General features: G+C 44.0%; 1 protein-coding gene across 1 annotated transcript; it reads left to right on the plus strand.

Annotated features, from left to right (window-relative positions):
- The first annotated feature begins 14,435 nt into the window (after positions 1–14,435).
- Positions 14,436–88,409, plus strand: RAB32 (RAB32, member RAS oncogene family). Its single transcript, XM_044291700.1, has 3 exons — positions 14,436–14,862; positions 82,185–82,465; positions 86,779–88,409. Exons 1-3 carry the CDS (start codon positions 14,625–14,627, stop codon positions 86,926–86,928), a joined length of 669 nt encoding a protein of 222 aa, XP_044147635.1. The 5' UTR covers positions 14,436–14,624; the 3' UTR covers positions 86,929–88,409.
- Positions 88,410–144,179: the final 55,770 nt, after the last annotated feature.

Consider the following 144,179-nt stretch of genomic DNA (forward strand, 5'->3'; position numbering starts at 1 on the left):
CTTGAGGAGCTAGACCTGGGATCTTTTAATCCCGTTACCTATTCACCTGCACCTGAGGGGTTAATTGACGCTGTTCGGCTGATCGCCGCAGCCTGTCAAAGTGGCCTGGTGCTGGGTATGTGATACCACCAGCACCCACAGCCTACATTTGTATTTAAGGGTAATCATATGCATTGGTAGTGCAGTGGCCTCCCCCCTCAGTATTATAATCATGTTAATTATATGCATTGGTGGCACGGCAGCTTCACAGCCCCTCCCCTCCTCCTCCTCACTGCTCTTCTAATTGGTGGCCAGCGGCAGCAGCATTACAGTGGGGAGGGAGGTACTCCCTCCTCTCCACTGTGGCGGCTGAGGAGAACATGCTATGCGCCTAGGGTGACGCGTGCCATGTTCTCTAAGTGATACTAGGCTGATAAGTGATAAGCCTAGTATCGTTAAATAGTAATTCCCACTATCGTATCGATCCAGGTGCAAAAGTATTGATTGGGCATTTTTGTTTAATAAATGACCCCCAATGTTCATTTTATTTTTGTCACAAATTATCCATCTTGGGTTCAAAAATAAAAGAATTTCATTTTATTTTTAATTTTGGCATGAATTCTGTACACATGTTGAAAATGAAATGGCAAATACATATATGAATTTTAATTTGACAATTAAAATTTTGGCGGCTTTTATGTCCCATACATACGGTATATAGTTGTAAACTGCTATAAGTGCACACAGAGCTCAGAAGAGAAGGAACACCATATGGTTTTGGAGGACAGATTTTTCTGGAATTGTTTTTGGGTGCCATGTCACATTTGAAGAGACCTTGAGGTACCCTACAGTGGAAACCCCCAAAAAGTAACCCCATATTGAAAACTTCACCCCTCAGGAAATTTATCATAGGGGTGTACTGAGCGCTTTGACCCCACAGGCATCACTAAAATAGAGTGTGCTTTTCTTATGCATTAAATTGTTAGGATTACATATACTGATGTAATTAAAATCTCTTGAGCAGAGAAGGATGATGATCATTTCTAGCATGAATACTGTAATGGCAACAGCCTATGTCTGTCTCACGCCTCTCAGTGGGAAATATTCCGCTGAACTATTCATCACTCCTGCTCTGGAATGTAAACATGCCCACCATGATCTCCCTCCTCTCATTGGCATGGTCACTGGAGTGCTTAGGGCTCAGCATTGTGGGCCTCTTCTGGCCTCACTTTCTCTTGCCACTATTCTCTGCTTCCTTAGGGCATGTAAGCGTGCACTTCCTGGCTCTTGAAGGGGCAGTGCATGGTGCCTATCCCCAGCCAATGGCTGGATGCCCTGTTTTTGTTAAAGTACCTTCCCCTACGGAAAGTTCCACAGCAATAAAGTCCATGGCCTGTCTAGTCTTTCAAAAGTGTTGCCTGATCTTCCATGCCTGACCTCTTCCTATTGAATGTAACCTGTGCCGTCTGCCGTAACCAATTGCCTATTTACCGGATTGAACTAACTGTGCCTGTCCAGATCTCAGCTTGTCTACTAACTACAATTTTGCCTGTCCTCTTGGTGCCTTGCAACAATGTATCTCAAACCACCTTGGTCAGTTGTAACTGAATGGAGACTACTCCAAGAGGCAGCGGCCTGGTGGTTCCCCTGCAGCAAAAACCAGATCCATGCATAGGGATTATAGAATGAAAACCATGGGTGGGGGCACTTACATAACGATCTTAGGAGTAGCCCTAAGTCAAACCTGTTAGGTGACAAAGTGCATATTACGAAAGCCTTCTGTTATCCAGCTCCCAACCACCCATACACTAAAAATGTTTGTGCAGTCAGACATGTCTCTGCAATGCCGTTTTAAAACATCACTGTGGAGGTCACAGCAGCATGCTAATCGTGCAGATGCTGGAGCAAACAACCCATTATCAGACTCCCCATAAAGAAGGAAAGGATGTTTTCTCTTTTGTTGTAATGCATCAATGTCGCTTCTTGGATCCATTCCCATTGGTCATGTGATCACCGGAGAATGGGAGTCTTGTATGAAATTATGGGGGACACAAAGTGATAAAAAAAAAGTGTATTATAAAAATTAAAAAAGTTTCAAATGTAAAAAGTTTTGTTGCCCTCATCAAGCTATATATATATATAGGGACCAGATCCCCATGATGATTTCTTTCAGCTATCTCTTGTCTCTGCAGAGCTTAACAAACATACATCTTAGTCTCCTACTTTTCCATCATCCTCCCATTTTATAAAGACCCCATCCTGCCACCCCCAATACTGTGCCCGTTGGGCTCCCCAAAACTATACTTCAGAAACATTCCCCCTGAAAATACTAGTACCACACAGATAGTGCCCACAGTGTCCTAAAAATGCCAGAGTGCAGAAAATGTTAACAGTGCTGCCAATAATAATATTAATGTCCTCCATTGTGCCCCATAAGTAATAATGCCCCCATTGTGCCCATACTAGTAATGATGCATGCCAGTGCAACAAAATATATGTGATATCAAAATGCTCACTTCACCCTATAATACCTTGAAGGTCATCGTTACCAAAATGGGGTCACTCTGTGGAGGTTCCATTTATCGTTTCACCCCAGAGCCTCTACAGTTGTCAGCACAAGATGTGTAAATCACCGCACTGGCCCTCAAAATGCGCATGGCGCTCCTTTACTCCTGAGCCCATTCATACATTCAAAAAGATTAGGGCGACATGAAGGGTGCTTCTAAAACCAGGAACCACAGCATAATAATAAGAGGGCTGACTTTTCACACTGGCACACGCTGGAAACAACATATTGGGCAATGAAATGCTATATCTGTGGAAAAATTGCAATTTTCACTTTGCAACATCTGCTATGTATTCATTTTTGCAAAACACCTATTGGGTCAAAATGCTAACTATACCCCTTGGAAACATTTTGTGACGGGTGTGGTTCATAAAAAGGGGTCACTTCTTTGGGGTTTCTTTTTTTTTTTTTATTGATGCAGAGCCTCTACAATTGTCAGCCAGTGCTGTATAAATCACCAAAGTAGGCCTCAAATGCACATGGTGCTCTTTCTCTTCTGAATCCTGCAGTGTGCCAAAACAGCAATGCATAACCACATAGGGGGCATTGTCTTAAATTCTTTGAGGAGTGTAGTTTCCAAAATGGGGACATAGGGTTTCCTCTGTAGGGGTACTTCACAGTCTCTTCAAATGCAAGATTGCTGGCAAAAACCATGTGGTGCTCCTTCCCGTCTGAGCCCTGCAGTGTGCCGATATAGCAGTTTATGATGACATGTCAGATGTTTCTGCAGAATCAGAGTAATAAATATTGAGATTTGTTTTGCTGTTACAGAATAACTTTTAATAGCTTCATGCATTCCACATGTAATGTAATGCCAGCAGTCTGCAGTAAAGATACAGGTGATAACCACTTGAGGGTATGTACCTGCACAGATTCATTCTGATCAAACCAGTGCTGCCATTGTCAGACTATGCAGGTACACCCCCCCAACTTGTTACCACCTATCTGTACCCTTACTGCAGACTGCTAATGATTCATACATAACCTCTAGTAGAAATAATAGAGGAATGGCACAACATAGAGCCATAAGAATAGATGCTCCTGAAGCTATTAAAACAGGCATGTCAGGAGTGGTGAAAGGTCCTCTTTAACCCTTGTTGTATTACAAGAATTACTTTAATTCCTGTGTAAAGGGTCAACAAAGTTTGGAAAAATTTGAGGGGTGTAGTCGATAATCACCAGATTTAAAAGGTCCTTAACCATTTCCAGACAAATCTGACATGTGACACGTTAATTGGTAATAACTTTGGAATATTCTTACCGTATGTATCCAAGAGATTCTGAGACAGTTTTTTCATGACAAGTCGTACTTCATGTTAGTGGTAAATTTGGGTTGGTGCGTTTACCCGTTACCGAAAATTTGGCAAAATTAGCAATTTTCTAAATTTGAGTTTCTCTGCTTTTAAGATACCTCACAAAATAGTTATTTATTAACATTCACCATATGTCTGCTTTATGTTGGCATTATTTTGTAAAATATATGTCTTGAGATATGTTGACACTCACCAGACTTTTGACTAGCCATGCCCATCAATTCTCTTTTGTTTCTCCTGTCTGACCCAGGAAGAAGTACAACAGCGACTTAAAAAGATTAAAATAGACAAATCGCCAGGACCGGATGGCATACACCCCCGTATCCTAAGGGAATTAAGTAATGTCATAGCCAGACCCTTATTTCTGATATTTGCAGACTCTATACTGACAGGGAATGTCCCACAGGATTGGCGCATAGCAAATGTGGTGCCAATATTCAAAAAGGGTCCAAAAACAGAGCCTGGAAACTATAGGCCGGTAAGTTTAACATCTGTTGTGGGTAAACTGTTTGAAGGTTTTCTGAGAGATGCTATCTTAGAGCATCTCAACGGAAATAAGCAAATAACGCCATATCAGCATGGCTTCATGAGGGATCGGTCATGCCAAACTAATTTAATCAGTTTCTGTGAGGAGGTAAGTTCTAGACTTGACATCGGCGAATCAATGGATGTCGTATATCTGGACTTCTCCAAAGCCTTTGACACTGTACCACATAAAAGGTTAGTATATAAAATGAGAATGCTCGGACTGGGAGAAAACGTCTGTATGTGGGTAAGTAACTGGCTGAGGGATAGAAAACAGAGGGTGGTTATTAGTGGTACACACTCAGATTGGGTCACTGTCACTAGTGGAGTACCTCAGGGGTCAGTATTGGGCCCTATTATCTTCAATATATTTATTAATGATCTTGGTGAAGGCTTGCATAGTAAAATATCAATTTTTGCAGATGACACTAAACTGTGTAAAGTAATTAACACTGAAGAGGACAGTATACTACTACAGAGCGATCTGGATAGACTGGAGGCTTGGGCAGATAAGTGGCAGATGAGGTTTAACACTGACAAATGTAAAGTTATGCACATGGGAAGGAATAATGCAAGTCACCCGTACATACTAAATGGTATAACACTCGGTAACACTGACATGGAAAGGGATCTAGGAATTTTAATAAACAGCAAACTAAGCTGCAAAAACCAGTGTCAGGCAGCTGCTGCCAAGGCCAATAAGATAATGGGTTGCATCAAAAGGGGCATAGATGCCGGTGATGAGAACATAGTCCTACCACTTTACAAATCATTAGTCAGACCACACATGGAGTACTGTGTACAGTTCTGGGCTCCTGTAAACAAGGCAGACATAGCAGAGCTGGAGAGGGTCCAGAGGAGGGCAACTAAAGTAATAACTGGAATAGGGCAACTACAGTACCCTGAAAGATTATCAAAATTAGGGTTATTCGCTTTAGAAAAAAAGACGACTGAGGGGAGATCGAATTACTATGTATAAATATATCAGGGGTCAGTACAGAGATCTCTCCCATCATCTATTTATCCCCCGGACTGTAACTGTGACGAGGGGACATCCTCTGCGTCTGGAGGAAAGAATGTTTGTACACAAACATAAAAGAGGATTCTTTACGGTAAGAGCAGTGAGACTATGGAACTCTCTGCCTGAAGAGGTGATGATGGTGAGTACAATAAAGGAATTCAAGAGGGGCCTGGATGTATTTCTGGAGTGTAATAATATTACAGGCTATACATACTAGAGAGGGGTCGTTGATCCAGGGAGTTATTCCGATTGCCTGATTGAAGTCGGGAAGGAATTTTTTATTCCCCTAAAGTGGGGAAAATTGGCTTCTACCTCACAGGGTGTTTTTTTGTTTGCCTTCCTCTGGATCAACTTACAGGATGACAGGCCGAACTGGATGGACAAATGTCTTTTTTCGGCCTTATGTACTATGTTACTATGTTTTCTTCGGGTTTTCTTCAAGAAAACTTTCACCAGAAAGTGACTTGGCAGTTTCCGGGTGAAGTTTGTATGCTTCTCTCACAGAAAGTTCATCCACAGGTTTACAATGCAAAGGTCTTCTCTCACTATAAACTACGGAGATTTATTGAGAATTGCGTTTTACAATCCAGTCTCAAACTGAAGTTTGTTGGAGTGAAATACACCAATTTTGTTAAAAAAAAGTGTAAGTCTCTTAATACATTATAGCGTCTCAAAGACAGAAAATAAAAATCTAAGCCTTTTACAACTAGGCATAGACTTGCATCTATTTTCTTCTCCTTAGGGATGATAAATCTGTTGGATAGTTATTGGTAGTGTTGAGTGAAGCGAAGCATTCAAAGCTGAATTCGGTCCGAAGTTTAGGAAAACTTTTATTAACGATGAATCTTAATTTCCTCATGCTTCGTGGTAACGAATCAGTTTTTACTAAAATGGGTGCTGCAGGTGTTACAAAGTGAAAGTAAGAAGCCAGGGAACGCAAGATCACCCATAATGCCTTGCAGCCTGCCAATCCCCTGTGACGTCACAGTCCTCTAAAATCCTCATCCTGTGCAGTCTCTGACATTTATCTGTTAGCTGAGCATAGGGAGAGACGTGGCAAGGGCTTATATACTGGGACGGTGTTGCTGAAAATGACATCTTTTGCTGGCTTTACTTCTTCCAAATCATCCTTCAACGTCTCCATGTCCTAGAAAAGTCATGAAGATGCAGAGGGAGGAGGATCTGGATGTTCCTGATGACATATTCTCATTGATAAAATATGATGAGGAAAAGAAGGAAAAGCAGATGGCAGAAGAAGTGCTTCCACCAGTAGAGCGCTGGGGTTGGAGAAGTGGGTATGCCAGAGCTGATTAATATTCCATATTTACTGTTCAATAACCTGCAGGAGATTGCAGGCCAGAACAGCAATAATTTGCATATTGTGCCCCCACCAGTCAAACCCCATACCAGCAACAGACCCTATTTAAAGGTGCATTAACGGTGCATTAAGGTGCAATGAAGAGCGACTATACTGTGTGGTCTTCAATATTAAATGAAAGGCAGCTGGCGCTCCGTGTGACCGTACCCTAAGGCAGAGTGGGCTGGGTATAAGTGATTTAAAGCGATTCGTGTTAATTTGTAACTAATTGAATTTCTTGGCTAACTTCAGAGAATTTTTTAAAACTTTACTCATCTCCAGTTATGTGTATACGCCTCCGGCAGCGCAGGGAATGTCAAGACAGGCGCAGAAAGCGCCAGTTTCAATAAATCCACTGACAAAGATAGCTGAGCTATACAAAAAATTGCAAAGTTCCCTATACACAAAAGATCTAAGAAATACTAGGAGCAGAAAAAATAAAGAAAGTGCGATTGTCAGGTCAAATGTACTAATACTAATATTGTTCTTGACCAGCATTATTGGCTTTCACATTTCAAAGTGTCCTAATATGAACACTGTACAAAACGAATGGTGACATCATTCATACACTGTTGAGATGGAGGTGGTGCCAGTATAAAAACAGCTGATGGCTGTGGTGTCTTGTATTTGTTGACGCCACTGCACCTGGCAAATAACTGTTGCACTCGGTTGGAGTGGTGAACAGTGATTTGTATTTTTAGGTGCTAAAACCAGTATTTTACTGTTTTACAATGTAATTACTTTGAAAGAAAAAGGAATGTTATATCCACTGGGAAATGAAATGCCTCATAAATAACTGCATGCCAACATTATACATTGCAAGGTCACCCGAGTTCTCAAGACAGCAGTTGTAAATTTCTAAACCAACAGATGCACAGTCTATTTTTGATCTTACTAATTTATGTACTGTAGCTTAAGCAGTTTCCGGTCTGCATTTTTATGTAACTTACTATGAAGACACTGCTGGCTACATGAACCACTAAGGTATGTTGTAATTGAAATGGAAAATGCTGGCAAAACAGACCATCTAGTAAGGCTGGCCTGAGGAACCCTTTAAGTCATGAGTTATCATTTGTACTAGTGTGATTTGATAACAGTAGTTTACAAAATCCTATTTACATAGTTCAGCTTTTATGGTCACTAATAGGGATGAGCGAATCGACTTTGGATGAAACATCCGAAGTCGATTTGCATAATACTTTGTTTGACTACTGTACGGAGGGAGCGGATCTTGTACCTTTTGAAGTCAATGGGACCGCATTATGATTTGGGGTGCACATGGCCAGTGTCCATATTTTGTGAATGCGCAGATTACGGTCTGCAAAACAAGCATGGCCGTCACATTATTGTGTGAGTACGCCCTAAGGCTATATGCACATCGGAGTGTAGTTTATGAAGATTTTCTGTGTAGAATTTTGTGCAGATTTTGCCGTGTTCCCGCACCAAAATCTGCATGTTTTAGGCCCTGTGTGTTTCTGCATCTGTTCTGCAAAAAGACAGACTATGCTCCCAAAATGCAGGCTACGGACCCATTGAAAACAATGGATCTGCAAATAAAATGCAGACGGCATACTGACCACATCTGTATTTTGTGGATGTGATTTGCGTACTGAAAAACGGATACGGTTGTGTGTGCATGAGGCCTTACTTGCAGATTTTGTCTTGGAAACTGATGCAGATTTGGCCTGGATTTCTTTGCCGTGAAAATGATCAAATCAGCATCGAAATTGACAAACGATTGACGGGCTTCTTATTTCAAAATCCACACTGCAGGTCAGTATCTTTTCTATTTGGAAAACATAAAGGTACATTTTTACGCTCCGCAAAATCTGTGTCATGTCTGTGTTAGATCTTTTTCATTTTTTTGAGGACCCATTGACTTCAATGGGTCTTGGCCTGCTTTTGTGGCCAAGAATAGGACATGCTCTATAATTTGCGGAATGCACATGAATTGCAGACCAAAAAATATATATGAGCGTGTGAATGCCCCCTTAGGGTACGGCCGCATGGTCAGGTTTACTGATGTAGTTTTGGAAGTCAAAATCAGGAGTGGATCATAAATGAAGAGAAAGTATACAGGACAGATACGACTTCCCCTCTTTTGAATGTGCTCCTGAACGTGTGGCCGTACCCTTTGGGCTCATGCACCCAACCGTATGGTCTCCGTGCTCGTGTTGTAGATCGCAAATAGCACCCCGCAATGCAGGGTCACCAGCCATATGAATCCTGTATTGCGGTGCAGACCCATTGACTTGAATGGATCCACAATCCTGTCCTATCTTTTGTGGTGCGGAAGCACGTAACCCACTGAAGCTACTCCAAGTGTTTCCGTCGGCTTCCGATGCCTATGTTCGCTTCGCAAAAGATAGGACATGTCCTATATTTTGCAGATCGCGAACCCATTCAAGTCAATGGTCCGCATCAGCAGCCTGGAGTTTTCTTGGGCCCTTAGGCTGCTGATTTTCTCCCTGAAAAAATGTGTACAGGGCGGAGGTGCGATGGGACGCACGGAATGCACTTCATCATGTGCATATACCCTGCTGAAGATTTTACAGTAATTACACTTTTTATTTTATTTTGTGATATCTTATAGGAACATATCAGAAGTGTTGATCGGAGGGGGTAAGAAACAGCTCTAAGACCCCCACCGATCGCTAGAATGAGGGGTCAGAAGCGCTCACCCGAGTGCAGCTTCTCCTCACTGAGCGCGAGACTGTAGACGGTTTTAATAGAAAGTCTATGAGTTTGTCTACAGTCTCGTGCTCAGCAGCGAGGAGAATCTGCACTTGGTTGAGCGCTTCTGACCCCTCTTTCTACAGATCGTTGGGGGTCTCAGAGCTGTGAGCCCCGCCACTCAACACTTCTGATCAGGCTCAGACTGGCTCACAAGGATACAGGGTAATCCCCAGATGGGCCCCTAGTCTCCCACCCCCTGCACAAGTGGCACATAACACATTAGACTTACTGCACTACATACATACAGTCAGGTCCATAAATATTGGGACATCGAATTGTAACATTTTTGGCTCTATACACCACCACAATGGATTTGAAATGAAACAAACAAGATGTGCTTTAACTGCAGACTGTCAGCTTTAATTTGAGGGCATTTACATCCAAATCAGGTGAACGGTGTAGGAGTTACAACAGTTTGCATATGTTAAGGAGCCAAAAGTAATGGGACAATTGGCTTCTCAGGTGTTCCATGGCCAGGTGTGTGTTATTCCCTCATTATCCCAATTACAACGAGCAGATAAAAGGTCCAGATTTAATTTCAAGTGTGCTATTTGCATTTGGAATCTGTTGCTGTCAACTCTCAAGATGAGATCCAAAGAGCTGTCACTATCAGTGAAGCAAGCCATCATTAGGCTGAAAAAAAACACAACAAACCCATCAGAGAGCTAGCAAAAACATTAGGTGTGGCCAAAACAACTGTTTGGAACATTCTTAAAAAGAAGGAACGCACCGGTGAGCTCAGCAACACCAAAAGACCTGGAAGACCACGGAAAACAACTGTGGTGGATGACCGAAGAATACTTTCCCTGGTGAAGAAAACACCCTTCCCAACAGTTGGCCAGATCAAGAACACTCTCCAGGAGGTAGGTGTATGTGTGTCAAAGTCAACAATCAAGAGAAGACTTCACCAGAGTGAAAACAGAGGGTTCACCACAAGATGTAAACCATTGGTGAGCCTCAAAAACAGGAAGGCCAGATTAGAGTTTGCCAAACGACATCTAAAAAAGCCTTCACGGTTCTGGAACAACATCCTATGGACAGATAAGACCAAGATCAACTTGTACCAGAGTGATGGGAAGAGAAGAGTATGGAGAAGGAAAGGAACTGCTCATGATCCTAAGCATACCACCTCATCAGTGAAGCATGGCGGTGGTAGTGTCGTGGCGTGGACATGTATGGCTGCCAATGGAACTGGTTCTCTTGTATTTATTGATGATGTGACTGCTAACAAAAGCAGCAGGATGAATTCTGAAGTGTTTGGGGCAATATTATCTGCTCATATTCAGCCAAATACTTCAGAACTCATTGCACAGCACTTCACAGTGCAGATGGACAATGACCCAAAGCATACTGCAAAAGCAACCAAAGAGTTTTTTAAGGGAAAGAAGTGGAATGTTATGCAATGGCCAAGTCAATCACCTGGCCTGAATCCGATTGAGCATGCATTTCACTTGCTGAAGACAAAACTGAAGGAAAAATGCCACAAGGACAAGCAGTAACTGACACAGTTGCAGTAGAGGCCTGGCAGAGCATCACCAGGGATGAAACCCAGCGTCTGGTGATGTCTATGCGTTCCAGACTTCATGCTGTAATTGACTGCAAAGGATTTGCAACCAAGTATTAAAAAGTGAATGTTTCATTTATGATTATTCTGTCCCATTACTTTTGGTTCCTTAACAAGTGGGAGGCACATATGCAAACTGTTGTAATTCCTACACCGTTCAGCTGATTTGGATGTAAATACCCTCAAATTAAAGTTGACAGTCTGCAGTTAAAGCAGATCTTGTTTGTTTCTTTTCAAATCTATTGTAGTGGTGTAAAGGCCAAAAATCGTAGAACTGTGTTGATGTCCCAATATTTATGGACCTGACTGTATATTCAATGTACAGCACCTCAACCGGCCTATGTTCATATAAAAAACATTTTTTAGCATATAAAAAACGTTGGATTATTTATTATCTTTGAATGTATCCGTATGGTGGGCCCCCATAATACATTTTACTGATGGGACTCAGGCACCCCAGTCCAACACTGCTTCTGATATGTCCCTATGACATATCAAAAAAAAAAAAAAAAAAAAAATGTAGTTACTCTTTAACCACTTAAGGACCACAGGTTTATACCCCCCTAGAGACCAGGCCCTTTTTTTTACAAATCGGCACTTCACAACTTTAACAGTTTATTGCTCGGTCATGCAACTTGGCACCTAAATGAATTTTACCTCCTTATCTTCTTACAAATACAGCTTTCTTTTGGTGGTATTTGATTGCTGCTGAGAGTTTTCGTTTTTCTGATATTAATCAAAATAGACCGCAATTTTCTCAAAAAATGTGTATTTTTAACTTTTTCTGGTAAAATTGTTCAAATATAATTACATTTCTATACAAGTTTGTGTCAGAACTTATTGTGCTACATGTCTTTGATAAAAAAAAATCCAATAAGTGTATATTTATTGGTTTGCGTAAAAGTTATAGCGTTTACAACTATGGTACAAAAATGTGAATTTCCACATTTTGAAGCAGCTCTGACTTTCTGAGCACCTGTCATGTTTCTTGAGGTGCTAGAATGGCAGGATAGTATAAATACCCTCCAAATGACCCCATTTTAGAAAGAAGACACCCCAAAGTATTTGCGTAGGGGCATGGTGAGTTCATGTATGATTTAATTTTTTTTCCCAAGTTAGCGGAAAATGACACTTTCTGAGGAAAATAAATAAATAATAAAGTTTCCATTTCTGCTAACTTCTGGCAAAAAACAAAAATCTCCCACGGACTCAATATACCCCTCAGTTAATACCTTGGGGTGTCTACTTTCCGAAATGGGGTCATTTGTGGGGTGTGTTTACTGTTCTGGCATTTAGGACGGGGCTAAATTGTGAGCAACCCCGTAAAGCCTAACCCTAAGTTCACACCTGAGCGTTTTACAGCGCGTTCAAACGTGCTGTAAAACGCTCAACACGTGAAAACCAATGCGCGCGTGCGTTCACGCGAAATCTCGGGTCTCACGAGATGACGCCAATAGGCGTCACTGAGCCTGAGACTGCCGCCGCCCGGATGCCTATCGGCGTTACTTGTGCGGCAAGTGGTTAAAGGGGTTCTGCAGTTCGTTTAAACTGATGATCTATCCTCTGGATAGATCATCAGCTTCTGATCGGTGGGGGTCTGGCACCCGGGACCCCTGCCGATCAGCTGTTTGAGAAGGCAGCGGTGCTCCAGCAGCGCCGCGGCCTTCTCACTGTTTACCGCTGGCCCAGTGACGTCACGACTAGTATCACTGGCCTGGGCGGGGCTAAGCTCCATTCAAGTAAACAGAGTTTAGCCCCGCCCATGCCAGTTGATACTAGTCGTGACGTCACTCGGCCAGCGGTAAACAACGAGAAGGCCGTGACGCTGCTGCCTTCTCAAACAGCTGATTGGCAGGGGGCCCGGGTGTCGGGATAGATCATCAGTTAGGTCTGTATGAGCAGATCCATATCTAAAAGATCTGCAGCCTGTAGACAGGCGTGGAAGGCATACCTCCTAACTTTTTGGCTGGTCAAGAGGGACGCTTATCGCTCGTTTTGTTAAAGATCGATTTTTCCTGTATATCAATATAGTTCAATGGTTTTCTCTTACGAAATGGCCCAAAAATAATCTGAATATAGAAGTTTCTAAAATTCAAAGCGCATCAAGCAATGAAATAATATACAAGACGGGCACTAATATACAGAGAGGAACCTGACACTTTCTGGGTCAATATCGTGGATGTAATAATCAAAATCTATACCTCTAATCAAAAGGAGGGACATTTATGGAGCAAAGAGGGACTTGGGTCCAAAAGAGGGACACTTGGGAGGCCTGAGGTGTCAGAGAGTGCACTGTACTTTGCTGCTGAGGTGCAATGTATGGGCAGTTACGGTCAGTATGTGGGGTGGGTTGTCCTGTAGCAGGTAGTTATGGGCAGTATGTGGGGTGGGTTGTCCTGTAGCAGGTAGTTACGGTCAGTATGTGGGGTGGGTTGTCCTGTAGCAGGTAGTTATGGGCAGTATGTGGGGTGAGTTGTCCTGTAGCAGGCAGTTACGGTCAGTATGTGGGGTGGGTTGTCCTGTAGCAGGTAGTTACGGTCAGTATGTGGGGTGGGTTGTCCTGTAGCAGGTAGTTACGGTCAGTATGTGGGGTGGGTTGTCCTGTAGCAGGTAGTTATGGGCAGTATGTGGGGTGGGTTGTCCTGTAGCAGGTAGTTATGGGCAGTATGTGGGGTGGGTTGTCCTGTAGCAGGCAGTTATGGGCAGTATGTGGGGTGGGTTGTCCTGTAGCAGGTAGTTACGGTCAGTATGTGGGGTGGGTTGTCCTGTAGCAGGCAGTTATGGGCAGTATGTGGGGTGGGTTGTCCTGTAGCAGGCAGTTATGGGCAGTATGTGGGGTGGGTTGTCCTGTAGCAGGTAGTTATGGGCAGTATGTGGGGTGGGTTGTCCTGTAGCAGGCAGTTATGGTCAGTATGTGGGGTGGGTTGTCCTGTAGCAGGTAGTTACGGTCAGTATGTGGGGTGGGTTGTCCTGTAGCAGGCAGTTATGGGCAGTATGTGGGGTGGGTTGTCCTGTAGCAGGCAGTTATGGGCAGTATGTGGGGTGGGTTGTCCTGTAGCAGGTAGTTATGGGCAGTATGTGGGGTGGGTTGTCCTGTAGCAGGTAGTTACGGGCAGTATGTGGGGTGGGTTGTCCTGTAGCAGGCAGTTATGGTCAGTATGTGGGGTGGGTTGTCCTGTAGCAGGCAGTTATGGGCAGTATGTGGGGTGAGTTGTCCTGTAGCAGGTAGTTACGGGCAGTATGTGGGGTGGGGTGGGTTGTCCTGAAGCAGGTAGTCGGTGTGTCCTCTCAGCTCTCACGCTCGTTCACCACGCTTAGTACATCGCACCTCCCAGCTCTCCTCCCTGCCCGGGGCTGAGGCTTCCTGTCCTGTGACTTGCAGGTGGTTGGTTCGCTGACAGACTGGGAGGAGAGAAAAAGCAGGAAAAAAAAAGAAAAAGTTTGTGTGAAAGAAAAGTGAAGTTTCCCTCGGTCGCATGAAGCGGTGCGCGTGAAGTGAGGGGGATGCGGACATAGGTCTGTTCACAACCAGACGCGGTATCGCCTCCTCAGTCTGCGACTACATGGCCGGGGAGACGGCGGGCGCGGAGCAGGGAGCGGGCGCCCCCGAGCGCAGGGAGTACCTCTTCAAAGTGCTGGTCATCGGGGAACTGGGGGTGGGCAAGACCAGCATCATCAAGCGCTATGTGCACCAGCTCTTCTCCCAGCACTACAGGGCCACCATCGGCGTGGACTTCGCCCTCAAAGTCATTAACTGGGACAGCAAGACCCTGGTCAGACTGCAGCTGTGGGACATAGCAGGTAAGTGGCTGCACTCAAGCGGAATTCCACCCAAAAAGTTTCAAAACACTGTTTTCGACTTGGGCTTCTTTTATATCCCTCAGGGGATCTCAAAATCGGACCAAAACGGTTCTGTTGTGTTTGATGCATCCGTTCCGTACACTTGCGGATCCGTCACTAAGGCTACTTTCACGCTAGCGTTTTTCTTTTCCGGCATAGAGTTCCGTCACAGGGGCTCAATACTGATCAGTTTTATCCTAATGCATTCTGAATGGAGAGTAATCCGTTCAGGATGCTTCAGTAAGGCTACTTTCACACTGACGTTTCTGGGTCCGCTTGTGGGATCCGTTTCAGGGCTCTCACAAACGGATCAGTTTTGCCCCAATGCATTCTGAATGGATAAGGATCCGTTCAGAATGCATCAGTTTGCCATTCTGCTCTTGCAGCGTTTTGGTGTCCGCCTGGCGATGCGGAGCCAAACGGATCCGTCCTGACTTACAATGTATGGGAGCAGATCCATTTTCACTGACACAATATGGTGCAATTGAAAACGGATCCGTCTTCCATTGACTTTCAATGTAAGTCAGGACGGATCTGTTTTGTCTTTGTTCTTCATAATGCAAACGGATCCGTTCTGAACAGATACAATCGTTTGCATTATAGGTGCGGATCCGTCTGTGCAGATACCAGATGGATCCGCACCTAACGCAGGTGTGAAAGTAGTCTTTAGGTCCCTCTTACGTTTGAAGTGTATTAGTCCCGTATCCGGCATTAAATGTTTCAGCAAAACCGATCCGGCTTTTCGGTCTGCGCAGACCTTTAAAAATGCAAAAAAATAATTAATATTAATACCGGATCTGTTTTTTCCAGATGACACCGGAGAGATGGATCCTGTATTGCAATGCAATTTGTCAGATGAATCCGCATCTGGATCAGTCTGACAAATGCCATCAGTTTGCATCTGGATTGCCTGTTGGAATCCTCTGCCGCAAGTGTTAAAGTACCCTAAAAACATTGGCTACTTTCACACTAGCGTTTTTCCTGGATTTGGCAGGTTTCAGCAAAAACGCTTCCGTTAATGATAACACAACCATCTGCGTCCGTTATGAACGGATCCGGTTGTATTATCTTTAACATTGCCAAGACGGATCCGTCATGAACTCCACTGAAAGTCAATGGGGATGGATATTAACCTAGAGTTTTGGACCCTTTAAAATATAGCTTTTATAGGTTCAATTAAAAAGTAGAATACATCACCCTGGGTGACCAAAAAGTATCAGGACAGGATGTCGCCCAGCTACCACCGTGAATTGGTGAAACTAATGGCATGTAGATAGTGCAAATTCCACAAGGGCACTTGTGATGGGGATAGGTTAGGGCACTTTGATGGGTGCTGGGGATGATTCTCTCCCTGTACCCGCCCTGGGTTAACCTTTGCCCAGGGATGATCCTCGATGGTGGGATCTCCCCGCCCCCGTACATGCCCTGTCTGGCCTTGGACGTTGGGAATATCACAGAGATAATGATGTCAGTAATATTTTTAACCCCAACACATTTCCCCACCAAGGTTCATCAGGGGGTCGGTTGGAGGAAGATAATTATTGTAAATAATATCATAGATCAAAGCAGGATAAATAGATACAAAATGTACTATGTCCTGGATGAAACAGTGAGGCAGACCATGCTTGGGGCTGGATAACTCACACAGGCTCTCCTCTTCGTGAAGAGGGATGTCACTGGTGATGTGCCCGGACTGCCACCTGCCATATTTGGTAAGGCAGTCCAATGGGGGATGGACCTGTCTTCTATTGTGGCAGAGAAAACGGATCCGTCCCCATTGACTTGCATTGGGGGTCATGCCGGATTCCATATCCCAGGACGGAATCCGTAAACTACAACATGCTGCGGTTTGCTCTCCGGTATGAGAACGGAACAGAATGCATTTTGGAGAATTCCATTCTGTTCAGTTCAGTTTTGTCCCCGTTTACAATGAATCGGGACAAAACTGAAGTGTTTTTTTCCTGTATTGAGCCACTATGGCAGAACTCAATACCGTAAAACAAAAACGCTAATGTGAAAGTAGCCTAAGTCAGTGGGTGATGGATCAGTTCTTTTCCGGATCAGAAAAAAACGGATCCAGCACCTTTTGACTTCCATTGTTGTTTTTTAGTGACTGATCCAATTTGTTCCGCTTCGATGACCGGACACAAAACCGCTGCTTGCTGCCATTTTATGTCTGGTTACAAAATGGAATGCGCACTGATGCATCGTGGGCAGAGTGTGCCCCATTCACAATACATTGGCTTTTTGATATCCTCCGCAGGATAAACGAATGGCTATAAATGAGACGCAGTGTAGCGCCCCCTGGAGTTGGGGAGTTTCAGGAACTGAAAGAAGTGCGGGTGCTCCTATTGGAGGATATGTGATCTGCCAAATCCAGAGTCCTCTCGTTAGAAATCAAAAATAGTTTTTGTCCAGATTGAGTAATTGTTCTAATGTCTATAATAGGCATTTATGGCTATAATCACACACAACAGATAAGGTCAGCCGAAAAGTATATTGTATAATACAGAGCCATAAATCAGCGGTGCCTGAGCAACACCAGTGAAACTGAATGTTAGGAGTTGTTGATCAGGACTACTGCCATTCAAGTGCCTCACGAGGTCAGGGCCCGCGCTCGGGGCACAGCCATGTACTGCGTAGTCACATAATGTGTATCACTGCAGGATTGGGTACAGATCAGCTGATCGCCAGGGTGGCCAGCCTCAGTCCTGCTGTACAGTAACATCCCACATTAGATAAGGCACGTTGGGCGCATGACAATCCGCTGAGGATGTCTACACCAGTGTTTTCCAACCAGTGTGCCTCCAGGTGTTGCAAAACTACAATTCCCAGCATGCCTGCACAGCCAAAGGATGTCTGGGCATGCTGGGAGTTATAGTTTTGCAACAGCTGGAGGCACGCTGGTTGGGAAACACTGGTCTACACGACTGTGAATGGGGTTTTATGAAACGTCTTTCTTGTGCATTACTTGTACCGTTTCCACATTTTGTACTTCTAGATAAAATGATTCTGTATGCTAATCATTTAAAGCAGACATGCTCAACCTGCGGCCCTCCAGCTTTTGCAAAACTACGGCTCCCATCATTCCCGGACAGCCTACAGCTATTAACCTACAGAAGGGCACGGTGGGAGTTGTAGTTTTACAACAGCTGGAGGGCCGCAGGTTGAGCATCCCTGGTTTAAAGGGTAACGCCGGTATAAATCGGTGTTCTGCTGTAATTATTCATTTTGGAGTCCTGATGTTTGATACAGAGCCTTTAAGGTCCTTTTACACAGACCATTATTGGGAACCAACCAAATGATCCTTAGAATTGCCTGCTCATCAGCGGAGATGAGGGCTGTGTTTACATGTTTGGGGACGAGGGATCGATATGATTTTCTATAGAAATTGTTCCTGGGCAGCAAATCCCGTTTACGCTGCAGTCTGCAGCACAAGAACCATTATTTTAAGGGCTCATGCAGACGACTGTTGTTTTGCGAGCCGCAAAACATGGTTACTGGCCCTGTGCATTTTGTAGAACGGCCGGCCCCTAATGGAACAGTCCTATCCTTGTCTGTAATGCAGACAATAATAGGAAGGATATGTTCTGTTTTTATGCGGAATGGACATGGAACGCACACTGATTCATTTTTTTTTCTTTTCTTTTTTTTACGGTCCCATTCTAGTAAATGGTTCCGCATACGGGCCCAAAAAAACGGAGCTGACACAGACATAAAATATGTTTGTGTGCATGAGCCCTTACCCTGGTTTCACACCTAGGCGTTTCTCAAACGCGCGTTTCTATGCGCGTTTTTGTCGCGCGTTTTTATGCGTGTTTTTTTTAATAGTGAACGCGCGTTTGACGCGCGTTTGGGTGATTGACAGCAGTGTTGTCCAAAGAGTCTATGGCCCAAACGCGCGTCAAACGCGCCAAAAAAAGCTCCTGTACTTTTTTGAGCGTCGGGCGTTTTACAGCGCGATCGTACGCGCTGTAAAACGCCCAGGTGAGAACCATTCTCATAGGGAATCATTGGTTTCTCTGTGTTGAGCGTTTTACAGCGCGTAGGAACGCGCTGTAAAACGCTCAGGTCTGAACTTAGGGTAAGTGTCAGCAGGAAGTCATGATCACCTGATAACAGAGCAGTGGGTGATCGCCGACACCTTTTACACAGATCAGTTATCGGGAAGGAACGTTTCTACAAATGCCCTTATAATTGCCCGTATTATCAGTCTATGTGAAAGAACAATTATTCTACAGGCTCTGGGCCTGTGGCTGTTCTAGCACACGCTGTACAGGCTCTGGGCCTGTGGCTGTTCAAGCGCACGCTGTAAAGCAGGCATGTCCAAACTGCGGCCCTCCAGCTGTTCCAAAACTCCAACTCCCAGCATGCCTGGATAGCTTACAGCTATTAGAGCATGCTGGGAGTTGTAGTTTTGCAACAGCTGGAGGGCCACAGTTTGGACATGCCTGCTGTACAGGATCTGTGGCTGTTCTAGCGCACGCTGTACAGGCATTGTGGCTGTTCTAGCGCACGCTGTACAGGCTCTGGGCCTGTGGCTGTTCTAGCACACAGGCGGATGCTAGTTCACACTACAGTGCTCCTGTTCTGTGTTTAGAGCCGCACCTGGTTTTAGCTCAAAATCTCTGATTGAAATCACCGACCAAATCACTGACATGTGAACTAGGCCTAAATGTACTATTACACTAGCAGATGTCCTACAGATCACAATAAACAATGTAGCGACTCATTAGGGACTAAACTTTCACTTTATTCGCATCGATGATCATTCATACCTGCGATCATCCGTTGTTCGCTTTTAAATTGTTCGTTATTACATGTAAAGATGGTGGACAGATGCTTGGTCTTCAGGTTGAATAAAACGTGTGGTGATGGGTGTACACCACCTGATAACCAACTACTGTACCACCCACTGTATGTCCCATTTACCATCCGGTAACGTATTTCCGTTTCCAGGTAGCCAATGGGGAAAAAACATGTAAATTTCAAGAGACGCACCTATTTCCGCTCCTCCAAATCATGCAGTGGATCGTTAGCAACTAGATGACTACATATTATACGAACTGATCTATTAGCGACAAACGATAATTTTATAGCATGCTGAAGGATCACGATGGACGCTCATCTTTCAATCGTTCATACTTATTACACAATTTTCATCAATTTTTGCTCGCATGCACGAGAATCTGTACGATGTTCGCTCTGTGTAACAGTACCTTTTAGGGCTCATTCACAAGGCCATTTTTCATCCGTACCTGTACAATATGCGGGCACCGGCCGAGTGCACCCTGCATCACAGATGTGAACCCATTCACTTGAATGGGTCCACAATCCGGAAGGTCGGTGCAGAACCCCACGGACACACTACGGAGTGCTTCAGTGGGGTTTCTGTCTGTGCCTCCGCACCCAACAAAAATAGAATATGTTCAATTTTTTGGCGGTGTGGACTGATTCAAGTTGAATGGGTCTGGATCCGTTGCGGCCGTCGCACGGAAGGTGCCCGTGCATTAGGGACCGCAAACCGCGGCCCCCCCGATGCACGGAACAGCCGAACAACGGCTGTGTAAATGAGACCTAAGGCTGCTTTCACACTTATTCTTTGGTCAGTAATTATCATCAGTTACTTTAAGCCAAAACCAGGAAATGCACTTTAATCCCAAATCATGTAATTTTCGGAAGCAAATATTAGGCACATTATTCCAAACGCAGTGCACTTGTACTCTGTTAATTGAAGAACATATGGCCCTTAGCGGTGTTTTGGATTCTGATCAAGTATAAGAAAGATTCTGCAATGAATCTAAACATATAGAAGGTACAGGTTAATGTAAATGTTGGCAAACAAGATAATTTGTGTGAATCCCTCCCTGAGCAAACAGCAGGGCAGTTGATTTAAAGTGGCACTGTACTTTAATTAAACTTCTGATGTTATAGGGACATATCAAAAGTTTAGATGAAGAACAGACCGGCACTCACTGATTGATGCTGTAGTGTGTTCTTTATTATCGCATAGCGTGACATATGTCTGAAGAAGGGTTCTGAAGCCAAAACGTGTCACGATTTAATATGTAACAATAAAGAACACACTAGAGCATCAATCAGTCAGTGCCAGTCTATTCTTCATACATCTGCGGAGCGCCTCTTGTAGATGCGGGCACCACATCTTGGGGTGGGTTCACATCACCGTTATGGATTCAGTTTTTGTTTTCCATTATAACAGAAAATAACGGAATCCATAAGACGGAAGTCAAAACGTAAGCCTTTAAGAGGCATTCCTTTTTGATCCGTCATAATAGAAGTCTATGGGAATCTTAACGAATTCATCTGGTTCCCGTTATGCAAGACTGAAAATAAAGTTCTGCATAACTGGAACCAGACGGATCAGTTATGCTGCCCATAGACTTCTATTATGATGGAAAGCAAAACGAAATGCCTTTTTTAAAAGGCTTCCGTTTTGCATTCTGTCATAATACAAGTCTATGGGCAGCAGAACGGATCAGTCCTGGTTTTAGTTATGCAGATCTGGACTCGTGCATAATGGAAGCCAGGGCGGATCCGTTATGCTGCCCATAGACTTGTATTATGGAGGATCAAAATTGAATGCCTTTTAAAGGCTTCCGTTTTGTCTTCAGTCTTATGGATTCCCTTATTATCCATTATAACGGACAACAAAAAACGGAATCCATAGTGGTGATGTGAACCCGCCCTTATGAATACCGGAGTGCCGACCTATAAACACTATATCAAAAGTTTAGATCATTGTGGGTCTGAGCACTTGGACCTCCACCGTACTGTAGAATGAGGTCAGAGAAGCGCGCTTATGCTCCTCATTGCACGAGACGGTCCCACAGACTTCCTGCTGGGTCCGTCTACCTTCCTGTCCTGCAGTGTGGAGAGAGAGAAAGCGCTTTGGTCCCCTCATTCTAGAGATCAATGGGGGTCTCGGAACTCAGACCCCCTCCAATCCAAACTTTTGATATGTCCTTATAACATATCAAAAGTTTTAATGAAAGCACAAGCAAAACAGATTTTTGTCACTTACACTTTTAGCAAGAGTCATACTGAAAGTGGCGGTTAGATGCATACTGTCAGGCGGCACTTTCCAGGTAGAGACATCACCATGCTGGATTATGACTACAGCACAGGAAACCATAAAGAGATGACCTGTAGGTCTTGATGTGGTAGATATAATCAGGTGACCTATATGTACAGTAGGGATGTCCCGTTACCAGTATCGGGACAGATACCAGACATTGCACGAGTACTTGTGCAAATGTCGCCAATACCACTGCTGATACCTGATGGCCGTGCAGCGGCGGGTCCAGTGTCCCAGATGATCAGCGGTGGGGACTTGTCGGCAGCGCTCCCAGCCAATCGGCGTGGGGACGGCAGCGTGTCCCAGCTGATCGGCATGGGGGCGGGACTTCTGTGTGGCGGCTCCCAAGTCCCATGCGGTTGCCTTCCACTGGGAGGAAGTTAAAGCCACTTGTTCCCAGTACTCTGCATCCACAGGGGAAGGATTATAGCGAGCCAGGTGAGTATGGTGCATGAAATGGAGGAGAAATTAAGTTAATAAAATAGGTGGGGGGGGAATGGGCATATAATAGTGATTCCCAACCAGTGTGGCTCCAGCTGTTGCAAAACTACACCTCCCAGCATGCCCGAACAGCCAAAGGCTGGAGGCACATTGGTTGGGAAACACTGTTTATATGCCCATTCTCTCCCTTCATATGCCCATTCCCCTCCTTATATGCCAGTGTTTCCTAACCAGTGTGGCTCCAGCTGTTGCAAAACTACAACTCCCAGCATGCCCGAACAGCCGAAGGCTGTTTTATGCCCATTTATTAACCCCTGTACAAAGGAAAAGTAAAGCAGTTGTCCATAGCAACTAAATTGCAGCTTAAATTTTTTTCATTGCTATGTTTTTGTACAAGGTTTAATAAATCTCCCCTATGACCCCTAGGTTAGTCAATGGTCACAAAATAAATTTATTTCATTGTTATAATTGATATCGGTAATTTGTATCGCTGAGTACTTAAATAAAAGTATCGGTACTCGGTCTTAAAAAAATGGTATTGGGACATCCCTAATTTACAGGAATTCATGGTGTAAACCAGAGACCAGAGCTGGTATGTTTTCTAGTTGTAGTCGTCTTCTCCTTTTTTTTTTTTAAGTGAATTTGTCATCAGAAAATGGCCTGTTATGTAGTTTAAATGGGTATTCTCGTTATAGCAAGTTATCCCCTAACCACAGAACTAACTGTCAGACCGGTGGGGCCCCTCACAATCACTACAACAGGGCCCTGTAACCCATGGAGCCCCCCTTCAAATGGATGGAGTGGGCTGGTTGGAAAAGCACATCACCGCTCTATTCATGTCTCAGAGCGGTGGAGAGGGCACTTTTCAGACCAGCCACTCCGTGCATTTCAGGGGGGATCCAGGGCCCCCATTCTTGTGATCAGTGGGGGTCTCAGCTGTAGGACATCAGCAGGTCAAATAGTTATACATTGTCCTGTGGATAAAGTGTAACTTGTTATAACTGGAATACCTCTTTTTAAATCACATTTTATGTTAAACATATTTTTTTTAGAATATTGTGGTTTTTGTTTCGTTTTTTTCATGTTATTATATTTTAAAAAGAATCCTGCAATTTTCACACTGGCCACTAGGCCTAAAATATTTTGGACTTCCTAAAAGTTTTGGGAGAGCACTAATTTTGAATTCCATTGAGATTTGTTTGGGGAATGTACATCATGTAGGTAGATGGCTAGCAATGTCATGAAAAACCTCTTAAAGGAGTTATCCCATGATTGATGTAGAAAATGAAAATCAAACATCATATAGTACATGACAATCTCTTTCTAACAAAGCTAGAACCAGCCCTGTACCTCACATGGTCCAGAGATCTCCCCATTCATTTCTCCGATTTATATCAAGCCGCCAGCTCAAGGGGGAGTGTCTTTTCTGCTGGAGCTCAGAGGGTGTGTCTCAGCTCTCCCTATCACAGCTCAGGAGGCAGTTGAAGGATGAAACTGAGCATGTGCGACCTTCTCAGTGAGCAGGTCAAAGAAATAATAAGAAAAAAAAACTGCAGGTGGTGTTATACAGATACATTTTATTGAATATCTCAGCGGCTATACAACATTTAATTACAAAAGTATTCAGTTCCAGGTGCTAGTTTGAAAACTGCAGAATGTTTTTTTTTTTGTGAGACAGCCCCTTTAACAGAAAAAAAACTTGCTGCCACCTAGGCTGTTGCAGTGAAGTTTATTTTTCTGTCATGTAAACCCTGTTGCAGTGCCATGTTCTAATGAAATGAACATTTGTTATGACAATTCATCTTTACTGCACAGCTTTACTTGAACTGCCATGAAATGTGACTGATATGGTGAAGGGCATGGCATTTGTACATCCACTCTGTTTTTGGCATGTATGGTTATATCACACCGGACGTAGACCGTTACCATGATCTCCTGAAATGTCCATATTTGCCTACTGACAGTTCTGCTAACAATTTCACTGTAAAATAAGGTCTCGCTGCGGTATGAAGGAAGTTGTTGAGAAACACTTGGTAAAACAGGAATTAACTTATGTAATTTTGTTTCATTTTATTTTATTTTTTTTCAGTTTCACTATTCTGACTTTGTTCACATCTGTGTGCATTGAAGCCTTTGTTGGAGAATGTATAAAAATAAAAATGACATGCAAAATAGCATAGTATATTCCACAACTTAATGTGGTAAAAATCATAAGACACCATGACAGAAAGACAAAGAGTTCCATTTAGTCAGTGGGATCTGCCAGGCGGTATTGGTGTCATGTGACTGATCCGCCTCCAGCTCACATTTTGATTTTCTGTTTCTATGATGGAATAGAAACGTTGAATGCCGGATGACGATACGAACATAGTTATTGAGAGAAAATGTGTGTAGTCATAAGATCAGATTCATTAGATCAGATAATCAGGTAGGCACTATGATTGTAGGAACTTGACAACCACACACAACTTATCCTGTCATTGCTGAATTTGTGGGAGTTTACTGTAAGTTCGGATATTTTCTTCCTTTGGAGATTGTGAATTAAAGGGGTTGTCCGGGATTGGGGACATGGGTCTACATGTACAATGGTCCCCTAAATATTACATTCATGCCTGTCCTTCCCTTACCAGACATTTCTGATGGCCCTTTTTCACTTGACAAATTTTCAGCCGGAAGTGCAGTTTCTATCACAGTCAGTGACGTACCGGGTCCCTTTCTGCATAGTGAAGCCTCTCCTTCCGCTTCACAAGGAGCCCGGTGACGTCACTGTCAGCCTCTAATTATTCCAAGCGCATGGAGGGGCAGTAACTATGCGGCAACAGAAGCGCTAAGCCACGCCCCTCGCCGAGCAGGGCGCATTCTTAGTAAGGAAGGAGGTGTTTAGCTTCGCTGGGACCCAGAAAGCATTGAGGCAGGAAGTTGCCGCACATAAACAGAAAGGTAAACAATCAGTGGGGGACTGAAGTGTAAAAATACCTAAAAACATCTGGGGGGACCTTCAAACCGCTATTAATAGTGATTTAACTGGTTTTTAAAAAAAAATCTTGATCCCGGACAACCCCTTTAAAGAGTCACTAACTTTTCAACAAACTTTACATTAATCGATAGTACATGAAAAATAAGACTATTTCTGGCCACTATATCACTTGTATCTGGCATGTTTTAGAGGTTTTCTTGCATTTGGAGTCCGCTTAGATGTTGTGGGTGGAGACTAGCTGCCACCGGCTGCACACAGAAAGTAGAGGAGAATCTGCTTCCTAACCTTCTCTTAGGTTACTGTCACATCTGCGGTTTTGTATTCCGATTTTGAGATTCGGTAGAGGATCTCAAAACCAGAGCAAAACACTTTAGTTTTGTCACCATGCATTCTGAATGGAGAAAAATCCATTCAGTATGCATCGGTCCCGGTTTAAGTTTTGTGCACCGCACACAAAACCGCAGAAAGAGTTAATAAAGGTTAAACAGTAAGCTATGTGAACCCCAAAATGGCAACATTAAAACTTGTCCCGCAAAAAACAAGCCCTCATACTGCCACATAGATGGAAAAATGTGAAGTTATAGCTCTTGGCAACGATAAAAAAAAAAAAAACTTGGGGTCATTAAGGCCCAAAACAGGCTAGCCATTGACTGGGCTTGTGTATGGGCAACTTAAATGGCAAACCACATGGCAGTACTTTCAGTTTGCGTTTCATCTACATCTTCAGGAGATGTTCTTCTACTCTCACGGGATGCTGTATTTAACCATAGAACGTAGTGACTTGTCACCTGGTTGCCACCATGTATGCACAAACGCATACCCTTCGTTCATCTTTTCCTGTTTGTCAGCCTTGTGTATGTTGCTGCATTAGTCGCACCTTTACTGAATTTACACCCACATGAAGGCCTTGGGCATTAGGGTGGTGACATCTGAGGGAAGCCGAAGCATTTTTGATATTCACAGCAGAATGAGACAAGTAAACAAGACTCTAAAGCCTTATTCCAGTTTTCATCTGAAAGAGACTGTTTCGGGAAACCTCCACATTTAGTGACTTGGGGACCAATTTGGGATACTGTAGCTGTTCTAGACAAGTGGTGTTACATGCCATGCCTCGCTCTTGCAAATGGAGCCATGCTTCCACAGCAGAGGAGAACCATACAGGCACCATGGTTGCTCAGTGGTTAGCATTGGTGCCTTGCAGCACTGGGGTCCTAGGCTCAAATTTAACCAAGGACATTATCTGCATGGAGTTTGTATGTTGTGTGTGGGTTACCTCCCATACGCCAAAGACATACTGATTGCGAGTTCCACTGGAGACAACAAGTTATGATAAGGTCTGTAAAGCGCCGTGGAATATCTCGGCGCTATAGAAGTGAGTAAAATAGTGTCACCCTAGCAATGGGAAACCATGGCTCTGGGCTGGCCAACATGCTGCCTACTTGGCTTGTACAGCTTTTGTAGGTCTACAGTGCCCAATGTCACCATGTCTAGTTATAATATGGAAATGTTTAGTCTGCATTTAGTTTAAGTGTAAGGGTCCATTCACACGTCCGTAGAATGGGTCCACATCCATTCCGCGAATTGCGGAACGGGTGCTGATCTATTCATTCTCTATGGGGCAGGAATGGATGCGGACAGCACACAGTGTGCTATCCGCATTTCCGGAGCGTGCCGCCGATTTTCCGGTCCGCAGCTCCGGAAAAAAATAGAACATGTCCTATTCTTGTCCGCTATTGCGGACAAGAATAGGCAGTTCTATGGGGGTGCCGCCCGGGTGTATTGCGGATCTGCAATACACTACGGACGTGTGAATGGACCCTAAGTTTAGTAACTTAGATGGCAAAATGATAGATTGTAGAGTTGATGGGGTGGGCCACTTTATGTGCGCGTTTTTTTAAAATGTGTTAGAGACGGGAATATAGACCGCTTGCTGATAAATTTTCATTAGAGGTTCTGCAGTGTTTTCTTTGTCTGGCAAGCCATGCCCTCGGTTACAGAAAGGCCTTTCTCCTCATCAGCCTGCAGCTTCGTCCACAAGATGGAGGGTCATGTGATGGGGAAGGTCCATGTGTCATCTGCAAATGCTCCACCTTCCTGCTCTTCTGTGTTCCGATGTATGGGGAGGATCGGATGTAGCAGTCCTGGATCTCGGCAGTGTGCTTTTGTTATATTATTGACCTGGACACTTCTTATCTTCACAGCCAGCCTCACTCTTTCAGAGCTACCATATCTTCTACTAGTCAGAAGCAGGGCAGAGAAATGGGAGAACTAGCAAACACCTGACAGTAGCAGCTCGCTATCAGAAAGAGTGAGGCCGGCTGTGAAGATGATAAGAATTGAGCAGGTCAGTTTCATAACGAGAGTAACCTGCTGAGATCCGGGACTGCTTCTTCAGCAGTTAGGCCTCCTGCACATGAACATATCTGTCTTGCGGTCCACAAATTGTGGACCTGCAAAATACAGATGCGGTCTGTGTGCATCCCACAATTTTCTCGGGACCCACTGTAAAAAAAGACATCCATGTGGCCGGGGCGCAAATTTGAGAACTTGCCCTATTCTTGTCCATTTTGCGGACAAGAATAGTTTTTTTTTTTTTAACAATAGAAATTAATGGGTTTGTGTGCGATCTTCGAAAAATGCAGATCAGAAAAGGAGCAATAATACGGTCATGTGCATGAGGCCTTAGGGATGTGGGCTGCAGATCTGTCACATACAGTCAGTGATGTGAAGTGCTGACAACACAAGTTTTGTGGAGCTGTCAGGTGCTTCTGACATAAATGACCCTGGGGCATGCTGGGAGTCTTCACGTCATGGTTTCTGCAGTCCTGTCCACAGAAGTCTGTTTACACTGGACTTCCATGGCCATTTGAATGTGAGCAGATAAAAATGCAGTATGAAATATGTAATGATGTTGTATTAGCTTCATTTTTTTTGGGGGGGGGGATGGGATGGACAACTTTCCTTATTTTAAAATGATTGCGGCCAATCCCTTTTAAACAAATTTAACTTTCAGTAGAACTTATAGGATAGCTGCCTTACATCTGATGGTGTTAGAGGCAGAGCTTGTTAAGGGCTCATTTACATCCTTCTTCCCAAAAGTAGTGTCTAAAATTAGTGCTTTTCTGCTGACAGTAAACGGGCACAAGGAAAATGCTAATTAGCTGCAAATTATTCTGTCTTGGTTTATTGCTTTCTATTCTTAGATGAGCAGTAATTGCTAGTTTGCTTTCATATTGTGGTCAATTTAATAATTGACCCCAACACATGGCATTCACGTTGCAGATAAAATATATTTTACAGAGCAATTAAATACAACATCTTGTTTTTATTAGACCAATAACTGAATAAGCTGAAAACTGCATTAGGCCCCTTTCACGCGAGCAAGTATTCCGCACGGGTGCAATGCATGATGCAAACGCATTGTGCCCGCGCGGAATCCGGACCCATTCATTTCAATGGGGCTGTGTACATGTGCGTTGGTTTTCACCCATCACTTGTGCATTGCGTGAAAATCGCAGCATGTTCTATTATTTATTTATTTTTATTTTTCACGCAACGCTGGCCCCATAGACGTGAATAGAGCCGCGTGAAAATCTTGCGGATGCGATGCGTTTTTAACGGATAGTTGCCAAAACGCATTGCACCCGCGCGATAAAAACTGAACGCGATCACAGACAAAACTTGTATGACTTTGTTTGTGAAATCGCATATTTGCAACGCATCCGGACCTAATCCGCATGCAAGGGGCCTGACACAGGGCACTGGCTGACTTATCTTCAGGTGAATTTTTCTCTTAGGGTAGATTCACAGAGTTAATACGGTTTAAAAAAAATAAAAAGGCATAGGTCCATCAAGTTCAACCAGGGGATAGGAAGGACGTGAATTTCATAGGGGCAAGTATTCCGCGTGGGTGCAATGCGTGACGTGAACGTATTGCACCTGCACTGAATCCTGACCCTTTATTTCAATGGGGCTGTGTACATGAGCGGTGTTTTTCACGCATCACTTGTGCAGGTTCTATATTCTGCGTTTTTCATGCAGGCCCGATAGAAATTAATGGGGCTGCGTGAAAATCGCATTGCATCTGCAAGCAAGTGCGGATGCAGTGTGACTTTCGTGCATGGTTGCTAGGTGATGATGTAAGTAAATGGGGACCTGCAAAAGGACCTGCGCTGACGCAATCGTGCTCACCACGTGGTGATCACGGTGACTTCGGCGCAGGTCCTGCTGAATGAAGATAGAAGGTCCCTAAAATCAACTGAATACCTAACCCAAACCTGAACTTCAGTGAAGAAGTTCAGGTCTGGGTACCACATTCAGTGTTGTGTTTTTTTTTTTTTTTTTTTAGTTTTTTTTTTTATGATGTGCGTGCAAAGCGCATTGTACTTGTCTGGGGGAAAAAAATGAACAACGGAACGCAATCGCAGACAAAACTGACTGAAATTGCGTGCCTACTCGCGCTGGTTTAACACAGTGTATCCGGACAAAATCTGTGAAGCATGTGTGAAAGAGGCCTTACAGTTCTCACAGTGAAGACGCCTCTCAAGACTGAACTTTTTCTTATCGCCCCCTTGTCTGTTGAGGGGATCTTACATGAAACAGCTTTTCGGCATATCTTTTTTGTACGGCCCATTTATATAGTTGTATAGGTTAAGAAATATGTGCCGTACAAACAATATGCTGAAAAGCTGTTCCATGTAAGATCACTGTTTTGTTTTCCGTTCTTGTGATCCGTCAAAATTCCTCCATGAAGGACTTTTTCTTCCACCTAAAACAGATCTCCAACAGAAATGGCTAAAATGGATGAAAATGAGCATAACTAATGCTCAAAATAAAGGATCCATTTTTAATTTTTTTTTGTTCTGATGCATCAGAGGATTGGAAAACAAGTGGTGATGTGATTCTACCCTTACATTTATATGTTTAAAGGGGTTGTGCCAAACTTTAAGTTATACACCGATCACGAGAAAGGGGGTCCAGTTCTCCTGTTCTGATGGAGCGGTTGGTCGTTCATGTGCACTGCGACTCCATTCTCTATAGAGCACCGGAGCTAGCCGAGTACTGTCAGTCACTCGTAGAACCACCTACATGGCTCCTAAGCATAGAAAGAGCAGAGATTGGAATGAATAAAACCATATATCGGTGTGCTCAGCTCCTCCTGCTCTATAACACGCTACCTGCAGACTGCACGGGTTCTCTTTAAATTGCAAAAACAGAGGTAATTAAATTGATTAATAGCAACGTGCATAATTAGAACTGCTGCTGAAGTGCCAAGTGTCCGAAAAGGGAGCCGATGCCAAAACTCCCAAATAAGACATTTTGGAAAAGCTATGATTTTCTTGCTCATGGGTGCGTAAAATCAATTTACTAAATGACTTTTTTTTAGAATATGTTCCCCATTTATTTCTGGCTCATAATCTTTGCTTTTAATTTCAGTGAATTATTAGTATTACATTAAGATACTGACATTCAAAACAACAGTTACTTATGATGTCTTTACTTTTTCAAATCTGAAGCTTATTCCTGCATATTTTCTGTGATGCGACACTGGTCACTCCTTTGTTGAAGGGCATGACATTTTGCTGCTCCAGTACCAGCACTTCCCATGTCGCCCATCTGTTTCTTCTACCTGCTCCAGCAATGATGTGTTGACGCAGCAGGTGACCACTGGAGCCAATCGTCGCTAGCTATAGCGGTGAGGTGTTGACCACACTGATATCACTGCTGCAGCCGTTCCGGGTATATCGACATGGCAGGAGACTAGGGAAGTCTCTGCGCCAAACACCAGGGGGGTGGTAAGGAGGAGTATAGGGCCCCCCCCCCCCCCCCCCCCCAATATCATGGTCAATAGCCTCCAGGCAGTTGAACAGAGGGAGAGGTCTCCCTGTTGCCCTTGTACAGTATGTCTCCTTGTTGCCCCCCGTACAGTATAATGTCTCCTTGGTGGGCCCTCGTACAGTATAATGTCTCCTTGGTGGGCCCTCGTACAGTATAATGTCTCCTTGGTGGGCCCTCGTACAGTATAATGTCTCCTTGGTGGGCCCTCGTACAGTATAATGTCTCCTTGGTGGGCCCCCGTACAGTATAATGTCTCCCTGCCTCCCTCTTGCTGTGCAGCTGCTTACCCCTTCCACCCCCACCCTCTCCAAAGACTTCTATGGTCTTTCAAGATAGAGTTTAGCCATGCAATGAAGGTGAATCTGGCAAATTGATTAAGGGACTTGTGACACTTCTAGATGTAAAACGTGTCAAAAGTCCTCTTTTCTCTCCTGCCATAAGACAATATTTTCTCACACGGCAAGTTATGCGCCACGTACGCCAGTTGGCCGTGCAAATGTTAGCTATAGGATTGGGGCTGGTGTAGTTTTAACTTCAGGCACACGGACTGCCACAGATGCACCTAAATCATAATGTCATAAATTAGACTGATCTTACGACAGCGCAGAGGGGGGAAATAAGACAGATGTAAATGTGCCCCAATAAGTTCGAGTCGTGGGAAGAAGTGACCCGTAAGTGGAGAAAGAAAGGCATTTTTTGTAATAAGATATATTACAATGTTTCTTATTTTCGCTTGTACTATTGATTTATGTAGCTGTGAAAATACTGTGCCTACTCAAGTACATAAAACACAATTGCCAAGGTTTGATTACTTCAGCTTTTGGTCTACTAATCTGGATGTCATGCAAAATTACTAGTGTGGATAAAAGGATCAAATTCTGTGTTTGAAAATGAAGAAAATCATGTCTCACCTCTTTCTAGGACATACAGTATTGTCCGGGCAGCCCAGTACATGTTTTTTGTTTTTTTTAGATAAACTTTGTCTAATTGATCAAAGTCTTGTTAGAGCTCTGCTACACCACTTCCCACTGTCATGTGAAAGAAACTATGCCGCTGGTATGTCACATGCTGCAGCTGATAAGCTTTAAGCGCACTATTTAAAGGCGAACTGCCTCTCTGCAGAAAATAGGAAAGATGGGTATATAATTTTTTAGTTTTTTTCCCCCAATAGGTTTTTATCAGAGAGAGCTGGTACTGTTTATTTGTGACGTCCACCAAATGTTTAAAAATGTTGTGCAGTGTGAATTTGGTTTACATGCAGCAGGTGACAAAACCTCGTGATTTGTACATCTGGTCTGAGGGTTTTCCACGATGAAAAGTTTTGCACACATTAATACTCATTTTATACTCCCCAGCTATACTAACAAAACCATCTGACCACTTTCATAAATGATGCCCCCTCTATACAAGTGATGGCTTATCCTGAGGTAGGCCATTATCTGATTGGCCCGGGTTCGACATCCCGCACCCCTGCCGATCAGCTGCTCTGTAGTAGGTCCCTAGACACATTAATTTGCACTGGTATTTTTTTACAGTGCTCAAAATCGATAGAAATCGATTACATTTTTCCATACTACATGCATTTTATTTATTTTTTTCTCGTGGTTTTTAGTAGCAGTTTCAATTAAATAACTGTGTGAAGTAGTCTCAGCCTGAATAGAGCGTTAAAAATCAAAACAAAGTCTTTATTTAACCACTTCATTAGGCTACATGCACATGGCCGTTGTTTTGGTCTGCATCCGAGCCGCAGTTTTTGCGGCTTGGATGCGGACCCATTCACTTCAATGGGGCTGCAAAAGATGCAGACAGCACATGTTGCTCCATTCCGTGGTCCGCCCCCCAAAAATATAACCTGTCCTATTCTCTTCCGCAATTTGCTGACAAGAATAGGCAGTTATATTAATGGCTGTCTGTGCCGTTCCGCAAATTACGGAAAGCACGCGGACGCATCTGTGTTTTGCGGATCCGCAATTTGCGGACTGCAAAATGCACAACGGTCGTGTGCATATAGCCTTACCAGAGTGTTTTTCCTTTCCTTACCAGGCCAGTTTTTTCAGTTGTAGCCATCCATCTAACTGCTGAGAATTTCTGAGCCAGCCTACATGCATTTGATTAGATTTTTTTTTTTTTCTCGGGAAACCTTAGACCTTTCTTTTTTTCGATTAGATGATGGATATATTATAAAAAAATATATTTTAATGGAAAAACTGTGAAAAAAATTAATAAATTCCTTTCCTCATTAACTTTTTTTTTTCTACCTATTACAAAAAGTTTCAAGACAAAACCTTTCTAAAATCATTCCCGTACGCTTGTACCCTGAAAATGGACGCTATTTATGTAATTTATCTACTGGCTGGGCCCTCCGCAAGGCTTCAAAAGACTGGAGCGCATTTTGGATTTTGGCGGGCTATTTTTCTATTGCCGATTCTATAGCACCGTACTGGCAGAAAAATCTTGTATAGCGCCAAAACGTTACAAGCCCCTTCAAAGTGACTGTGGAAATTGGGACTTATTAAGCTTTTTTTTTTTTTTGTTACATTTTTGCGTGCTTTTCGCTTCCATAGCTATCCGTACCATTGAAATGAATGGGACGGCTTGGGTGTAATTACACCTGCTCACCACTGCAGATGCAACGACGAGAAGGTAAATAGTGAAGAGGAGGCGGCGCTGGTACGGCGCGGGCCTTCTCTTCAAACAGCTGATCGGTGGGGGTGTCGAGTGTCAGACCCCAGGAGATCTGATATTGATGATCTATCCTGAGGATAGGTCATCAATAAATATAACTTGGACAACCCCTTTAAAGAAATGGAACATGCTCAACGAGTTTCTACATGGGAGAGAGGTTCCCACGTGTCATCAGGAGCATACTTTGGAAGAGCAGTAGGTGCAACAAGAACGCCATCCTCCTATGATGGCGTGCAGACCGCATGTACCCGGCGCTGGGATGGACGGTGTGAATCAGGGTTTTTCTTTCTGGTGTGTGTGTTGTTTTTTTTTCTTTTTTTTTTTTTTTTAAACCCTAAGGCTGGTTTCTCACCCGCGTTGCGGAAAAATGTGCGGGTGCGTTGCGGAAACACCTGCGATTTTTCCGCGCGAGTGCAATACATTGTAATGCGTTTTGCACTCGCGTGAGAAAAATAGCGCATGTTTGGTACCCAAACCCGAACTTCTTCACAGAAGGTCGGGCTTGGGATTGATGTTCTGAAGATTCTATTATTTTCCCTTATAACATGGTTATAAGGGAAAATAATAGCATTCTGAATACAGAATGCTTAGTATAATAGTGCTGGAAGGGTTAAAAAAAATAAAAAAAAGTTAACTCACCTTATCCCCATGATCGTGTAGTTCCCGGTCGGTCTCTTCTTTAGCTGTGGGCTGAATGACCTGTGGTGATGTCAGATCACATGCTCCAATCACATGGTCCATCACCATGGTGATGGAGCATGTGATCTGACATCACCACAGGTCCTTCAGCCACAGCTAAAGAACAGACCGACCGGGAACTACGCGATCATGGGGATAAGGTGAGTTAACTTTTTTTATTTTTTTTAACCCTTCTAGCACTATTATACTAAGCATTCTGTATTCAGAATGCTATTATTTTCCCTTATAACCATGTTATAAGGGAAAATAATACAGTGAATAGACTGTCACCTAGAACCCATGCGTGAAAATCGCACCGCATCCGCACTTGCTTGCGGATGCTTGCGATTTTCACGCAACCCCATTAATTTCTATGGGGCCTGCGTTACGCGAAAAACGCAGAATATAGAACATGCTGCGATTTTCACACAACGCATAAGTGATGCGTGAAAATCACCGCTCATGTGAACAGCCCCATAGAAATGAATGGGTCAGGATTCAGTGCGGGTGCAATGCGTTCAACTCACGCATCGCACCCGCGCGGAATACTCGCCCGTGTGAAAGGGGCCTAAGACCTACAAAACGCAACCTCATTCACAAAAACAGAAAAATGCTTGTCTGCTCTATTTTATATTTCCAATAAACTTTTAGCTGATATCTGGAGCTGGTGTTTTTTACAGATAAAAGTACAAAAAAAGCCACTAGAAACCCACCCTAATGGGAGCAATGCTTTATGATACTGACAAGAAAATGCAGTATTGAATTTTAGTTTGCTTTACAAGAAACATTAGGTGTGATTTATGAGTACGGTTACTGCAGTTTTCTGATGTGATTTGTATTAAAGAGAAATGTAGCATGTATCATGTGAGAGCGGTTTTCTGGATTTTCTATATTGATGACCTATCCTCGGGTCCAATTCCCCACATTCCTGCCGATCAGCTATATGAGGGGACCGTGCCACCCCTGTGAGTGTTGCAGCTTACCAATCCCAGTACCATCCATAGCAGCTGTGCTTAGTATTGCAGCTCAGCCCCACTGACTTGAATGGTACTGAGCTGCATCTAGGCTATGAGTCTGAAGAAGAAGTGGCTGCGGTGCTCACTGGGTCTGCCCCGGTCTCACATGTCATTGGCAGAGGTGTTGAGAGTTGAACCCCTGCCAATCTGATATTGATGACCTATCCTGAGGATATGCCATCAACATCTCTGACAACCCTGTTTAAGGATTGCAGAGGAAGGTACACTAGTTCTTCGCATTTGTACTACCGGTCGTAAGTAAGCACTTCATAAATAAGCCTCATTACAACAGAGGATTCTCTCTGTTAGCATCTGACTTCATATTTTCTGGCAGAGCTTGTCATACACTACCCTTGCCAGGCAGAGAGAGCTGCAGCTAACAGATGATTACAGCGATCGCTACAAACTGATATTTATGCTGAAACCGCATCAATGGCATCTGGAAAAAAGGGGTATTTTCCTTTGACTGCTTGTGAAATGGAGGGGGGAAAACCTGCTGTAAGTACTGGGGTTGGAAAGGGGAGCAGGCAGAGATGTCTGTAAAGGTTCTACTCATCCAGGTCGTGATATATCAGTAGTAATAAGTCAGAGCAATTGGACTTGTATTTTCTCTTGAAGATATTTCCCTTTTCAGCTTTCTCAATTAGAATGATGTGTACAAGGAATCTTTGGCATTAAATACTGATGACTCATGCTTCAGTCAACATAATCTGTTTTATCACGATCAACATGTGGGCAAGGGCTTCATGGAGATAAGGTGTTTAAATGTGCACGACTATTCGAGTGATTGATTAAACTGCCTTGGGAGGGGTGTTAGATCGGTAGATTGTAAGGGGCAGACTGTAGATGTCATACTTGTCCCCCTCTAGTCAAGCTTGGTTTCTCTAATTTAACATAAATAGCTTCATTCACACCTTTAGAATTAGTCCTCATCTGTGTTTAAGGCAGATACTTCTTTGAATTCTAGGGATGGAAGGGGGTATTACTGCTGATGTTACTGTGGTTGATATGAGTATTTACAGCAGTACTGTTGTACTTGGATGGAGGGGAGAGTTACTGTTTTGTCTGTGGATGCATATGAGGGGTACTACTTTGACTACTGTAACTCATCATGCAGAGAATATGCAGGATACTGGTGTAACCACGCCAGGAGGGGACAGACCGAATTTGCCAGGACTGTTTCTGAAAACCGGGGACAGTCCCACCAAATTTGGGACAGTTGGCTACTATGCGTCTGATCAGTGGCCATGCAAACCATTGTTTTCTCACAGGGGACTCGGTGACCTCCGTTTTCCCGATCACACTGGTTCCCAGCAGTTGGACCCCAGTGATCAGACACTCGTCCCCTCTCCTAAGATGCACCATTTTGCTCCGATAGAGAGGTGAGCTTTTATAATCTGATCACGTGATGGGCGGCTATTATTGCTGTGCCCGTTGGTTGGTGGGGCCCAGTCCCAAGGGGATTTAGCCTGATAACCAGGGGGCTTATATAGTGAAATTATGACTGCTACGAAGGATCTGTTTTACAAACTGATATTATGGACTTATATTGAGTCTACCAGGTTTCAATCAGAATAGTCCCTTTTTTTTTTTTTTTATGTTCTGTTTCCTAGAATATTATTGGTATATGTTTATGCAAGCATATTTTCTAGACGTGAAACAAGGGAAGGTTAGCTGGTTGGTTTTGGTTTTCGTTCCTGTTTTCTTTCAGCAGAATTGCCAAAGCAAGTTAAAGGGTTTTTCTGCTTTTGCAATATTGATGACGTATTCTCAGCATAGGTTATCAATATCAGATTGCTGGCGACCCGGCCCGGATCAGCTGTTTGAAAAGAGTGCATCGCTCATACGAGCTCCACCTTCTCTTTGTTGTTTACCTGCTCGCCATTGACACGGCAGCGGCAAGCAGTGTAATTACAGCTCTGCAGCCCCATTAACTTCAATGGGGCAGCTCCTTCCTGTTCAAGTGTATAGGAGGGAGCCGCCCATTGAAGTAAATAGGACGGCAGAGCTATAAGTACACCTCCTACTGCTGCACTGTCGACAGCAAGCGGGTAAACAGAGCCAGACCCCCACCCAGGGGCGTACATAAAAATCAAGGGGCTCCATAGCAAAAAAAAAAGTGGACCCTCCCCCAAGTATAAAATATTGGGTGTCAGCAGTCAGTTTCTGCTCCCGTTGTGCACGTGGCCACCAGAACAACAGCTTGGTTAAGCATCCAGGAAAATAAGACCACAGTATCGCAGGGTAAGTCAAAAATATTATAAGCTTAATTAAAAAAGGTCCATCCATCACATGATGCAACGCTTCAGCATAAAAAACGCCTTTGTAAAGCAGTCAAAGGTATTTTCTTGCTGTCGAAACGTTGCTTCATGTGATGGATGGACCTTTTTGAATTAAGCTTATAATATTTTTGACTTACCCCTGCGATACTGTGGATATATATATATATATGTGTGTGTGTGTAAAAGCTCTCATTGTCATATTATATAGTACAATCCACAAAGACTATTAGCTTAATAGTGCACTAAGGGGCAGAGACTGAACTTAAAGCATATGTCTATGGGGAAATGTGGTAATTTAATGGGGTTTTATTCTCTGCCTCTCCTTGTCCCATTACTAATAGTCTTTGTGGCTTGTACTGACAGTACTAGGCCAATGATGGGTACTATAGATATATATACCACCCAGAGACCACGGTGTACAGCTCCCTACACATTGCAGCACAGTGTGTGACTGACTAATTATTACACTAACAGTCACTCGCACACAAAGTGATGAAGACTGCTGCACCAGGCCTGTAGCCTCTCCTACTTACTGAGGTCAACGAGACTGGCACCAACCGTTTCCGGTCAGGAGCGGGCAGGCAGTCCTTCAGTCTGGAATCGATGCAGTGTGCAGCCTCCTTCACTCCAGTCGCTCAGGTCAGACAGAGAATGAATGTGACTGTGTAAGTATGACCGGCGCCCGCCCCTGCTGCCCGCAAACACTGGCCAATCAGCAGCTGCCTCATTGTGCTGCTGACTTGCGCTGATTGGCCAGTGTGAAAACTAGAACACACCTGCAGGCTGGCCGGGCGGGAGAATCAAGTTCAAGCAGTGAGGCAGCATGAGCAGGATAATACAAGACACGGGGGCGGGGGGGGATGGGCGGCCACCGATCAAAGTCAAATGCCGCTGGCCTGCGCCGCCCACAGTGTGTGTTTTGTACTAGTACTGTACTAGTCTACTGCTGGCTAAAATAAACAGAGGGGGCGGGGCCTTCCATGCGCTCCGGGCCCCCTTGAGCTGCGGGCCCCATAGCAACGGTGTGGTCTGCCTATATTGGCGGTACGCCACTGCCCCCACTGATCTGATATTGATGATCTACCCTGAGGATAGGTCATCAGTTCATCAGTATAGTAAAAGGGATAAACCCTTTAACCTGCTGAGGCTACTTTCACCATATATAGGAGTATATCTGTAGATACCAGTACATGATGCCAAGCACTGTCAGAATGCTGAAGGGCCCACTTTTCATTGTCAAAGTACAGACCTTGGGACCCCATAGAGCAGTACAGGGACCCCTTAAAGAGGACCTGTCCTCTCTTCTGACATGCCTGATTTAATAGCTTCATGCATTCCCCATGTAATAGCAATTCTGGAGCATCTTTTCCTATGACTATATGTTGTGCCATTAATTTTATTTGTACTAGAAGTTATGAATGAATTGCTAGCAGTCTGCAGTAAGGGTACAGAGGGGAGGTAACAAGTTGGGGGGGGGGGTGTACCTGTACAATCTGAAAATGGTGGCACTGATTGGATAGAGTGAGTCTATGCAGATACACACCTCCAACTTGTTATCACCCCTCTGTACCCTTACTGCTGACTGTCTAGAAGTCATTCAGAACTTCTAGTAGAAATAGAACTATAAGAATAGATGCTCCAGAATTATTACACAGGGAATGCATAAAAACTATTAAAACAGGCCTGTCAGGAGTGGTGAAAGGTCCTCTTTAGGGCTCATGCACACAAACATATTTTCTTTCAGTATCCGTTCCGTTATTTATTTTATTTTTTTGGGGGGTTTTTTCGGACCATATATGGAACCATTCATTTCAATAGGTCCGCAAGAAAAACAGAAGTTACTCCATGTACATTCCGTTTCCGTTACGAAAAAAAATAGATCATGTCCTATTATTGTCCACATTACAGACAAGGATAGGACTGTTCTATTAGCGGCCAGCTGTTCTGTTCCGCAAAATACGGAATGGACACGGACGCCATCAATGTTTTTTGCAGATCCGTTTTTTGCGGACCGCAAAATACATAGTCGTGTGCATGAGCCCTTAAAGCCCTTTAATATGTTCATAAACACAAGAAAAGTATGGTCCAGGGTATAATTCAACAAATGGCCAGAGGCCACAATGACCCTCTTTTTGACCAACCATAACTTAACTTTTAATTATTCTCTTAATTAAAATATCACAAATCCCCCTAGAATGTTTATCGTAAAAAAAAAAAAAAAAAAACAGCAACTGAACATGATTTTATTTGTATTGTATATCTGTGTATGATACACCTATGTGTTTAACGATAAACATTCTAGGGGATTTGTGATATTTTAATTAAGAGAATGATTGATTAAATGTTAAGTCTTATGGTTGGTCAAAAACAGTCATTGGCCATTTAGGTCCTCTTTAAATCACAGTAGGGAGCAGGTAACCAAAAATAACCGCCAATTTTGTTTCATTGCCCAGCAGTAATTTGACTGTATCCGCGTGCCACTGCCAGAGGCCGCCCTGACGGGGCCCACTCAACTGCATGGTTTATGCTACCAAAACCGCCAGTGACCTTTGTATGGCAGGAATGATGAGAAATGTTGCCTATCCCACCTTAATAAATCAGACCAGTGAATGGTACACTTTCCCATGAATGTTGTGTCGTTTTAGAGGATACCAGTATATTAATTAAGATTCAGGTATAGACCACGGCACAAGTATTAAAGTAATCAGAAAAAGTTAATTTTATTGTCCATCCCAAGGTTAAATATTATAACACTGGCCAGCGTTTCGGTCCACCGGGACCTTGTTCAAGGCCTTAGTGATGTAGATTTGGAGGCATCGGGTGGTCCACCCGATGCCTCCAAATCTACATCACTAAGGCCTTGAACAAGGTCCCGGTGGACCGAAACGCTGGCCAGTGTTATAATATTTAACCTTGGGATGGACAATAAAATTAACTTTTTCTGATTACTTTAATACTTGTGCCTTGGTCTTTACCTGAATCTATATCTATTATTACCACTGAGCACCGGAACCTATACGACATTGGAGTGCCATCAACTATATGTTATTGCAGTATATTAATTAAGGCATGTCAGGATACTTTCCTTACATTTCTGATAATTATATTTAGTTGCTTGTAAAACTCAATCTCATCCTTAATGTTCGTGTCGGTGCATATGCTTTCTTCATCTCTTGCGGCATGGTGCCAGAGGAAACAGACGTCTGATGTATTCTCCGCTTTAACCCCTTCCTTCTCACTGCAGTTAATGTACATCGGCTCTGTGTAACAGCCTCTCCTTTTACACATGGCTTGTTCATATATACGGCTATATACATGCAGATTACTGCTTGTTACCTGTAGTTTGATTATATATGACAGTCTTGCACGTCTTTGAAACTTAGATAAAATATTAATGAATTTCACACTCCTTTTATTTTAAAGTATCGGTAATGACTGGGCTTAACTCATTCAGGACCTTGCAATTTTCAAATTTTTTATTTTTATTTTTTTTACTCTTTGCCTTCTCAGAGCCATAACTTGGTTGTCTGAGGGCATGTTTTTTGCAGGACAAGTTGTGCATTCTAATGGCACCATTTAATATTGCATACAATATAATAGGAAACTGTAAAATAATTCCAAATATGGTGGAATTGAAACATACAAACAAAAAAAAGCTATTCTGCCACAGTTTTATGGGTTTAGTTTTTATTACGGCATTCCGTATACAGTAACACTGACCTGTGCCCTTCATTCTCTGAGTCAGTATGATTTCAGCAATACATTTATATCGTTTTTCTTGAGTTTTAAAACCTAAAAAAATTAGGGGAAAAAAATGTTTTTCTTTGCCTTTCTCGCCATACTCTGACCCCCATAACTTTATTATAGTTAGGTTTAAGCAGCTGTGGGACAATCTGTAGTTTTTGTTGATACCATTTAGGAGTGAGTATGAAATTTCAATCACTTTTTTTGCTTTAGGCTACTTTCACACTGGCGTTTCTGGGTCTGCTTGTGAGATCCGTTTCAGGGCTCTCACAAGCGGCCCAAAACGGATCAGTTCAGCCCCAATGCATTCTGAATGCATAAGGACCTGTTAAGAATGCATCAGTTTGGCTCCGTTCTGCCTCCATTCAGCTCTGGAGGCGGACACCAAAACGCTACTTTCAGTGTAAGTCAAAATGGATCCGTTCTGAACGGATACAAGCGTTTGCATTATAGCTGCGGATCCGTCTGTGCAGATACCAGACGGATCCGCACCTAATGCAGGTGTGAAAGTAGTCAGTCCAGCAGGGGTACCCTGTTTATTTGTAAGATAACTAAATTTAATAAGAAGTTAAGAATTTACATATACACATACATATGACCCATTCCTCCACACTACTGACCACACTATGTATCTTCTGGGTGGGTAGCCCTGCATCCTGGGTGAATAAACTGGGGCACCTGTATCTCTTGTGGTGTATTTCAGCCAGTCAGATACATGCTCTTATCTATGAGCCTTCTTAGTAACGGTCTGTACGCAATCTTCCATTACTAACCTCAGTGTGTATATATATATATATATATATATATATAGGCAGTCGAGGTTACCAACCATGCCGCCAAAAAACCGTATGTAAACTGCCAATTGGCAACCATCTAATTACTCTGGGTCTGTTGTGTCAAAAAGGATTGTTGTTTTTTCTTGTATTTATTCACGCACGCACCATTGAACTGGGACGGCCACAACCACTGGCAAGGGTCCCAGGACCTAAACACACCTACCACATATAACCCCCTGATGAGCCCACTGTATGGGTGAAACGCGTCGGGGCTTGTAGGTTATCTATCTCAATATATTTATGCTGAATTGTGCGTTTAATTTTTTCTAACAATTTTATCCTCTCGGTGTGCCCTGTACCTCCTGGTTACGCCACGAGGGCAGTATACAGTGGACACCTCTTTAACTAATCCCTTCTATCTGTGCTAGTGATCCATGCAGACACCACGCATTACCGTCTCACTCCACTACTCACCTTACCAGGGATAGCTTGGAGTTGGAGATTAGGCACGTGGACAGGGCGCCCCCACCACCAGGAGACGTCCCTGGGCAGAGGACCAGTTCAGGGAATCAGTGCTAGGGATATCTTTCCCCGGCCTCCCGCTCTATATACCTTCACCTTAGGTATTCAGATTCTGGCCTCTCCTTGGATCAACTGCATAGAACCGTATATGTATGTGTATATGTAAATTCTTAACTTCTTATTAAATTTAGTTATCTTACAAATAAACAGGGTACCCCTGCTGGACTGATTGTTTTACATACTGTTACCCCGTCTTAGTATAATCTTCCTATTTGTATTGCTGGACTTCTACAGGTGTGAAAGTAGCCTTAGTTTTTTTTAGGTAAAATGATGAAAAAAAGACTGAATCGTCATGTATTTTATTTTTTTATTTTTTTCCCCCCATTATAGCGTTCACCATATAGGATAAATATATTTGCTGTATATTTTAATATGGGCATTTTAGGATGTGGTGATACCTATGATCTTTTTTATTTATATATATTTAATATGGGGAAGGGGGTGATTTGAATATTTTATTTTTTTATTTTTTTTATTTTTTTTATTTACATGGTAAAAAATGTCTCCCCTAGTAGATTTGAACATGCTGCCTGGTCTGCTCCCATAGACTGCAATGAATTAACATTGCAGCCTATGGGAGTTTCATTGTGTTCCTTTTTCTAGGAACATCGCTGTGGTAAGCCTCAGAGCCTCTGGCTAGCTCAAGCCTACCACAACGGGGGAGCCACCTTAGATGCTATGGTCACAATTAATTACGGCATCTAAGGGGGTTAAATGTTTGCGATCGGCATTATCACGAATCATGGACATTAACCCTGCAGATATGGAGTCTACTCAGCTTCTCAGCAAGTGCAGTTTTAAAATACTGGGTTTTCATAAACATCCTTTATAATAATTTATGATTGTAGCTGTATTTATGTAATGTTTTTATTTTACATTTAATTATCCTATCTTCTGTTCTGGGCTGTGTCCATGCAGCTCTTATTTCTGTGATGTTATGTCCATGGGCGTGTCAGTGCAGCAACACGGGCAGTGTCTATGTAACTAGCTGGGTGGGAGGAGCTATAGACTAGCTGAATGTTAGGGACAGTGATGGGAGAGTGTCTATGTAACTAGCTGGGTGGGAGGGGCTATAAGCTAGCTGGGTGTTGAGGGGTGGTGCTGGAGCTGTGGCAGAGAATGGTGAAATGCATCATGGGTTTGGTTGGATACAATAACAGGAAGTACTATATACAGGATGTAACTAGAATGATTTCTTTACATGGTGAACACAGGTCAAAAGGGTACACATTGGGGGGAAAAAAAACATGGGGCAGATGGACATGAGGTAAGCAAGTACAGTACATGAGCATATCAGTTAGAAACCACAGTCATGAAAGAAAACTCCTTTTAACCCTTTCCCTTCCAAGCATTTCTGCACTAAAGAGATAAGTTGAGCAAATGCATATGTAAGCATCCCCCTGCGTCGAATCCAGCCGCTTTTTGACTACAGATGCCGGCATCTGGAGTCAAGTAAGGCTGGGTTCACTTCACGTCTTTGTCTTGCGTTAAACATATATATCAAAAGGATGCCTCAGAGGGATGTCCTACCATAGAATTCCATTGTAAAAATGTATACATTCACATAATTTTTTTATTTTATTGGAAAAAGCATAGTGTACTGCACTTTTGTATCCCCTCCTCCAACATGTACGTTAAATGTAGGGCAAAAACGTGATGTGAACCCAGCCTAATTTGCAACAGACACCAGCTTTGAACTTTGGGGTCTGTTTTCTCCAACTTTTACCAAAGAGGTTTAGACTGTATGGTTAAAATGTGTATTACTGAATTTTGTGAATATTTCTCAATATGATATGATCACTTTTCATAGAAAGTAATGAAATGTAAAGGACTGAATTATGGGCACCCACTATGTCTTGAACAAAGTTTTCTTCACCAACACAGATGGGGATTCTCTACTGTAAGAGCAGTGAGACTATGGAATTTTCTGCTTGAAATCGACATGCTGAATTCACTTAAAGCATTCACAGGGGCTTGGTTGGATCGCTTGACTGTAGTAATAAAGGTTATGGTTATGAGACTACTGGAAATAGCTTGTTGATCAAGCAATTTATTCTGTTTGTCTTCTTGGAGTCAGAAAGGATTACATTTTTTTCAGCCTAATGGGATATGTTGTTATAACTGATTCTTTCCCTAACTGGTTGTTTTCAACTAGTTTCTCAAAAAAATCTGTACTGGCACAATTCGGAACACCATAACATACTATCTTTACTAGAAAAATCCTAATAACAAGACAACCAAAACATGCTGACAACATGCAGCATATATAGTCAGTTGCATTCTATAATTTTAGGTTTTATTTGTGTATGTTTGTGTGAAAGTGGGTGAGAACTCTCCCCCCCCCATATGACTGTGGACATGAGATGTCCTGGTTGCCTTGTCATTAGGGTTCCTGGTAAATATAGTATGTGTTCTGTTCTTAATTGTGCCAGGACTTAAGGGGTAGGGCAATGCGTTAAAACCTAGACAATGGGTACAGATGGTAACTATATTTGCACACCAAGTTTGCGCTTTGTTTTTCCTGCAGATTAATGGGAAAATGTGTCCAAATAGACTATGAATAAAGCCATTTTGTGTCTGCTTTCCAGAAGCTGGGCTGTGATACTGTAAATAGCACCTTTTGTACGTTAAGCTTCAGAAGATCAGCACTTAATTAAAACTGCCTCTATTAACTATGCTTAGCGTGGCAGCGGATAAGGGAGGGACTCGCAGAAATGATGAGCCATTTTGATGTAGTAATTTCAGCTGCTATCTAATCAGTAGGAGAAACGTTCTGCATAATTATATGGTGCTCGATGTCTGAATGGGGCCAGAAGCGTGCCTTGTGTGCCGCTCTGAACCTTGTGCTTGAGAGACAGAGGATTTTGCAGACATTACAGTGGCACGATGAAGGGATAAATCTTATCGCTTGTATTAAAAGAGCAGTAATAAGTACTTGTATCGGATTAATAGTAGCTGCTGTTATACAGGAAAGTTGTATTAATAGCCCCACATTATCTATACAGGGTACAGAACATTTTATATTTAGGAGGAATTTTATGTGCATAGACAATAATTGAAAATTGGAGCGTTTTCATCAGAATGTTTCAGGAAAGGCAAATAACGTGAAGCAAACTAGACCCAAATGCACACATGATTAAGGGGAACCTGTCACCGGGATTTTGTGTATAGAGCTGAGGACATGGGTTGCTAGATGGCCGCTAGCACATCCGCAATATCCAGTCCCCTTAGCTCTGTGTGCTTTTATTGTGTATAAAAACTGATTTGATACATATGCTAATTAACCTGAGAGGAGTCAGAGCTTGAAAATATGACTCTGGTCACACAAGTAAGATGACTTTTTTTTTATGTTGATTTGCATATTTATCAAATAGCTTTTTTTACACTATAAAAGCACACAGCTATGGGGACTGGGTATTGTGGATGTGCTAGTGGCCATCTAGCAACCCATGTCCTCAGCTCTATACCCAAAATCCTGGTGGCAGGTTCCCTTTAACCACTTCAACCCCGCTAGCTGAAACCCCCTTAATGACCAGGCCACTTTTTACACTTCTGCACTACACTACTTTCACCGTTTATTGCTCGGTCATGCAACTTACCACCCAAATGAATTTTACCTCCTTTTCTTCTCACTAATAGAGCTTTCATTTAGGGCTGCAGCTAACGATTATTTGAATAATCGATTAGTTGCCGATTTTTTTCTACGATTAATCGATTAATCGGGAAAAACGACAAAATTACAAAACAGAGGTTTATATGATCTTACTTGAAAAATTATGTTCAAAGGCCATATTAAAACAAATTGTGGACGACACTTATGGGGGATCTGTGGACGACACTTATGGGGGATCTGTGGACGACACTTATGGGGGATCTGTGGACGACACTTATGGGGGATCTGTGGACGACACTTATGGGGGATCTGTGGACGACACTTATGGGGGATCTGTGGACGACACTTATGGGGGATCTGTGGACGACACTTATGGGGGATCTGTGGACGACACTTATGGGGGATCTGTGGACGACACTTATGGGGGATCTGTGGACGACACTTATGGGGGATCTGTGGACGACACTTATGGGGGATCTGTGGACGACACTTATGGGGGGATCTGTGGACGACACTTATGGGGGGGATCTGTGGACGGCGTTTATGGGGGATCTGTGGACGACACTATTATGGGGGATCTGTGGACGGCGTTTATGGGGGATCTGTGGACGACACTATTATGGGGGATCTGTGGACGACACTATTATGGGGGATCTGTGGATGGCGTAGTTATGGAGAGGGGGATATGTGCACTGTTATGGGCATAACAGTGCACAGATCCCTTTCCTCATAACAGTGCACAGACCCCCCTTCCCATAGCAGTGCCATACACAGACCCCCCCTCCTCCCCATAGCAGTGCTATAGACAGATCCTCCCCCCTCCCCATAGCAGTGCTATACACAGACCCCCCCCTTCCCCCTAACAGCCCCGGCGCTTGCATCTTTATTTTACCTTTTTACAATGACGCTCCCGCTCCTGTAACAGCCAGGCAGAGCGGACGGCGGCGTAACGTCACTCAATCACGTGACGCGCCTGCTCCGCCCACTTCATGAATGAAGGAGGCGGAGCAGGCGCGTCACGTGATTGAGTGACGTTACGCCGCCGTCCGCTCTGCCTGGCTGTTACAGGAGCGGGAGCGTCATTGTAAAAAGGTAAAATAAAGATGCAGCGCCCGCCCGCCCGCCCGAATAGCAACGAATCGGCGATTATTCGATAACTGGATTCGTCGACAACGAATCCAGTTATCGAATATAATCGATTACATCGATTAATCGTTGCAGCCCTACTTTCATTTGGTGGTATTTCATTGCTGCTGACATTTTTACTTTTTTTGTTATTAATCAAAATTGTATGATTTTTTTTTTTGCAAAAAAATGACTTTTCACTTTCAGCTGTAAAATTTTGCAAAAAAACTACATCCATATATACATTTTTCGCTAAATTTATTGTTCTACATGTCTTTGATAAAAAAAAAAATGTTTGGGCATAAAAAAAAATGGTTTTGGTAAAAGTTATAGCATTTACAAACTATGGTACAAAAATGTGAATTTCCGCTTTTTGAAGCAGCTCTGACTTTCTGAGCACCTGTCATGTTTCCTGAGGTTCTACAATGCCCAGACAGTAGAAACACCCCACAAATGACCCCATTTCGGAAAGTAGACACCCTAAGGTATTCGCTGATGGGCATAGTGAGTTCATAGAACTTTTTATTTTTTGTCACAAGTTAGCAGAAAATTATTATGTTTATTTTTATTTTTTCTTACCAAGTCTCATTCCACTAACTTGTGACAAAAAATAAAAACTTCCATGAACTCACTATGCCCATCACAAAATACCTTGGGGTGTCTTCTTTCAAAAATGGGGTCACTTGTGGCGTAGTTATACTGCCCTGGCAATTTAGGGGCCCATATGTGTGAGAAGTAGTTTGCAATCCAAATCTGTAAAAAAATTACCTGTGAAATCCGAAAGGTGCACTTTGGAATGTGGGTCCCTTTGCCCACCTAGGCTGCAAAAAAGTGTCACACATCTGGTATCGCCGTACTCAGGAGAAGTTGGGGAATGTGTTTTGGGGTGTCATTTTACATATACCCATGCTGGGTGAGAGAAATATCTTGGCAAAAACAACTTTCCCATTTTTTTTTTTATACAAAGTTGGCACTTGACCAAGATATTTCTCACCCAGCATGGGTATATGTAAAATGACACCCCAAAACACATTCCCCAACTTCTCCTGAGTACGGCGATACCACATGTGTGACACTTTTTTGCAGCCAAGGTGGGCAAAGGGGCACATATTTCAAAGTGCACCTTTCGGATTTCGCAGGCCATTTTTTACACATTTTGATTGCAAACTATTTCTCACACATATGGGCCCCCTAAATTGCCAGGGCAGTATAAATAAGCCACAAGTGACCCCATTTTGGAAAGAAGACACCCCAAGGTATTCCGTGAGGGGCATGGCGAGTTCCTAGAATTTTTAATTTTTTTGTCACAAGTTAGCGGAAAATGATTTTTTTTATTTATTTTTTCCTTACAAAGTCTCATATTCCACTAACTTGCGACAAAAAATATGTATATGTAAAATGACACCCCAAAACACATTCCCCAACTTCTCCTGAGTACGGCGATACCACATGTGTGACTTTTTTACAGCCTAGGTGCGCAAAGGTGCCCAAATTCCTTTTAGGAGGGCATTTTTAGACATTTGGATCCCAGACTTCTTCTCACGCTTTAGGGCCCCTAAAAAGCCAGGGCAGTATAAATACCCCACATGTGACCCCACTTTGGAAAGAAGACACCCAAGGTATTCAATGAGGGGCCTGGCGAGTTCATAGAATTTTTATTTTTTTTGCATAAGTTAGCGGAAATTGATATTATTTTTTATTTTTTTTTCTCACAAAGTCTCACTTTCCGCTAACTTGGGACAAAAATTTAAATCTTTCATGGACTCAATATGCCCCTCAGCGAATACCTTGGGGTGTCTTCTTTCCAAAATGGGGTCAGTTGTGGGGTGTTTGTACTGCCCTGGCATTTGAGGGTCTCCGCAATCATTACATGTATGGCCAGCATTAGGAGTTTCTGCTAGTCTCCTTATATTGAGCATACAGGTAATGAGATTTTTTTTTTTTCCGTTCAGCCTCTGGGCTGAAAGAAAAAAATGAACGGCACAGATTTCTTCATTCGCATCGATCAATGTGGATGAAAAAATCTCTGCCCAAAAAAAAGAGGGGAAAGGCGTCTGCCAGGACATAGGAGCTCCGCCCAACATCCATACCCACTTAGCTCGTATGCCCTGGCAAACCAGATTTCTCCATTCACATCAATCGATGTGGATGAATAAATCATTGCCGGGATTTTTTTTTTTTTTTTTTGTATATACAAAGTGTTTGCCAAAGCATAGGAACACCGCCTCCTCCTCAGCTCATATGCCTTGGCAAACATATCTTTTACTGCAGAGGAGAAATCTCGTCTTGCAGCGCCGCATACACCGACTTGCGTGTAATCTGACAGCAGCGCAATGCTTCTGTCAGAATGCACATCAGTGCTGCAGCTAGTCGATCGGTTGGTCCATCTGGAAGGTAAAAAAAAACAAACAAAAAAAACAGGCCGCAACGCAATAATTTTAACTTTGGAACAGAACATATAAACTTTAACTTTTTGAACTGAACATTAACCTTTTTGCTTACTGGTGTTTTTTTTTTTTTTTTTTTTTTACCTTTTATAGAACAAACCTCTCCAAAGCGCAAATCGCCCAAAGATGTGGCTAAGTGCGTTATGCACTTTGTCCCAGGTGATAGGAGACATTTGCAGCAGCTCTGTGTAAATGGGCCCTAATAGCCCTGTGTGCCTGTCCTGGTGAGATGTGATCCCTATGCTAGGTGTAGCTGTGTGTGGTACTTCTGGAAACATTCCCCTAAGCATAGGGAAGGGTGGTCAGGACAGTCAGGACAGAAATAGCGGGTGTCACGCCTTATTCCACTCCTGCTACAGACACGACATCTTTTTCGGGGTGACGGTTGGGTTGAGGTACCGGCAACGACATTGGGGAAATGTCGCTCGTGTAGACGGCTAACTACACTGGTGGATGGGGCCACGGAACCTCCTGGGTACAGGAGGTTCTTGATGATCTCTTCCTGAAATTTGAGGAAGGATCCTGTTCTCCCAGCCTTACTGTAGAGAACAAAACTATTTATACAGAGCCAATTGAATCAAATATACAGACGCCTTCTCATACCAGTGTCTGGTTCTGCGGGAAACTAAATACGGAGACATCTGGTCATTGAAGTCCACCCCTCCCATGTGAAGGCTATAGTCGTGGACTGAGAGGGGCTTTTCAATGACACGGGTTGCTCGCTCAATTTGTATTGTCGTGTCTGCGTGAATGGAAGAGAGCATGTAAACATCACGCTTGTCTCTCCATTTCACCGCGAGCAGTTCTTCGTTACACAATGCAGCCCTCTCCCCCCTTGCAAGACGGGTGGTAACGAGCCGTTGGGGGAAGCCCGCCCGACTGGTTCGCGCGGTGCCACAGGCGCCAATCTGTTCTAGAAACAAATGCCTAAAAAGAGCCACTCTTGTATAGATATTGTCCACATAAACATGGTACCCCTTGCCGAATAAGGGCGACACCAAGTCCCAGACTGTCTTCCCACTGCTCCCCAGATAGTCAGGGCAACCGACCGGCTCCAGGGTCTGATCTTTTCCCTCATAGACACGAAATTTGTGGGTATAGCCTGTGGCCCTTTCACAGAGCTTATACAATTTGACCCCATACCGGGCGCGCTTGCTTGGGATGTATTGTTTGAAGCCAAGGCGCCCGGTAAAATGTATTAGGGACTCGTCTACGCAGATGTTTTGCTCTGGGGTAAACAAATCTGCAAATTTCTGGTTGAAATGGTCTGAGGGGCCGAATTTTGTGGAGCCGGTCAAAAGCTGGGTGGCCTCTGGGACGGGAGGTGCTATTGTCACTAAAGTGCGGGAAACGCAGGATGGCCTCAAAACGTGCCCTGGACATAGCAGCAGAGAACATGGGCATGTGATGAATTGGGTTCGTGGACCAATATGACCGCAATTCATGCTTTTTGTTTAGACCCATGTTGAGGAGAAGGCCCAGAAAAGTTTTAATTTCGGAAACTTGGACTGGTTTCCACCGGAAAGGCTGGGCATAAAAACTTCCCGGGTTGGCGGTTATAAATTGCGTGGCATACCGGTTTGTTTCGGCCACGACTAAGTCCAAGAGCTCTGCAGTCAAGAACAGCTCAAAAAATCCCAGGGCCGAACCGGTCTGAGCTGTCTCAACCCGAACTCCAGATTGGGCGGTGAAAGGGGGAACTACAGGTGCGGCTGAAGTTGGGGACTGCCAATCAGGGTTTGCCAGCACCTCAGGGATTCTAGGGGGTCTACGGGCCCGTCTTTGCGGTGGCTGCGACGGGGTAACTACTGCTCGTGCCACCGTACCAGCTTCAACTGCCCTTCTGGTGCTCGCCACTTCACCATGTTCTACGGCAGTGCTGGTACTAGGTCCAGGGAGGGCTGCGCTGCTGGTGTATGCCTCACCACGTAATCCGACAGCGCCAGCCCCACTCTGCTGCCCTTGAAGCGGATCCTGCGCAACCTGTGGTCTAGCGACACAGGGCCGGGTACGCCTGGTGCTATCAGGGACCTCAGCCTCCTCATCCGAACTTTGGGTCAGAGTGCCACTGCTTTCTACAGGTTCATATTCTGACCCGCTAGATTCGTCAGATGAGGGTTCCCATTCCTCATCCGACTGGGTCAGAAGCCTGTAGGCCTCTTCAGAAGAATACCCCCTGTTTGACATTTGGGCAACTAAATTTAGGGGTATTCCCTGAGACTACCCAAGAAAAAAAAAGCAAGCCTGTCTTACAAATGGGAGGCTAGCAAAGTACCGGAGGCCGCTGCGGTTGATAAAAAAAAATCAGTTTTGATATTTTTTTATCGCCGCAGCGCGTGTAAAGTGAATGTGCAGTGATAAAAAAAATATATATATTTTTTGTCACTGCGGTGGGGCAGGCGTGGGTGAACGCACGTGTGGGCGACCGATCAGGCCTGATCGGGCAAACACTGCGTTTTGGGTGGAGGGCGAACTAAAGTGACACTAATACTATTATAGATCTGACTGATCAGTTTTGATCACTTCCAGATACTATAAAAGTACAAATGCTGATTAGCGATACGCTAATCGGCGAATAAGGGACTGCGGTGTGGTGGGCTGGGCGCTAACTGATCCCTAAACTACCTAACCAAGGGGCCTAAACTATCCTAACGGTCAATACCAGGGGGAAAAAAAGTGACCGTTTACACTGATCACTTTTTTCCTTTCACTAGTGATTGACAGGGGCGATCAAAGGGGTGATCAAAGGGTTAATTGGGGTGCAGGGGGTGATCTGGGGCTAGTGTGTGGTGTTTGGTGTACTCACTGTGAAGCCTGCTCCTCTGCTGGATCCAACCGACCAAAAGGACCAGCAGAGGAGCAGGGCAGCCATATAACAGATCATATTTACTAATATGATCTGCTATACGGCTTCTGATTTGGATTTTTAAAAAATCATCAGCTTGCCAGCTGCAATCATTGGCTGGCAAGCTGATGACGCGACCCCCCCCCCCCCCTTGACGGAATGCCGGCCCGCATTGCGCATGCGCGGGCAGGCTAAGTGCGTCATCTCACGAGATGACGCGCCAATGCGTGATTGTGCGCAGCGCTGCCGCCTCCGGACCGCGGATCTGCGTTAGGCGGTCCGGAGGCGGTTAAGTGCCTTTTCTTGCACAGATGTTGGTGCAGGAAAAAGAGTGATACAGTACACTTTGAGTACATTTTATGTGCGGAAAGTGTACCGCCACATAGATTTTGGAATCTGCAGCAGGTCTCTGCAGATTTTTATTGCAAATTTCACCTTTCGCAATGCAAAGGGTAAGATCAGGGCAAAACGGCAGCAACATTTTGGATTTTGGTACAGAAACACAAAAAAATCCACATGGAATTTCTGTTTGCAAGCCCACACTGAGGTAACCATAGAGTTCTATTATAAAAAAAAAAACTGGATACAAGAACATGGTGTGCTGCATTTTTGTATCTTTTATTTTTTATAACATATACGTCAAACAGAGGCATAAAACGTGATGTGGACCCACTGTAAAGGTGTATTATTAGGCGTTAGATTTTTCCCTGCCGTTCATGAGCGCAGTGTAGGCAGAACAGCACAGCGATACTTCCGGTGCCTGAAATAGCCAATAACAAAGCTCCGTACAGAAAGGGGCTTTATTATTTGTAAGGAAACTGCCTACTTGTCAGTTTAGGCAGGCTGTCGGATTATTCAGTGTACTACTCTGAAGCTGTCAAGGGAGACTTGTGCAACAGCACAGCGATCTTCACCAATGCTGCTGCGGAGTGGCGGCCTGACGGGATGAGCAGTGGGCATTAATGAGTGTTGGATGGGTGCCGGCCGGGGGTTGCGTCTGGAATACATGCGGAGTAGGCAGTTATAGCCAAGTGATAAAGTACAGAGAAGTCGGATACAGTATATTGGACCGTACTTTACCATACTGCTCTGCATTCACTCCAGACCCATCCCAGGGGCTTATTAACACTATTCTGGAAGGAGGGAGTGATGTTATTCACGTGGGATTGTATGTTGGAGGACCTGAAGGGAGGGCAGTGATGTTTACATGGGACTGTACAGTCGTGGCCAAAAGTTGAGAATTTACATAAATATTGGAAATTGGGAAAAGTTGCTGCTTAAGGTTTTATAATAGCAATTTGCATTTACTCCAGAATGTTATGAAGAGTGATCAGATGAATTGCATATTCCTTTTTTGCCATAAAAATTAACAATCCCCCAAAAAACTTTCCACTGCATTTCATTGCCGTCATTAAAGGACCTGCTGAGATCATTTCAGTAATAGTCTTGGTAACTCAGGTGAGAATGTTGACGAGCATAAGGCTGGAGATCATTATGTCAGGCTGATTGGGTTAAAATGGCAAGACTTGACCTGTTAAAAGGAGGGTGATGCTTGAAATCATTGTTCTTCCATTGTTAACCATGGTGACCTGCAAAGAAACTCGTGCAGCCATCATTGCGTTGCATAAAAATGGCTTCACAGGATATTATGGCTACTAAGATTGCACCTCAATCAACAATTTATAGGATCATTAAGAACTTCAAGGAAAAAGGGTTTAATTCTTGTCAAGAAGGCTTCAGGGAGTCCAAGAAAGTCCAGCAAGCGCCAGGATCGTCTCCTAAAGAGGATTCAGCTGCGGGATCAGAGTGCCACCAGTGCAGAGCTTGCTCAGGAATGGCAGCAGGCAGGTGTGAGCGCATCTGCATGAACAGTGAGGCAAAGACTTTTGGAAGATGGCCTAGTGTCAAGAAGGGCAGCAAAGAAGCCACTTCTCTCCAAAAAAAACATCAGGGACAGATTGATCTTCTGCAGAAAATATGGTGAATGGACTGCTGAGGACTGGGGCAAAGTCATATTCTCCGATGAAGCCTCTTTCCGTTTGTTTGGGGTATCAGGAAAAAGACTTGTCCGGAGAAGGAAAGGTGAGCGCTACCATCAGTCCTGTGTCATGCCAGTAACAGTAAAGCATCCTGAGACCATTCATGTGTGGGGTTGCCTCTCATCCAAGGGAGTGGGCTCACTCACAATTTTGCCCCAAAACACAGCCATGAATAAAGAATGGTACCAAAACACCCTCCAACAGCAACTTCTTCCAACAATCCAACAACAGTTTGGTGAAGAACAATGCATTTTCCAGCACGATGGAGCACCGTGCCATAAGGCAAAAGTGATAACTAAGTGGCTCAGGGACCAAAACGTTGACATTTTGGGTCCATGGCCTGGAAACTCCCCAGATCTTAAACCCCTTGAGAACTTGTGGTCAATCCTCAAGAGGCGGGTGGACAAACAAAAACCCACTAATTCTGATAAACTCCAAGTGGTGATTATGAAAGAATGGGTTGCTATCAGTCAGGAATTGGCCCAGAAGTTGATTGAGAGCATGCCCAGTCGAATTGCAGAGGTCCTGAAAAAGAAGGGCCAACACTGCAAATACTGACTCTTTGCATAAATGTCATGTAATTGTCGATAAAAGCCTTTGAAACGTATGAAGTGCGTGTAATTATATTTCACTACATCACATTAACAACTGAAACTAAGATTTAAAACCAGTTTAGCAGCAAACTTTGTGAAAACTAATATTTGTGTCATTCTCAAAACTTTTGGCCACGACTGTATGTGGGGCTGGAGCTAGGGAGTGACGTTGCAATACATGGGACTGTATGTGGGGCTGGAGGTAGGGAGTGACGTTACATACCGTACATGGGACGGTATGTTGGAGGGGAGTGATTTTAGTTAGGCTAGAAATGGTTCCCCTGCATAAATATCAACTTCTTAGGCAACGTTCCCACCACAGCTGTTCTATTCTGTTCTGTTCTTCCGCTCCGTTAAATGACCAGAACGACGAATATTCTGGAAGTCTTGGATCGGGCACGTAACTGACCCAAACCTAGCTGAGGAGACTATAATGTCTAATCATGGCATGTACTCCACCAGACTCGCAAACACAGATTTGCTTTCAATCTGACAAGCTGATTTCACCCAGGGGATGTACCGCTGAGCATTTATTGTTTGATGGTGTACATGCGATGGTTAAGAAAAACATAATTTCAACTCGTTTCTGTTACCTGTGACTTTTTAATGATCTAAATAAAGGAGCTTTTAACTTTCATTCTGGTGGAGCTAGATCGCTTTCTGCTGTGTCTGACAGAGGCTGTCCCCTTTCTCCCCATTGACAGTCTGCTGATCAGTGTGTGATGCGCATAGGGGGGTCATGAAAGATATCTACAGCTATTGAAGGTGTATTGGCACCTTTTAGTTTATGCTACCTGTGTATATTTCATTCAGTATGATCTTTCACAGCTGGATCCTTGTATTTTGAATCTACATTGTAGGCATGTTTTGGCGTACAGTATCAATTCTGCATTTGGCTGCCATTACTTCCTTGTATTTAAAGGGTTCAAATCAAAAATATGCAGCATTTTTCAGATCGCCACCTATGTCTGAATACTTTTGTAATTTCATGTAATTAAAATTTTATAGCCCCTGAGCTATTCAGTAAAAGTTGCCTTTCTCTTTCTTCTCTGTCCACCTCACTGAGGTGGTCGTACATGCTTGGGCTACTTTTACACCCTCAACAGATTCCGCTATTGAGATCCGTCAATAGCGGAGGAAAACGCTTCAGTTTTGTCTCCATTCATTGTCAATGGGGACAAAACCGAACGAAACTGAGTGCACCAGAATGCATTCCATTCCGTTTGGTTGCGCTCCCATGACGCACACAAATGCACTGCAAGCAGCGTTCTTGAGTGCGTCCTGGGATGCGGAGCAAGACCGTTCGTCCGTTTTCTCGGACACAATAGAAAACTGATCCGTCCCCTATTGACTTTCAATGGCGTTCATGACTGATTAATCATGGCTATTTTAAAGATAATACAACCAGATCCGTTCATAATGAATACAGACGGTTGTATTATAATGACGGAAGCGTTTTTGCTGGTATGAAAGTGGCCTTTGTTCTATCCTTCAACTGCCACCAGCGTTATCTTCTGTTGGAAGCAGCGACCGTTATAGGGAGAGTCACAGCAGCAAGGACAAGCATCCCGAGCTGCAGCTGAAATGCGCGCGCCCCGAGCTGCAGCTGAAATGCGCGCGCCCCGAGTTGCAGCTGAGATAAAACTAGCAGTTTGCGTAATGAATGGGGAGATCTCTGGATCTATTTGAGATACAGGGCTAGTTCTAGCTTTGTTAGAATTTGCCATGTACTATGGGGGTATTTTTTTATTTTTTACAGAAATATGGCTATATTAGGGTTTTTTTCTGATGCAGACTTTTTCACACTCACGCCAAGTCTAAAAAAGTGGGCATGGCGGGAAAGGGAATGGGCCGGCAGGCCCATCTCCTTTACCACGTTCTACACCTGTTTTAGACCTCTTGCACATGATCGTATGCTTTTTCAGTATTTTGCGGTCCGCAAAAAAAATACGGATGTGTGCATTCTGTTTTTTGCAGAACAGCTGGCCCCTGGTAGAACAGTACTATCCTTGTCCGCTATGCGGACAATAATAGGACGTGTTCTATCTTTGAACGGAAATATGGAAACAAAAGGCATACAGAGTACCTTCCGTTTTTTTATTTTTTCAGATCCATTGAAATGAATAGTTCCATGCATGGAACGCAAAAAACGGAACGGAAACGGGAAAAAAAAACTTTGTGTGCAAGAGACCTTAGGGCTCATGCATACGACCGTATGCCCTCCGAGACATATGGTCCGTGAGCAGGCCATATGTCCAGGAGCGGCATAGATTGTGCGCACGGGAGTGCACCGCATTATAGGTTACTATGATGCTGTGCGCATCAGGCCACCCGCGGGGCTATTGTCCTGCACTCCTAATATCATATGTAGTGCAGGACAATAGTCCGGTGTGCGGCCCCGATCCGCACAGCATCATAGTATCCTATAATGCTGTGTACTCCCGTGCGCACAATCTATGCCGCTCCGGGACATATGGCCTGCTCACAGATCGTATGTCTCAGAGAACATACGGTTGTGTGCATGAGCCCGTATGTGTAGAAAATGGTCTAAATGTAAGACCGCTAGGAAGCTGGCTTACATTTAGAATCTGCGTTGTGCCCCTATATGATGTCTGATTTTCATGTTAATATTAATGCAAAAAAAAAAAAAAAACGCATCTACTTTCCTTGGGTAAATGAGACCTCTGATCTACAGTAATTGGTCACTAGAAGCACCTTCAGTTCTGCTCTAGATGCTTTATTTCTCCATACATACTGTATGTTGCAGCTAGCTATCCTGTCATAGCCCTGCAACAGTCAATGTATGTTTTCCATAGCTCTGAATAGACTGAATCATTTTACAGCATTTTCTGTAGCTTGGTTGACTCTGTAATCTGTGACCGAAGACTTCAGTGAAATTGAGCAATGAGAGTAAAAAATAAAATAATAAAAAACTAGTAACATTGCATAAGCACTGAATCCCCCTTGTGAAACATGAACGTCATGTCTGCTCATGTTACAAGCATTCAGTGCCTCGCCTTATTCTGTCCACGTAGTAACATATTTTGTAAGGCTGATTAAAGACTTGTGTCCATCCAGTTTTCCTGCAAAATTGACCCAGAGGAAAGTAAAGAACCCCATAAAGTAGAAGTAAATTTTTCTCATCTTTGGGGTAAAAACTTCCCCACTCCAAATGAAAGGAACACCCTGGATTAATTACTTTTCTCCAAAAATCTAATTACCTAACTATAACCTGTAATATTATTACCCTCCAGAAATACATCCAGGCCCCTCTTGAACTCTTTTAGTGAACTTGCCATCACCACCTCCTCAGGCAGAGAGTTCCATAGTCTCACTGCTCTTACCGTAAAGAATCCTCTTCTGTGTGTGTTGATGAAGAAATCTTCTTTGGAAGTAGAGGGTGGCCTTTTGTCAGTTGTTAGAGCCTTTTCTTTTTTTTTTTCTAAACTACAGTAAACAACTCTAGTTAGCTTTTTCTGGGTACTGTAGTCCACCCCTTCCATGTATTTAGTTACCTGCCTGTGAACCCTCTCTAGCCCTGATGTCTTTCCCATGCACAGGCGCCCAGAATTGCACATAATACACTATGATAATTGAAAAAAGGCCTCCAAAACCAAAAAATTGCCTTCTATAAAAAAATTAAAAAATAAACTTCTGTAATGTAATGACTGTAAAAATACAATGTTTGTCACTTTTTGCTTCCAGTAAGGTATGCAAATTAGCTCATACCAGAGACGCCCATCTGTAGAGGCTGTTTTTGGGGTTTTGCCCTCAGCGCAGAGCAGGGTCCTGGTTGGCGGGATGAGGTGCCTTAGATGCAGCTGGGGAGTTCTGTTTCTTGGAGACACAGAGGTGTATGGAGACTTGGGCACTAGCGGTTTTAATTCCACTATTGAGATCCATCATGGGATCTCAATAGCGAATTAAAACGCTTCAGTTTTGTCCCCATTCATTGTCATTGGGGACAAAACTGAACTGAATGAAACGGAATGCACCAAAATGCGTCCCCCATCGCGGACAGGATAACTCTGCAAGCAGCGTTTTTCTGTCCGCGATGTGGTGTGGAGCAAGATGGATCTATCCTGACACACTATGTAAGTCATTGGGGACGGATCCGTTTTCTCTGAAACATCAGAAAATAGATCCGTCCCCCATTGACTTTCAGTGGTGTTCATTGAAAGTCAATACAACCAGATCCGTTCATGACTGATGCATGCGGTTGTAACTGAAGCATTTTTGCAGATCCGTGACGGAGCCGTAAAAAAGTTGCCTAATATGTAGGATAGTATTCAGATGTCCTGCATCCTACATATAGTCCAGGACATACATCCCCTGTCTCTAGGCGTACTTGAATTGTGCTAATGCTGTGTTTTAATTGGGACAACTCTATATGATTATAGTATTAATTTAAAGGGGTTTTCCGGGATTTTAATATTGATGACCTACCCTCTGGATAGACTTATTCAAGCTCTACTGAAGACAGCATTAAGGGGGTTAGTACTATTTTTCAGACCCCTCCAGCATGGCCAGACCCACAGTGGTGAGCATACTCAACTGAACCCCACCACTGCAGACCGGCTCCATTGCTCCCCCTCGTGCAGTGCTGGTATCATCTGTACCCGCAGCAATATCCTTTTTGATGCGGGTCACGTGACTGCCACAGATAAAGACTGGGTCCCATCTGAGTGACCGATGGGGGAATCATGTCACTGCTGTAGCCCCCTTTTCTTTTCTTTTTTTTTTTTTTTTTTTTATTAAGGCTATGATTTGTATGTGGTTTCGTTTTTTACATTTGTAATGTGCATTTTTCCACTTCACCACCATGACGGCCCAGAGAGAGATTGACCCCTGACCTCTGTAGGGGCAGGAACAGAGAGAGGTTTAAAAGGACCCCTCCCACCACCATTCACCAGTGTGTTCCTGCCCCTATAGCGGCCAGGACAGAGAAAAGTCCTCTCTGGCTTCAGGGAGGTGAAGTGGCCCTCATTTTTTTATTTTCAAAGGTACCTGGGTGACCGCATCGGCGGTCCTTGTGGCCTCCCTTACGGGTCCATCATCTAGGTAAGCGTCCCCTGCTCTCCGGCGGACTAGTTCCAAAGCTGGCAGGGTGACGCCGGGGTCACGCTCTCTACGGGAGGGAAGCCTGCCCTGTGCTGCCGCAGGTCGCCTACCTCCTTGTGGGGGAGCCGACCGGAAGGACGCTCTGCATAGTCGCGCGCGTCTGACGTCACTTCCGGGTTGCTGGCGAAACCCGGAAGTAGACGGGGCCTCTACAATAAAACGCTCCCAGCACTCTTTCCCGCTGCGTTCTCTGCATCGATCGCTCACCGGACATGTCGGACCAGGAGAGGGAGAAAGAGCCGCAGCTGAAGGAGCAGACCGCTTCAGAGCGCCCCTGCGTTAGTAGCCCACCTGGGCAGCCGGCAGCTTCACAGACGCAGGGGGGGGGGTCTGTATGTGTGCACACCCTAGTGTATTCACTGTTCCTTCTCCCTGGGGGTCTGCGGGTATACTGCACCTAGGTTATGCTCCTATACCTGACTGGCATAAATTAATGGGCTGCCTCTCTCACTTTAGGCCAAACTACCTTTAAAAAAAGTCAAAGAAGACCGCCAGATGCCTCCAGTGCTCCGTCCGGCTTCCTGATGACTATACAAAAAAACTTTGCTTGGATTGCATCGCTAAAATAGTGAGAGAGGAACAGCCCTCAATTATGCAGGAGTTTAGATCCATGATTCAGGAAGAGGTTAAGTCTTCCCTGACCTCCCTCCGTGAGGATCTCCGGGGGTCTCGCCCACCTAAACGACCCAGAATGGTGGATATTTCTGAGGATTTAGAGGACAATGCCTCATCCCCTAGAAAAGAGGACGAGGACCCCCTATCTGAGGGCGAGATCGTCGAGGACACTAAGAAATATTTCTTTACCTCCAGTGAGATGAGTGACCTTTTTAAAGGCTGTCAGGGATACCATGGGGGTGGAGGATATCCAGCAACCCCATACGATTCAGGAGGAGATGTTTGGTGGATTGAAGGTCAAACGCTCCAGGGTCTTCCCCATAAATGAAAACATTAAGGAAATGGTGATGGATGAATGGGCCCATCCTGAAAAGAAACTGGGAATTTCCAAAGAGTTCAGGAACCGCCTTGTGTTTGACCCGTCAGATTCTAAGATTTTTGATGAGGTTTCTAGAATTGACGTCCAGGTGGCCAAGGTTAATAAAAAAACTTCACTTCCATTTGAGGATTCCTGTCAGTTAAGGGACACTATGGAAAGGAAGGCTGACAATTTATTAAAAAAGTCTTGGGAGGCAGCAATGTTTAGCGTCAAGACAAACATAGCTGCTACTTCAGTCGCCAGGTCTATGTACCTATGGCTGAATGAACTAGAAAATCATCTAGTTAACAAGACATCTAGGGACCAGATACTCGATACTATTCCCCTACTAAAATCCGCCACAGGTTTTCTGGCGGATGCCTCCGCAGAGACGATTAGGTTCTCAGCCAAGGACGCCGCTTTGTCCAATGCTGCCCGACGGGCACTTTGGATGAAATCTTGGTCGGGGGACATCTCTTCCAAGATGAAGTTATGTTCTATAGCCTTCTCAGGGGAATACGTGTTTGGTCCTGTACTGGACAGGATCCTTGAGAAGGCTACAGATAAAAAGAAGGGGTTCCCTGAAGAGAAGACTGCTAAAAGAAAAACTTCCTTTCGTAGTCAATTTTCCCAAAATAGCTCCTTTCGTGGCAGGGGTAAAACCGGACGTTGGAGTTACCCAAAAGGGGGGAGGGGTAGAGGTTTACTCCTTAATCCCCAAAACAAGGGGGGTGAGAAGCGGTGACGCCAGGATAGGGGGAAGACTATCCCAGTTTTTTGCTCAGTGGCAACAGACTTCTTCCAGCCTCTGGGCTCAAAATCTTGTCAGACTCGGTTACAGGATAGAGTTATCTTCCCCCCCCTCCAAATGTGTTTCTGGTTTCTCACCACCCATTTCCTTGTCAGCTCAGCCAGATCTGGAAGGAGGTTCAGAATCTCCGGGACTTAGGAGTGGTGATTCCTGTTCCCGAGCTTCAGCGGGGGCAGGGTTTCTACTCCAGCCTTTTCTTAGTAAAGAAACCGGGGGGTTCCTTCCGTATGATCATAAACCTCAAAAGGCTAAACAAATTCGTTACCTACAAAAAATTCAAGATGGAATCCCTAAATTCCACCATTCCTTTAATTTAAAAAAAAATGCGTCCCTCTGTACAATCGACTTAAAGGACGCATACTATCATGTTCCTATTCACCTCCAGTCTCAAAGATTCCTGCGATTCGCAATAAGGGATCACAGAGGGTCTGTTCACCACTTCCAGTTCGTGGCTCTCCCCTTCGGGCTGGCCTTAGCCCCAAGGATTTTCACGAAACTGGTGGTAGAGATGGTCGCCTCCCTGAGACCTCAGGGGGTGACGGTCGTCCCGTATCTAGACTATTTTCTACTAATTTCCAACTCTGTGGATCAGTCCATAGCAGACCGAGACATCTTTTGCTCCCTTCTGACATCTCTGGGGTGGGTGATAAACCTAAAAAAGTCATCCCTAGTTCCAAATACCAGGGTAAAGTTCTTGGGGGTCCTGTTAGATTCAGAAAAACTAAAAACCTTTCGTCCAGCAGAAAGAATCCAGAACCTGCAGTCGGCTATCGGAGCCTTCCTAGGACGTCGATCCTTCTCGTGCAGAGAAGCGATGAGTCTCTTAGGTCAGATGACAGCCTGCATAGTAGCAGTCCCTTGGTGCCAGGCCCATTACAGAGCCCTTCAGTCCTGGCTTTTAAGGAAGTGGGACAGGAACCTATCCTCTTTGGACAAGAAAATCCTGATCCCGGGCCACATAAAATCCTCAGTACGGTGGTGGCTTCAAACAAAAAACTTAACGAAGGGCATGGCCTGGTTCAGAACCCCAGCAGTGCTTATTCATACCGACGCCAGCGTAAAGGGGTGGGGCGCAAAAATTTCTTCCGATCTCTACCAGGGAGACTGGCCTCAAAGTATTGCAGCTCAGTCTTCAAACTACAGGGAGCTCAGGGCAGTTTGGGAGACAATACAGGTAGCCGCTCCAAAATTAAGAAACCAACATATAAAGGTCTATTCAGACAATGTAACGACCGTGTCCTACCTCAAACATCAGGGGGGCACACGGTCTCAGAAACTAGAAGGTCTGTCCAAAAAGATCTTCCTCTGGGGGGAAAAGAACGTAAAGTCGATATCTGCAATTCATTTAAAAGGAAGCCTAAACTGTGCAGCAGACTTCCTCAGCAGGACTACCATAGACCAGGGGGAATGGTCTTTAAACAGGGACGTCTTCAATCTGATTGTCCAGAGGTGGGGCCTCCCTCTGGTAGACCTATTTGCTACAAGAATAAACGCAAAGGTATCAACCTTTTGCTCCCTAAACCCAAGGGACAGGCCCCTAGCGATCGACGCCTTCTCCCTACACTGGAACTGGGACATTGCATATGCCTTCCCTCCGTTCCCATTAATCCCAAAAGTCCTCCAGAAAATCATCAGGGACAGAGCCAGAGTAATCTTGGTCACTCCGTACTGGCCCAAGAGGAGCTGGTTCTCGATTCTAACCAAACTCTCCTCTCAGGAAGCTTTTATTCTCCCAAGGAGGAAAGATATCCTGATCCAGGGGCCGGTTCTCCATCCCCATCCGGAAATCTTCAGTCTCTCGGCTTGGATCCTTAGTCCAACCTTCTAAGACGTAGAGGTCTCTCTGAGGGGGTTATTTCTACCTTGAAAGCCAGCAGAAATAAGGTGACAAACGACATTTATTTAAAAATCTGGAAAAGGTTCTGCACCTGGTCGGGCGACAAAGCCCCAGATCAAACCAGACCGAATATACTGAAGATTTTGGATTTCCTGCAGAAGGGCCTAGAGTCGGGGTTAAGTCCTTCTACCCTTAGAGTCCAGGTCTCAGCACTTAGTGCATATTTTGATTCCGAATTAGCCAACCATAGATGGATCCAAAGATTCCTGAGATCTGCAGCCAGACTAAGACCTTCTCTCAAATCAAAGGTGCCTACCTGGGACTTAAATACTGTCCTTAACGGACTCACAGGTCCGCCTTACGAACCCTTGGACTCAAGTTCTCTGAAGCATCTTTCTCAGAAGGCGGCTTTTCTTATTGCTATAACATCAGCAAAAAGATTGAGCGAGATCCAAGCATTGTCAATAAGACAACCATACCTCACAATACAGGACGACCGTGTCACCTTGAGGCTAGACCCGACGTTTTTACCAAAAGTAGTAACCGACTTCCATAGGAACCAGGAGATCATTCTTCCCTCCTTCTGTGAAAACCCTAAGAATTCTGGAGAAGAACGCTTCCATACCCTGGACGTTAAACGAACAGTGCTAAAGTACCTAGAGGTCACTAGAGACCTGAGGAAAGTGGACAACTTACTAGTGCTATTTTGTGGTAAAAATAAGGGGAATGCAGCTTCCAGATCTACCATTGCCCGATGGGTAAAACAGACTATTACAGACTGCTACAGGATTGAGGGCATCAGTTGTCCAGAGGTCATTCGGGCTCGCTCTACGAGAGCCATGTCAGCCTCTTTTGCTGAAAGAGCAGGAGCTTCCCTAGACCAAATATGCCAGGCTGCAACCTGGTCTAGTGTAAATACCTTCACTAAACATTACAGACTTGACTTATCCAGGTCCTCAGACCTGGCTTTTGGTCGCAAGGTCCTTCAGGCCGTTGCCCCACCCTAAGACGTATATAATTTGTTATGTCTCTCTGGGCCGTCATGGTGGTGAAGTGGAAAGCCGGAATTAGACTTACCGGTAATTCATTTTCCACGAATCCACCATGACGGCATGATATCCCACCCCGAAAATACATTTTACTCCAAAGTTTGGTATGAACTTAATACAAAAAAAAAACAAAACACTGATTTTTCACTCGTTAACTGGTGATTGTGGCACTATAATCTGGAACTCACTGGTGAATGGTGGTGGGAGGGGTCCTTTTAAACCTATCTCTGTTCCTGCCCCTACAGAGGTCAGGGGTCAATCTCTCTCTGGGCCGTCATGGTGGATTAGTGGAAAATGAATTACCAGTAAGTCTAATTCCGGCTTTTTTCATGTTCTATTGGGAAAGAAACAAACATATTGAAAAATAACATACCTAGCGCGTACTACATTTTGAAAAAAAAGGAGAAAATGCCACATTTGGGGTCATTTTATCAAACTGGAGTAAAGTAGAACTGGCTTAGTTGCCCATAGCAACCAGATTCCACCTTTCATTTTTGACAGCTCCTTTGGAAAATGAAAGGTGGAATCTGATCATAGCCACTCTACAATGCATGGCACTGTGCTTGGTGAGCGCCGCTGCCTTCTCAGACAGCTGATTGGCGGGGATCCTGGGGGTCAGACCGCCATTGACCAGATACTGTTGACTCCTACAGAGGATAGGTCATCAGTATTTAAGTCTCAGAAAACCCTTTTAACAACGGGCAGCACCATTTTTGCTTGTGTGAAACCATCCTAAAAGTGTTGTAGTAATTTGTTTGAAGCTGGGACATACATTCCACTGCAGCCAGATTAACATTGTGTTGCACATCTTGTGACTTGTGAATAAATGGCTGAACATCCTTCCTCTGCCGGGTCACTGCATACAATGAATGTTTCCAAAGACCTGTTTGCCTTAGGCTAGTTTCACACTAGCGTTAAAGTTTTCTGGTATTGAGTTCTGTCATAGGGGCTCAGTATCAGAAAAAAAGATTTCAGTTTTGTCCCCATTCATTGTCAATGGCGACAAAACTGAAGGGAACGGAATGCTCCAAAATGCATTCCGTTCACAGAACGGAGAGAAAACCGCAGCATGCATTTATTCTTTCCGTACTGGGATGCAGAGCAAAAAACGAATCTGTCACGACAGAAAATGGATCCGTCCTCCATTGACTTTCAGTGGAGTTCAAAACGGATCCATTTTGGCAATGTTAAATAAATGTTAAAGATAATACAACCGGATCCGTTAAAACGGATGCAGGCGTTTGTATTATCTGTAAATGAAGTGTTTTTGCTGGACCCTGCTGAATTCAGGAAAAACGCTAGTGTGAAAGTACCCTTAAATAATATTGAGATTTTCTTTTATGTAATGTGAATAATGAAGGACCAGCAGGGTCATATGAGCATGTATAAATAGAAACAAAGACGTGGAGACTTATTTGAAGGATCTTTCTACTGAATTCGTGTGGGTAGAGCTCATTGCTGAGCTGGAGGTAGATAAATCTTCCTTTTAATAAATAGTGGTTACTCCTGAGAAGTCAGCCTGGGTGACGCACATTAAAATGTCCATTAAAAGGTGTATCCCTACTTCATAATGGTATCGCATATCTCTTTAGGATCTTCTGCACCATTCTAATCGATAGACATACTGGAACTCTGAGCTCTACAGATTCCAAAAATGAAGGACCCACTTCTACGGTACTTACACACTGTGCAGAGAGCTGTATGCAGCTAAAATGTATCAAAAAGGAAGAAAGTGTGAAGGACTGATGCACTCCCTCATATTTGCCAGAATGCGACCTGGTCTCCGCTGGTCCACATTATAGTGAATAGGGCCAGACGAAGCCTTACAAACCTCCGGCAATGCTGGAGTGCAGAGCCTGCCGGATCTCTGATGCTAGTGTGCAGCTAGCCTAAGAGGATCGCTGTAGACAAGCCTGAGAGTGGAACTTGCAGTTGAATCTCGAGGATAAGGAAGTGATGGCTTATGTAAGCAGTGTAGCAATATTTCCTGTGGGAAAACATACTGGGAAAACCTAATTTATTGGGGTCTACTGGCTATAACTTTTTAGCATTGCATAATGGCACATGAGCCCATCCACACAGGTCGCCAGAGGTCGTGCTACATTTTTTCCAGAAGAGTGAAAATACTCCTCTGACCATTTTTGAGGAGTATTTTTACCCGAGGAGGAGTATGAAAGTTGTGCTAATAAAATAAAAAATACATAATACATAGGCCTGCACTCACTCACATCTGCGTTTGGAGCCTCTGTTGCAGATTCTGTTGAAAGACCAGACAAAAAAGCCTTATATGCAGCACTTTTGTCTGGTAAAAAGACAGGATCCCGAACGAAAAATTAATAGATCCCATCATAGTCGGCAGAGTCTGTTCAGCTTCTCCCCTGTGGTCTGCAGGGTCACTAGTGGGGAGGAGCAGTGTTACTAGTGGGGTGACAGGGGGAGGGGGGAGCAGGGTTACTAGTGGGGTGACAGGGGGAGGGGGGAGCAGGGTTACTAGTGGGGTGACAGGAGGAGGGGGGGAGCAGAGTCACTAGTGGAGTGACAGGAGGTGGGGGGGGGGACAGGGTTACTAGTGGAGTGACAGGAGGAGGAGAGAGCAGAAAACTGGGAGACTGAACGTAACCATGATTTGGGGAGGGGTAAAAGCACTCACTTGAAGACTGACAGGCAGAGCTTTTCACTGTCGCAACTCTCCCACCCCCCAGCCCGCTTCACCTGGGGGGGACACAGGACCGGCGGCAGCTCTTCTCCCAGACTGGGGACCAGTCACATGAGTCCATGGCTCCTTAGTTCTCCAGTGGCACTGTCATGTTTGCCAGGGTCCTTGAGCAGCGCACCCCGCTCTCCTTACTATAGCCACCCCCGGAAGCCGGCCCCTCCTCCTTCCGACTCCCGCCGGTTTCCCTTGTCTGACCTGACCTGTATCGCTCTGGCACGCCAATAACCAACCAATAACAAAGCTCCTCGCTGCGCTGCCTGTGCCATTCACAGCGCTCACTACGCTGATGAATGTGGGGGAAAAGTTTAAGGCGGGGGTAAAATGGCCTGAACAAGCGTCATAGATGCTTGTACAGGCGTTGTTGCGACCTCTGCAGGTCGCTGCGCCAGATGGTTCAGCTCAGTCCCAGTTCTGGATAGACAATCAGTATTTTACTTTGGGGAAAACCCTTTAATGACGAAACATCCACAGATTTAAACAGGAATTTCCGATGGCACATATTGACTCATGTCAACAGTCGTTTAGTTCTCTGCATTGCAGATGGTTGTTGGTTCCCAGTACTAGATATATATGTATAAATATACAATTGATCCCTCAAGATACAATGGCCTCAGAATACAATATTTTCAACATGCAATGGTCTTTTCTGGGCCATTGTAAGTTGAAACAAGACTCAACATACAATACATCAAACTCAGATCCAGGGCAGGACCAGGTGAGCTGCGTATTCCTTTTACTTTTCTGGTACTTGTATGTGCTATGCAAGACAATAGTGGCTAGAGGCCGGTTTCAGGCTGGACAGTCCGGCTTTCTGACCCCCTGTCCTCCGTCTGGCGCATGGCCTGCACGGATGCAGGGATGTCCTTTTTAACAGCTGCACTGTGTTGTATGACACCCTTCCTCGCATCCCCTGCAGCTGACCTGAAGTTCTGCATTTCATTTTTTTTCAATCTCCATCAGCTGCGGGGGCATGGTCTAATAGAGTTGGGACATGGCATAGCAGAGCAGGGGGCAGGTTTGTAGTGTCCAGCTTTTAAGGTTGATCTGAGTGGCCACCATATGCAAGACCCAGAAGTTCCTGCCCTTACCACATAAAATTACTTCCAGCTTCTTTTCCACAACATTTAAATTGCAACACCAAAAGGAAAAGTTGTGAAATTATGGAAATCACAGAATCGATAGACATGTTAATGATATGCAAATGACCAAAAAAAAGGAAACAAAATATTTAAAACATGTGACATTCCCTTGTGAGGCCTCCTCATCGTTTTACCCATGTGGTTTCTAGACTAATCTCCAGCTATCGTTGCGTCCAAGACAGAAGCGGGACTCCTCATTGAAAAGGACAGACCTTCATTTCATCCTCAATTGCCATCTTGCTTTGCACCATGGTAGACTTTGAAAGCAGTCCTGTGAGGTCAATTAAACACCTGTAGCTGGATATCTGGCTCATAGCCCAGTGTCGTGCAAACCTTTTCTAATGGTTTGTGTAGATACTGTTTGCTGCCTTAGGCTTGGGATGTGATCTACTGGAGTGATGAACCAAGGTCTCTCGGATCACGGATTCTGTCAATCTTATTTTGCAACAAGCGGTTATACTGGCATGTCGACGAACAGGAGGCATCACACAATTATCCCATGTTACTTAATCCTTTTTTTGTTTTTTTTTGTTTCAGGTGTCCAAAAAATGTTGCTTTGTCTGGTTTTATGCCTCTCCCACATACCACAGATTCTAGCTAGTTGCATGGAAATTTGCAGATCTTAACTAGGGATCGACTAATCTAGATTTTTTTTTTAGAGCAGATACCGATAATCTGTGAACTTTCAGGCCAATAGCCGATAATTTATACTGATATTCTGTGAGTTTTCATTTTTGAAAGGAAAAAAATCCTACACAAATCTGCTGAAAATGAATGTTTATTGTTAACGTATATATTATTATTTTTTTTTTTTTTTGTAAATCTTTCTTTTTCATTTATACTTGATATTTTGGTGGTGTGTGTTGTTGTGTGTTTTTTTTTTTTTTTTTTTTTTCTAACTTTTAGCCCCCTTAGGGACAAGAACCCTTGTCCTATTCACCCTGATAGATCTCTATTAGGGTGAATAGGAGCTCACACTGTCCCTGCTGCTCTGTGCTTTGTGCACACAACAGCAAGGGAGCTAACTATGGCAGCCAGGGCTTCAGTAGAGTCCTGGCTGCCATGGTAACCGATCGGAGCCCCAGGATTACACTGGGGCTCCGATCGGAACTGGCACTGAGGAGGAGGGGACCCTGTGGCCACTGCCACCAATGATTAATACTGGGGGGCTTGGGTGGGGGGGCACACTGCGCCACCAATGAAGAGAACTCTCATTAATTCATATACAGGAGGCGGGAGCTGGCTGCAGAATCACATAGCCGGCTCCCGACCTCTGAGCGGTAGCTGCAATCCGTGGCAGTTAACCCCTCAGGTGCGGCACCTGAGGGGTTAACTACCCCAGATCGCAGCTACTTGTCATAGAGGTCGGGAGCCGGCTATGTGATTCTGCAGCCAGCTCCCGCCTTCTGTATATGAATTAATGAGTTATCTTCATTGGTGGCGCAGTGGCCACAGCCCCTCCCCTCCTCTTGTTCTCCCTCCTCTCATTGGTGGCAGCAGCAGCACAGGGGGAGGGAGATGCTACTTACTTCTCCCCTGTGTTGCTGAGGGAACACAGATAGCCCTGACAGCAGCGCAATCCTTGTTCCCCATACATTATCGGTATATCTGCAAAATAGATGCAGATACAGATAACGTTCAAAATCCTGAATATCGGCCGATAATCGGTTGATCCCTTATCTTAACTACTCTTGCTACTTCCTCGATTTGCATAACCTTATGGCTTGTCCTTCTTGATGTTGCAGTGTGTATGTATGAGTCTATGTATGCGTGTATATAACAGTAGAAATGGTGCCCCAGTGACATTTAAGAGTCTTTTATCAGGCTTTTGTTCAAGCAACTAGGGCACCCCGATCCATTTCCCCTGTTGGGTTAGTGAACATCATAGGGATTTGGTGCATTCCCATGGACCGCAATTACTGAGATTTTTGTTTTTGTTTAGTGTGAGATATGTATATCTGTAGCGCTAGCCTTAGAAGGCATTGTCCAAATGGGATAGGGAAGCAGGGAGGGACTATAGAGAAATATTAGGTTTGAGTCAGAGACCTCTGTCAAAGTAATAAATATAAGGTCAATGTTGTATGACACTTAGGACATATTCCCATAAGATCGAGATGCTGTGGAATTGCAGATGGAAAGTCCACATCATTTACAGTGGCAGTATTGAATTTACAAATCTCAGCAACAAGCTATGGGCAAAAAGCTAAGGCAGAAGTTGTCCTGCAGATTTTACTTCAGACTTCACTTTCTGCAATGCACGGTTTGGGCATGGATTTTTCCACAGCAATTTGTTCTTTGGGCATGTGCCTTAAAGGGATTTTCTGGGATTTTTCCACCAATCTGTTATTGATGTCCTATCAATATTAAAATCCTGGAAAACCCCTTAACACTGTTGTATGAGCAGTTATTTTTTTGCATCATTTATCTCACAAGCAGAATGTAGACTTTCCTCCTCTTTTCTATAGAGCAGGGTTTTCTGAAGCATTTCATTTGAGTCTTTTGACTCTGTTCACGTCTCTGCTATTGATTCCTGTTCTGTTCCGTCCTAAATTACGTAAATGCCTGCACTAAATGGAAAACGATGACTCCTGACAGTCCCCATTTAATTATAATCCTGGCTGTTTAACAGAATCTGAGACTGAGGCTCCTGATGGATCCTCCAACACAGATGTGAGCCCCTTGCATCATCGCATGTGTTACTATGCAGATTACACCCTGATCATTGAAACTAATGTAGGCAAGCATTCTCAAAGGATTGTCCTTGAAATTATGTTGCATCATGACCCATCTTAACCCCTAACGTTGTTAGCAGTCATAAGCAAATGGATTAAGATGTATTCCTTGACTTCAGACTAATGCTCAGAATAGATTTTTCTAATATTTCTATAATGATTTAAAGGGGTTGTCCGGGTTCAGAGCTGAACCCGGACAAACCTCCATTTTTCATCCAGGCAGCCCCCCTGACTTGAGCATCGGCAGTTCATAATTCGATGCTCTCGTTTTTGCCCTGCGCTAAATCACGTTTTGTTTGCAAAAACACTGTGCCGGGCTGAGGCTTCCGCCGGGCAGTGTGTTCGGTGACGTCACCAGCTCTGATGGGCAGGCTTTGGCGCTGCCCTAGCAGTTTTAATGGCTAGAGCAGCGCTAAAGCCCGCCCATCAGTGACGGTGACGTCACCGGGCTCCCTGAGCAGCCGGAAAGAGGCTTCAGCTCGCCTGCCAGAGACCAGGTACGTCACTGAGTGAGTATAAGAAAACAGTCAGTCACTTTTGGGGTGGGCTAGCGTTGGCACGGATCCCGCAGGCTGTTCCCCCTGCCGGGAAAAGGCTACCGCAAGTGTGAAAGTGGCCTGTATTCTGTAACTCACATTAACCCCATGTTGCCCATTATGTGACCTGGTACTTTGGGGGTCCCTTACTATTAATGTGAGGCACATGGGGTCCAGTCCAAAAGCGTGTGCCCAGCCTGACATAAAAAATAAGTGACCCCATCATGTTTAAAACATGGTAGTGGCAAGATTGGGGTTAATGAGTCACGTTAACCCCAAATCTTGCTGCTTGCCTTTATTGTGGGCCGGGGAGAACACAAGACTCGGACGGCGCAGCGGTTTATTCCCTCCCCGTCCCTCCTCCTGCTTTAATCAGCCACACATTCATTGGTGGCAGCGGTGCGGGCAGCTTCAGAGCCCGCTCATTTCATTGGGCTCAGCGGCGGCCGTGTCATAGCATGGAGGGACTCCTTCTCCACTGACTCTGGCCACAGAACAATAGCGCGCGCGCCGAGCGCCATGTTATCTCATAAAAGAAGATACTGGGCTGCTCAGCCTAGTATCGAAAAAAATGAAAATCCTGGTACTGAATCGATACTCGTATAAAAGTATCGATTGGGTATTGAAATTTCGATACCCGAGACAACCCTACTGTGGAATGTGTTACCATTATGTCATGAGTAAGGGTCCGGGCGAGACCTGAAACGCGTAGACCTGGCGGCTTCTTGGATTTTATACTGATGGAATAATAAAGGCTGTTTTTTACTTTAAAAAAAAAAAAAGAAGAAAACAGTCACTTTTGACCAAGAATTTCCTATATGAAAACGGGGCTTTAGAAATATGTGGCAAAGGTAGGACATGCATTGACGGTATGTTATATGTATGTCACTCTAGTACTATTACACCAATGTCCCCAGTCCCGGATAACCCCTTTAATGAAGCAAAGATGTGTTGAGCGTTTTTGTTGTAGCCGTTTTCCTTGTTGTAAATCTGTCGTTTTATAAGGCTGTGTTCTTGACCTACAATTAGTGTTGTTTTTTTGTATAATTTTTTTTTTTATCACTGTTCGCTCCTCCGTAAACTGTTCATGAACCCGTGTCGGTGAGTTCTTTGAGGTGCGGCATGTTGCCCTGTCTTGTTGGAAAAAGCAGGACGTTTTTTTCTTCTGGTGTAAGTTGGTTGTTAAACTGTTCAAAGATGTCCAGATAAATTGCAGTATTCAGTTCATTTGAAGAAAAATGGGACACTGTTGGTGTTCCTGACACTGTGCACCAAACGCCAATTTTCTGGTCTGTAAAAAAAAAAATGAAAGCTGAGCTCTTATTGGTTTCTATGGACAACTAAGACAAATTTACTATTTGGCAGTTTTATTTGTAGATCTTGGAAGCAGGCTACTTTTTCGTGGGCCACCCTTTATCTATCTATCTATCTAAATGTATTTATAGAGCAGCCTATAGTGAACGAGTAAGCGACTGAACCCATCAACCTCTACGAAAGTATTAGACTACTATTCCCCGCAATCGACCGTTCAGCTGTCACTGGGATTTAAGCAAAGCCACCCCTCCCCAGACAATCCAAGGTCCCCTTTAAAAATCCCAATACCTATACCACTCAAATGTAAAAGGAGCTATTAGTTGGGTTTCTTCATCTGAACAATAGGAGAGAATGAGTACCCTCCATTTTGTTAACAAACGAGACATTATTTTCTCCTCCCCCCCCCCCCCCCCCCCCTCTGTCTCCAACCATTCAGTGTGGAGAAGTCTCTTCAACTGCTTGATCACCATTTGCGTCATCTGAACGGATTTCTGTAGCCACTGTTGTCTAACACATTTATGCTAGCCAACAGAGAGGAATAAAAGGGGCAGATCCCTCACCCTCCTTACTGTATTCATACCTTCCCCTTTCCCCAAATAGCAAAAGAGAGAGTGCGTGGGATCTAGGGGGGATGGTACCTCTGATAGGAGGACATTTTCAAACAAGTTTTTCCAGATAGAAAATTATTTTATAACTTCTTTACCTCTGCCTCTTGACAATAACCAGTAGCCCCAAAATGGAGTGCTTGATCTGGGAAAATTTGATATTCTGGCTAGGAGTAAGAGCATATGTGGATATTAACTGCTCCCTAGTTTCAGTTTTATACATTAAGGCCCATACCGAACTCCAGAATTCTGGCGTCAAAAAGTCACAAAAATAGAGGTTTTGCAATGTTTTTCACTCATTTGTGCAAAATGTAAGTGATTGTGCAAAATTTTGCAACTTTTTGGGCACTCGCTTGCACAAATTTTAGCGACTTTATGCATTTTTACACCACTCACTCCAGGGTGGGTGTGGTTAGCAAATTTATCATTGTGACAACTTTTCTTCCAAAATCGCAATTTCACTCTAGGAGGAGGGCGGAGTAGGAAAACTGGAGTAGCTTCTCTAGACAAAAGTGTTAGGTTTAAGGATAAGATAAGTTTATCAAGTAACATGAGACATTTGAAAATTGTGGCATAAAGTACAACGCAGGCTCAAGCAAAACTGACTTCAAATTTTCCCCTAATGATAAATTCCCCCTAAAGGGTTAGGACCATTAAAATATTCTTTGCACTGGATACAGCAGCCTCTGCACACTCATCATTTTGAGTAGATGAAACCTGCCATGACGCGAAAGTGGGAGGTTCACCAATTCACCTGTTCAGCTGGTTTGAGGAGGCTTTAGTGCTCACCCGGAGCTACATTGAGTGCCAACAGTATAGCGTGGAGCATATCTTCAAAAAGGCTCTGCGTCTCCTGGCTGCCTCAACTGTACGATATCCTCTTTGTTGTAATAAAGATATTTCACTTGGTCCGATCCTATATCCTCCTTTTTAGCCTTCTGGTCTTTTGGAGGCCCAGTGCCTTGGGTGTGTCCGCCGTAGTTTGTTCGTCTAGGATCTGTCCTAATTTCTCAATACGCCCCACCAGTAAGTAATATGTATTTTTTAAGCGATCTTGTATCTATCAGGTAGTTCTGGTTAAAATGTGTTCAACATCAGACACTCATTGTTCCACCTCCATTAGCATATGACTCCTAAAGGTGTGTTAGGGAGGCCTAAACCATGGCTGCCAATGTAGACACTATGTCTGGGGCCTGTTTTGCCACCTTGATGGCCAGAATTCTCATCTGCCTCTGCTTTCTGAGAGTATTTCTTTCAATTACACAGAATATATCTTTCCATAAATGTCCCAAATGTCTATTCTGGCGATTTGACCAGGATTTAAAGTGTGGGTGGAGGAAGGGGAGTAGGAGTTGCCATAGGTCTCTACATACTAGCTTTTTGCATTTTTAGGAGACTTGCATTGGTGTAATATAGTGGCATCTTGCAAATAATCCGGTCTTCCTGTAAACTATGTAGCTGTAGATAATACTGCATCTCCCAGGGTGGTGTCATGTTGCTGCCTTCTCTCTCAAACATTCACACAGCATTAAATAATGAAAATTTGAACTTTCTGATAGAAAAGGCAGTGAAGGAAACTATGAATTCTGTAAATTGAAGGATGAATTGATTTTACAGGTGACTGCATATTACCAGTTGAGGAACTCCTATTTATGCTTTGCACTCATTCACACTACTAGTTTTTTTTTGTTTTGTTTTTATTGCACCCTAGATTTGCCACTTTTCTTTTCTTCAACATGGAAAAAATATTAAAATGTGTAGCTTTTACATGGAAAGACCTTGTGCACACACACACACACACACACACACACACACACACCTATTATCGCTTCTTACAGCCTCCAAGTTCTTCCAAGACGAAATATGGTGCATTTGGACATGTATGAAGCTCAACTTTGATTTCATGCTGAGACCTACGGAAGTTTTTTTTTTTTTTTTTGTGTCCTCCATAGTACAACACGACATGGAGGTAATATATGGCAGTGTACAGTACCTATAGGTCCTTGTACATGGACTGATATTCGGGCAGATTATCTGGGATGAGTGTTTATGTGACCATCATTCCTGATAATTGGCCTGTGTAAAAGGTGCCAGCAACCACCCGATGACTGTGCATATGAAGAGTCGGGAATAATCGCGGGTAAAACCTGTTTTTACTTGCACTTTCAGCTGTATTCACAGTATGCTGATTTCTAACAGTGATATCTTCCCCTGTACTGAACATATTGCTAATATTGTCTGAAAGCTTGGAATTCCAGCTTTCAAATAAGACCAGTTGCATGTTCCTGGCTGCTACCATTCAGGAGATGGCAGCATCTAAAGCAGCCCTCCCCCTCTAGTTAGCTAATTTTCCCACTGCTGGAGCTGAACAGGGGCAAAACAGTTAGGGGGTTAAAATTGCGGACAGAAACCTGTCCTAGTACATGAGCAGGACTGATTGCTGATGAAGGGGCAAGGCCTTACTACTCTGCTCTACAATAGATGGTGATAATGTTATCCTGCCTAAATATACCATCATGACTGAGCAGCCTGAAAGGAAAACTCACCAATATGTAGTATATGCAAGTGCTAGAGTGTATTGTGTAGTGATGCCCCACCCCCTGGGCAACTCTGCAAGTGGGGCCACCAGTCCTGCTCACATTCTAGGACAGGTTACTGGTGTCTATTTTAAATCTTTCCCGGAGAACCCCTTCAAAGGATTTTAATTTTTTTATGTTTTTTTACGCACAGCTGTATCAACAAATTATTGGAAGCGAACCTAACATTCCTGATAATTGCCTGATTCTCAGCAGAGATGAGGAGGGCTGCATTCACATGTGAAAATCGCCTCCGCTGTATGGGGACAAGCAATCACTACAACGATCACTTGTCCCCATAAAAAACCCTTAGGCCCCTTTCACACGGACGAGTATTCCACGCGGGTGCAATGCGTGAAGTGAACGCATTGCATCTGCACTGAATCCTGACCCATTCATTTCAATGGGGCTGTGTACACGAGTGTTGTTTTTCACGCAGCACTTGTGCATTGCGTGAAAATCGCAGCAGGTTCTATATTCCACGTTTTTCAAGCAACGCAGGCCCCATTAAAGTCAGTTCACTGTATTATTTAACCTTCTAACATGGTTATAAGGGAAAATAATGGCATTCTAAACCCCATACAGCTATATATGTGCTAAATACACATGCCCTGTGCAGCTAGCACGTGTATAGACAGCTATGTCATCGCAGCGCTTTAATCCAAGCGCTGCAAAGCTTCTGCCCCTGCACTGCTGATGTCAGGGACAGTGCAGAGTCCAGTAATGCCGGCAAGGGACCAATCGGAGTGTATGCAAACTAACCAATTGGAGCGCAGCAGTGTAAAAATGCCGGGCCTGCTCTTATATGCACTCTGCAGATCAGAGCCTGAAATCGGGCATTAGCTGATCTTTGCCACCAATCTATTCCCTCTGCCCTATCAGCGCCATTCTGTGCCCCCTGCTTTTAACTCTGGCCCCCCCCCCCCCCATTGCATGTGATGGCGGTGGACTGTTGCATCTGATGGGGCTCCCTTTCTCAACCCACAGGCTGCCATGGCAACCGGATGCTTTGCAAAGGATTGTCCTATTATTGTCCGCATTACGGACAAGGATAGTACTGTTCTATTAGGGGCCAACTGTTTCGTTCCGCAAAATAGAGTGCACACGAACATCATCCTTATTTTTTGCATATCCGTTTTTTGCGGACTGCATAATACATACAGTTGTGTGCATCAGGCCTAATGGGGATGGGCTGGCATCAGGGAATCAAATTTCTTGCCGCTGCCGCTCAGGGCCCATTTCTAATTTACTTTCTTCTGATTTTAATATCTTCCTTATTTTCAGACTACATATATTTTTTTTAATCATCTTTTATGATGTGGGATGTGCCAAGAACTCATATCAACCAAAGAGGAATATCATGGCTACAGTAATAATTAGGTTTATTGTGAAGCATTATTTAGGTATGCTACTGATTGCAGCTTGTATATTCTCAATATATAGGCACCTTGTGACCTGCACGTGGTTTGTAAGGGATTTGATCCTATGACTGAGAGTTGAGCTTATCCACACATGTGATCTGTTCTGAGAAAAATCCTACAAATAGGCAGCAAAATTAGCCCCTCAAGTGTGTTTGCAATTACTTAAAGTTCATATAATGCTGACTAACGATTTGTAATATGCTGCCATTTTTATGTCGGTTGAGATGCAAAGCTTAATTAAATTTATTAAACTGTCTTTAAGGGAGATGCTGGTAAAACTGTCAGCCATGGTGTGATGTGACTATTGTAGGTTTATGAATAATGTTGGGTGATTACATATGCCCAGATCCAGGGATGTACAGGGAAACAACACAGACTCTACGTAGTATTGTGTATTTTGTTATCTCTAAATTTGCTCCAGACGCATATCTGCTGTAGATAAAGTAACCTGTCACCTAGCAAAGCCAAATGTGTTAATAGTTGTAGAAAAGTATACGTTTCCACACATTATTGTTTGATCCATCTGTCCTCTTCAATTTTCAGTGTCTAGTATGCGCACATATCATATATTCTTTTCTGTCATAGTCTTAATGTTCAATTTGTTAGTATCTATGCATCTTTTTTATATGTATTTTGGCCATGCAGCTTTTGATAAATATGTAATATTTGCTGAAGGTCCATTAAAATTGGACCTCCACAGCAGCCCTCCCCCTTAACTTTGCAGCAGCCTTCCCCTTTAATAGCAAGTTTCACAGCTCACCACCCCCTTGACAGTGGCCTTTACAGCAATCTGCCTCTTAACACTGACCTCCATGCCGGACCATCCCCTTAACTGTGACCTCCACAGCAGCCTGCCCCTAGGGTGCCCAGAGGTCCATTTTTAGGCCGGACAGTTCGGCTTTTAGACAAGGATGTCCTTTTGAACAGCTTGCTCTCAGACAGCAGCACTGTGCTGTCCGAGTGTGATCTGCAGGAAGAAAGTCACCATCCCTCCCACCCCTGCAGCTGACTGAAATACATTTTTAACTTTATTTTATCAATCCCTGTCGGCTTAGGAGTGGAATGGGCGTGGTCTAACTGTGCTGGAAATTAAACACAAAATGTGATCCTTCTGTAACAGTCAACACAAATAATAAGAGCCAGATAAGAACATATGCATACATAGTGATTTGATATATATATATATATATATATATATATATATATATATATATATATATATATATATATATATATATATATATATATATATAAAATCTCATTTTCTATCTATATCCCTACGTAAAACAAATATATAGAAATTGAGCAGCACAGCTGTATGTGAAGTATGGACGGAGTGCCAGTAGCTGTGAAGGCGATCCCCCTTCAAATGATTAGCAGAAAACAAATTCCACGGCACCTCCAAGGCGTAAAATAAATGCAGACTTTCTTCACCAGACACGCAACGTTTCGATCCACCTCCACCTTGTTGTATATACAAAAGCAGCAGCTGATGTAGGCGTTGCAAGTACTGTAAGTGCATCGGTTAATCAAGTAAATCAGCGGACTGTATTGTAGATGTTAGAGATGAGCAAAGTTTTCAAAAATTTGCTTCGAACTTAGACAAGAAATTCGATTCATTATAAATGACCTCATAACGGATTCCATTCCATTGTATAGATCGGGCTCAATGACTGGGAACGGCGATTGTGCCACCCCTGTCATTTAACCCCTCAGATGCTTTGTTCAATGCTGATCACAGTATCTGTTTTATTCCGCCTATCAAGGGTAAATACAAAAAGATATATACATTCACCTCATCCATATTATCGAGGAGAGGCTGTCCCAGCCATCTTGATTGAATAAAACACGGCAGTTTCCGTGCGTGAAGATGGTGACTGCGCACAGGAGCGTGCGCGTTTTCTTCAGTTAGGATGGCTGCAACAGACTCTCCTCAATCAAATCAATGAGGTATGTTTTATTTTATTTTTTTATTTTATTTTTTACTGCCATCTCAGGAGAAATTGATTCAGAAATTCAGATCGAATTCTACTTCGCTAACTTCGATTCGGTCAACACTAGTAGATATGGACCAATCTAAATTTGAATAATGTAAATGTGAGCAAGCTTTGCAGTTCAGATGGATTACTCCCAAACTTCAACAGCTCAATTGAGTTATGTCCATGCACCTGTTCATAATTTTTAGACCTTCTCTAGGGACTGGTTCATATATTATCATGTAATAAGCAAGGTATAATCTCGTGGGACAGAGATTCAATATTATCACTTTACAAAGAATTGGTACCATTCAGTTTTGGGAGCCAGTTCATAGAAAGGATGCCTTGGATATGGAAAAAGTACAAAGAAGAGCTAAAAGTGATACTGAACCTTTTTTAATCGTAGACAAGAAAGGAAACAAAAAACACAGCGCCTCATGTGCGGTACCGCCTTATAGACAAAATAAATGTATGGTGCGTATTTCGCTTACCGGATCCTGTTGTGAGGAGTCACAACAGCTAGATGAGCCTTAGCTGGTATATTTCCCCACCAGCATAAGGGAGATGCCGTGCTGCTGCCTGGGTCTGTTCCTGTCCCAGAGGTCCAGGTAAAATAGATATGCAGAAATCTCAAAAAATAGACCACTATCCGGCGCTGCAGGCAGAAACTTCAGTCCTTTGGATAGATAGGATTCTTTTTATTTGAAGTTTTTTAATCGTAAGAACTGTACTTTTTATATTGTTTATTGTAACATTTAGCCTGTTGGGGATACAGTTATACCAAGCTGGAAGGGCTGGGCAGAGGACCACTGCAATCATTGTTATGGTTTTATTTTTTTGTGGGGATAAAAAAAAATCTCTAGCAATTGTTCCTTGAACTATAGAAGGGACATATACAAACAAAATCAAACATACTGTGGTTTCATAAAAAAAAAACAGCAAGGGCTAAAAATGAATTTTTCTGTAGGCTGTGGGAATGCGATTTTTGCAGCTCTTTTATATATGTAGTGAGCCTCACATTGATTCTTTACAAGTTAGATAAACAATTCCAAAAAAAAACAAACTTTTAACTGACACTTTCAGTGGCTTTCACTGGCCTTTGTGATGTGATTTTACACTGAAGTTTAGAACTGCTTCATGTGTATTTGATGTCTAAATGGGTTTTTTTCCCTCCACCGCTTTATTTATATTAAAGATGGCGCATATATATATATATATATATATATATATATATATATATATATATATATTTTCAACTATTGTCCTGTGTTTGTAGCCCCAAAAAGAGAGATTGCAGTTTAGATTAGGTCACCCTTGCTCCTGAAAGTATGGAATCCAGCTTGATCCATTATGTTAAAGGTAACATATCACCTGGTTTTGGGGCCACTACATCACCAGCATGCTACTATGCAGCTGGGGTTTAGGGCACCAAACCCGGCCATAGTAAACCAATCTGCCCGGTAAAGAATAGCAAATTAAAATTGAACAGGAGAAGTCCAGGACTCTTCTCCACCAGCATTTGAACCCCAGAATATCCCAGTGGGTTATAAAGGGTAAATCAATTTCTAGGGAAATACATTTTTCCTTCCTAAAGCTATATACGTACATATGTTTCATCAAAGCGACACAGAGAGCAGACTTCTGGAGTATTGTACAAATCTTTGAAGTAGTAACATTTCTGTCATTTTTTTTGTTTATAGGACAAGAGAGGTTTGGGAACATGACAAGAGTCTACTACAAAGAGGCAGTGGGTGCGTTTGTGGTTTTCGATGTGACAAGAGGTTCCACATTTGAAGCCATCACTAAGTGGAAATCTGACCTGGATAGCAAAGTTCACCTTCCTGGTGGTGGTCCCATACCTGCTATTCTTCTTGGCAATAAATGTGATCAAAAAAGGGAGAACAGCATGCAGAGCCCCTCTCAGATGGACCACTTCTGTAAAGAAAATGGTTTTGTTGCATGGTTTGAAACCTCTGCAAAGGTAAGTGATTTTATCATCTATAAATGTAATACTGTATTTGTTCGATTAATACTTTGCACAGCACTAGGAGGTTATTTACTTTAAATTTGTCATTGGTGGCTAGAGTTTTACGCGCATGAATAGCGAAGGGCGAGTTCACCTCTGCGTTGGAAGTTCCATTCAGGGCATTCATTGCAGATTCCGTAAAAAAAAACTGGATCTTGAACGGAAACTAAATGGACTCCATTGTAGTTAATGGATTGTGTTCAGCTCAGTTCAGGTCAGTTATGTGCCCTATCCGGAACTTCTGTTTTTAATGTTCTGCTCCTCAAACGGAGCAGAACAACGTAAATATTTAGCAGTCGTGAACTCAGCCATAAATCTTCATTACCCTCTAGGAAATTAGACTTTCATTTATGAAGCAATAGCTTGATATAGGCAGTTGTACCAGAATGATCGTCTTTTGCATGTGTCCAAAAAAGTGGTGTGATGACTTCAAAAATATGGAGCTTCAGGTAAGGCTACTTTCACACTTGCGTTCAGAGCGGATCCGTCTGAGACGGATCCGCTCATATAATGCAGACGGTGGATCCGTTCAGAATGGATCCGTCTGCATTATATTGTAAAAAAAATTCTAAGTGTCAAAGTAGCCTCAGACGGATCCGTCCAGACTTTACATTGAAAGTCAATGGGGGACGGATCCGTTTGAAGATTGAGCCATAGTGTGTCATATTCAAACGGATCCGTCCCCATTGACTTACATTGTAAGTCTGGACGGATCCGTTTGCCTCCGCACGGCCAGGCGGACACCCGAACGCTGCAAGCAGTGTTCGGGTGTCCGCCTGCTGAGCGGAGCGGAGGACAACTGGTGCCAGACTGATGCATTCTGAGCGGATCCGCATCCACTCAGAATGCATTAGAGCTGGACGGAAGCGTTCGGGGCCGCTTGTGAGAGCCTTTGAACGGAACTCGCAACCGGAGCCCCGAACGCTAGTGTGAAAGTAGCCTAAGTAAGGTAAATTTTGCCATGAATCTCAACAGCAGCTACATGGCCTTAGCCTTCATTGCTTAATAGCATTTACAATAGCTATAGCCCTTTTTTTTTTTTTTTTTTTTTTAATCTTTTCATAATGTGGTAGAAATGTGCAATATTTTATAAGAATAAAATGTGTAGTTACAACTTGTGGAGATTTAAAGGGAGCCTGTTATGTTGACTATGGGTTTTGAGCTTATAAAGCAGGAGGAACTGAGTAGATTGACATACAGCATAGTTTTTGTGGGAAAAGATTTCAGTAAGGTTACTTTCACACTACGTTTAAGTTTTCTGGGTTTTGAGTTCTGTCATAGGGGCTCAATACCGGAAAAAAACATGCTTCAGTTTTGTCCCCATTCATTGTCAATGGGGATACAACTAAAGAGAATGGAATGCTCCAAAATGCATTCCGTTCCATTTAGTTGCGTTCCCAATTACCGGAGAGCAAATCGCAACATGTTGTATTTTGCTTTACGTCCTGGAATGCGGAGCAAGACTGATCCGGCATTACCCCCAATGCAAGTCAATTGGGAGGTTTCCGTTTTCTCTGCCACAATAGAAAACTGATCCGTCCCCCATTGATCTTCAAGGGAGTTAATGACGGATCCGTCTTGGCAATGTTGAAGATAATACAACCGGATCTGTTCATAATGGATGCAGATGGTTGTATTAGTAACCAAAGCGTTTTTTCAGGACCCTGCCGGATCCAGCAAAAACGCTAGTGTGAAAGTACCCTAAAACTTGTATTTTATACATTTACATTCCTGCTCATTCTGGGCTTTGAAGTCACAGAGGTGGTCCTTTCAGTGATTGACCGCTATCTCTGTATACACAGTCATGGCTGTCAATCACTGATAGGACCGCCTTGTTGACCCCAAAGTCCAGAATGAGCAGAAATTTAAATGTATGAAATAACATATTTTTACTTTTCACACACAACTATATACTAATCTGCTCCACTCCTCCTGCTCTATAACATGTTGCAGCTCAAACACCATATTCAACATGACCGTTTCCTTTAACAGGGTTTCTCAGGGCTTTGGGCCTAAATCTTTAGAATAGGTCATCATTTTTGGATCAGTAAAGGGGTCAGAAAGTCGAACCCCCATTAATCTGACTCTGCCTCCAAGTTAGCAGTTTGAATGGGCCATGTGTAAGTGCTTCAGCCTCTTTATTGTATAACAGATATTGTGTACTGGCTGTGTCTTGTATTGCAGCTCAATCCGGTCACAGAGTTGCAGAAGGATAATGTGACCAATTAGACTTCTTTCACATATGCGCTACAGCTCTCCGCCAGGCTGTTCCAGCAGAGAAGCTCTCTGGATCTGACCTAGCCAGATGTTATCACGTGCCAGCCAACCCAAATGACTATAAGGGATCCAGCGGAGATCTCTCCACTACAGGGCAAATATACTGGGATTTGAAAAACCCAACCTGCTATAGATCTGCAAAGCTAGTGTGAAACTAGCCTGAAAAAAAGCGTTTCGCTGGATGGTAGCTGGTGCTGGAAGTTTGCTGCAACAAGGCAAACAAGCCTAAACATGTGACAAGCCAGAGGAAAAGACCACATCTTGCTCGAGTGCCACAGCCCCGTCAAACAGCAGATCTGCAGGAGTGCTGGAAGCCTGACAGCACTGATCTGATATTGATGATCTATCCTGGGTATAGTTCATCAATATTTACGTCCCAGAAAATCCATTTAAACAAATTGCCTACAGAGAAGCAGATTCCTCTAGATGGGATTTAAAATATTTATAGAAATCATGAGTAGGGAAGGGAATTTAACACTGACAGAATAATTGAATGACACATTCTAAATATTTGCACAGTGAAGATGACTAAACAATTGTAGTTTGAGGAATATGCATAGAGAATAATTGACATTATTTGCCTTTGTTTTCTGTGTGGATTTGGAAGAAAGCTGGCGTATAAAATACATTAGGAATTCCTTGTAGATTAACCTGTATTGAATTTGATAGTGCCTGACTACGAAGTATATAGCACATTAGGAATCTACCAAATCACTCAATCCCTGGTCAACCACCAAAACATAACTTTTTTTTTATTTTTTTTTACTTTTTTTTTGCTATTACCCCTACATTTAAAATGCCCTCGTTTCTAGATGAAAAAATATCTCAAGAGCCCAGAAGAGGGGAGAGTAGTAGGGCCAGTAATAATTAAGATCAACAGAAAAAAAAAAAATCTACTCGTATACTGGTCACCTCGGAAAGTGGCAAACCACGCAGATCCAGAACTGTTCTCCTACGATCAGTCGGTTTATCCGTGGTCATGAATTTATTAGATGTACACAGAATATAGTAGGCTCAACATCTGCATAGAGGTTTCAAGGAAGTCAGAAACACTGCACTTAAGGATAAAAAGGTACAAGCCTTACAGAACCAGGTCCAGGGTCCTCCACAGCAGATAAATAGAAGTTAAGGCAGCACTCGAGTTAATAAACTCCTTCACCAATGCCATGTTTTTAGCTCCAATGAGCCCATCTCAAACGTAGAGGTTTTCTTTAAATGTTCTGTTTGGTTGAGCAATAAGCTCTACCCAACATATATTTACAGCAGTAAGTTGATGCCCAGTTGGGGGCATTCTGGCTAAAGCCGGCCATAAACATGAGAGCTGTCAGTTCTCTCTTCTGATCCCTTCCTATCACACGCGTGATAAAAAAACTGAAGGTTTAAAAACAATATCTCCTATCAACCATTAGTGAAAAAAGCATTGAGGATGCAATGCGTTTTTCACTGAAGCCCCATTCACTTCTATGGGGCCAGAGCTGGGTGAAAAAAAACGCAGAATATAGAACATGCAACACAGAACTGATGCGTGAAAAAAATGCTCATGTACACAGACCCATTGAAATGAATGGGTTAGGATTCAGTGCGGGTGCTATGCATTCACATCACACATTGCACCCGTGCGGAAAACTCGCTCGTGTGAAAGGGGCCTAAGAGTCGAGAGACCCCCAGAAAAATGAGATGGTCAGACACGTATAGCGAATGTGTATGACTAGTTTAGTGCAGCAGTAAGGAGAACCAGTGCCTATGGGTTTGGTTTTGACTTCAGAAAGGCCTTTATTGTTGCCATTTCATAGTTTGTCTGTTGAAGTAGGAAATAGGCAAATTGATTTGTCAAATTTATTTCACCAAATTCTGAATCCATTCATTATCTGCCCACCATTTAGACAATTTGCAGTTACTGATGGAACTTCCTCCCTTACTTTCCATTGTAGACTATCATTGTTGGAAATCCATACAAATATAGGAGGACTGAATTGTACATTTTGTTTCAGGATAATATTAACATCGACACAGCCGCTCGATGCTTGGTTGACAACATACTTGCAAATTTCAAGAACTTTCCTGCAGAAGAAAATGACATCGGCAGTGTTCAGCTCGACCAGGAAACCATGCCAGCAGAAAGTAAATCCCAATGCTGTTAACATTAAACATCAGCAAAGGAGAAGCCAGAACCTGACAATAATACTGCTGCAAAATGCTGCTTCCATGGATGTCTATACATCATCTTGTGTGTTCTGATGATGATACAAGTTTACAGGATATACCTGCGGTGTATTGATAATGTATATAGTAACAAATGTGGCTTGCAATAGTCAGTCAGTCAGTTGTCATCAAACATAGGCAGTCGCAATTTTATATCTAGGCCTGTTCTTAAAACTATGCATATCCGATCAGTTTTATACTATTTTGAAGAACAATGTTGTGTATTATGTTTATATGCCTTTATGTAATTGCTTATGTGTGTCATCTATTGAAGCTTTCTATGCCTGGTTGTGCACGGAGAATTGAAATTACTGCCATCGTTGTTGCTTAGTACTGTTATCTACTCCTATTTATTTGGTAATTCACAGTATGGGTTATGGTACAGCTTGCCAGGATAAGAACAATAATGTTCCCTATATGATACTGTTACGAGTTTTAAGGGAAGACTGTAATGTGACGCACACATAGAAATGGTGTATTGCAATTATATTGTGATCCCTAGTTCATTTAGATTTCCACTTAAAATGAGTTTTCCAAGGGGTAAAAAATAACAGGCCTCAGAGTTGGTTAAAAAAAATACATAAAAGCAATACTCTCCCCCATCAGACACCCCCTTTTCCCTCACCTTCATTCTGACATTGGGTTCCCACTGGTATCTGCTTCCTGGTCCTTCATTGACATGCAGGAAATGCCTGCTCAGCCAATCACTGCCTGAGGTGGGTCACCATTGCGGCTAGTGATTGGCTGAGCAGGCATTTCCTGTGTGTCAGTAGAGGTTCAGGAACCAAAGATGAGCAGGGTCCTGGTGAATGTTTAAACGAGTGGCAGGGGATCAGCGAGGATGGGTATTACTTCTTTCATTGTATTTTGTTATTGCACTCGGGCCTTTTGACTATTGTTTACCCTTAGACAACCCCTTTAATTATGGAGCCCAAGCATCTGGCCGGTTGCTATGGTTATTTCAGACTTATGAAAAAATGTCTTGGGTCACAGACAAGACAGTAATTGTGAATTGATGAATGCCTAATTCAAGAACGTTTGAACAACTGTGACATTGTACCCATGTACATGTGAAGCCAGTAGTATATTGCCAAGTTGGGGGTATTGATAATTTGTGATAATGTTATGCAACTGTATCCTTCATCCAAGCAATAGCTAGTTTGCATTCTGCTCATACAGAAAGTTACTTATTTATAGCAGGGTTTCATTTCTATTAGAAACATTAGCATATCTCTGAGGTATTAAACTCACTATAACTATGTACCTTGTTCCTTTGTCTATCCCAGAAATTGGTCAACATGAATTAAACATTTGATGGATCTGTTATTTGTTTCTTTTGCATTTTTCTCTTTGCTAGCATTGTCATTCCAGATGTATAAAAAAAATAAGAATAAAAAAAATTAAACTTTTTAAAACCAGATAGCAACAGATTCTTTACTTCTGATCTGTTATTATTTATTGAATGTACATTTTGTTAGAATTCCGTTTTCCGTGCAAAATCATGGATGCGGCCTGAGCTGCTTATAACAGCATTTATAGATGGGCACAATGGACAGGAGATTTTCATTTTTCTAGGCATTGTTTTGGACAACTTAAAACTAGAAAAACAGAAATCAATATAAATTTGGTATTGATGTAATCGTTCTGACACGCACAATAAAGTTAGCATGTCATTTACAGCACAAACAAAACCCAAAAAACAATAGCAGAATTGCAGTTTTTTTCACACCATCACCAATTTTTCTTGTTATACAATATATTAAAGTGGTATACCCATCTCAGACAATGGGGGCATATGGCTAGGATATGCCCCCATTGTCTGATAGATGCGGTCCCAGAGGACCGACATCTATCGTAAACGCCTCCAGCCACCAGCAAATGTTCCTATCAGCCTGCTAAAAATAGCAAAGTACGTGCTCAGCTATCTTCGTAATCCCCATATAAATGGATGACAGTGCATCGCGCTTTCGCGGCCAACGCTTTATTTAGTACTATGGGGCCAAAGGAAATAGCCGAGCGAGCCCTCAGCTATTTTCGGTGGCCCCATAGAAATTAATTGGAGGGTAGCCATGCATGCAAAGTGTGCCCTCCTTCACTTTGCTTACTTTGTTTATGATATACGTGTGGGTCCCAGAGGTGGAACCTGCACCTATCGGACAATGATATGCCTGCATTGTCTAAGATTGGGGAAAAAACTAAATGGCCCCATTTGAAAATGAAACTCGTCCCATAAAGAAAATATGGATATGTCAATGAAAAAAAAAAAAAAAAACTTTCAGCATCCTGAAGTCCAAAAAAAATGCACATCCTTAAGGGGTTAACAAACGTTCTCTTTAACACTTGGTATGTATGTTCAACGTTTTGTGTAAATGTTGGTTAATTTACCATATTTTTGCCCTAATGTATAAATACCTTTTTTTTTTTTTTTTAAATTCAAAATCTGTCCAGAATTCTGTTATAAGGCTCTGTTCACCCAAGAGTTGTGATGTGTGCTTAGTGTGTACGCCGGAAAAGCTTGCGACGTACACACTAAACACATCCTTGGGTAATGTGTACGTGCCAATATATTCCATATGTTAAATGTCAGGAAACGCAGTGTGATGGCTGCGTTTCCTGGACCAAACATGCTCCTCTGACCTGAATTCACCACCTGACCACGGGTTTTGGCTAGGGCTACACTGCGAGACAGGATTGCAGAGTAGTCAGCAGTGTTCGATTTTATTTATTATTTTTATTATTTGCAACTTCCACTGCTTTACCATTCATTTCTTTGTAATCGGCTCTACTCTGCAATCCTGGCCACGACTAGTGCTACCTTGTAGCCGTAGCCTCACTGCACTGTACTCCTATAATGCGGAGTAAAGGTCAGAGGAGCAGTGTTCGGTCTGGGAAATGCAGCCATTACACGCAGCGCGTTTCCTGGCCCGAACACAATCTTGTGAAATTAGCAGAAGGGGAAACTCTACACCGATTATATGGCATGCAAGAACATGTCAGATTCATTGACATCCTGTGCCAATGTACATTAGTCTTCATCAGTATTAGGGCTCATGCACACAGCTATTGCCTATCCACAAAACACGGATACCAGCCTTGTGAATTTCGCATTTTGCGGAATGGAACATCCTGCCCTCTATAGAACTGTCCTATCCTTTTCAGTAAAGCAGACAAGAATAAGACTTGTTCTATTTTCCCCTTTTCATCCTCCAAGATGGCATTACCATGAGAGATGACCCACCTCCAACCAGGTAGGAACAGGAAGAGTAAATTAGACCCACCTCCAGCCTTTCCTCAGTGTTTTCCTCATGGAGAGGTTTCTAATGGCAGTGCTGCGAGACTGCCTCCGAGGCAGGCAGAAAGTTTTTTTCGTTTTTACTTTTGTTTGAATTTTCCTTTCTTCTTTTTTGCATTTCACATGAAAGGATGCAGGTAGCAGCCTAATCCCTAGTTGGGTACCTGTGGTTGGCTAGGTGGTATCACTGCTGCGGTAGTAGTGAGGCTGCTACTTCTCCCCTGCTTTGTGCACCGGGCGGGAAGTTCCACGTGAACACCAGAAACTCATGGAATCCCTCTGGTCAAGGGCACGGCCTGAAACGCAATCCGATATGTTCGGCTCTTGCGGGGACACCACAGGAAGCATCGGACTAATGTTCTGGCATTGCATTCCAATGTGGAACGCAGGACACTAGTAGCCTGGGAACCGGAAGTGATGCGTCTCGTCCACAGTGGAAGGCATGGATGCGGCTTACGGCGTGGGCACGGATTATCTGCGCGCTTATCAATGTTGAAGTCGCACTCTGATCTGAGGTCTGCAGGTAAGGGACCATAAAAGCACAAACTTATTTAACACTTGGGCAGTCAGTATGAGTGATCTAGGGACTGGCTCCATAGAGACTCCTTTGGGCCCAACAGTTGTGGCCTGTGCAATGGAGGAGATACTAATATCTTGTGGTTGCATAACTAACCCCTATATATCTGTCTCTTTTTAGTATGAATGCAGAGTGATTAAAGACCGCTCTCGAAGAGCAAAAACAGCTTCTTAAATTAGAAAATGTGCAATTTTTTTAAATTTATTTTTTCCTCTGTGAAATTGCCTGCCAATATATTGCCAAAGATTTAGTCCCTTCTATTAAAGGGGTGCTCCGGGAAAGATAAAAATTAAAATACTGAGAAAAACTTGTTCTTTATAAATAAACTCTTAAGTGTCTTTATTTATAATGGCTCCATTAGACTAAGGAACAATCAGTCAAGTAGCTAAAATGGCGGCTTTTGGATTTATGGTCATAAAATCCGTCCTCGTGACACTGCAGTACGGCCGGTGTGAGAAAGCGGAGCACAGAGCCCTATGTAAAGTCTGAGCTTTGTGCTTCAGAAAGGAGTTTCCTTATCCTATACGCGCAGGCTGAAGTGTTTTTTTTCAAAAGACGCTCCTCCCCCACAGCAGCAGGTCTGCTCCTCATTCCTACCCTTCAGTCTGCAAGTACGGGATGAGGTAAATTCCTTTGTGAAGCACAGTGACACAGCGGAGCAGTTATCTCAGCTGTCATCTGCACATAATAGTGTAAAGGAGCCAATATAAATAAAGACATTTAAGAGTTTATTCATAAGAACATGTTTTGTATGCATTTTCATTTTTTGCTTTCCCGGAGAACCCCTTTAAGGAGGAATTAAGGTATGTAATTAAGCAAGAGTTGCGAGTAGCATTGACTTAAAGTTCTGTGGCTGTTCCTGGTCCATCTTCCCTTAAACATAGGGAGCCTAAAGTTCGTCAGATCCAGACTCTGATATAGAATCCCATGATTCATCTGGATCTGACTCTGAAATTAAATTTTTTTTTATTTTTTTTTTTTGTCAGGACACTAAAGAATTGATTAAGGCTGTTAGCGCTATCATGGATTTATTTGATGAGAAAGTGCAAAGGTCCGTACAAACCGAAATGTTCGGTGGCCTTAAAAACCGGGGTTTTTTCCATTTCATAAAAATATGCAATCTTTAAACGGGAATGGAAGGTTCCAGATCGGAAACTCTTAATTCCCAGAACCATTAAGCATAGACTCCCTTTTAATGAAGAGGATGAGACTGTTTTGACGGAATATCCCAAGGTAGACTATCTTTATCTAAATTAGTAAAATGTTTGCATGCTCTACTGTTTGAATACATGGGTTCCTTTTTAAAGGGTCCCATGGATAAAAAAAAATATATTCCTTAAAAAATCCTGGGAAGCAGTCACAGCATTATTCAAACCTAATTTGTCATTGGTTGCCAGGTCTCTCAAGAGATGGTTAGGGCAATTGGAATCTCTTAACCCCTTAGTGACCGCCCATACGTGTTTTTACTGATGTAAACAAAGGGGGTTTTAGCTAAACGGCTGGCTTTAATCAATCATTACATGTACTTAAAATGGTGCATTCTTGATGCGGCAGAGAACACACTCTCTTTTCTCCTGGCCAGCCGCACATCGCTGTCTTGAACGTGCATGCACAAAGCTGCCTTCTTCTGTGCCGCGTCTAATGCAGAGGCACACATGCTCTGTATGCAGCCCGGACATACAAGTGGTGGAGAGGATGTGCCTGGCAGAAGTTTTATCGGAGGACCGGGAGAAGTAGAAGGTAAATCCTAATGTGAGTGGCAACAGAACATAAATCGATCACTACCCAATCCACCACCGGTTTTATATTTTGGGTCAATGAAGGGTGTTATTATAACATAAGATCATCAGCGTCCCTCCTTTTGATAGAGAACATTATGGGGTGGAGGGACACTGTATAGAGTGGAGGAATGCTGATGAAAGACATTATGGCGGGGAGGGACGCTGATGGAGGACATTATGGAGTGCAGGGATGCTGATGGAGGACATTATGGAGTGCAGGGATGCTGAGGGAGGACATTATGGCGGGGAGGGACGCTGATTGAGAACATTATGGAGTGGAGGACTTTATGAAGTGCAGGGTGCACAGTCTGGGGATAATTATGTGTACGTGGTGCAGTCTGGGGATCATTATGTGTACATGATGCACAGTCTGGGGATCATTATGTGTACATGGTGCACAGTCTGGGGATCATTATGTGTACGTGGTCTTCTACTGCAGAATCCATGAGGATGACTGCAAAAACCACGACCTTATCTGTTCTGCAAGAAGAGCTCTGTGGCTAAAATCCTGGTCTGGTGACGTCTGTTCAAAAACTAAACTACGGTATGCAGTCTTCCACTTCATGGTGGACTACTTTTTGGACAGGACCTTGAAAACATCCTATAAAAGGCATACAACCCAAACAAGTGTTTTCCAGGTGCTTCAAGGAAAATAAAATATCCCTTTCGCAGATTAAAAAATGGGGGCTTTTCCCAATCAAAAAATCTGACTGGGAAAACACAAAGGCGGTAGAGGCAGAGGTTTCTTGTTGCTTCTAAACACTGAAACTTCTAAACAATGACGTGAGAAGCCAAGTGGGAGGAAGACAAAAAAAAAAATCTGAAAAATAGGAAAAAATTACCATAAATCCCTGGGTTCTAAATATTTTAAGAAACGGCTACAATATCTCCTTCCCTTTTGAATCCAGAGGAAACAAAACAGGCTGATTTTGAGAGACTCATTTATACAAGAAGGCATATAATGCGTGTTTTGATTTAAGTGTGTGTTTGTATAAGTGCGACTTTAGATTAAGTGACTTCAGATTCAGGGACTTCAGTGGGGGACTTATTACTGCATTATATTGTATTTTTCTCTTTCTTGTGTAATCCCCATCTAGTATGTGTTCCATAATTGATCGCTCAGTCCAGTGCACATCTTGTCTGATGTATGCAGTCCTGGAACAGCCGTTTGAGGGTTTATATCACAAAATGTGAGCAAATTACCCATTTGGAATCACAAATTGAGTATCTAAACGGGCGAGTTCCAACACTGAGAGGCGTTAACAATTTGGAAAAGAGTTTGCTGCTCACTGAGCAAGCACTCTATGGGTTAGATGAGGGGGAGGGTGAAAGCGAGAAGGCTGAGGAAAGCGGGGTAGAGTGCCGGGGAGGCTAGCCCTTATCTTTCACACCCCAACAAGTTTGCACAATTGGCAGATGAGGGGGATGACTTCTGCCAGTCAGGGGAATGTCAGCCCCAGTAAGCAGGAGAGCAGGGCAGGCCAGACAGGTGCTGGTAGTGGGAGACTCAATTATTAGGGGTACAGATGGGGCAATCTGTCACAAAGACTGTGAGGTACTGTTTTCCGAAATACTGCCTGTACTGCAAGCCACACAAGAATGGCAGCGGGAGATCAGGGAGTTTAAAAAGTGGCTCAAGAACTGGTGTAGGAAGGAGGGGTTTGGGTTCCTGGAGAACTGGGCCGACTTCTCAGGCTCTATCGTAGGGATGGGCTGCACCTCAATGGGGAAGGGGCAGCTGTGTTGGGGGAGAAGATAGCTAGAAGGTTGGAGGAGTGTTTAAACTAGGGACTGGGACTGGGAGGGAGAGTAATTACGTTATAGGATGGGAGTGCTGGGGCTCCTCAGGGGTCTGATGGCTTTCCCCCTTCCAATCAAATGGCTGCTGAGTCAGATGGAGGCCAGGAGGCAGGTCCCAGGGACCTGACAGAGGATGTGGCAGTCTCGTCTATGCTGGCCACGTCCGGTCAGGGGTTTCAGGTGGCGTTAGTGGCTGTTGCCAGCCTGAATGCTCTCAAGGAGCAAGCGGCACCGCCTCCCTCGGACTTAGCCCTTGAGCGGGACCAAGGACTGCTGTACCGGGTCACTGTCCAGCAGGGGTCACCGGAAGAGTGGCCTAGCGACCGGCAGGTAGTAGAACTGACGGGGGATGTGGAAGTCTCGTCTAGTCTGACCACGTCCCACCAGGGGTTTCAGGTGGCGTTAGGGGCTAGCGCCAGCTTGAAAGATCTCATGGAGCAAGTGGCACGGCCTCCCTTGGACTAAGACCTCCAAGAGGGTGGTCTGGGACCAAGGACGGTTGTGCCGGGAAATGGTCTAGCAGGGCTCACTGGAGGCGTGGCCTAGGGACCGACACTTCGTGGTAACTAATCCATTCAGGGTGGAGTTTCTGTGGGTTGTGCATGAAATTCCGGTGGCCAGATACCCAGGGGCCACTAAGACAGAGGCCTGGACGGGAGACGTAGCAACCCCTGAAAAAGGCGCAGACCTTGTCGTGGTTGGCGACAGTAAGGGGCAGGCCCAGACCGACCAGAATGGGGGGTACGACCATCAGGCTTGTGATGGGACCCACCAGGTGGGTCAGCAAGCATGGATACTGGTTTCCATACCTCAGAACAAGCTTCAGGCGGCCTGGGGAGGCCAGTACCTCGAGCACCAGCGACTGAATGCCAGGATGTACCTGTTCACCCTGGACCACGCCCGGGGAAGGCAGAAGGCCTGGGGAAGGCAGGCACATCATGAGCGGGAGGCAGGTGCCCGGAAGGACAGTGTCCACTGCAATGCCGTTAGGCATAAAGTATGCCCCTGCCACTTCTAAGCAGATGGTCAAGCTGCTTAAGGGACTCGAAGGGTACGCGGCCGCGTACCTGGAGGTCATTGCCATCTTCGGTCCTACATGGGAGGATCCCCAAGAGCATCTGGCCCAGATGGTTGGGGCAGATCTGCCAGGTAGGCTTGACCCTTACGCCAGGAAAGTGCCAGTTGGGCATAAGCGAGGGGCCTTGGGCAGGCAGGGAAGCTTAGGAATCGGAGACCAGGAGAGTGAATACTAGCACATCCTGGCTCACCCTTCAGGACAAGTACCAGGTGATCTCCTTCCTGAGCACCGCCGGGTACTATAGGGGGTTCACGCCCCACTATAGTAGCCTGGCGAGGACCCTGACAGACCACACCAGGAAGAAGCTGCCCAAGATGGCCTTCCAGGTGCTTAAGGACACCCTTTCCAGCTTCCTGGTGCTACTTTATGCGGCCGTTTATAGTACTGACCGACGCCAGTAATTTCGGCCTCGGTGTCATGCTCAGTCGGGGGACTCTATTGGCCAAAAACGAATGGCAGGTGGGTACAAGGCAGTCTTGCGCTCCAGCCGTACCACTTTGCCATTTGCCACCGGAGAGGGTGCGGATGGGCGCACGGGGAAACACAGGGATGTGCTTCCTCTAGCGCCCTCTAAAAGGGGGAGGTGTGAAGAATATGGATTATCGCTTAATGGCAGCCATGATTTTAATTTTATTCGCTTTGGTCAGTGTACATGCAAAATAAGTTCTCACTTCAACCCTCTGCTTGTCAGATAGCGGAGGTAGTGGTCTCCACAGGGGTCCTGGCTTCAAGCAAGCCACTTGTTAATAAATTCTGACGTCCTCCAGTCAGCCAGGAACCAAGCTGATGTAACAGGAAGAATCTCTCAGCATAAGGTCTAAGCTATTCGCCACTTCACTCAGATTATCAAACAGGTTGGAATCAGCGGTTCATAAGGAATAAACCAGATACACATTTGTGTCCCTGTGGCCACGACGAACAGGCCCGTGGTCATAGTCTGGTGAGAGGCCAGGGAAGGGAGATATACATATCTCCCCACAGAAACCAAATAACAATACCATGCTTGGACTCTACTGGTAGCCGGAATCCAGGGGGATCCATTGGTCCAAGAACCACCTCCCTGCAAAATTGTGGTCTGGAGCCCACAGCCCTAATCGGTTTTGTGGCTCATGTGCTGCCAGCCCAGCAGAGGGGAAGTGGACCCCTTCCAGAGACCGAGAAGGGAGGGGCCGGCTATAGTTTAAAAGGCTTGTGCCAGCAAGTGGGCATGTATTTTCTCTGAAAGAGGGTCACATCGTGTCATGTGCTTAGAGGGACCTGCAACCGGGGACACTGCCCCCGATGTGAATACAGCTAAGAACTCATCACCACCCAAAAGCAGTGGTAAACTGACTTTTGTTCTGCTTAACCCTGTTTGTACCATACCATCTGTATTTGTAACCTCAGACCACTGTATATATTCCTTGTATGTATAGTGTTATTTCTAGTGAGCCCTTAAGGCGATTAAATATATAATTTAATCTTGTGCTGTCTTGTATCTCAATCAAGAATTCTTACGTCCGTGTTTCAGCCTAGTTATACGCTACCGCGGGTTGGTTTCTTACCCTATATAATCCCGATCCCGAAACGGACCAGGCTTATATCAAACAAGGAACTGGTGGCAGTCTTTCTGGGCTGAGAACGCGCTGTTTCACAGGGACAGTGTGGACAGGACGAATCTGTGAAAACTACCAAGACCTTACCTGCTCCTCCTTCTATTATTTAATTTATTTATTGATGATATCGAGGACGGCATTGTTGGCACCATTTCTATTTTTGCAGATGACACTAAGCTATGTAGTACTGTGCAGTCTATGGAAGATCTCCATAAACTACAAGCAGACTTGAACACTGAGTGATTGGGCATCAACTTGGCAAATGAGGTTCAATGTGGATAAATGTAAAGTTATGCATCTTGGTAGTAATAATCTCTGTGCTTCATATGTCCTAGGGCAGTTATGGCGAACCTTTTACAGACCGAGTGCCCAAACTGCAACCCAAAACGCACTTATTTATCTCAAAGTGCCAACACGCACTTTAACCTGAATGCCAATATAGTATATCTTCCATGTACTTTATCATGTAGCTGTAATAGCCTGCCTACATTCAGTGCGCTGCCTGTGCTGTTCATAGTGAGCCCTGCGCTGATGAATGGCAGGAAAAGTCTAAGGCCTACTGGTACACCATACCAGAGAGTGGGTGCCCACAGAGAGGGCTCTGAGTGCCACCTCTGGCACCCGTGCCATAGGTTCGCCACCACTGTCCTAGGGGATGTAACACTGGGAGAGTCACTTATAGAGAAGGATTTGGGTTTTCTTGTAGATGGATACAATGTCCATCAGCTGCTTCTAAGGCTACCAGGATATTGTCATGCATTAAATAAGGCATGGACTTGCGGGGCATGGATGTAATATTACCACTTTACAAAGTAATGGCCTCATCTGGAATATGCAGTTCAGTTCTTGGCACCAGTCCATAAAAAGGCTCTGCAGCTGGAAAAAGTACAGAGGAGAGAGACTAAACTGATAAGAGGCATGGAGGGTCTTTGTTATGAAGAAAGATTAAAATAATTAAATTTATTTAGTCTTGAGAAGAGACTTCAAAGGGGGGACATGATTACCCTATACAAATACAGTACAGACCAAAAGTTTGGACACACCTTCTCATTCAAAGAGTTTTCTTTATTTTCATGACTATGAAAAAAGGAGATTCACACTGAAGGCATCAAAACTATGAATTAACACATGTGGAATTATATACATAACAAAAAAGTGAAACAACTGAAAATATATCATATTCTAGGTTCTTCAAAGTAGCCACCTTTTGCTTTGAATACTGCTTTGCACACTCTTGGCATTCTCTTGATGAGCTTCAAGAGGTAGTCACCTGAAATGGTCTTCCAACAGTCTAGAAGGAGTTCCCAGAGATGCTTAGCACTTATTGGCCCTTTTGCCTTCACTCTGCGGTCCAGCTCACCCCAAACCATCTCGATTGGGTTCAGGTCCGGTGACTGTGGAGGCCAGGTCATCTGGCGCAGCACCCCAGCACTCTCCTTCATGGTCAAATAGCTCTTACACAGCCTGGAGGTGTGTTTGGGGTCATTATCCTGATGGTCCAACTAAACGCAAACCGGATGGAATAGCATGCCGCTGCAAGATGCTGTGGTAGCCATGCTGGTTCAGTATGCCTTCAATTTTGAATAAATCCCAAACAGTTTTACCGGCAAAGCACCCCCACACCTTCACACCTCCTCCTCCATGCTTCACAGTGGGAACCAGGCATGTAGAGTCCATCCCTTCACCTTTTCTGCGTCGCACAAAGACACGGTGGTTGGAACCAAAGATCTCAAATTTGGACTCATCAGACCAAAGCACACATTTCCACTGTTCTAATGTCCATTCCTTGTGTTCTTTAGCCCAAACAAGTCTCTTCTGCTTGTTGCCTGTCCTTAGCAGTGGTTTCCTAGCAGATATTCTACAATGAAGACCTGATTCACACAGTCTCCTCTTAACAGTTGTTCTAGAGATGTGTCTGCTGCTAGAACTCGGTGTGACATTGACCTGGTCTCTAATCTGAGCTGCTGTTAACCTGTGATTTCTGAGGCTGGTGACTCGGATGAACTTATCCTCCGCAGCAGAGGTGACTCTTGGTCTTCCATTCCTGGGGCGGTCCGCATGTGAGCCAGTTTCTTTGTAGCGTTTGATGCTTTTTGTGACTGCACTTGGGGACACTTTCAAAGTTTTCCCAATTTTTCGGACTCGTTTTTCTTTACTTAGCTGCTTTTTTCTTGCCATAATACAAATTCTAACAGTCTATTCAGTAGGACTATCAGCTGTGTATCCACCTGACTTCTCCACAACGCAACTGATGGTCCCAACCCCATTTATAAGGCAAGAAATCCCACTTATTAAACCTGACAGGGCACACCTGTGAAGTGAAAACCATTTCAGGTGACTACCTCTTGAAGCTCATCAAGAGAATGCCAAGAGTGTGCAAAGCAGTAATCAAAGCAAAAGGTGGCTACTTTGAAGAACCTAGAATGACATTTTCAGTTGTTTTGCACTTTTTTATGTATATAATTCCACATGTGTTAGTTCATAGTTTTGATGCCTTCAGTGTGAATCTACAATTTTCATAGTCATGAAAATAAAGAAAACTCTTTGAATGAGAAGGTGTGTCCAAACTTTTGGTCTGTACTGTATATAAATGGGCCATACAAATAATACAGTGAAAAACTGTTCCATGTCAAATGCCCTCAAAAGACAAGGGGGCACTGCCTCCGACTGGAGAAGAAAAAGTTCAGTCTCCAGAAGCGTCAAAACTTTTTTACTGTAAGAACTGTAAAAAAAATTGCCCCTACAATATCTGTGGAATAGACTTCTTCAGGACGTGGTCACAGCAGGAACAATGGACAGTTGTATAAAGGGTTTAGATGAATTCTTAAAAGTAAATGACATTAATGCTTAGAAATGTGTAGAAATCTGAGTCTCCCTTCATTCTGGGATTCGCATCCCCACCTATCCCTTGGTTGAACTTGATGGACGCATGTCTTTTTTCTATGTAACTATGTATGTAACTATGTATCTCTTACAACTTACTACCTCAACTTCTCCAATGGATGCAGACCATAATGACCATTAGCCATGTCTTGTTTCTGCACAGCTTGGCTCACAGACATCTTACATACCTAATTTTTATTTCATCTGCCCTAAAAGTATTATCTTTATTCTACCCCCAATACTGTGCTCGCTGTGCTCCCCAACTCCCCCAAATACTATACTGCAGAAATGATAGTGGCATACAGATAGTTCCTCCATAGTAATAGTGTCCCACCAATAGCAATGAGCCCTCATAATAGTGCCTGCTACAGTGATAATGCTCCCTAATAGCCCATTAGTAAGTGTGCCCCGATTGTGCCACTAATAGTAGTGCCCCCTAAAGTGCCTCAAGTAGTAATAAGGCCCTTTTATAGTGCCCCTAGAAGTTACCATAGACAACGCTTTAGTGCCCTCAGTAGTTATCATAAGCAACTGTCACTGTTACAAGTCATTAGAGGTTTCAAAGCAGTATCACAGAACAAATTTATAAACCCCTGTTAAAACACAACCTTTAATAAATGGCGCAAAAAAAAAATCAAATACAAAACTCCCGGGGCGTGGCCTGACTGTCATGGCGTGAGGTCGCATGTTACTTCAGCTCCGCTAGTATCCTGTGCTTATCCTGTGATTCTGACTACCCGGTTCCTATTTTCGTATACTGGAGACCTCCTGCGCTATTCCACACACGGTCTGGTTACCGGCAGTTCTCCTGCCTGCCCTGCGGCTGTGACTGCCGTTGCTTGTCTGGTTCTCCCTGAGTGCGGCCTACTTGCTGCTGACACCCCGGACGGAGGTCCTCTCGGTGAGAGCGGGAGGAGTGGGGTGTGGAGACATTATACTTACTGGCGGCGGTACGCGAGCGGAGCCTGGTGCTGCAGGTCGTTGTGACCCCCAGGTTTTCTGCAGGCGGCCTGCTGCAGTTCCGTTCCCCCCACGTGTCTGGCGCGACGGGCGCCATCTTCACTGCAAGCCGGAGACTGAGGCCTCTGCTGCCTGCGACTGACGCCGGATCAATTGGTGCCCTGAACCTGCCTGCCACTACGCTGACCTGTCTCTGCTGCATAGACGGAGTGTACTCGGTGAAAGGGTCACTGCGCTGGGTGGAGCTGCCCCTGGACTCCAGGTAGAGACTCACTTACTTAATTGGCGGGGCTGATCCCCCTTGCGTTCCGGACTGAAAGGGTCAGCTGGTGGGCCTCTATTCCCGCTGCTGGTGAACGGGAGGACGCTTTATGGGCCGGAAAACGGGCACCCCAGGCCCAGCTGTCCTGCCTAAATTGATGCTGGATAACATGAGCCAAACGGAGGATAGGGAGGTTGGGGCCTCTTCTGCACAATCGGAGGTGGACCTAGCAAACGTTATGGCGGCTCAGAGGGGAGATTCTGCGATTACAGCCTTACAAAACCAGGTCAAGACCCTGATGGCGAAAGTAGAGGATGCAGAGAACCGTAATAGAAGGAACAACGTCCGCATTATGGGGCTACCCGAAAGGGCGGAAGGTAACGCACCTGAGGAGTTTGCAGAGACTCTTATTAAGCAGGTCCTAGACCCGATACACCTCTCAGGGACCTTTGCGGTTGAACGAGCCCACAGGATCCCCACTCGTCCTCTGCCTCCGGGGGCCCCACCTCGTCCTTTCATCTTCAAGGTCCTGAACTATAGGGACCGGGATGCAGTGCTGGCGGCTGCCCGACGTCTAAAGGACATTCAGTTTGATAACGCCCGGATTTCCTTTTACCCGGACTTTTCTACAGAGGTGCAGAAGCAACGCAGACAGTTCACGGCGGTGAGGACCCGGCTGCGGGATAAGGGACTGGTATATGCCATGATGTATCCGGCGCGACTCAGAGTTCAGGATGGAGAGCTGGTGAAATTTTTCGCTACCCCTGAAGAGGCTTCGGACTGGCTTGACCGCAGGGGCTGAGTATATGGAGACTTTTGTGATGAGGGTCTCAGCCTATAATGTCAGATGTCTTTACTGTATGATGGAGCTGAATGTGCAACGGTTAGGTTGACTGCTATCTAGGTTAGGTTTAGAGGTTTACCTAGTTTAGCGGGTTGGGTAAGGATCTTCGTCCCTATTTTCACTAGTGAGGCAAGTGGGGGGTGGGCATTTAGGCTCGGATAGGTTGGGGTCATCTGGGCAGGGTGGGGGGCGGGGTTTGATGTTCCGGGCAACCCGGGAGTTGGTTGGTTTGAATGTGATGAGTGGGTATGAGTGTGTGTATGCTTGGTTTGGGTGGTGTGGAGATATGGAGATATGCTCTTAACAAGCCACCATGATGACGCTCTGTCGTTTTGTCTCCTGGAATGTCAGAGGTCTTAATGACAAACTGAAGAGATCTCTGGTTTTTAACTTCTTGCGTAATCACAATCCGGACGTACTGATATTGCAGGAGACACATCTGCAGGGGCGGAAAATCCTGGCGCTACAGAGACCCTGGGTTGGCGCGGCTTATCATGCGGTTTATAGCTCCAGGGCTAGAGGAGTGTCAATCCTGGTGGCAAAATCCCTTCCCTTCCGGTCGCTCTCGGTATACACTGATACGATGGGGCGCTTTGTGATCCTTCACGCTGCAATCAGAGGCATTGAATACTTGATAGTGGGCGTTTATGTTCCCCCTCCTTTTCGTAGGGAGATATTGGATGAGATTATGAAACGTGTAGCCTCCATGCCCCCGGTGCCTCTGATTGTGCTTGGGGACTACAACGCGATCTTAGATCATTAATTGGAACGGCTTCGCCCGACTGACACTCATAATGATGCACTGGGTTCCTGGGCAGAGGTATTTGCATTAACAGAGGGCTGGAGGTATTTACATCCGGGGATACATCAGTATTCTTGTCACTCGGCTTCACATGCGGCATTATCTAGGATTGATTTGGTATTCCTTAGTAGAGACCTATTGCCTTCGTTGGCGGGGGCTGACTACCTGCCGAGAGGCATTTCTGACCTTGCCCCTTTACTGGTTATTTTGAGACAACCCCTAGTGCTGACTGAAAGATCATGGAGGCTCAATAGTAAGTGGCTGGAAGTCCTGCCGGTAGTTTGGGCGGCCCAGCAAGGGATCAAAGACTACTGGGAATTTAATGAGGGATCGACTAACCCATCGGTGGAGTGGGAGGCCTTTAAAGTGGTGCTGCGTGGTACCTTGATCCAGGCGATAGCTACGCATAGGAAAGAACTGGGTGCTACTAGGGTCAAGTTGGAGGAAGGGGTGGTGGAGACAGAGCGGGTATACATAGAGGATCCGAATGTAGAGAACCGTAGGCGGTGGGACGAGGCACAGAGGAAGCTCACTTTACATTTAACAGAGTACACCCAGAAGAAGTTACTCTATCAGAGGCGAGTAGTTTTTGCTGATGGGGACAAGAATGGGAGGGCTTTGGCATTTCTGGCCAGGACTGAGATGCCACAGACAGTAGTCCCTCACGTTACCTGTGGTGATGGCTCGAGGGTACATCGGCCCGGGGAGATCTGCGAGCAATTCGCTCAATTCTATGCGGACCTATATAGCTCTAAACTCAGCTCGACCTCGGGTGAGATCCGATCCTTCCTTCAAACCATCCCCCTTACACCCTTGGCCAAGACGGATAGCACGTACCTAGGGGGACCGATTGACGAGGGCGAGATCAAAGCTGCGATAGAGGCCATGGCAGTGGGGAGATCCCCTGGTCCGGATGGCTTCCCAGTTGAATGGTACGGGCTGGATGCTGATTTGCACTCTACGCGTCTACTGAAACTGTTCACTTATGCTTATGAGTCTGGTGGGTTGCCCCCATCGTTTGGTGAGGCCACCATTGTGGTGATTCATAAAGCTGGGAAGCCTCCGGATCACTGCACGTCGTATAGACCGATCTACCTACTGAATACTGATGCGAAAATATTGGCCAAAGTCTTGGCTAGAAGACTGAGTGGGGTAGTATTATCCATCATTGACCCGGATCAGTCGGGCTTTATGCCTGGGAAGACGACGGACATCAACCTTAGGAGGTTATACACTAATTTGCAGGTCAGGCATGATAATGCGGGATCGAGAGCCTTGGCTTCCCTTGATAATGAGAAAGCCTTTGACTCGGTAGAGTGGTGCTTTATTTGGGAGACGATGTCCCGCCTTCAATTCCCCCCCTCCTTTATCAAATGGGTCCAGCTGTTATATCAGGCACCTACGGCACCTACGGACCTACGTGTCCGGGTGAATGGTGTTATATCTCAACCTTTTCGGCTGTATAGGGGTACCAGGCAAGGTTGCCCACTGTCACCATTGTTGTTTGCCCTGATAATGGAACCCCTCACGCAACTAATCAATAGTAGCTCTTTGATAGAGGGGTGGACGATAGCTGGGATACAGGAGAAGGTATCGCTGTATGCGGATGACCTGTTGGTGTATTTAGCTGACCCTGGCCCCTCTTTAGAGTCTTTGTTAGATGTGGTGAATGGTTATGGCAGGTACTCGGGACTACGAGTGAATTGGCCTAAGTCCAGTCTATGCATCGTGGACGTGGAGGATGGGATAGACGTCTCACCAGTGTCCCCCCTGAAGGTTGTAGACAGCTTCTTATACTTAGGGATTCATATTCATAGAGACCCTCGGCAGTTCTGTCATTTGAATTTGAGGCCTACTATGGAATATGTCACGCGCAAGTTGGAAGCCTGGGAAAATCTCCCCCTGACCTTAGTGGGCAGAATTAACATTGTTAAAATGGTGTTGTTACCTAAGCTATTGTATGTGTATAGGGCGGCCCCAGTGAGGATCCCTAAGGCCCATTTCGATACTTTAGACAAAGTCATGACCCGATTCCTGTGGAGTAACAGGTCCCCAAGAATTGCAAGGAAGACACTGAAAGCCTCCTACCTGCAGGGGGGTTTACAATTCCCGGATATGTATGTTTATTATATAGCGACTCGCTTGATGTATGCTTCCTGGTGGATCAGGGCGGACCCCAATAATCCGGCAGTGGTGTTGGAGGCGGCGCTGGTAGGGTCGTATGAGGCCCTGACGAATTTGGTATATAGGGGAGGCAAAGGCCTGGGCACCAAAAGTTACACGGAGGCTATGGGGACAGTTCTGGAGGCGTGGGAGAGGTTTGTAGATACGCGCATGACTAGCCAAACGGGAGAAACTTGGTCTCCGTACATCCCACTGCGGCGTAATAAGCATCTCCCTGAACTCTTTTACCTTTCAGACTTTGAATTTTGGCCACGGAAGGGCCTGAAGTATCTGACGCAGCTGTTCCGGGGTGGGGTCTTCCGCTCCTTTGAGGACTTGCGTGCAGACTTCCTACTTCCCCACACGAGTTTTTATTGTTTCCTCCAGTTGAGACATGCATGTGAGAAGCAGTTTCAGTCCTTAGCCCTGAAATTGGAGTGTGGGCCTCTGGAGTCTATCGCCAGGAGAGAGAAACAGCATAAGCCGATTTCCTCCTTCTATGGTGAAATTATTAAGATGCAGGAGTCTCCTATCCAGCGATCATTTGTCAAATGGTCGGTGGATATTCCTGAATTGGCAGACTCTCACTTGGAGGAATGGCGTCTGGGGTGGAGGAGGTCTGTTATAAGCGCTCGAGATCAGCTCATTCAAGTTAAATGGATGCATAGGGTGTATCTAACCCCGGTGCGTCTTTATCAGATGCGGCAATTACCGTCCCCTGGGTGTGACAGATGTGGGGAAACTAGGGGATCCTTTTTTCACATGGTTTGGCGGTGTCCGATAATCCAGATATACTGGAAAGGGGTATGCGATTTTATCAATGTCAAACTGGGGTTACCAGGGATTTGTGATCCAGTGGTGTGTGTCATGGGGCTAGTCTTTGATGTGACGCCATCCAAATATAGTAGAGCACTGTTACGTCTGTTAATGTATTATGGGAGGAAGAACATACTGCTGAACTGGAAACCGCCGAAATGCCCCACGGTGACACAGTGGGTGCACCTGATTAATGGTGACCTGCAGATGTACAAATTGACGTATGAAGCCAGGGGAGTGCCTGATCGATTTGACAAAATCTGGGGCCTGTGGGTACAGGCCAGAGGCACAGTTTGAGGTTTGTTGGTGCTTGAAGCTGCACCACCCATGTGTGTGTCTGGGAGTGTGGATAGAGTGTGAGTGAGTGGGGTACTGCTTTTCTCATGACAACGAGATACTGTATCGCAATTCCGTTTTTGTCCCCCATCGTCATAAAATGAGGATGATGGATTTAATGTACTTGCTCATACGAGTGACTGTGTCAGATTGGACTGTTTCCCTTTGGGATTGTTGTAATAACTTGAAAAGTGTTAAATAAACGCTATTAAAAAAAATACAAAACTCCCACAATAATTTCACTTAATATTTCTTATACTAAAGGCATTTAGGTAGATAACAATTATGCTATAGCCAGGACACTCAAGGTTCTACCAATTGGATTTTTTTCATCAGATTTCTTGATGAATGTGGTTCCACTGCATTAGGGCTTCATTTTTTAGAGAAGTGGGGTCCACAGTGAAGTTTTTATCTGCTGTCCCTATACGTTCCTTCACTACCCCTGCCTACAAGTGGAGCACCCACCCCAAAAGGGGCGACCCCACTTCTCGGTGGCTAAACCGTTGATGCCCCTATAGTAACCCTTATGTAATGCCCAACTTCCACAGGTTGGATCCAAGGATTTAAACGTCCCGACGCGTTTCTCCAGTGCCTAGAATATACTGGTTCTTCAAGGAACCTTAGGTTAAAAAGGCTATACAGGCAATAGTGTGTTACAGATCGAGTTGCCACCTCACATATATGTTAGTGTTCAAAAGAGTCTCTCAATCCTGATCTTCCTTATAAAGCTGCCCTAGTCCCACACCTATCTAATGCAACTAGTTATTGGTGCTAATTAGTTAATGCGTTCCAGTGTGCTACTCCCAACACCACATAGATTAACTGTGTGGTGCCCTTTTCTACTTCCACTTGCTGCTTTTGGCACCATATTTAAATATCACCTCACTTCCCTCTCCCATCTCGTCACTTCCCCCTTACTTCCCTTCCTTCTCTCCCCCCAGTCTGGCGTCTAATTCCGCCTGCGATGTAACTTAGCCCCAATACCGGAAGTACGTCACGGCCGATGCGTTCCACTGTGACCCGCATACCGGAAGTGCATTGCTTCCACTTGTATGTTAATACAGTATAGATTAAAACTGTGGTGTATCTATTGGGAGGGGCTAGAGATCGCTTTTCTTGGTGGAAGGGGATACATAGGAGTATACAGTGGATATAAAAAGTCTACAAACCCCTGTTAAAATGTCAGGTTTCTGTGATGTAAAAAAAATGAGACAAAGATAAATAATATCAGAACTTTTTCCACCTTTTAATGTGACCTATAAACTGTACAACTCAATTGAAAAACAAACTGAAATCTTTTAGGCAGAGGGAAGAAAAAAATCTAAAAATAAAATAATATGGTTGCATAAGTGTGCACACCCTTAAACTAATACTTTGTTGAAGCACCTTTTGATTTTATTACAGCACTCAGTCTTTTTGGGTATGAGTCTATTAGCATGGCACATTTTGGCTTGGCAAGATTTGCCCACTCTTCTTTGCAAAAACACTCCAAATCTGTCAGATTGGGAGGGCATCTCCTGTGCACAGCCCTCTTCAGATCACCCCACAGATTTTCAAGCGGACTCAGGTCTGGGCTCTGGCTGGGCCATTCCAAAACTTTAATCTTCTTCTGGTGAAGCCATTACTTTGTTGATTTGGATGTATGCTTTGGGTCGTTGTCATGCTGAAAGATGAAGTTCCTCTTTATGTTCAGCTTTCTAGCAGAAGCCTGAAGGTTTTGTGCCAATATTGGCTGGTATTTGGAACTGTTCATAATTCCCTCTAGTATAACTAAGGCCCCAGTTCTAGCTGAAGAAAAACAGCCCCAAAGCATGATGCTGCCACCACCATGCTTCACTGTGGGTATGGTGTTCTTTTGGTGATGTGCAGTGTTGTTTTTGTGCCAAACATATCTTTTGGAATTATGGCCGAAAAGTTCAACCTTGGTTTCATCAGACCATAACCCCTTTTCCCACATGCTTTTGGGAGACTTCAGATGTGTTTTTGCAAAATGTAGCCTGGCTTGGATGTTTTTCTTCATAAGAAAAGGCTTTCGTCTTGCCATTCTACCCCATAGCCCAGACATATGAAGAATACGGGAGATTGTTGTCACATGTACCACACAGCCAGTACTTGCCAGATATCCCTGCAGCTCCTTTATTTTTGCTGTAGGCCTCTTGGTAGCCTCCCAGACCAGTTTTCTTCTCATCTTTTCATCAATTTTGGAGGGACGTCCAGTTCTTGGTAATGTCACTGTTGTGCCATATTTTCTCCCCTTGATGATGACTGTCTTCTTTGTGTTCCATGGTATAGCCAATGCCTTGGAAATTCTTTTGTACCCTTCTCCTGACTGATACCTTTTAACAAGGAGATCCCTCTGATGTTTTGGAAGCTCTCTGTGGACCATTGCTTTTGCTGTGGGATGTGACTAAGAAAATTTCTGGAAAGACCAACTAGAGCAGCTGAACTTTATTTGGGGTTAATTAGAGGCACTTGATGGCAGATATATGCTGACTCCTATTTAACATGATTTTGAATGTGATTGCTTAATTATGAACACAGCTACCTCCCCAGTTATAATAGGGTGTGCACACTTATGCAACCACATTATTTTAGTTTTTTTCCCTCCACCTAAAAGATTTCAGTTTGTTTTTCAATTGAGTGGTACAGTTTATAGGTCACATTAAAGGTGGGAAAAGTTCTGGAATGATTTATCTTTGTCTAATTTTTTTACATCACAGAAACCTGACATTTTAACAGGGGTGTGTAGACTTTTTATATTTATGATATTTATAAATATGTTCCAAAGTGGAAGGCACGCATTCCTGTAATCTTACATATAATGGAAGTCATGCATTCCAGCCTGGAACGCATAAGACACCTCCGTAGACATATTGTGTGTGGGTGGGTGTGAGTGTGTGTGAGTGTGTGTGAGTGTGTGCGTGGGTGGGTGGGGGGCATGGTGTTTAAGGAACATATGATGTCATACTCCTATTTTATATACCTTATATTATTTATCGATATCCGGGTCAAAAGCCCATATCTTACTATATACAAATATCTTTTAGGTTTATATACTGTATATAATCAAAGATAAAATCATAACGATGTTATTATACTCTAATAGCATACTCCTCCTGCATTTTAGGGGAATCTTAAATAATGTATTGTTATTGTAGTGGGTCACTTTTAATTAAATCTGAGGGGCAAAATTATATAAGCACAATTTCACTAGGAGGCTTCATACAGTATGTGTGGTACATCAGGATGAACTCATGTCAGTTTTGATACGGACCATGGATCATCTCTTTAGATAGGAAAAATTGGCAATTTCCTACCCGATACTACTAGCTTTCAATATATATGGATCAATTAATACAGAAAAGTAAATAATACATCTCTGGCCTATATGAAGCAACCAAAGGTCAGCTGTTCATTCAGGCCCAGTGGATTCACAGTTTTTAGTCTTTGAATCCACTGTGCCTCTTTTTGGAGAATCCGCCTGTCCCAATCTCCTTTTCTCAGTGACTGATGTACAATCTCCAGTACCTGAAATTTAAGACAGACTGGCTTTCCTTGATGATATTCCTGAATGTGCCTGGTGATAGCTGTATCCCTTCTATGTAGGATATCCCCTAGATGTGTCACGGTGGGGAGTGGGGAAAAACCCCCACCGTACAATGTCATAAATATAAGGTAGCAACTAAGCCTGGATGCTGGGATCAGGGAGCAGGTCACCTCCTAAAGCATCCCTAAATCTGGCCCTAATCTCCTATCTGTATGAGCCGACCCTGATGGTAGGAGGGCCCATATGCCGGAACCTCAGAACCCTGAAATACCTGAATTACCCTGAGGTAAGAAGAAAGGGACAAGAGACCAACTGGTTCATCCATGACACAGATGAACTAGAATCTCCCACAGGCCTAGCAACAAAGGACAACAACACTAAGGAAATCACAGGTAAGTAACCAGTGGCCAGAGACAACTGAACCAACAGCAACAGTAAATCTGGTCACTTACCTGCTAGATTTAGGAATGCTTTAGGAGGTAACTTGCTCCCTGATCCCAGCATAGTTGCTACTTTATATTTATGACATTGTACGGTGGGGGGTTTCCCCACTCCCCGCTGTGACAAGATGATCCCCAATTCTCCTTCTCAGCTCTCTTAGTTTTCCCCACATAATTTAGGGGACAGCTGCAGGTGCATATATAGACCAAACCCTGGGTGGGATCTATAATTTGCAAAGTCCCTCGTTAGATATTCTCTTCCTGTCACTACACTGGTAAAGGTTTTAGATTTAAGTATATATGGACAAGCTCCTCTTTCCTCCCTTGTTTGTAATAGAGAATTCCTATCTAATGATAAGGAATGTTTAAAGACACGCTTAAGACCTGTTCTGGGTACCCCCTCTCTAAAAATCTTGCTATTAGGTCCTTTGCTTGTCTTTGGAAGACCCCAATGTCCGAACAGTTTCTCCTTATCAGCATGTGCTGTCCCTTGGGAATTCCCTTTCTCAGGGATAAAGGATGATAACTCTCCCATCTTAAGAAGCTATTTGTGGTTGTGAGTTTAAGGTAGACCTCGATCTGTAGACTACCTCCCCTTTTTTTGATGATTACATCAAGGAAAGGGATCCTCTAGTCATCTATTTCCCATGTAAACTTGGGAACACAAAGTTCTTAAAGGTTTCTTTTGTCCCAGTCCAGAGTATCATAATTTCATCAATAAATCTGCCCCAATACAGGATTTTGGATGTCCATTTTATTTTGTCCTCCTAGAAAACTATTTGGGCCTCCCACCAGCCAGGAGTAGGTTAGCACACAAGGGCTGCCCATTGCAGTACTCTTGAGCTGGTGGTAGAACTTTAAATCAAAAACAAAATAGATGTGTGTTAATATAAATTCCAGGAGCCTAAGAATCAATTGGCTATGTTGGTATTGGTATTAGACACCTCTGGTCTTAAGAAAATGCTCAACCGCAAAGAGGCCCCATTCGTGTGGGATACTACTATAAAGGGCTTCTACATCAATAGATGCTAACATTATTGTTTCATCTACTGGAATCCCATCTATCTTCTTAAGGAGATCTGTCGTGTCTCGAATATATGATGATAGGGACAGTACATGTGGACGCAACACTTTATCAACATAAGTACTTGTATTTTGAGAAATTGAGTCTATACCTGACACAATTGGACGACCTCTGAGAGAGGTTAGACCCTTATGGATCTTAGGGAGTGAATAGAAGGTGGGTATCTAGGGGTGTTTAGGCGTCAAACTTTAATTCTTCCCCCAATATAAGTCCTTGTTCAAATCCTTCTAAGAGTAACTGGTCAAGTAATTTAATAAAGTAATCTGTCAGATCTCTGGTCAACACTCTGTAGCCATTTTTTATCCTTTAAGATCGTATGGCACATTTTTAGGTATATCTCATGGTCAAGAACTACCAGCTTTAACCCCTCAGGCCTTCCAGTTCCCCCGATTGTAAATTATTATTGAAATTTATATTTCGTGTTTGAATTTTTTCTATTTGTTCACTCGCCAATGTCGAAAAAACATCAATTATTGATGTTTCCTGGGGGAGGGGGGGGGGGAGTGGCATTCTTGTACATTTAGGTTTTAATTGGGTGTAGGGTCCTAACCCTTCCTTTTTTTCTCCTTCCTCTTTTAAGGATTCCAAAATTCTAATTACCCTGAGGTCCTCTTTAGATATACCTGATCTTCTGCATTCCTCCTGATCGTGATTCCTATAGAACTTGTACCACTTTAGTTTTCGTATATGTACTTTGTCCACACAAACAAATCAAATCTTGTGGTTGGAAAAAGGGACAATCCCTTAGACAAAACATTTATCTCATTTTGAGTGAGTACCCTTTTTGAAAGATTTATGACTTGATAATGTATGGTTTCTCCTCCTTTAACTAATATATTTTCGGCTGGGACATTTCTATTCACTGTCGCCCATCCCCCCATTGTCTGGGGATTTGTGCCGCTCCGCAAAAGGTAGGGAAACCCTGATGCCTGCCCTCCTGCTTCTAAAAAAGATAAGGGTGAGGAAGATGATGAAGCTATAGCGTTTGATTGCTGACCATAGATCGTCATTTGAGGTACGTTTCTGATCGGTGTTTGTTCTAGTCCCTGATCTCCTATAGTTATTTATCTTTCCTTCCCTCGTCTCCTTCCTCTTATATAGTTTGAACTTTGTCCACCCTCACCACTTCTCTCCGTATCTGATGAATCTATATCCATAGAGGCTGGTTCAGACGCACTATCTGGTTCTTGTAGAAAACGAAATGCTTGTTGTTCCCTAAATTCTGATAAATCATTGATAAATTGTTTGTTTCCTTTCTTTCAGATTTGCCAAGAAGCGTTCCACAGAGGCTTGTAGAATCACCTCTAATCCAAAATCTGGATGTGCTTTCTGTTTCAAAGTTCTTTCAATCAGTTCACTCAGATTCTTTGAGGACTTTTCCAAAAAAACTTTCTCCTCCTCCAACAGAATCTGAATGAATCTTACCGAACTGAGGAAAGACTCTTTTTCCCACTTCTCAAGGAGTTGTGGGGATCTAAATCTCTTAGCGGGGATTATACGTACTCAGAGCCCTTTTGGCACTATGTTGTTTTTTATATTGTTCTCTAGGGAATGAACTTCCCACCACGATCTGATGTTTTCTTTAAAGGCCTCATATACATTTTTAAACGCTGCTTTCAGGGTTACTCCATCCGTACTTTCTTCCCCCTCCTTTTTCACTGAATACCTCCCTTGCCTCACTCCGTATAAATCCGTATTAATAGGTCCGCTTAGAAAGCTACATGCTTTTTTGTGGGACTGCGTGTTCCCTATCCAGAAGAATAAACCCTCTTCAAGCTTGACCCATCCAATTCTGGAGACATAAGCAATTTATCAGGTCCCATTATCACCAATCCAGGGTTCCTGTGGGATGTCAGAAAATACGCCAATAGTGAAGTACTGTTTGTTACCAGCAGTCGTATTCACGTAGTTGTACTCACAAGCGCAGCTTGATATACAAGCACATCACACAACAGGCTTTCCTTATCTTTAATCTTCTAAAAAGACATTTAATCGCTCCAATAGTAAAGCACCGCTTGCAAGATCAGCGTATAAAAGATTTTATATACTCACAAACACAAGACGATAACAAACAGTCTGAACAATCTCAACAATCCTTCCCAACCCGGGTTTCGCTCCACGCTTCATCAGGAGCGTAACCATCTTCTACCCACAAGCATTAAATACCCTCCCTCCCCCATAAAACACATAATTTTAAAACATACTCATATCCAGCGAAGTAACAATCCCACTCCATGACCTGAGTGGGTGGTTTCCTCCAATACTAGCTTCTCATATTGTACATGTATTTCTCCAACTCATTTATTCAATCAAATTCGTTCATTCATAAATCTCCTACACCTTTTACTCCCGCTTGTAGTCACTCCCCTAATACACACCCTCCTTTCGGAATGTTTTTCAGCCATGTAACCATTAACGTCTGTTTTTTTTTTTAAAAAGGTCTTGGTTTTAAGCTGTCCCTCTTCCACAAAGATCGTAAGGTAGAGAAAATTCACTTCCTTGTCACTGACGCTGCTAGTGAACTTTAGATTCCAATCATTAATATTCAACTGAGCGATCAATTGTTGAAACCTTGTTTCTCTCCTTCCCATATAAGGAAACAATAATCAATAAACCTACACCATACATTAAGCCTAGCAGACTCGGTCTCTTAGCCTAAAAGGGGGTGATTCTCTCTCTTTTCCAGGCCGACATAAAGATATTGGCGAAACTGGGGGCGAATTTCGCCCCCATCGCCGTCCCGACCCTCTGAAGGTAATATTTATCCTTTAACCAAAAGTAGTTATGTGTTATGCAAAAATCTACACATTCTACAATAAAATTCCCTTGCATTTGTGCCATATCTGGGTCTCCTAATTCTTCCTAAAGTTCTTCCTAAATAGCCTTGATCACCAGATGCTTCGGAATAATAGTGTACAGTGAGGTCACATACACTGTCCCTAACCATATATCTTTTCCACAGGTACCTAGATTTTTCAATAAGTCAAAAAGTGGAAAAGAGAAACAAGGTTTGGAACAACAGAATTGGAAGAGGTTTTATTCTTCTGGATAGAGAATGCGCGGTCCCACAAAAACGCATGTACTGAACTGTGACTTGTACCCACTTCACTTTTGGGAATTGCTGCGGCATACCATAGACAACTTATTGGAGCTGATTCATTTTTATCTGCTTAGAAAGCTAGCCATGATTCTCTTAAAAAACTGTTACTGTTACAAGTTATTAGAGGTTTAAAAGCAGTATCACAGAATAAAATTATAAACCCCTATTAAAACATAACCTTTAATAAATATTTCAAAATTAAATACAAAACTCCCACAAGAATGTCACTTAATATTTCTTAATATAGGCCCCTCTATAGTGCCCCTGTTATAAGTATAGGCCTCTGGCCTTATGAGAGTGGATGGCAGTGCTGGGAACCCGTGCCGCACCGTACTACTCAACTGTATCGCCATCCTAAGCAATATAGTTGTATCTGCCACAACAACTATTTTCAGGGCCCGAAGCTGCCCACACCAGCACTTGCCAGATGGGCAGTCTGGCCCTCACAGTAGGTATAAAGCATACATCTGATATTGAAGGGGAAATAGTAACATCTAAGAACGAGGGGTGGCGTGGAAGCACAAGTGGCCGCAATGCCTGATATGAAGAGACAGTCTTGGGCTTTTGAGATAGACGGGCTTGGACTCTGGAAACAATAATGTCCTGCTGGTCACTTTGGGCCTCATCTGCATGCCAAACACAAGGCATTTTCTGAAGTTCGAGAGAACAGATAAACCTATAAAGGGTATAGTTGAAATGACGACAGGCGGATGTACAGAATTATTAAAAAATAAAATAAAATAGTAGTTCAACATCATTAACCTGATAAATCATTGCTTTTGGTAGATGTGATATTTATACATAGCAAATAATTTACTTGTAAGTGTAGTTGATTAAGGCCTCATGCACCCCCAGAGCCCTATACAGAGGGGGAAGGATATGAATTAGATGGGAAGGGGGGGGGGGGGGGCATAGTGTTTGTATTTTCAGTTTTTTAAATTTAAGTAAGGGTAGTTTTGCTATGATAGAGGAGCATGTATATGCTTAGTGTTGTAATGTAGGGAAGGTGGGGTTTAAGTATAGATGTAACGTCCTGTCTTTTCTTCTTTCCCTCACCAGATAAGATTCCAGTAATAATATATAATATACAGTGAGAACTCAAACCCTCCATACATTACTTACATGAGTGCTATAACCTTGTTAAGCCCATATATCTCACGTTCTACAATTATGAGTATTGTTTCTCTTGGTAAGGGGTACTGTACATAAATTTGTCTCTAAGTTGATATCTGGAGAGCCAGGTGGGACATACATTGCCTCATTGCCTGCAGAATGGCTCTTAATTATTACAGAGTTCATAGGTATTAGAGATGAGTGAATTTCTCAGAAATTCGACTTGGTCGGTTTGCTGAATTTCCCAAAAAGATTTGTATCAATATGAATTTATTTGTGGCAAATTGCGTTAAAAACTGTTGATTCCTGGCTGCAGAGAGCCTGTTTAGCGGTGTACAACAGTGTGCCTTGCAGTAACATGCATAGGGAGTCTGCTGTGGTAGTGAAACAATACTGTAAGTCATTTACAAAGGATGCTGTGCAGGTGGCTCACTGTGATTTGACACGACAGGTGCACAGGTTCAAAGAAGAACCCCCTGATTCTGATAAATGTAGTATAGACTGGATAGAACCGGCACTCAAAACAATCGGATTACACGTGGAAATTGAATAAAAATTTATCAAACAATCAACACTATATACTGGATGCACCAAGGTAAAATTCATATAAAATATAAAAAAATATAATAAAAAGCATATAATCTCAGTGTTAGCCAAACGAGTGGAATTTTCTTAGGGCACAGAAGTCTGAAATGCTACGCACAGAGGGCTGCATCCGTGTCCCCCCAATTGGGTAGGCTATTGAATCACAGTCGTCTGCGACGGAGCAACACAGAGCTGATTGAATATTGTGCTTCAAATATATTCACAGGTAGTATTCACATATAGATTTCACATAATCTTAAATGCATATAAATATAATCTTATGCCACCGTATAGGGTAGGGAAAAGATATTTAAAGATGAACTGTGTTCAATTATCCATCACCTATAGTGGTCTTGAATTCTGAGTAAACTGTAGGTGAGAAAGTCACTAGTCCAGCACGTCTAATGTCACCGTGCTTATGCCGCCTTGCGTACAGCGGTTCAGTATAGTTCCACTTGAGTTAGTGTTACTCACTGTGTCCCGTGTGGATTCACTCGGTTAGGTCTGCGGGAGGTTTTCTGTCGTGGCGTCCCACGCTTCAGTCTTTCTCCGCTGTATTTGTATCGGGTCCGGTTATCTGTTTGGATCCCGTCTGTACTCTCGTGGGAGACCTATGTCAGCTGTTTCACTTACGTGAATTTTACAGCGCTTCTTGGTCTTACGTGAGTAAGTGGATAAACTTTAGTACATGGCCATGCACCGCTGCAATGGTTCTTTCACAGGTAATACGCCCATACCTGTGGCGTATTACCTGTGAAAGAACCATCACCATTATATTTTTTTATATTTTATATGAATTTTACCTTGGTGCATCCAGTATATAGTGTTGATTGTTTAATAAATTTTTATTCAATTTCCACGTGTAATCCGATTGTTTTGAGTGCCGGTTCTATCCAGTCAATACTGTAAGTCAGTATGATATGCAGATGACAGGCATCACTGTTAGAATCACTTCACACTTCGCTTTGAAAATCCTGGCTGATCCACGCCTGATTCATCTTCACAAAGGTCAGTTTCTCCATCCATTTTGGGTGGACAGGTGAGTTCTCCTTGGGGTAACTATGACCCCTGCCACACTAAACACCCGCTCTGATGCCACACTTCTGGCCAGGCAGGAAAGCTTGTCCAGGGCAACCTCGGCCACAAATTTAGTTTGGCTGCCTAGTAGTCCAGGGGCTCTTTGATGTGGGGTGGCAGGGTGCACTCGAAATATGCCTGTTGGTTCAGGTTCTGCTCTATGTCTAGCTTCTGCTGCTGGTGAGTAGAGTCTTCAGTAGGTGGGTGAAGAAAACTGCTCATTAGCGACTCTAGACTTAAGTTGCTGTTGATGAAGCTGGTACTGCTCCTGCCCCCACCAGCAGCCATGGCAGTGGAATGTGAGGGCCCCCCGGTCAGACCTGTGTGAGGATAGGTGATGGCTTACAAAGACAGCAGTCAACTGACTACATAGGATGTCTCGATAGTAGTTCAGTTTGTCCTCCCTCTTAGCGGGTGTAAAAAAGGCCCCCATTTTCGACCGGTAGCGAGGGTCTAACATGGTTGAAAGCCAGTAGTCATCCCTCTGCCAAATGGTGATAATTTGGCTGCATGCAACTGAGCATGCATTGGGCCATTTGCGCAAGTAAATCGGAGGGACTCCCTGCCTCCATCTCCACTGCGTACTGCCACAGTGTGTCTGGGTCCTCTGCCTCATCTTCCTCATCGCCCTGTAGCTCCTCCGACTGCTCCTGCTTCTCCTCTCCTGTCACCTGTGTAGAAAAACGACCCATTTCTCTACGCATTGCTTGTGCTCGAATGTCCTCCTCCTTCTCTAGTTGAGCCCCCACAGGGCTCATGTGGCCATAAGATGTAGTCGCCACATCTCCTGCCCCCTGGCCAGCCAGATTTAGCAGCATGTGCTCCAGGACATGAATCAGTGGAATTACATTTTTCATCCCATAGTCCTAGCAACTGACAAATAAAGTGGTCTCCTCAAACAGCCTGAGCAAACGGCAGGTGTGAGTAATATGGAGTGTGATTTCATTCCTGCCATTTGCTCAAGGAGTGGCAGATAAAATCAAACTCCACAGGGGGGCCCTGCTTCAAAGTGCAGCCAGATAGCAGAAAACTCCTAGCAGGCCACATTTCGTTACATTTCACACCTCCATTCAGATACCACGGATCCTGCAGGAAAACTTCCCTGCAGGGGGTCTAAGTCATTCCTCAGAACAAAAGAAACTATCAGACATCATGGAACCGGCCAGGAATTATGAATCGGTCGTCCATCACAGGCATAAACCAGATATATATTTGCGACCCTGTGGCCAAGATGGACAGGCTCCTGCTCGTAGTTGGGTGGTAGGATGCCAGGGAGGGGAGATACGAAGTTCTCTCAACAGAAACCTAATAATGGTACCATGTGTCGACTCTACCTGTAGCCGGAACACAGGCGGACCCGTTGGTCCCAGAACCATCTCCCTGTGACTTTCTGGTCTGGAGCTATGGGCCCTAATGGGTTTCGTGGGTCGTTTGGCTGCCTGGACCAGGAGGGAGGGGGGGTCTACAGGTGAAAAGACCCATTCAGGCAGAGTCCAGCGTCTTTTCTCTGAAAGGGGTCATGCTGAGCATCGTGTTTGGAGGGACCTTTAAAACTGCTGAAATCACTGCCTCCCATTTGACGACAGCCAAGGATTACAGGAACTATTATTCATCAACCCAGAGGACTCATCCATCTTATAAACTGACTTTTTGCACTGTTTAATCCTGTTTGTACCATACCACCTGTATTCTGCATATCGGACCACTGTATATATTCTCTGTTATATTGTGTACTGTCTAGTAGCCCTTAAGGCGATTAAATATATAATTTAATCTTGTGCTATCCTGTATCTCGATCACGAATCCCCACATCCGTGTTTCGGCATAGTTATACGCTGCCGCGGGTTGGTTTCTCACCCTATATTATCCCATTAGCAGACCGGGCTTATATCAAACGAGAAACTGGTGGCAGTATACCCGGGCTGAGGAAGCACTGTTTCACTGGGGCAGTGAAAAGGCTCTCTCAGCTTGTCAGGGTTGTAAGCGACTGTCTCTAACCCTTTGCCTCTATGTGACCACTTGGACAGGAGGCAACTGTGTAAACTCTACTAAGCCTACCTTAGCTGCTCCTCTGGGAGGGCGTAACATCACATCTTGGTAACCAGTGACTATACCGTATCTCAGGAGCTGGACGTGAGGTGCAGTATTCGTCACAGCAGGTGTTACGCATCAGCTGCCACTGGCAAACATCAAAGTTGCACAGGGGAGTACCTCTGTCCGCCTGTATCATCAAGAAATCGTTTATGGCCTTTCTCTGTTCATATACTCGGTCCAACATATGGAGGGCGGAATTCCAATGGGTGGAAACGTTGCATATCGGCCTATGTTGGGGGATGTCGTTCTGCCACTGCAGCTCAAGGAGGGTGTGCTTTGTGGTGCACAAGTGGCTGAAGTGCATGCAAAGTTTCCTGGCCATTTTCATGATGTCTTTCAGATGGGGTGAAGACTTCAGGAACCGCTTAACCACCAGATTGAACACTGTATGGCGCATGGCTCAGCTGTCCTTGACGCAGCACTGACACCATGTTCTTCCCTTAGTCGGTCACCATGGTTCTGATTTTGAGTTGTTGAGGAGAAAGCAAGGATTTGATTTCTTGATGAAGGACACAGAGCAGTTCCTCCCCTGTGTGACTCAGTTTGCCAAGGCAAACTAGGTACAGTACAGCATGCCACCGCTGTGCCTTGCACATGTGGTATGCTGGAGGAGCCCTGTGAATTGTCCCTGCAGTGGAGGCTGAGGATACAGTGAAGGATGAGGAGGCAGACATTGTCACAGAACCAATGTTGTGAGAACGTGGAGGCGAAAGCGGCCTCAACTGGCCAAGTTGCTGGTGTTGCTGGGCAGGAACCACGTTTACCCAGTGGGCCGTAAAGGACATATATTGTCCCTGACCATAGTTACAGCTTCACATGTCGGCGCTGCAATGCACTTTGGCAGACACTGACAGGCTCAAGGACCGGCCCACCTTCTGTTCTACATATGTGTGCAGGGCTGGTACTGCCTTTTTGGCAAATAAATGACAGCTTGGGACTCTCCACCTCGTCTCTGCATAAGCCATCAGTTCTCTGACAGGTGCAGAGTACACCACTTGGAAATAGAGGGACTGCAGCACCAGCCACTTGGCCTGTAGCACGTTTATCTTCTGCGCTGTTGGATGAGTGCACGCATACTGTTGCCTCTTAACAGTCACTTCGGTGATTGATTGCTGATGGAATGACTGACAAGGAGGAGGAGAAGCAGGAGCATTAGGACCAGCAGATGATGGGAAGGACAGACAGCTTGCTTCGGCTGAGGTGGTGGAGCTTTGACTTCATGAAATTGGGTGCGTGCCACTGGGTGATACCGCGGTTTCTGCAGCAGGCTGGACCACCACATCGGGGCCACGATTCCCCCAGGACACTTTATGGTGACTCTGCATGTGTTGATGCGGGGCCGTGGTACTAACATTGGCACCCTGCCCACGCTTCACCTTCTGCCCACAAATTCAGCAAATGGCCTTGTTCACCTCCTCTGGCGGCCTAACAAAAAATTGCCACATCGCTGATTTTACCCCCAACACTCTGCGCTGACTGCCTGCTACCGCTGCCTCTGTGAACCCCTGCACCGCTACTTTCCGGCTCCTGCTAAGGTCTACCCTGGGCACATTTGGCTCCCAACCTCCCACTGCTGCCCCCCCTGTTTACTCATGGCCATGCTACCACCCTGCTGGCTCGGCTGCTGCCTCACATGCAAGCTGCCACCCTCTTCTCCTAATGATGATGAAGCCCCTTCTTCACCCGGCTCGCAAGTGCGACCGGCTACATCATCATCATCCGCTTCTGTCTGCACGTCACTGTTTTCCCCCTCAACGGTCTCAGGGCCAGGAGCCTGATAAATTGCAATACCTGCTCCCATGTGACTCTTATTATCACTACTTGCCCGCCTACCGGAGGAAGTGGCGGATGTCTCCTCTAGATCTTGGCTGGGAAGTAGCTTCTGTCTGTCCTCTAGTAGCTTGTCCTCGCTGAACAAATTCGACAAATAATACTTCTCGCGCTGAGGGAACAGAAAATGACAGAGGCAGGTTGAGGACAGTTGGGGGCACAGGACCTGCCTCCGGGCCATGCCAACTAAGCGTCGTGTCAGAGGAACCCACTGACTCTTGGGTGGGGATGTCTGATGTCACTTGCGACTAAGTTGAAGACCGAGTGCTGGCAGGGGGGGTGGGGTAGAGCAGGAGCCTGAGCACCGGGAGCTCAGGCTCCTACTCTACCCCACCCCCCCTGCCAGCAACAAATTTTTTTTGGCCACAGCCCGTTTCCTTTGAGGGGCCTGTCACCAGTCTGTCTGACATACTGTATAATAAAATAATTAAAATTAAAATAATACCCCCCAAAAAAGGCTGTAGTACAATGTAACTTCACCGCAGAATGGCAATTAAGATATACATATTATTCCCATTAATAAACCCCCCCAAAAGAATAACAGTCACAATTCATCGCAGAACAGATAATAGGTAGTAGGCTTCAATACAACACGTAAATGACTGTAGTACAATGTAACTTTACCGCAGAACGGCAATTAAGATGTATTCTTTTTCCTATTAATACAACCCAAAAAAATAAATATAACTATCACAATTCACTGCAGAACGGCTAATAGGACGTACATATCGTTTCTATTAATACACCCCATAAACCGCTGTAGTACTATGTAACTTCGCTGAACGGCAATTATGACATATATTTTTACACCACACAACAAAAAAGTAAAACAATGTAAAATCAATGCTGAAGACTAATAGGACGTATGTATCTTTCCTATTTATACACCCTGTAAATGGCTGTAGTACAATGTAACTTCACCGCTGAACGGCAATCATTAAAGGGATTCTGTCACCTCCCCTAAGGCAAAAAACGATTTAAAACCAGCCATGCAGCACAGCTTACCTGGATTAGGCTGTGCTGTTCAATCTTGAAATCCGTCCAGCAGTTAGTTCAAAAAACGAGTTTGATCAATGAGGAAATGCGTCCTGAAGGTGCCCAGAGGGGCGTTTTTTTCTTCTGAGAGAGCCCAGTCCCGTCCCTTTTTCAGTGCCCAGCCCGCCTTCCTTTTACTTCCTAACTGCCGCCTCCAGCCTGCCACAGCCTCCCCTTCCTCTCCTCCCCCTCCCTCTTGCCGAACGAAGTCTCGCACAGGCGCAGTACCCACTGAGGGCTGCGCCTGTGCGATCATCAGGAGACTGAGGGCGGCAGCTTCATCTTCGTCACTGGGCATGCGCCGAGCCCAGTGACGTCCGATGCTCGCTCTTCCCTCAGCAGGGAAGAGCGAGCATCGGACGTCACTGGGCTCGGCGCATGCCCAGTGACGAAGATGAAGCTGCCGCCCTCAGTCTCCTGATGATCGCACAGGCGCAGCCCTCAGTGGGTACTGCGCCTGTGCGAGACTTCGTTCGGCAAGAGGGAGGGGGAGGAGAGGAAGGGGAGGCTGTGGCAGGCTGGAGGCGGCAGTTAGGAAGTAAAAGGAAGGCGGGCTGGGCACTGAAAAAGGGGCGGGACTGGGCTCTCTCAGAAGAAAAAAACGCCCCTCTGGGTACCTTCAGGACGCATTTCCTCATTGATCAAACTCGTTTTTTGAACTAACTGCTGGACGGATTTCAAGATTGAACAGCACAGCCTAATCCAGGTAAGCTGTGCTGCATGGCTGGTTTTAAATCGTTTTTTGCCTTAGGGGAGGTGACAGAATCCCTTTAAATACATTTTTTCCTTTGTTTTGCTATTAATACACCCCCCCCAATTTTTTTTTTAACAATATAAAATCAACACAGAACGGCTAATAGGACGTACGTATCTTTCCTATTAATACACACCGTAAATGGCTGTATCATTCAGCACTTGCACCCCAATAACAAGGATTCCAGCAAGGTTTGCTGGAATTATTGATGTATCACATAGTGCAAACAACCTAACCGCAGCAGTATAACTGCAATTTGGATTCCCAATTAGTGCAGCAAGGTGTAATAGAATCGTTCCTATTACTCAGACTGTACACTCTCCTATTGCACTTTGTTCTCCTTTTATAGTGTAGATGATGTCTCCCTATCCTTTCCCTACACCTTGAATAATCTTTCCCTGAACTTGTAAATCGTTTTTTCAGCACAATGAAGTCTTTCTTAGCACTGTCCCTAGCACCTGCTGACATCTCTTCCTGCACTAAGTACACTGGAAAATGGCAGTATCCAAGATGGCTGAGGCTATTTATAGGGCAGTGACATCACAAGGGCTGCTGATTGGCTGCATGCATGGCATTGTGGGTGATCCCTTGTTCCCAGAGTTCTTTGCTCCATGTCCTAACATGTGCAGAAGCCATTTTAAGTAAAAATGCAATTTGTTACCAGGAAGAGTGAAGAAATTCGGCTTTGGTGCGAATCAGATTTTTCCTGAAATTCAGATTGAATTCCATTTTGTCATCTTCATTTCGCTCATCTCTAGTATTAATTTTGTTTATTCATACCTTCCATTAGAATGTAATTTCATTGATAGATTAAATGGCTCCCTGGGTGTGGAAGAGTACCCATCATCTGGGGAATATACTTTTACATTCTGCATTTCATCTGACAGTTTATTTTCCTCAGTGATTACAGTGGAGAAACAAATATTTATTGGCTTTGGTTTTTCCTCATCGCTGTCTGCAACCCTTCCCCCCATCACTCTGTAAAGGGTTGACACCTTCAGATTTAGAGATAGTTTTACTCTCTTTGGCAATTAATCTCTCTGTCTCCAGTTTGGCTGATTTTATATGTCTTTTACATAATACGTTTTTTTCCCTTATATCCTTAGTTTTTAAATAATTTCTCTCTACCCTCCTATTTTAGTGATTTAAATACTTTCTTTTTGTCATTTACTGCTTTCTTTACAATTCTATTTATCCACATTTTTTTTCTTCTTCCTTACCCTTTTATTCCCATAAGTTATGTTCCTCTCACAATTAGAGTTTAGGGTCCCATTTTGTGGCTATACTTTTATTTTGGAGGACTTTGTCCCAGTTAGGCTAATGGTCTCTCTGTCAGAACCTCCCAGGGAGCCAGTAGTGGGATGAGGAACCCACTGGCAGTAAGCAGCTGACAGCCCAGAACGCGGTACAAGTTTAGGGATAATCCAAGAGGGGTAGTCAATGTCCAATCCGGGTCGAGGCAGGCAGCGAAGGTTCAAGGTGGAAGACAGTCCAGGGGTCAGTAGCCGGGAAGGATACAAAGAAACAACAGGCAATAGAAGGATCTGCAGGGAGGCTAGGTGTTCACCATAAGGTGGAATAACTCAGCAATGAACCAGAGCTCAGGCCAGGTCTTTATAGCCAGGGAAGGTAGGAACCACCCTCCCCAGGAACCAATGGCAGGCGAGGAAGGTGGAAGGTGTGTACTGGGAATCTCCCTCAGCAAGGCTCACACCTGACAGCCGGATAATGCAGGAACTCTATGCACCCGGAAATGTGCGAGCAGCCTGTGTACTGCGCACACGCCGTGCACCCGCACCTCGGGCACCAGGTGTTCTACCGAGCTGAAGGGGAACCCGTGCCCTGCGCCGTGCCCGTGGTCCCAGAGTAGGGGTAACACCCCCTGCTTCCTGACACTCTCTTAGTTGGCAAAATGTAGCTTTTTTGAAGTTTTGTATTTTTGTGCCTCCCTGAAGAAACACTCTTTTGAATGACAATTGGAAGGTTATTATTTTATGTTCACCATTTCCCAGGTGTCCCCCAACCTGCAGATCTGTTCTGTCAGGTCTATCGGTTAGTACTAAGTCCAGTATGGCCTTCCCTCTAGTCGGGTCCTGAACCAGTTGGGAAAGGTAATTGTCTTTAATTATTGCCAAGAACCTGTTTCCTTTATGAGATCTATAGGTTTCAGTTTCCCAGTCTATAAATCTGGGCAGTTGAAGTCCCCCATAATAATGACCTCATTATGATTTGCCGCCTTATCTATCTCGTTTAGTAGTAGATTTTCTGTATACTCTGGTATTTTAGGTGGCTTATAATAAACTCCTATCAGCATTTTATTATTGTCTTTTCCACCATAAATTTCTACCCTATCTTTATGTGTAGGACCGTGAACAGGGGAGGGCTCCCCAGGATACAGTGAAGTCACAGATGAGGAATGCAACACCGACACCAGCTTTTATAAAAACAGAAACTTTACTGAACAGAAGTATTAAACACAATCTCAAATGTAGTGAACATATAATAAAGTTACATACGCTCAGCCCGGACGCCGAGACCCCTGTGCTGCACAGCACGGCACCACAAGATGGCCGACAGACACCACTTGCCATAATTTACCTATTGTGGGCACAACTATCACTGCCCCGCCGCACCGCTTATTACACTAGGAAACGGTAACAATTGTGCGGGGTGCAAGATACAGGCAGCCCGCGGTGCAGCACAAGAGCTCACAATCTTACAGGTTTATACAATAGTTTCCCTTCCCTTCTCCCTAAACCGACATTCTAAGAAGTGTCAGTAATACTCCCAATCAAGATGCTGGAGTAGCTTAAGTTTGCAGTGAAGTCCCTTGTTGATCCAGGAGTGAACTATAACCTTATAACTAGTAAGTCCTGGTGTTGGGTAATTTCAGAATCTTTGTAGCACAATCCTTGCAGCCTGCCTCACCCAGAGTCCCTAACTGACTAACTAACTGCAGGCTAGATCAAAGTCTCTAGTTTTCTTCCAGGCTCCCACAATATACTGTGATGCGTGCACGATCTGGCTTACCGACCTAGGTCTGTTCTTCATCCGATGGTGACTTACACAAAATAACAAGTCTGTCCATTCACAATGAGACCCTGCAGGGTCTGTAGCTCCATTCCACAGCTTTTCCAGCCTTCCAGTGACCGATCCTCTCTTTCCTGGACGATATCTGGATTGCTGACAGTCATCAGTCACTTTCAACAGTGACTCTGGCCACTCCAGGTCTTTCTCACTGATGCCTGGATGCCACTAGATGCTTCCTACCAGCTCTTGTCTCTTCAAAACCTGTCTGCCGAGTAATTTCCTGGTTCTTCTTCAGCTAGTAACCACACCTCTCAATGCATATTCGATTACTTGCAGTATATTAGCTGTGCGGCCTCTTGTGGCAAAATGCAGAATGACAGTTTTAATAAAGTAATGTGTACCGAAACAGTATGGGCTGTTTCTCCATCTTACACATGTCCCTTACTTACAGTCATGTGAAAAAATTAGGACACCCTTTGAAAGCATGTGGTTTTTTGTAACATTTTTAATAAAAGGTTATTTCATCTCCGTTTCAACAATACAGAGAGATTAAAGTAATCCAACTAAACAAAGAAAACTGAAGAAAAGTCTTTTCAAGATCTTCTGTAAATGTCATTCTACAAAAATGCCTATTCTAACTGAGGAAAAAGATAGGACACCCTTGCCCCTAATAGCGAGTGTTACCTCCTTTGGCTGAAATAACTGCAGTGAGACGGTTCTTGTAGCCATCTACCAGTCTTCGACATCGGTCTGAGGAAATTTTACCCCACTCCTCAATGCAGAACTTTTTCAGCTGTGAGATGTTTGAGGGGTTTTTTGCACGTACAGCCCTTTTCAAGTCACGCCACAGCATCTCAATGGGATTCAAATCTGGACTTTGACTTGGCCATTCCAGGACTCTCCATTTCTTCTTTTTCAGCCAATCTTTGGTTGATTTACTAGTATGTTTTGGGTCATTGTCATGTTGCATGGTCCAGTTCCGCTTCAGCTTTAATTTTCTAACTGATGGTCTCACATGTTCTTCAAGCACCTTCTGATACACAGTAGAATTCATCGTGGATTCTATGATGGTGAGCTGACCAGGTCCTGCTGCAGCAAAGCAGCCCCAAACCATGACACTTCCACCTCCATGCTTCACAGTTGGTATGAGGTTCTTTTCTTGGAATGCTGTGTTTGGTTTACGCCAAACATGTCCTCTGCTGTTGTGTCCAAATAATTCAATTTTGGACTCATCTGTCCAAAGAACATTATTCCAGAAGTCCTGGTCTTTGTCAACTTTATCTCTGGCAAATGTCAGTCTGGCCTCGATGTTTCTCTTGGAAAGCAAAGGTTTCCTCCTTGCACACCTCCCATGCAAGTTAAACTTGTACAGTCTCTTTCTGATTGTAGAGGCATGTACTTCTACATCAACAGTAGCCAGAGCCTGCTGTAGTTCTCGAGATGACACTTTAGGGTTTTTGGAGACCTCTTTTAGCATCTTGCGGTCTGCTCTTGGGGTGAACTTGCTGGGGCGACCAGTCCTGGGCATGTTGGCAGTTGTTTTGAAAGCCCTCCACTTGTAGACTATCTTCCGGACAGTGGAATGGCTGATTTCAAAATCTTTTGAGATCTTTTTAAATCCCTTCCCAGACTCATAGGCTGCTACAATCTTTTTTCTGAAGTCCTCTGACAGCTCTTTTGCTCTCACCATGGTGCTCACTCTCACTTCAACAGTCAGGAGCACACCAAACTAAATGTCTGAGGTTTAAATAGGGCAAGCCTCATTCAACATGCAGAGTAACGATCTACTAATTATGTGCACCTGGTGTGATATACCTGTGTGAGATCTGAGCCAATTTAAGAGGGAATACATGTGAGGGTGTCCTATCTTTTTCCTCAGTTAGAATAGGCATTTTTGTAGAATGACATTTACAGAAGATCTTGAAAAGACTTTTCTTCAGTTTTCTTTGTTTAGTTGGATTACTTTAATCTCTCTGTATTGTTGAAACGGAGATGAAATAACCTTTTATTAAAAATGTTACAAAAAACCACATGCTTTCAAAGGGTGTCCTAATTTTTTCACATGACTGTATATATTCCCAGAATGTGGGCTTTAGACAGAACTTTACATTAAGTCAAACCCCTCCCCTCTCCAGTTTTGTTGATCCTTTCTAAACAAGCCAAAACTCACAGGAAAAAGATATAAAACATCCTGCATAATATGATAACTAAATATGCGGCTACATTTATAAGAAAAAAATCACTGAAAATAATGCACTCATACAATACATGCAAACATTATATACTGTATATAGATGCAGCAAAGCAGCCCCAAAACATAACCAAGCCCCCCTCCATGTTTCAGTTTTGTGGCTTGTCAATATGCATTTAGGAAAATTCCAGTTTCATTATTTTTATGATTTCCTTTTAACAGTTCCTCCTTGGTCATCTTCCATTGAAGGGAACCTATCATCAACTTTATGCTGCCCATATTAACACCAGAATAAAGTAGAGACAGGTGAGTTGATTTCAGCGGTCTGTCATTTATACGTTAAAAATAAGTGGTTGTCGAGAACCAATATCACAATCATTGCAAACTGGGCCTGGAAAAAAGTTATGGCCACCTGAGAAGAGTCGTGGTTATTCATGAATTCTTGCTCTCCCTGCCCACCTGCTGATGATTGACTAGCTTCTACCGAGTTTTCTCCCTTTCTCTCTAGGAGAGAACTGCCAATCATCAGCAGATGGACTGGGAGAGCAGGAGATTATGAATAACCATGACTCAGGTAGATTTGACTATTTCCAAGGCCTGTGCTGCAAATGATTATGGTGCTGGTTCTCAGCAACCACTTACTTTTAGCTCATGAGTGACACACCACTGAAATCAGCATTTCTGTCACTAATTTATGTTGCCCTCAGTGAGGTCAGCATAAAGTTGACAACGGTTTCCCTTTAAATGCACTTTGGCTAAGACAGCGACAGATGGTGTAATCTGATATCTTGACCTTGGAGTTCAACTTTAATCTCTTTGGAAGTTGTTCTGGGCTCTTTGGTTACCATTCGTATTATCTATCTCGTCAATTTGTCAACAATTTTCATCTAGAGGCCACCTTCAGGGGGTTGTGCTACAGTCCCGTAGACCTTAAACTTCTGAATAATATGTGCAACTGTAGCAACAGGAGCATCAAGCTGTTTGGAGATGGTCTAATAGCCTTTACCTTTAAAATGTTTGTCTATAATCTCCTAAAACAGCTCTCTCCTTAGCATTCTTTGGTCCATGTTCAGTGTGGTACACACCATAGTACCAAACAGCTCAGTGACTACTTTTCACCCTTCAAATAGGCAGACTGACTCATTACAAGTTTGAGGACACCTGCTAATTAGAGGACACACCTTAGTTTAAAGAGGATCTTTCACCTGGATAGCTTTAATCTAAGCTCCTTCTCCCTGACTAAGAGCGGGGCGTTCTGATTGGATGTTCTGGCAGCCAGGGAGAAGATAACTGCGCTCAGGAGCGATACAAGTCCACGCCTATTGCAACGAGTCGCCTCATTAGCATATGATGCGCCAAAAGATACAGGGACCACAGCGGACGAACATGAGGTTCTTTAGAAAAAGAAAGTGCCAAGACATCAGTGGGGGCCGCACTATAAGGTAGGATATTAATTAGATTAAAGCTACCAGGTGAAAGGTCCTCTTTACCATGTCCTAGTATCAAATTATGTTCAGTCTTTTCTAGGGGTACCATCAGTTTTGTCCATGCTAGTTTTATTAGTTATTTTTTTTATTATTCTGTTTAAAAGTAATGTCTGAATTTCTGTAGCTGACTTTCAGTAATTTTGTATTTATCATTACTTTTGTTAGTTTCAAGTTATTTCAGTGACCATGTGGGTTTTCCTTTCTTTAATGGAAGGGTACCAACAATTTTGTCCATTTGTGTACATGTGTAACTGTTTATTTTTCGACCAACTTATGTTTCTCTCAAGGATTCCGTTAGGGCAGCGGAATGACAGTGGCAAAAAAGTGCCTGATATAATCAGCTATTTCATAGAGCTCAGGATGGTTCATCACCGTAACTCGATCTCCTGCATATATCAGTTATCGGGGTTGTACTGCTTAACTTCTTAAAAAATACTGCTCACATAATTGCTCTGGATGGAACATTAAATTGATGTGAAAATCACTATGAATTAAAAATTACTAATTAATAAAACGCATTTGGTGTGCCGTGGATTTCTCAAGTGAATCTACTGACGTCTGTCCTCTACGAGCACCCACAATCTAGGGTGTGCAGATCTCATATACACTACGTGCAGAATTATTAGGCAAATGAGTATTTTGACCACATCATCCTCTTTATGCATGTTGTCTTACTCCAAGCTGTATAGGCTCGAAAGCCTACTACCAATTAAGCATATTAGGTGATGTGCATCTCTGTAATGAGAAGGGGTGTGGTCTAATGACATCAACACCCTATATCAGGTGTGCATAATTATTAGGCAACTTCCTTTCCTTTGGCAAAATGGGTCAAAAGAAGGACTTGACAGGCTCAGAAAAGTCAAAAATAGTGAGATATTTGCAGAGGGATGCAGCACTCTTAAAATTGCAAAGCTTCTGAAGCGTGATCATCGAACAATCAAGTGTTTCATTCAAAATAGTCAACAGGGTCGCAAGAAGCGTGTGGAAAAACCAAGGCGCAAAATAACTGCCCATGAACTGAGAAAAGTCAAGCGTGCAGCTGCCAAGATGCCACTTGCCACCAGTTTGGCCATATTTCAGAGCTGCAACATCACTGGAGTACCCAAAAGCACAAGGTGTGCAATACTCAGAGACATGGCCAAGGTAAGAAAGGCTGAAAGACGACCACCACTGAACAAGACACACAAGCTGAAACGTCAAGACTGGGCCAAGAAATATCTCAAGACTGATTTTTCTAAGGTTTTATGGACTGATGAAATGAGTTTTGATGGGCCAGATGGCTGGATTGGTAAAGGGCAGAGAGCTCCAGTCCGACTCAGACGCCAGCAAGGTGGAGGTGGAGTACTGGTTTGGGCTGATATCATCAAAGATGAGCTTGTGGGGCCTTTTTGGGTTGAGGATGGAGTCAAGCTCAACTCCCAGTCCTACTGCCAGTTTCTGGAAGACACCTTCTTCAAGCAGTGGTACAGGAAGAAGTCTGCAAGGTAAGAAAAACATGATTTTCATGCAGGACAATGCTCCATAACACGCGTCCAAGTACTCCACAACGTGGCTGGCAAGAAAGGGTATAAAAGAAGAAAGTCTGGTAGGCTGTGGTTGCTGCTGCACGCAATGTTGATGGTGAACAGATCAAAACACTGACAGAATCCATGGATGGCAGGCTTTTGAGTGTCCTTGCAAAGAAAGGTGGCTATATTGGTCACTGATTTGTTTTTGTTTTGTTTTTGAATGTCAGAAATGTATATTTGTGAATGTTGAGATGTTATATTGGTTTCACTGGTAAAAATAAATAATTGAAATGGGTATATATTAGTTTTTTGTTAAGTTGCCTAATAATTATGTACAGTAATAGTCACCTGCACACACAGATATCCCCCTAAAATAGCTAAAACTAAAACCAAACTAAAAACTACTTCCAAAAATATTCAGCTTTGATATTAATGAGTTTTTTGGGTTCATTGAGAACATGGTTGTTGTTCAATAATAAAATTAATCCTCAAAAATACAACTTGCCTAATAATTCTGCACTCCCTGTATTTCTTGTATATCAGTTATCGGACCTTTAGCCCTGCATAGCACCATAAAGTTGGTGTTGGCCCATATCAACAACGTAGAATATTTTCAACTTGACTATGCTTGATTATCACTCACTTTCATCAAAAGGTCCTAGGAGGCATCATATTTGAAGGCAATACACAAGACATTATTGCAGTGAAGAAATGCCTCCTGGTGGTGGTTCAGGGCCCCAGAAGTTTGTGGAAGTGAGACAGTGCATTGGCTTCAATTAGAGTGCCTTTGGGTCAGACGGGAAAGACTATGGACAAATACTTGGTAAGCGGGTACCACCTTGAGTATTGTGACCTAGTGGTCAATGTCGTTCATGTGTTTTGAAACATCCTGCCTCAGGCAAGGGGTTGTTATGGTTCAAAGTAGGCCAGCCCGGAGCCAGTGCATTGCAGCTGGGGTGGTTTTCATGTGGCTTCTTGCTAAGAGATGGGCTTGATGTCCACTGCTAATATGGTGGAGTGTAGGGTACCTCCAAAGACCCTCCCAAAAAAATCAATAGGATTTAGCAAGTGGACCGGGCACATCACAGGGATTTGGTTGTGGAAATGAGCAAGGCGACAGTATGTTCAGTCTGTGTGTCCTTGAGTCACGCGTTTTCGACTGAGGGCAAAGGTCAGCAAATGAACTGAAAATGTCTCAGGAGTGATTTGTGGAGATGTTAATAATGCTTCTATGAATAATTTTCAACATCAATGGCATTTATTGATAAAAAGAGGCTCCTACAGATTTGCCAACAAGCACAGAGATTGGGGTGGCAGAATTCCCAATTAATTTATTCCAGATTGTTATTACAGTTACTTTATTATTGAGGACTTTTTGCTGTCCCCTCTTTACAGCTACAGTATGTTTCATGTTCATTGACTTAGTAATTTTGGCCAGAAGCTGGAATGTGTTTTTTTTATTTATTTTTTATAGGTAGATATTTGGGTTGGTGGGTGTCTAGGCCATTTAAGGTCAAATGGCCTCTTCTGTGGCACTTCAGGAGTCAGGTAGAAGTTGCAGGAAGTGGTAGTTGACTAATTTTAACTAGTGGATAGGGTTAAACCTCATGGTGGTGCACAGTCCAAACTTTAGAAGTAATCAGCTGGAAGGATGTCGTAGTGGTAACGTCATCGGGGTTTAGGCATGATGGTTGAGCACAGGAGTAAGAATCTTCAGTAGGTACCCTTTAAAGTGTACTAGCTCTGCTAGAATGGCAAGCCAGAGTGTGCTGCCCCTATTTTTTATTGCTGTCTAGCCGGGTGCTGTATGTCAGGCAGCTGAAGATCTCACCATATTTGTGAATGCCACGACCTAGCACTTCACCAGACTCCTTCTGTTATAAGTAATGTAATTAAAATAATGCTGTGGCCATTATGGCATCCAAAAATTATTTTTTTGTGCATTTATTCCCGAGCCCATGCTTATATAGATGAGGTTGTCTAAAGTGAGATTGAGGGTTCACACCATATCCATATCCACGTCTATTATGCATACCAAACACCTCTGTTTTGAAATTCTTGCCTAATCATGGGTGAGACATACAGGATAGCTTCCTATAGGATGCTCTACAGAGCAAAGTTAATTTGCATTTTTCTTTTTTTTCTTAGGGGGTACTTCCACCATACATCACTAGATCTCCTCAATAAGAACCCATAGTTTCAGGTTATACTGTATTTAAAAGGGTTTTCCAAGATTTTTTTTACTAATAACCTATTGTACTTTCACACTTGCGGCAGGACGGATCCGACAGGCTGTTCACCCTGTCGGATCCGTCCTTCCGCTATTTTGCCGTGCTGCCGCAATATTTTGCAGTGCCGCCGTTATAGAGCAGACGGATCCATTCTGAACGGAGCCACCGTCTGCATTAATATGAGCGGATCCGTTCAGAACGGATCCGATCGAACGCTAGTGTGAAAGTAGCCTTAAATGTATACTTGGGGCCTGCATGTCCTCTTAAATTGCTGTGTTCTTGCTGTGCTACGATGTTTTCATAGCTTCTATTCACTGTTATAGGAGTTATGGAAACAGTGGAGCACCAGCCACTCTGTAATTCCAGCCTGGTTGATATTACAGTGCTGCCCTGGCAAATTTTGACTTAAACTTACTTTTATTCAACCAGCATGTAATTTTTTTTATGGGAAATTACATAGGTGTCTACCAAAAGATAATAAGACAATGTACAAGAGGCATTACTGTGGGGGGAAAAAAATTCTCAGCTTTTATTTACATTTGAGAAAAAAGTCTCCAGTCCAAAATTATTCATAACCTTCTCAATAATAAATAGAAAAGCCTTTATTGGCTAGTACAACAATCAAACGCTTCCTATAATTGCAGACCAGCTTTTTGCATGTCTCCACAGGTATTTTTGCCCATTCATCTTTAGCCATGAGCTCCAAGTCTTTCAGGTTGGAGGGTCTTCTTGCCATCACCCTGATCTTTAGCTCCTTCCACAGATTCTCAATTGGATTTAAGTCTGGACTCTGGCTGGGCAACTCCAAAACGTTAATGTTGTTGTCTGCTAACCATTTCTTCACCACTTTTGCTGTGTGTTTTGGGTCATTGTCATGCTGAAATGTCCATTGGTACCCAAGGCCAAGTTTCTCTGCAGACTGCCTGATGTTGTCGTTGAGAATCCTCGTGTATTGTTCCTTTTTCATGGTGCCGTTTGCTGTGATTAGGTTCCCTGGTCCATTGGCTGAAAAAGACCCCCAAAGCATTAGGTTTTCACCACCATGTTTGACAGTGGGGATGGTGTTCTTTGGGTTGAAGGCTTCTCCTTTTTTATGCCAAATGAAGGAAACATCATTGTGACCAAACAATTCAATTTTTGTTTCATTTGACCATAACACAGGATACCAGAAGTCTTCTTCTTTGTCCAGATGAGCTTTTGCAAAGGCCAAGCAAGCTTTTGTGTGCCTTATCTGGAGAAGTGACGTCCTCCTTCGTATGCATTGTGCAGTGTCCATTGGATTGTCTGCCTTGAGACATTGCCACCAGCAGAGCCCAGATTCACCAGGATGGCCTCGGTGGTGATCCTTGGATTCTTTTTCACCTCTCTAACTATCCTCCTGGCCAGCACAGGTGTCACTTTTGGCTTCCGACCATGACCTCTGAGATTTTCCACAGTGCGGAACATCTTGTATTTTTTTCTCAAATGTAAATAAAAGCTGAGAAATGTTTTCTTTCCACAATAATGCCTCTTGTACATCGTCTTTTTATCTAAATTATCTTTTAGTAGACACCTATGTAATTTCCCATCAAAAAATTACTTGCTGGTTGAATAAAAGTAAGTTTAAGTCAAAATTTGACAGGGGTATGAATAATTATAGACAGCACAGTATATCGGTCAAATAAGGCTCAGATCATGGGAATAGCCCTTTAACCGTTCCACAAGTTTATATTTATTCTTTCAACAAAAAAATGTTATCGAAGGAGCAGCAGGCATCAAAATATTTCTGTATTGTAAGAATAAAAATAGTTAAATAAACCATAAACAGCATTCAGTGCTGCTGGGAAGAAAATTGGTCTTTAGGGAAACCTGGTTGTTTTTCTCTGTGTGGTGAAGAAGCTAATTAAAATGCAATAAAACAATTATAAAATAATGGATTGTTCTCCAGAAGATCCATGAGATCAAAATGTAATTTCAGCCTAGAATGCAACAGGCAAATCATAACTGATGAAGTCAGGGGCCTAACTATAATTCATAGGGCCCTATAACAAAATGAGATGTGGCCCCCACCACCCTGTGTTTAAAAATGTAAACAGCTGCATATGTAGCAATAATTAAAGGGGTTGTCTCACCTGGAACACTGATGGCATATTGCTAGGATATGCCACCATTGTCAGATAGGTGTGGGACCCGAACTTATCTTTAGAACAGAGCAGTAAAAATTTGGGAAAGTGCACCGTACATGTGTGACCACCTCCTTTTACCGAACTTGGTAAAGTTGTACCATGGAACCAAACCCGAGTTCGTTCAAAGTTTTTTTTTTTATAGTAGAAATTAATTTCTGAAGTTATTACCCAAAGTCCCGCAAGACTTCACGAAGTAATAAATTCGGCTCATAGGAGCCAATACATTCTAATACTGTACAGAGCGCTTGCTCAGTACAGTGTTCTAACAAAGTTTTATAAGAATTGATTCGCTCATCTCTAGAAATAACAGATCAAATAACTGAAGTGTGAACTCTCACACTCACTCCTTCTCTGTGGAGCTGTGAAGCTCTGTTCTCTGGCTTGAAGACCTGCACAGAACTCATCAAGTGACCCCGTCTGGCAGGTCCTTCAACAGAAACAAGACCTGCATAGGATAGAGAGGAACATTGCTGGGCTTCCTCTCTCTCTTTCTTTCTTCAACAGAGCTGACTCTAAACCCTCTCCTTTCCCCTCTATTCCAGCGGGAGGGAGTTGGTAGGTCAGTTATCAACTTTACCTGTGTCTGTGACAGTTGAAAAAGGAGCTGCTGACAATGGCCTGATGCAGGTGCACAGTTTTCGCTATGCTTGAAGCGACCCTCGCTGAAGCTGGAATGCCGTTGTAGGTGATGGCCAGAGGTGGCCGGGATAGTCGAAACAGCCTGGCCGTACACAGTGACTTCTGCTGTTTGCATAATTCTTCATCACCTCTACAAAAGTGGCCTCCAACCCGTGACATTCCAGCTGTGGCAGCACTGCTCAGCCTAACCAGCATGTGGTGGATTTGACAGTCTGCAGTTTACCCTAAAATATGCAGCAGATAAATCCGCTGTGCGTGGCTGAGGTTTTACATCCCATTCACATGTACTGTACACCGTAACATTCTACCACATAGTTACATAGTTAACATGGTTTAAAAAAAGACATAAGTCCATCAAGTTCAACCAAGGGTTAGGTGGGGATTTAAATCCCAGAAGGAAGTCAGACTCAGATTTCTACACGTTCTCATAAGCATTAATGTCATTTACTTTCAAGAATTCATCTAAACCCTTTTAAAAACTGTCCACTGTTCCTGCTGTGACCATGTCCTGAGGAAGTCTATTCCACAGATTCACAGTTCTTACAGTAAAAAAATGTTGACGCTTCTGGGGACTGAACTTTTTCTTCTCCAGTTGGAGGCAGTGCCCCCTTGTCTTTTGAGGGCATTTGACATGGAACGGTTTTTCACCGTATTTTTTGTATGGCCCATTTATATATTTGTATAGGTTAATCATGTCCCCCCTAGACTAAATACATTTAATTATTTTAATCTTTCTTCATAACTAAGATCCTCAATGTCTCTTATTAGTTTAGTCGCTCTCCTCTGTACTTTTTCCAGCTGCAAAGCGTCCTTTATATGGACTGGTGCCCAGAACTGAACTGCATATTCCAGATGAGGCCATCACTTTGTAAAGTGGTAATATTACATCCCCAGGAGTCCATGCCTCATTTAATACATGACAATATCCTGGTGGCCTTAGAAGCAGCTGATTGACATTGTATGCTGTTATTTAATCTACCATCTACAAGGACACCCAAATCCTTCTCTATCAGTGACTCTTCCAGTGCTACATCACCTAGGACAGGGGTCTGCAACCTTTAAGACATAAAGAGCCACTTGGACCCATTTCAGGGGGAAAAAAAAAAACTGGGAGCCGCAAAACAACTTTTTCACTTAACAATGTAAAATATATTTTTGAAAATTAATAGCTAATTAAAATATTTTAATCCAATGGCATCCAATCATGTGCCAGTAATACCAGACCCCCCTCCAATCATGTGCCAGTAATACCAGACCCCCCTCCAATCATGTGCCAGTAATACCAGACCAATATTTTAATCCAATGGCATCCAATCATGTGCTAGTAATACCAGACCCCCTCCAATCGTGTGCCAGTAATACCAGACCCCCCTCCAATCATGTGCCAATAATACCAGACCCCCTCCAATCATGTGCCAGTAATACCAGACCCCCCAATCATGTGCCAGTAATACCAGACCCCCCTCCAATCATGTGCCAGTAATACCAGACCCCCCCAATCATGTGCTAGTAATACCAGACCCCCCCAATCATGTGCCACTATACCAGACACCCCAATCATGTGCCACAATACCAGACCCCCCCAATCATGTGCCAGTAGTAATACCAGACCCCCCCAATCATGTGCCAGTAGTAATACCAGACCCCCCCAATCATGTGCCAGTAGTAATACCAGACCCCCCTCCCAATCATGTGCCAGTAGTAATACCAGACCCCCCCAATCATGTGCCAGTAATTCCAGGGCCCCCCCAAATTCCCCAATCATGTGCCAGTATAATACCAGAGCCCCCCATTATGTGCCAGACTGCCAGTAAAAAAAAAAAAAAAATTAACACTTCTACCTCTTTGGAGCGATGCGATGCAGGCCTCTTCCGGCCTGTGTCCCGACTCCAGCGCTGTACAGCTCAGGCGGCTACACCGGCCTCTGATAGGCTGCTGGCCTAGTAGTGCCAGCAGCCTATCAGAGGAACAGGAAAGGGACACACCTCCCTGCCCTGCTCCTCCGCACAGCCATCTGTTTGTATCGCTGTCCTGAGGACGGCGATACAAACAGATCACTATGGAGATGAGCGCTTCGCTTCCACAATGGAAGCGCTCATCTCAGTGCCTGCCCAGCCGCCACCGCACAGTGCCTGCCCCGCCGCCGCCGCACACACACTGCCGCTGGCCTGGGGGGATTTGATCAAACCTGTCCCCCCCGCATTCCCCCCACTTCCTACGCCCATACCGGAGCCGCAGCAAAGGTTCAAAAGAGCCGTGGGTTGCCGACACCTGACCTAGGACATATGAAGCACAGAGATTATTACTACCAAGATGCATAACTTTACATTTATCCACATTGATCCTCATTTGCCAAGTTGATGCCCAATCACTCAATAGTATTCAAGTCAGCTTGTAGTTTGTGGACATCTTCCATAGACTGCACAGTACTACATAGCTTAGTGTCATCTGCAAAAAAGAATATGGTGCTATTAATCCCGCCCTTGATATCATTAATAAATAAATTAAATAATAAAGGCCCAGCACTGAACCTTGGGGTACACCACTTATAACCTGGGACCATTCTGAATAGAAATCATTGACCACAACTCTCTGGACACGGTCCTTCAGCCAGTTTTCAATCCGATTACAAATAATACTTTCCAAGACTATAGGTCTATAATCACCTGTGAAGGACCTAGATCCTTTTTTGAATATGGGCACCACATTTGCCTTGCCCCAATCAATTGGCACTGTACCAGTACCATCACTTATCCCCTTTGTTGTGGATAATTTAGCAAAAGATATAACACATCTGAACTTGGAATAAGAGTATTTTTCATGGCAAATCTGCAACAAATCCGCTGAAAAATCTCTGCCACACAATCTTATTTCTGTTTTTTCACTGCATGTTGCATGTTCATGGGGTTTGGACAGGGGCGGTCTGGGAACTTAAAATGGCCCTGGAAAAAAATAAATAAAAGTATGCTACCTATGCTGTAGGTGGCTCTAAACTTACAGAGGGCAGGGCAAAACACATTTGGTTTTGCCTCTGCAAAACCAAATACCACAGTGCTGCTCAAAATACTACCTCAGCAGAACCAAATACCACAGAGCAGCACAATATACTGCCTTAGCAGAACGAGATACCACAGTGCAGCATAATATACTGCCTTAGCAGAACCAGATACCACAGTACAGCACAATATACTGCCTCAGCAGAACCAAATACCACAGAGCAGCACAATATACTGCCTCAGCAGAACCAGATATCACAGTGCTGCACAATATACTGCCTCAGCAGAACCAAATACCACAGTGCAGCACAATATACTGCCTTAGCAGAACCAAATACCACAGTGCAGCACAATATACTGCCTCAGCAGAACCAGATACCACAGTGCAGCATAATATACTGCCTCAGCAGAACCAGATACCACAGTACAACACAATATACTGCCTCAGCAGAACCAGATACCACAGTGCAGCATAATATACTGCCTTAGCAGAACCAGATACCACAGTACAGCACAATATACTGCCTCAGCAGAACCAAATACCACAGAGCAGCACAATATACTGCCTCAGCAGAACCAGATATCACAGTGCTGCACAATATACTGCCTCAGCAGAACCAAATACCACAGTGCAGCACAATATACTGCCTTAGCAGAACCAAATACCACAGTGCAGCACAATATACTGCCTCAGCAGAACCAGATACCACAGTGCAGCATAATATACTGCCTCAGCAGAACCAGATACCACAGTACAGCACAATATACTGCCTCAGCAGAACCAAATACCACAGTACAGCACAATATACTGCCTCAGCAGAACCAAATACCACAGTGCAGCACAATATACTGCCTCAGCAGAACCATATACCACAATGCTGCACGATATACTGCCTCAGCAGAACCAAATACCACAGTGCAGCACAATATACTGCCTCAGCAGAACCAGATACCACAGTGCTGCACAATATACTGCCTCAGCAGAAACAAATACCACAGTGCAGCACAATATGCTGCCTCAGCAGAACCATATACCACAGTGCTGCACAATATACTGCCTCAGCAGAACCATATACCACAGTGCAGCACAATATACTGCCTCAGCAGAACCAGATACCACAGTGTAGCACAATATACTGCCTCAGCAGAACCAGATACCACAGTGCAGCATAATATACTGCCTCAGCAGAACAAAATACCACAGTGCAGCACAATATACTGCCTCAGCAGAACAAAATACCACAGTGCAGCACAATATACTGCCTCAGCAGAACCATATACCACAGTGCTGCAAAATATACTGCCTCAGCAGAACCAAATACCACAGTGCAGCACAATATACTGCTCCATCAGAACCAAATACCACAGTGCTGCACAATATACTGCTCCAGCAGAACCAAATACCACAGTGCAGCACAATATACTGCCTCAGCAGAACCAGATACTACAGTGCTGCACAATATACTGCCACAGCAGAACCAAATACCACAGTGCAGCACAATATACTGCCTCAGCAGAAACAAATACCACAGTGCAGCACAATATACTGCCTCAGCAGAACCAGATACCACAATGCTGCACAATATACTGCCTCAGCAGAACCAGATACCACAGTACAGCACAATATACTGCCTCAGCAGAACCAGATACCACAATGCTGCACAATATACTGCCTCAGCAGAACCAGATACCACAGTACAGCACAATATACTGCTCCATCAGAACCAAATACCACAGTGCTGCACAATATACTGCTCCAGCAGAAAAAAATACCACAGTGCAGCACAATATACTGACTCAGCAGAACCAGATACTACAGTGCAGCACAATATACTGCCTCAACAGAACCAAATACCACAGTGCAGCACAATATACTGCCTCAACAAAACCAAATACCACAGTGCTGCTCAAAATACTACCTCAGCAGAACCAAATACCACAGTGCAGCACAATATACTGCCTCAGCAGAACCAAATACCACAGTGCAGCACAATATACTGCCTCAGCAGAACCAAATACCACAGTGCTGCACAATATACTGCCTCAGCAGAACCAGATACCACAGTACAGCACAATATACTGCTCCATCAGAACCAAATACCACAGTGCTGCACAATATACTGCTCCAGCAGAACCAAATACCACAGTGCAGCACAATATACTGCCTCAGCAGAACCAGATACTACAGTGCTGCACAATATACTGCCACAGCAGAACCAAATACCACAGTGCAGCACAATATACTGCCTCAGCAGAACTAAATACCACAGTACAGCACAAAATACTGCCTCTACAAAACAAAATACCACAATGTAGCACAAAATACTTCCTTAGCAGAACCAAATACCACAGTGCTGCACAATATACTGCCTCAGCAGAACCAAATACCACAGTGCAGCATAATATGCTGCCTCAGCAGAACCAAATACCACAGTGCAGCACAAAATACTGCCTCAGCAGAACTAAATACCACAGTACAGCGCAAAATACTGCCTCTACAAAACAAAATACCACAATGTAGCACAAAATACTTCCTTAGCAGAACCAAATACCACAGTGCTGCACAATATACTGCCTCAGCAGAACCAAATACCACGGTGCAGCACAATATACTGCCTCAGCAGAACCAAATACCACAGTGCAGCACAATATACTGCCTCAGCAGAACTAAATACCACAGTGCAGCACAATATACTGCCTCAGCAGAACCAGATACCACAGTGCTGCACAATATACTGCCTCAGCAGAACCAGATACCACAGTACAGCACAATATACTGCTCCATCAGAACCAAATACCACAGTGCTGCACAATATACTGCTCCAGCAGAACCAAATACCACAGTGCAGCGCAATATACTGCCTCAGCAGAACCAAATACCACAGTGTAGCACAATATACTGCCTCAGCAGAACCAGATACCACGGTGCAGCACAATATACTGCCTCAGCAGAACCAAATACCACAGTGCAGCACAATATACTGCCTCAGCAGAACCAAATACCACAGTGCAGCACAATATACTGCCTCAGCAGAACCAGATACCACAGTGCTGCACAATATACTGCCTCAGCAGAACCAGATACCACAGTACAGCACAATATACTGCTCCATCAGAACCAAATACCACAGTGCTGCACAATATACTGCTCCAGCAGAACCAAATACCACAGTACAGCACAATATACTGCCTCAGCAGAACCATATACCACAGTGCTGCACAATATACTGCCTCAGCAGAACCATATACCACAGTGCAGCACAATATACTGCCTCAGCAGAACCAGATACCACAGTGTAGCACAATATACTGCCTCAGCAGAACCAGATACCACAGTGCAGCATAATATACTGCCTCAGCAGAACAAAATACCACAGTGCAGCACAATATACTGCCTCAGCAGAACAAAATACCACAGTGCAGCACAATATACTGCCTCAGCAGAACCATATACCACAGTGCTGCAAAATATACTGCCTCAGCAGAACCAAATACCACAGTGCAGCACAATATACTGCTCCATCAGAACCAAATACCACAGTGCTGCACAATATACTGCTCCAGCAGAACCAAATACCACAGTGCAGCACAATATACTGCCTCAGCAGAACCAGATACTACAGTGCTGCACAATATACTGCCACAGCAGAACCAAATACCACAGTGCAGCACAATATACTGCCTCAGCAGAAACAAATACCACAGTGCAGCACAATATACTGCCTCAGCAGAACCAGATACCACAATGCTGCACAATATACTGCCTCAGCAGAACCAGATACCACAGTACAGCACAATATACTGCCTCAGCAGAACCAGATACCACAATGCTGCACAATATACTGCCTCAGCAGAACCAGATACCACAGTACAGCACAATATACTGCTCCATCAGAACCAAATACCACAGTGCTGCACAATATACTGCTCCAGCAGAACAAAATACCACAGTGCAGCACAATATACTGACTCAGCAGAACCAGATACTACAGTGCAGCACAATATACTGCCTCAACAGAACCAAATACCACAGTGCAGCACAATATACTGCCTCAACAAAACCAAATACCACAGTGCTGCTCAAAATACTACCTCAGCAGAACCAAATACCACAGTGCAGCACAATATACTGCCTCAGCAGAACCAAATACCACAGTGCAGCACAATATACTGCCTCAGCAGAACCAAATACCACAGTGCTGCACAATATACTGCCTCAGCAGAACCAGATACCACAGTACAGCACAATATACTGCTCCATCAGAACCAAATACCACAGTGCTGCACAATATACTGCTCCAGCAGAACCAAATACCACAGTGCAGCACAATATACTGCCTCAGCAGAACCAGATACTACAGTGCTGCACAATATACTGCCACAGCAGAACCAAATACCACAGTGCAGCACAATATACTGCCTCAACAGAACCAAATACCACAGTGCAGCACAAAATACTGCCTCAGCAGAACTAAATACCACAGTACAGCACAAAATACTGCCTCTACAAAACAAAATACCACAATGTAGCACAAAATACTTCCTTAGCAGAACCAAATACCACAGTGCTGCACAATATACTGCCTCAGCAGAACCAAATACCACAGTGCAGCATAATATGCTGCCTCAGTAGAACCAAATACCACAGTGCAGCACAAAATACTGCCTCAGCAGAACTAAATACCACAGTACAGCGCAAAATACTGCCTCTACAAAACAAAATACCACAATGTAGCACAAAATACTTCCTTAGCAGAACCAAATACCACAGTGCTGCACAATATACTGCCTCAGCAGAACCAAATACCACGGTGCAGCACAATATACTGCCTCAGCAGAACCAAATACCACAGTGCAGCACAATATACTGCCTCAGCAGAACCAAATACCACAGTGCAGCACAATATACTGCCTCAGCAGAACCAAATACCACAGTGCAGCACAAAATACTGCTCCAGCAGAACCAGATACCACAGTGCAGCACAATATACTGCTCCAGCAGAACCAGATACCACAGTGCAGCACAATATGCTGCCTCAGCAGAACCAGATACTACAGTGCTGCACAATATACTGCCTCAGCAGAACCAAATACC

The sequence above is a fragment of the Bufo gargarizans genome, chromosome 4 (assembly GCF_014858855.1).
Source record: "Bufo gargarizans isolate SCDJY-AF-19 chromosome 4, ASM1485885v1, whole genome shotgun sequence".
NCBI classification, from domain to species: domain Eukaryota; kingdom Metazoa; phylum Chordata; class Amphibia; order Anura; family Bufonidae; genus Bufo; species Bufo gargarizans.

Excerpts from the sequence above, each read along its gene's own strand:
- RAB32 (XM_044291700.1), top strand. The coding sequence starts at position 14,625 with ATGGCCGGGGAGACGGCGGGCGCGGAGCAGGGAGCGGGCGCCCCCGAG. Across the intron at positions 14,863-82,184 it reads GCAGCTGTGGGACATAGCAG|GACAAGAGAGGTTTGGGAAC; the intron begins GTAAGTGGCTGC and ends TTTTGTTTATAG. Across the intron at positions 82,466-86,778 it reads GGTTTGAAACCTCTGCAAAG|GATAATATTAACATCGACAC; the intron begins GTAAGTGATTTT and ends ATTTTGTTTCAG.